The sequence below is a fragment of the Rousettus aegyptiacus genome, unplaced genomic scaffold (assembly GCF_014176215.1).
Source record: "Rousettus aegyptiacus isolate mRouAeg1 unplaced genomic scaffold, mRouAeg1.p scaffold_m13_p_6, whole genome shotgun sequence".
Taxonomy (NCBI): Eukaryota; Metazoa; Chordata; class Mammalia; order Chiroptera; family Pteropodidae; genus Rousettus; species Rousettus aegyptiacus.
Window position 1 is genome coordinate 59,544,604 of NW_023416309.1, and position 141,003 is coordinate 59,685,606.

The 141,003-nt window shown below is 59.3% G+C and overlaps 1 protein-coding gene and 1 long non-coding RNA gene across 2 annotated transcripts; both read right to left on the bottom strand.

Annotated features, from left to right (window-relative positions):
• Positions 1–17,610: 17,610 nt before the first annotated feature.
• Positions 17,611–99,967, bottom strand: TCERG1L (transcription elongation regulator 1 like). The gene is made up of 12 exons (XM_036223581.1): positions 99,929–99,967; positions 97,800–97,946; positions 96,821–97,001; positions 76,592–76,771; positions 41,102–41,193; positions 39,513–39,601; positions 36,488–36,642; positions 32,934–33,003; positions 29,361–29,496; positions 22,998–23,087; positions 20,803–20,921; positions 17,611–17,810 (listed from the first exon to the last, which is right to left on the bottom strand). Exons 2-12 carry the CDS (start codon positions 97,812–97,814, stop codon positions 17,654–17,656), a joined length of 1,284 nt encoding a protein of 427 aa, XP_036079474.1. The 5' UTR covers positions 97,815–97,946; positions 99,929–99,967; the 3' UTR covers positions 17,611–17,653.
• A 6,067-nt stretch (positions 99,968–106,034) lies between these two features.
• On the bottom strand, positions 106,035–107,349 carry LOC107517139. Its single transcript, XR_001598456.2, has 3 exons — positions 107,255–107,349; positions 106,889–106,973; positions 106,035–106,135 (listed from the first exon to the last, which is right to left on the bottom strand). It is a non-coding gene; the product is annotated as an uncharacterized LOC107517139 (long non-coding RNA).
• Between the last annotated feature and the right edge of the window lie 33,654 nt (positions 107,350–141,003).

Below are 141,003 nucleotides of genomic sequence, written 5' to 3' on the forward strand. Positions count from 1 at the left end.
CAATGATCAGGACGCCCAGGGTCTCGGTATTCCAGTCAGCACTCCGCCTGTCAATTTTTAAAATGAGAACAAAACACCACAAATGAGACGATTTCCCTACCCTAATCACAAATTCGCATTCTCCGTATCACCTCGTATCACAATGTAGAACATTATTATATTGAAAAATCAGATAATGCCGGTCGGGTTATAAGCCTCAGCATTAAGCACCCAGGAGGGAAGGGAAGCCGAGAATATTACAAGTCAAGTGCAAAGAGCCCTGGGCGCAGGAGGCGGGCCGGCCCCTCCCGCCACGGTGGTCGCAGCCCTGCGGGGGCCCCACCTGGGCTGCCCGGTGGGCAGGGCCGCTCGGCCGCTCGACACGTCGCAGCGCGTCCGCACCCTCAGGGGAGGCGAGAAGCCGCCGGTGGGACCTGCTTCCGGAGCGGCCGGAGAGACACCGCCGGCCGCCGTGGGGCACGCGGGCGTCACCGTGTGGCCACCCTGCCGGCGGCAGCGCCTGGCGGCTCGGCCGCGCCTCCCTCCGCTTCTGGTCAGGCGCACACGCCTCGGCCGCCGGGCGCCTGGCGAGCGGCCGGACACGCGCCACGGGGCGTCACGCGGCCCTCGCCGCACTTCCTGCTCCCGGATTCGTTTCGCGTGGATTAACGAACACGGCCTGTTCCGTCGCGATCAGTGTTCGCGTATACGTGAGTCACACGTGTGTGACTTTCCGCACACCTGCGTGTGGACGCCTTTTGCTGTGGCGAATATGGTAACAGTTTCTGTTTTCACCCTTTGCGCGCCCACGATCCTGTATTTACACTCGCAATGCTGTGTGACCTTCACCGCCATCTCCGAAACTTTTCATCGCCTTCAACTGAGATTTAGCGCCCACGGAGCGAACCTGCCCGCCGAACCCCGTCTCCGGTCCCTGCGAGGTGCGCGCTGTAGAAAATCGCCTGCAGCCTAGGTTCGGGGTGTGACGGGCTCGTGGCCGCCCACGCTGCCACCACCCTGTGCAAGGTCTTTGCCAACGAGCCGCCAAATGACACCGATTCTGGCCCCTTGAGAAAGAATGCTTAAAATCCATGCTTTGGGCCCGGGAGAAAGCTGGAACTCAGCGTGGGGGTGACAATGGCCTTCGTCATTCACCTCCACTGGCGAGCTTAAAAAAGTTATCCCGTGACTAAATTACGAGGCGTCGAATCCAGAGCGGGATCAGGGCCCCCGCACGAGCTTGCTGCTGAGGCCTCGCCCAGCCCCCGGGGTCCAGGCAAACCGCGTCGGAGGCCGCTCGGTCAGCTCGGGTACCCGAGGTGCTAGTGGACTGCTCCCACGGGCAGATCCCAACCGAGGACGCCCACCGGGCGCAGAGGACACAGTGCCCTCTGTCTGCGGGACGCCACGGGGACGCACCGCCCACAGGGCCAGCAGGCAGGGCCCCGGCTTTGGAGCCTGGCCCCGCGTCCTGGCTGGGAGGGGCCACCACAGCGGCCCCCAGGAGCCGATGCTGGGAGACTCGGCTTCTGCTTGTTGGCTCACCTTCTGTGTCGGGGACTTCGGAGATCTTCTTTACACACTTGGGGGGATGGAAGTGATGGGTGGGGGGGGGCCCGGGGGGGCTGGGTGGCCAGAGGGAGCTTGTCACAGTACACATAGCACATATATAAAATTTACCCTGTCTCCGCATCTAAAAATTTATTTTGAAGGGAATTACAAAGGGGCCGCATGCAGAGAAAAACTATAAAGACGATTGAACAAACCTAAAAACAAAACAAGCAGAGGAAAATATATTCAACTCCTTAGATAAGTTGATTATGAGAATAAGTGATATGTTTTGTACTGGTTGCTAGATGTCTGTGGCCTTTGACCCAGTGACCCCACTTCTAGAATAGTACAGCATCGGGGTTCCTTAACAGGTGAGGAATGAAGTTAACCCAACGTCCAGCAATTGAAAGGGTTGAGTCGATTATTCTACTTTCGTGGAGAGGAAATTATACGGTCATTGAAATTATGCTTTACAGTTTTTAGTAACATGAAACAAGTTTGTTATAGCAAATGATAAAAGTTGAATCAGGGAGCCCAGAGCCTCAAGGGGAAAAGGTGGGGGCCCTGGACACCTGGGTTTGAGAGAACGTGGGTGGGACCACCTGCTGGGTCATCGGAAGTCAGGGTCGAGGACGGAGAGGTCGGGGGCTGATGGGGAAATGGCGGCAGGTGAGTCTGGGACGCCGGAAGACACTCTTCTAGACTCTTGATTAAATTTTTTTTTTTTTTTATCTACTGTGCTGATGCAGAGACTGATTCATTTTTCTTTTCTACTTAGAAAATGTTTTGCGCACCCAATCATGAAACGCAGCGGGGGCGGGAGGGCTGCCGGGGCCGGTGCAGGTGCCGGTGCAGGTGCAGTTGCCGGTGCCGGTGCAGGTGCAGGTGCCGGTGCTGCGCCTGCGCCGCGGGGCCGCCCGCTCCGCACCTGCGCTCCGGCGCGGTGCGTTTGCTCACTGCGCATGCGCGTTTTCTCTCCCAGCGCACACCTGCAATCTTCTTGTAGTTCCCGAAGGTTTTCCTTTCTCCTCCCCTCCAGCAGCGCCTGGCGGGTGACGCAGTCGCCAGGAAGGACCCAGCGTCTCCGGGGAGGGAAACGGGGCGCTCAGAGGCTCAGACGAGCGTCGCGCGGCTCCAAGCGGCGCGCGACGGAAAACGCACGGACCGTTTACTCCGGCGTCTTCGGACCGCGGTTGACCCCGGGCGTCCGACACTGCAGTCAAGAAGCGTGGCCGAGGGGGCCGTTGTCACGGGCCCCCTGCCCGCACCGGCTCCCAGGGAGACGCGCGCTGCCGACCGGCAGGTCAGGTGACGGCTCTTCTCCGGGGGCGGGGGAGGGGGCGTGGCTCGTCTGCCCCCCTGGAAGGGCCGCAGCTCAGCTCGCGGGGGCGGCGAGGCGGGTGTCCCTCCCGCCCCCACGCGCGCGGCCTCGGGGATGCAGCACGAGCCGGCCCCGCCTGCCCGGCACGCCCCCCGCTCCTCTGCGGCACTGTCTCGGGGGGCCGCGGGGGACGCGCCCTGTGCCTGCGCAGTGGGGCCCAGGGACACAGATGACGGCTGGGGTCCGCGACAGTATTTTTCAGTTACTCATCTTCGTGCTTGCACCACTCAGTTTAAAGGGACCCTACCGGGCACCCCCTTGTCCTCTAGGGGTGCCTGGTCCCCCCCACCCGGCCCGTCCTCTGGTGTTTCCGCAGGGTCCCTCAGCCAGCTCCTCAAAGCAGCCTTTTCCTGAACAGTAGAAGCTGAACCGCAGGAACACAGCACGGTTGTGTTTCCGATGGGGCCATTTAAAATGGTTTCTTTCAGCCACATCGTTAAAAAAGCAAAATGAAACCGGTGACATTAATTTCAGTAATATTTTATTCAATCCAGTAGATCTAAGATATTATCATTGCAATATACAATCAAATAAAAATCGTTACTGAAACATTTCCCATGTTTTTCACTCTGTCTTTGAGCTCCGTGCCTGTCGGACCCTCAGCTCAGCCCAGCCCCACCCCGCATCAGGGGCCTGGTGCCCTCAGAGGCCGCCGTCACTGTCCCTTGTTCAAAACCTCACCTGTGGTCTGTGGCGTCAGACCACCTGGGGTCAATTCTGCCCCCGCCTCCCCCTAAGCGGGTGGCCTTGGGCTCCCCATTCACAAACATAACACAAACCAGCATGTACTTCCTGGGCCTGACACACTGTGGTGCAGAGAGCGGGCTGCGTGCTCCCCAACCCCGCCGGGCACGCCTGTGGGGGGCTGTGCGGACACCTCTGAGCACGGGGACTCCAGGACGGGGCCTCACTGCTACCTGGACACCCTCACACCTCCACTGCCCCGGCCCCCTGCTGGCCTCACCCTCCGTCAGCTCGGTGTGTCCACTCTGCCCCCGTCCACTCCCCACGGTCACTGTCGCCACGCTGAATTCCTCCAGCTTGTCTCACCGCTTTCTCATGAAGGAGCCTGGCGACGGGTGCCAGGAAGACCCCTGTCTGCTCCCAGTTGCTCTGAGCCTCGGTGGAGTCCCATCGCCCTATGTGTGCTTGTCTCGCCTCCTTCTCCACGTTTTAAACGCAGGCGTCCATTTCCAAGGAGAGTGCACGGCGTGTGAAGGATCGCTCCCTCTCAGGGTTCCAAGGTCTCGCGTGGATTCCATGTCATTCATCTCTGCGTCGCTGAATGAATAATGGGACAGGGCCTGGCAGAATGGCGCCTATAAATATTTTCCGTTTGGGAGAAACTTCTGCACCAGCATGTGGTGGTGTGAACGCGTGACCCATCGGGGACAAACACCGCAGTCGGCAGGGCCCCGGCACCCGCCGCCCAGGGCCCTTGTCCTGCTGGACCGAGGGCTGCAGAAAGCAGCCAAAACAAGATTCGAATAATATCCAGAAACTCACAACGTAAGAGCCTGAACAGTGAGGTTTCGAGAGAAAAGTCGCTCATCATACCAAGAACCAGGGATACGTCAAACCGAATTAAAACACAAAACCTACAGATTCTGAGATTGAGATGACGATGATGGTAGCGTTACCTGACGTTTTAAATCCGTCATCATAAATATGCTTCATAAACACTCTGGAAGCAAATGGGAAAACAGAAATTCTCGGCCAAGAAACAGGACATTTACGGAACAAAGGCATTTTGGACCGAAAAATACAGTAACAAAAGGAAACACTGAGCAGCAGAATGGAGGAGGCGGAAGAAAGATCCAGATCATCTTGCACCGAGAAGATTATGTGCGACATGAATGTCGAACAATAGAATGATCCAGTCTGAACAACAGAGAGAAACTAGATGGGGGGAATGCGCGGGGCCTCGGGGGCCTGCAGGACGTCACGAAACACGCGCGTCCGTGTCGGGGGTCCTGAGGGCAGAAGCAGGGGAGTGGGCCGCAAAGGGCTGCAAAGCAATACTCATGAGATCTTTCCAGACACAGCAAAAGACAAAACTACGGGTGCAGGAAGCTGAGCAAACCCCAGACGGGGCAAGTGGAAAGAAACCCACATCGAGGCACCTCATAGTTAAAGTTACGGAAACTAAAGACAAAGGACGTATTTTGAAACCAGAGAAAGAAAACAGACATCTCACCGGCAGGAAGAAACAACTAGAAGGGAGTGGATTTTTCAGCAGAAACCAGGCAGGCCGCGGAAGTGGCTCTTCCACTTTCAAACGGTGAAAGGATATAGCTGTCCACCCAGAATTCTGTCCCCAGCAAGAATGAGGCCGTTTCCCTCACAGGTGAAGGAAAACTAAGACTCCATCACCAGCAGGTCAGCTTCAGGAATGACACAGAGAGTCCTCGAAACAGGACGTAAACAGTAAAAGAGGAAACGTAGGGCGCCAGGAAAGAACAGGGTACGACCACGGACTGGTCAGCAGTTTCTTAAAAAGCAGAGACCGAAGTATGAACCAGACGTTGCACTGTGAGACACCCGCAGACTTATGTTCACGGGAACCCTGCACCCAAATGTCACGGGGCTTTATTCGTAATGACCCTGAACCAGAAACCGCCCCGATGCCCCTCAGTGGGGCAGCGGTCGAAGTGCGGTGCGTCCCTGTCCCGGGCACGACTCAGCAGCAAGCAGGAAGGATCGGCAGGCGCACACAGCAGCCCGGAAAACTGATTCGCAGAAAACTATGCTCAGTGGGGAAAAGCCCCAAAGGGAACGTGCTGAGTGATTCCATTTGCACAGCACACTTGCAATGCCACAATGGCACACCGTAGTGGCCAGGAGCGAGGGAGGGGTCGGTGGACGGCCGAGCACGGCCAGGAAGGGCCACGGGAGCGACAGCTTCGGGGCGCTGGGACAGCCCTGCATCCTGGCTCGGTCGGGGCCGATGTCTGGCTTGTGCCGTCGATCTTAATCCTAAACCAGGCTCTCTGTGTTTTGACTCTACAGCTATCTCGAAACGAAAAATTTAATTAAAGCAAAAGCAGGTGCTCAGAATTCTGCAGCGTGGCTGGCCGCGAGGCTCCTGAGCCTTCGATCCTTGGCACTGTGCCCACGGTGACCTCACTGACCCGGGGACGCACAGAACAATCTGACCCACATCGAACTCAGAGAACTCTCTGGCACCTTGGCAAAAAACAGACTCTCACCTGGCAAATTAAATCCCAGAAGCTCAAAGTCTATTGCAAATGGATTTTTTTTTTTTTTGAAAATCAGCATTTTCAGAATTTACTGCCATCGAGATGAAAGTCAACATCAGTTGGGTGTCAAAGATGACAGGTGGCCAAGTCCCAGGGCCCAGCTCGCTGTCAGATCATTTCAGCCTGGCTCCAGCCTCATCGGCTTTCTGCTGTGCGTTATTACAGCTCGCTTTTTTGTTTTATCAGACCAGCTAAGATTTTGTGTCAATCGTTTTACTTGACCTAGCAATCAATTTTTGCATGAGAAAATGAAAGCTAAAGCACATTTCCTACCAAATGTAGTCATCTGTGTTTATTAAAAATATCTATTTCCAATACAATAAAGCAAAACTGTATGCAAATTGCCATGAGCATGAGTCAGTAGGCTGTAGCTTTTATCATAATTCCAGAGTCCAGGGGAAAAAATAAAAGAAAGACGTGAAGAACCACTGAACTTCCGGACTGTGCAACGTAAAGCGCCAGATTTTCCAGAGCGAGTTATTTGCGGAGCGTGGTTCAGACTAAGTAGCAAGTACTTGAGGAAAAGAGAGGGGACCAAGCCCCGGCCGCAGCGCTGGGTTTGGGGCGCGCTCAGGCGCGCGGCGCGGGGTCACTTGATGAGCAGTGCCACTCAGTCCCTGCTGCTCTGCGTCCCCCAGTCACGACTCGAAGACACCGACATTCGTCCCTGTTTAAAAACCACCACCGAGAAAATGTCAACACGGGAGAGCGTCTTCCCTGGATGCTCACGTGCTCCCCGGGGCGCGTGACCAGGGGCCCGGGCTCCCTGGGCTGTGAGGGGGGGCGGGGAGCTCAACCCCGCGGAGACCCTGTCCCTGCACCCCACTAATGCTCCTGGCCTTCCGGAAGCCTCTTCTCGCTCACGGAGCGACGTTGCGGTCGGCCGCGGGCGGAGGCGGGTGGGGCTCGGCCGTTTCCTGAGCGTCGGGACCCGAAAACACGAGCAGATGGTTTGGCCTAGAGAAACGGGGTGCCAGCTCCTGGGTGTCACCGAGGCCGCACGTCCCACCCGCTGGCCACAGCGGGCCATGCCGCTGCGGGGACGGGAGGGACACGCCGCTCGCCCTGAGGCGCCTCCACCGGAAGCCCACAGCACACGAAGACCCCGGCCCCCTCGAAGGTCTGCTGTGCTGGACAGCCCCCTCCCGGGACAGCCACCGGGGCTCAGGGCACCTTCTCGGGGGTGGCGGGGTTCTGCAGAGGGACAGTGCCAGGCAGAGGGCCAGCAGGCGGGGTGGGAGCTGGGGCGAAGGTCGAGGGCAGCAGGAAGTGCACGTGTCTGAGGAAAGGGGCAGGACCCGGGTCGCTGGGCCAGCGGGGGCGGAGCCCCCCCCCCCCCCCCCCCCCCCCCCGCCCCCCCCCCCCCCCCCCCCTTTTGATCCTGGGCTTGCAGGATCCGTGCTCCGTGCCCCTCCCACACGGCACACCCCGAAACAACCCAGGCTCTGCCCACACTGCTTCCTGTCACCTGTCACCCCTACATGCACCTCAAGACCAGCTCCAACACAGTCTTGCTTAGAAAGACGGCCCGACCAGGCATTCGGCTCACGGCCACCCAGCAAAGAGCATCCTCGAGATGAATCCCGGACTCTCCAGGTTTGGAGGGCCTCCAGGTGAGAGCCTCCAGGTGAAAGCCTCCAGGTGACAGCCTCCAGGTGACAGCCTCCAGGTGAGGGTCTTCGGTAGCGGAGGCTGGGCCACTACACAGGAAGGTCCTGGGGTGTTCTCAGAAGCCAGGAAGGAGGAAGGGAGGAATGAAGGGAGGGAGGGAGGGAGGGACGGAGGGAGGGTGGCTGAAGGCCATTGTCCAAATCACAGGCGCCAGACACAGAGCGACCGTGGCCAGCTGAGACAGTGCCACCTGAGCTAGGGACAGCGGCTTATGCCCTGGCAGCTCAGGCATCCGTGGTGGAGAATGCAAAGCCCAGAGCCCACCCGCTGGCTCACACAGGCCAGGCCTCCCTGCTCCCAGGGCTAAAGAGCCATGCCCGCTGTGGAAAGCTGGGGGCCCCCAGCACCTTCACCCTGACGTCAGCCCTTCTGCTGAAACAGGACAGGAGGGGGATGGGCGCACGGAGGGCGGTCAGCTGCAGGGGTCAGAAGCAGCCTGGGCCTCTGGGGGTCAGCTTCTGACCTTCCACGGAGGGGGCCAGCTGAGGCCCCTTCCTGCCCGCCCCCATGCCCGGGCCTCGCAGGGCCTGCTGCGGGGTCCAGCCGGCTTGACAACAAAGGACGGCCCTATCGGAGGCCCCTCCACCTGAGAGGCGTCTCCCTCTGAGTGTCACAGCGGCACCCGCAGGCCTGAGCCCCCAGCGCTGGGCACATGCGTCCCAGGGGGCAGTAAATGTGCAGCTCACCTCTGTTCCCCGCTAGGGCCACAAGACCACCATCTGGTCCTCAATGGTGGCGTTGCTGAGGGGACAGACCATCCCTGCTGGTTACCTAACTTACCTTCGTGGTTCTGTGCCCTTCGCGCAGGCAGAAGCCGAGGTTTGTGGCCACCGCCCCCGCCGGCCGTCCCTCCCCCGTTCACCCCCTTCCCAGCATGCACTGCAGGGCCCCTCCCCATGCAGGCGCTGGGATCCCCGTCCTCAGGAAGCACCAGACCCCGGGCTCTGAGAGGGCAGTGGGTGCCCAGCGGGCGGCCAGGGTGGCTGTCCCTTGGCAGGACAGGAGTGAGTGTTCCCCTTCCCTGGCAAGACTCCACAAGCAGCTCTGCCCCCCAGCAGATAACCCTTAATTTCTAAGGAGGAAATGAACCAAAATTCTGTTTCCATCACCAACATAAAATAAACTGAATAACAATAAACCAAGAAAGGGGGGGGGAGACTGGAACACGAAGATCTATAAATGTGTAATGATGTATGATGAGTCAGTGGCGAGCAGAGCAGGAATATCTGATTTCTGCAGGAGGCGGGCCGAGGCTGAGCTCCGGAGGGGGCGGGGTGATTTATATGGTGATTTTGGGGTTTTGAAACTCCAGCAGCCGGCTCAGCGTGTGAGGCCCCGAGCAGCTCGGTACGGAAAAGGTCCTATTGGCTTTGTTTTTTCTCATTACTATTAGTTTTGGAAAGTGACAAATTCTCATAAGAAATTATGAAGAAGACACACTTTGAAGACCTAAACGCTGTAATGCAGGGGTGAGCGCTGTGGACCCACTTGCATTTTACTCGGGTGTGATGCGCATGTATTTACATAACTGAGCTTATATTACATGTGCAATTTTACATCCTGACTTTCTTCACTTAATATTGGGTAGTAAAATGTCTTACAAGTTGTTGATGGTTTTCAAGAAGTCTTTTAATGGCTCCATCATTTTCTATTGTGTGATCTAGCGCCGTTTAATTCTTCCCCTGTCGTTGGGCACGAGGTTTTTCCGCTTTCCACTGTCACGGAGGATATGGTGACGAGCGACGTTGCGACAGTGGCTTTGAAGGCTCTAGGACTGCTTCCTGGGCAGAGGAGAAAGTGGGCGCCGATTAACCGCGCGCGGGAGCAGGCTTGGTGCTCTCTTCCTTGAGGGGCAGCGACTCGGCCATTATTTTTAAACTTCTCTAATTGAGTAACAAATATCTCATGATGGTGATGAATCGTCTCTTTTTAATCACCGGCAAATTGGGATCATTTTACTGTTTGTTTATCAATTATCTCCTTGTAAGTAAGCTCTTTCTTTTAGCTACTTTGCAATTAAGAACAACAAAAGACTCAATTGATCAATTTCTCTTCGGTTTTTGTCACGTAGGAAATTAACCCATGTGTGGCTTTTTGGTGGCAGTCCTCCCCAACCTTTGCCCCTGGGGTTGCAAATCATTTAACAGGCGTTTAAAACGGCGTTTTCGTGCCCGGTTGGCCATTCCCGGAGGAAGCTGTCTCCTTGCGGGTTCTTCTGGAGTTTCCACGCCCCAGACGAACGGAGGCCACGCCCCCAGCGCGGAGGCCACGCCCCAGCGCGGAGGCCACGCCCCAGCGCGGAGGCCATGCCCCCAGTGCCCGCCCTGCAGAGGGCGGGGCTTCGCCCCAGGCTCCTCCCCCCTCCCGGGTGCTCGCGCCACGTTCAGCCCCGCGTGGCTCCTGTTTTGGCATCATCGGGCAGTGTGAGGGTGCAACGGCCTTTTAAAAAAATTAATAAATTTGGCAGCGTACCCCGAGTGTGCCTCCCTTCCCGACGGACTGGCCGCTCCTAGGCGAAGTGGGAGCCCAGACACGTACACGAAGAGCAACACGGGCCAACTCCAAGCCAGCGCGGAGCCTCATCATGCGGGGCTCGAGCCAACCGACCCGCAGGAGGAGGTGGGGTCCACGGGTACGTGGAAGGTGTGCGTGTAGTCAGGAGGGCGCCTCTCAGCTCCCTGGGGAAAACCGAAACGTGTTTGGTGGCGCCGGCGACCAGTTTCCCTGCTGGGAATTGGGTTACCCCGCGCGCATTCTGCTGACAGATTCCCAATGAGTCTGGAGGTAAAAATAGAAACACATGAGCATTAGAGAAAGCAGGGGCGGATTTAACCCAGAGGTGAGCAAAGCTTTTCTATTTGAGATCAAATTTAGCACAATCGGCGGAAGACCGGCAGGCGCCGCTGCGCGGGGTACAGACCCCTGGAAAGGAACTCGAGGCCAACGGCAAGGCGTGAGGACGTGTCCACAGCTTCACTCAGAACAGAGTAACAGGCCGACACTACGCGTCGGTCCCATTTCCCAGAGTAACGCAAATTCATGAGCTCGGCGAGGGGGGGCAACAGACAGGTGGGGCGACAGACACCCCGCGGTGCTGGCGAGCGCGGAGGACGTCCCTGCCAAGGAGGGCAAGTGACGTGGGGGAAGGGGGCACGCGCACGCGCTTCGGGCCTGGTGGCGAACGCCAGGAGTGTCCCCGCCGGACAAAGGTGCTGGCTCTGGGGCGGCGGTTGATGCCACAGCGTCTCGGGGTGGCGGTCTGACGTCACGGCGTCGTCGGGGTGGTGGTCTGACGCCACGGCGTCAGTTGCATGGGGAGCACCGGGGGCAGCCGGGCTGGCGGTCCCGTGCAGCGGGGTGCCCGACGGCGCGCGGTCAGCTCCGAGCTGACGTGGGACGGCCTGTGTCCTGCTAAGTGAGAAGCGCCACGTGCAGCGTGCAGGGCTCCGGCTCAGGGGGCGGAGCGAGGCGTGGGGGGCCGGGGCGGGGGCGGGGACGGGAGGGGCCCGCTCCGCCTAACTGCTGCGTGGTTTTCACTTTGAACCATGTAAACGTTTTACACACGCAGAAAACCAGATAAAGGAAAATATGAGGGGGAAAAAGCCATAACATCGAATTCAAACACACCCGCACAGCCCTAAGTATGCAGCAAATTTATGATGAAAACCACACAAACAGTCCAAACATCTCTTCAAAGCGCGCCTCCCCGGAGCGGGTACGGTCGGAGAGGGGCGGCTTGACACTCCTGAGTTTCATCGGGTTTGTTGCCGCACCCGGCGACGGCGCAGTCCTGAGGTTCTTTCGCGCGTCTCGCAGGAGAGGGCGGATGAGCAGAGTCCGAGCCGACGGCGGGGATGGGGCTGTCACCGCGGGACAGGGGACGCAACACGCGGCAAGGCAGGTGACACGGGCGGAACTGCGATGCTGGCTTTGAGTTAGCGCTGTCGCTGCGAACCCGTGATTTTCAAGATTAAGAGAATATAATTAAAACTATAAAACCCCGTGTTGCTTCAGTGAAGTTGCCTGTGTGTGCGTATGTGTGGTCGCCGGCACCTGTCGTAAAGGAGAATCAGGAGACCTTGGAGAAATGGCCAACCCCAAGCCTGGCTGAGGGGACCTGGGACACACCCCGGCCTCCCCACCACCGCCCCGCGCCCCGGCCTCAGCCGGCCCTTCTCCCCCGGGTGAGAGGTTTGTTCTCCACACCCCGCCAGAGGCTTCTCAGGATCGCCCCCCTTCCCGCAGCCACCATCCTCCAAAAATATGCCTGCGACATGGCCCGGCACAAACCCACGCACTCAGCACCCCGTGTGCAACCAGCTCCGCGGGGCGAGCCGTTTCTGCGCCCATCACGAAATGTTTCCACAGCAAAATAAAATCAATATTTCAAAAGGAGCTGATGCATTTAGTAATTTCTGGGCCCCCCACGATCTCGCACTCGGGTCCCCCGGCGAGGGCAGAAGCGCTCGGCCTCTGGCTGAGCGAACCCGGCGTCCCCTGCGCCGCGCTGCCGGAGACCGCGGGGCCTGCAGCCCGCCCGGCGACGCGTGCGCACCGGCCGCCACAGGGGCCACCGTCTTCCCGCTCCACGCACAGGCGCACGCATGCGCGCACGCAACCGCGCTCTCCCACACGTCTGGAAAGCCCCCCACGGCCGTCCTCACAGGCTGCCCCCCAGGCCCGGCCCCACATGAGGACAGGGACATGCTCACAGACATGGGGGGACAGCGGCAAAAGCACACAGCGCCTCAGCCACCGGTCCTGCCCGCCGGCGTGACGCACGCACCCGGACGCGGCCCGGCCCTCCCGCCTCCGGCCGCCCCGCGCGGCATCCCCACCGAGCTCCCCACCGGGCTCCCCACCCGTTCCCCCACCCGCACGGCTCCACAGGCAGGGGACCGTCACTTGCAGGATCTGCCACGGGCTGGGTCCTTCCCCGATGTCCCCAGTCACCTGGGTGCCCCCGCCTCTCTCTCCTCTCCGAGCATCCTGCCTGTCTGTCTGTCTGTCTGGTGCCAGGACGGCCGAGAGGAGATGAAGGTGCGCAGTGCGCACGGAGGTGCGAGCGTCCGGCGTGCTCCCAGCATGCAGCTCGGCCTCTGGGCCCCACCGACTCCCCTTGGTGCTGCCGGGAACAGCCACCAGGGCGTGGAGCCCACGGGACGTCCCCGGAGGCCAGGCCAGCTCTGCAATGCCCGGGCTCCACCCACGGACTCCCAGCCGGGGACACGGACCTGGCAGGGGCACCCGCATTCCTTCCTGTCACCCTTCCCTCTAGGCCTCCTCTTCAGGGCAGGGTGTGGACTAACCCGGGGAAACCAAATTGGGGAGCGGGAAGGAGGGGCGGTGGGCAGCTGGGTGGGCTGAGAGGCCCAGGCCTCTGGTTCCTTCTGGGCTTTGGGAGGGGGTGGTGGGGGACCGGGCCCACCCCATCCTGGGCCTGGGGGGAGCAGCAGGGGACCCCAGGCTGGCTTCCTAGCCGCTGGCGAGGGACACAGGCAGTTGCCCTAAATGACGGCCACGCATGAGCCTGGCAGTGGGCTTCCTGAGCAGAGAAACAGTTTCTTCCCGCTCTGTCCCTGGACACCCAGAGCAGGCGGTGCACCTCAGAGCTCGGTCCAGACGCAGCCCCAGGGAGCGGTAAGGAGCCCGTCACTGCAGGAGGCCGACCCGCAGGGCTGGGCCTGAGCGGGGACGAAGGGCACGCAGATGGGACCAGCAGAACCCCGGGCCGGCGGCCGGCCACCTCCAAGCCTCCAGCGTGGACCACACAGGTGAGCTGTGCAGATGCTGCACCCTCGTCTCAGAGCGGAACAGGTGCCTGGCCCGGGGGTGGGGAAGGGGACAGAGAGGGCGGAGCGAGCTTCTGGCACCCACGGGGTGAGCCAGGGGTCTGTGGTGAGGGCCTCCCTGTACCTGGCCTGTTTTCTCAGCCTGCGGCCGGAAAGACTTTTAAATCCTAAATATTTTCATGGAAATCTGTCTGTGGACTTGTTACAATCACAAATGATTGTGGAAGTGAATACATAGCTATGAGAATGACTTTTTTCTGAAGGTATTCTCAGTATTTGATAAGGGTTTAAATAGATTTTAATAAGCTCCCAAGACGGCTCTTCATGAATGTTCTGATTTAAGACCCTCCTGGTTTAACGCGTTCCGCGGAGCACGATCAGGCTGCGTGTTCTGGCTCCCGTCTCAGCCTGAGTACTGGGAAAACAGGACGTAGCGATGTCTGCGGGGCGGTCAGGCCAGCCATCGGGGCGTGAGGCTGCCTCCTCCCCGCAGGAGCTGACGGGGGCCTCTCTCCGCCCCCTCCTCCCCAGGTGCCGGCCTGGGCTCCCTCCTGGCAAACACTCCCGTCACACGTGAGACAGCAACGGAGCCTGCTCCGTGGCAGCCCCTGCTCGGGGGCCCCTCGGAAGCCCCCATGACAGGAATGCTGTGTGGCGTCAGAGGAATCGACTCTCGGCGTGAAGTCCACCAGGCGTCCTGGCCCCACAGGCTCCGTTCTCAACGCTGCCCGTTGTCCAACCCCAGAGAGAGACTGAGGTCAGGCGTGTGCCAGGCCCGTGGCCCTGGGCAGGTGAGACCCGCTGTCTGAGCCTCAGGAGGCACACGGGAGGGGGGGGGAGGACTCCTGGGGACTCCGCGCTCAGGAGGAGATGAGAGACGTGGGCGCCGAGGCCAGAGCCCGTCCTGGGTCCTGCCCTCGCGTGGCTGCCATGGGGTCGTGCTGGGCACGGCGGGACACCAGGGTCCCTGAGGCCACCTGCCTGTGCTCCGGTCCCAGCCTCAGTGCCCACTGCTCCTCTGACTCCGTTTGTCTGTAAATAGGGGTGACAACTTGACTGCCCCAGGGTCCCTGTGAGGATGACAGGACTCTGCCGCTTGAAGCGGGGAGAGCAGCGTCTGGCCGCGCGCCCCTGATGAAGACGTCTGAGCCGCCACCCCTGTGGCACCGTCCACTTCGGCCCTCGCCTCTGTCCACCACGGCCTCCCGGAGGGCAGGGCCGCGTCTCTCCGTCTCCGTCCCCAGCCGCGGCCCTCGGCGGGGACTCAGGGTCTGCGGCGTGCAGTTGCCGTGTGTGACTGGTTGGTTGTCCTGCCGCACGGCTTAAGGCAAGGGGTCAGCAGTGACCCCTGTGGACGAGGGACTCCCCAAGTCACCAGACCGGGCTCTGCTGTCCCCACGGTTCGGCCAGGGGGGGACGAGATGGACACACGCGTCGGCAGAGGGACGGTTTGCTGCCGGCTGCCACGCCGAGGCCACCAAGCAGGCAGGACGACCTCCTCCGTCCCCTGGGCAGCAGTGACGTGGACGCGGCCGAAGCGTTGGCGCCCCGTCATTTCTAGAATATGGCGTGAGCTGCAAAGCGATGATGCCTGTGGCAAGAGATGTCCGGCACGTGCGGGGCGGTGATAAATACCGCTTTCATGTCCTAAATAAAACGTAAAAACCCCGACTGCTTCGTGGGCCTCTTTTATGTCTCCCCGTTACGAGCCCGGTCCGGTGATTTAGCCAGAATTTAGTGGCGGTGAACTGGGGCTACACGGAGCGTTCCCTGACCCTGGGCGGCTGTCCGCGCGCCCGTCACCCCCATCCCGCCCGGGGAGCCGCTGGGAGCGCGAGGAACAGCTGCTCAGAACCCGGGAAACGCCCGCGTGATGCACACGCTGATTTTTGCATTTGGGAGCCGCGGCTTGACGGGGTCCCTCTTTTCACCCCCTGAGGGCAGCTGCATGAACGAGAAGGCGGCTGAGGTGGGGACAGGACGTCGGCAGACACACGCGCCCCAGGAAGCCGCCCGACAGCGCGGGCTGAGCTGCGGGGCTGGGGCCCTGGCAGAGCGCGTCCGCGGAGGCCTGGGCTCCGCCCTCTGCAGACACGACGCGCGGCCGTGCCAGCCACAGGGCGGAGCTGGCAGCGTCAGGACAGGGGCCAAGTGGAAACCGTGTCCCTGCGGTTTAGGCGCAGCCGGCGGATGCGAGGGCAGCCAGGTCGCCCCGAAACTGCCCTCCCACCACCCCTCGCCCACACTCGCAGTAACCTGGGCCATTTCTGAGGGCTGCGGGAGGGTGCGCGTGGGCTCCGTGGGGGGGAGGGTGCCGTCCTGATGACGGGGTTGGGGCGGGGTGGGGGGAGGGGCTGGAGACGAGACCCCCCCAGCCACGGGCTGCCGTCCAGGGTGGGTCTAGTGGTGCCTGGAGTAAAATGCCTGCCCCCCCCCTCCGCGCCCGCCCCCCCCCCCCGTGGGCGTGGAGGGCGGGGGACGACGCGGAGGAGAGGGATTGGCCGGGTCCCCTGATACGGAGCATCCCCGGGGCGGGGCTAGGGGCAGGAGCCACACCCCGCGGGAGCCGCTGTTCTCACCTGGTTTGCAGCCGGAGGTCAGGACCTGTGGGAGCCTTTACAGGAGGAGACTGGGCGGGAAGTAATTCATCATCGCGGGTGCTGCAGACCACGCCTGGGGCGCGACACCGCGGGACCCCGCAGCGAGGTCTGGGTGCTGCCCCGGCGGGGAGCACTTTCCGCGGGCGCCCCCAGAGCCTTCCGCCGGCCGTCCCCATGCCCGGCAGACACCCCGCCCCTGCCTCGTCCCCACCCCGATCCCATCAGTGTGGCAGTCCCTCCCCCCAAATCCCCCTGTGCAGAGGGCGGCGCGGCTTCTGCTCTGTGACGGGACCGTGATGGCGTTCGCCCCTGCAGAGCCTGCCTCCGGCGGCACTGACGCCCCGGAACCCCCAGAGGTCACCACAGAGGTCGCTGGTCACAATGCTGGTGATAGCACCAGGCGTACCCCAACAAAGAGAACCCCCTCTTGCCCAGTTACGTCCCAAGACGTGTGGCAAGTGTGTCCTTATGGGGCACGACTAAGGAAAAGGCAGGAGAGGAGGTGGAGCCACCCTGTGCTGGGGACAAGGACAGTGTAACTGAACGGCCCCCCATGAGCCTTGAGATAAATCGGCAGGTGTTCCGCAATTCAAAGCACACAGCTAATTATCGGGGGGCCTTAGCAAACCCTATTCCATTTTTAACCAGGAAGTTAAAAAGGAGGCATTCGTGTGAGGAGGTCCGACACGGCCCTTACGCGCCACTGTGCACACTGTGATGAATCTTTCAAATTAGAGCGTCTTGGGTTGAACACAATTTTGTGTTTTAAGTCTTAACCACGAAAACGCACTGGTTTAAAATATTTATTAATTAAAAAACTTTTTAAATTTTTTATACAAAGATGATGAGAAAAGTCTCATGCACACTCTGGGCATACAATAAAAATAACTCAAATATTAATATGATGGTTTTGTACAAAATAATTCTCTTTTCGGCAGGACCTCTGACAGACGGTGCAGCTCTCTGGGCCTGGGGGGCCAGGCAGCCCCGCTCAGACGCCTCGGGGGTCCGTGGTCCACGGTCCTGGTGTTCACGGTTGTCACTATGATGAATGATAAAAGACCCTATTGCTACTACTCATAAAACTAGACCGGGACGTGGGCACACGTGAGTCAGGGCTCCGCCGACACCCCGAGCCCCCGAGGGAGCCGCAAACCCCGGGAGAGGCCCAGGGGATCGGCTCCGCTCACGGGACGCCCGAGACGGTTTACACGTGCGTGCCGCGTGGACCGAGAGCTCCGTCTCCAGGGCGAGTGGTCTGCAGGGCGCAGCTCAGGGGTCGACAGGCCGTGGTGGGGAGCAGCGCGTCACCCCGACCGCGCAGGGCGCCGCGGCACGGAGCAGACCCTCAGGGCAGAGGGGCGCCGCGCCCCCGTCCGCGCCGTCCTCGCCCGCGGGCCCCCTGCGCCTCCCACACCCTCATCTCATTTTCCGCAGCCTGAGTCTGTTTTCCTTGTCCCGTTTCTTAAGAATGAGGATGAATTGGTTGAAAAAGTGCTCCTGGTCCTTCCGTTTCTGAACAAGCCGAAACCTCTGGTCGCGGCCGTACTTCTCTGCAAACTCCTTAAACGTGGTCCTGGAAAAGAAGGTGTCGCTGAGGCCTGGCTGGGTGCTGGGTGCTGGGTGCTGGGTGCTGGGAGCCAGGCACTGAGCACCGGCCAAGCCTGGGGGGCCGCAGCTCCTTCCCCCAGACCCAGCTACTGGCAGCAGGGCCAGGGGGCGCGGGCATTCGGGGGGCTGGGCGGGCTGCACGGAAGCTGGGGCCCCGGACGTGCTCCCCACCTGCCCCCACCCACCCCGCCTGCCCCGCCGGGGCCGTGCCAGGGCTGTGCTCCCCACGGAGCCAGCGTGACCTGCAGACCCCCTCGCTACCGCTCACGCAGGAGGCTTGGCCGCCCCTGGCTCTGGTCACCCCTGGTTCCGGCCGCCCCTGGCTCCGGCCGCCCCTGGCTCCGAGCTGGCCACCGCCCCATCCCGTCACGGCACCCCCAACATGACGCTGTCGGGGGGTGCACCTTGGAGGCGGCATGAGGGTGGAGCCCCAGCGAGCTCCGGCCCCTTCTGCCACGTGAGGACATGGCGGGACACAGTGGGGACGCGGTGCGTGGGGACCCCGCCTTTGACCCCGGGGGCAGCTGCCCCCGGATGCCGGTGTGCTGCACTTGGGTCTCGGGCTCCGGCCACCAGGCGCCGTGAGGAACACACGTCTGCTGTGAGGCCCCCGGTCTGTGACTACAGCCTGCCCTTCCTGCCTTTCAAGAGGAGACCCACCGGGGGCTCGTCATCTGGTCACCTGTCGGGAGGGACACTGAGGTCGCCAGTCAGGCGCTGGGCAGAGGCCCCTTGTACACGGGTCGATTCTGGGCCCCTCAGAAAATAAAGGGAGAGGTGAACCTCTGTGGCCCCTCGGCCGTGCCTGAGGGGACACTCTGGGGGGACTGGGACTGGCACCGGCCTCTGGCCTCCCCGGGGAACCCGCGGTGGAAGGCGGGGGCACTGGGCAGAGGGCCAACCCGCAGCCTGGCCCTGCCCCCGAGGCCGGTCCCCGAGCCAAGGCCCCGCGGGCCAGACAAGGCGGGGAGCTGGCTGGCTCTGGACTGCCCCAGTGCCGGAGTCCCCGTGCCGGTGTCCCCACGGGCAGGGCCCAGGGCTGGGGACGACGGGCGGGGCAGCAAGGGCCGGGGGCGCTCCAGGGCTCCAGGACCCCTGCGTGGGCCCGCCCGCCGCCCCGTGTGCAGCGACGCCAGCCACACGGGCTGCACCAGGGCCGTGCGGGACAGTGGGGGACGCGGGGCAGGGGGGGACACAGGACGGGGGGGGGGCGCAGGACGGTGGGGGACGCGGGGCAGTGGGGGGCGCGGGACGGGGGCGGGGGGGATGCATGCACACGGCCCGCAGAGCCGTGGGACGGGGCAGGCTTGGCTCCTCTGAATCGGAAGTCACCCGTGTACCGCACGCCAGCGCGTGTGTGGACGGCGGCGGGCGGCTGGGCCGCGCGGGCGGGGTAGTGAGCTCTGCCCGCTCCCACCGGCCGCGCGTGCGCGCACGGCGCCCCCGCCCCCGCCCCCGCGGCGCCCGCACGGGCAGCGGCTCTCGGCGCGGGCCGCCGTTTCACCCGTGGTGGAGGACACCGGCTGCGAGACTGCGCGTGACGGCGGCGATGACAGTGGCCGTGAGCGCGTCCTCGCCGAGCGCCTTCCCGCCAGGCCCCGCGTGCGGCACCCGCACCGCCCTCCCCATCGCCCTGGGGGGCTGCAGCCGCCACCCCCGACCAGACGCGGGCGCGGGGCGCGGGAAGGCCCAGCGCCGGGCCCCGTGGCCTTGCCCGGGGTCACAGCTGGAGGCGGCCTTCTCATCACGGAAGGCGCTGACTGCAGAAAATGGCAATTTATGGTTCATCAGACACACTGCGTTTGGCAGAGGAGATAATTCATGCTAATTTTTTCTCATTCAGAAGGTACCAGTTTTTGAAATACTCAGAGACTCTTTGCGAGGACTGTGTGACCAACGCTGACTTATTCTGCTCCCAGGACTGGCCCAGTGAATTAAGCAATTATCGATCAAAATACAGAAACCAAACATCGATTCATGTCTATTTAAGAAAATAATGTATTTATGCACTTGAAAAATAATAATGCATAAATATCTATTTAAAAATATCCCAATCTAAAATAAAAATGCATCAAAATTGATAACTTTTATACTTGAAGTTATAGGCATATAATGCTAAAAGCTCATTATTTTACAATTATTAGTCAATTAAACCTAATTTTTAAGACAAGCTAACCTCACGTCTTTTTCTAGGTACTAACGGCTGTTTTCCTATTATTCTCTTTTATTTCATGGAACCTGCCTGCTCATTTTGGGTGAGTTTTGGTGAATCCACAGGGCTCATTTTTGGTGAGTTTTGGTGAATCCTGCATGTCAGACCTTCACAATTCACCCTGGACAGCTGCTTGGGCGTCTCGGGGGCGTGGGGAGGTCAGTGGGGTTGGGGGTTGAGTGGGGTTGGGGGTTGGTGGGGTTGCAGGGTCGGGGGTTGGGGTTCAGTGGGATGGGGTGTCGGTGGGGCTGGGGGGGTCAGTGGGTTTGGGGGGTCAGTGGGGTGGGGGTCAGCGGGTTTGGGGGTCAGTGGGGTTGGGGGATCAGTGGAGTGGGGGGTCAGCGTGTTTGGGGGGTCAGTGGGGTTGGGGGGTCAGCGGGGTCGTTTCGCTGCTGTTTCGTTTGCACGTCTGTTCCTTGATCGTTAGGTCAGGGGCTGACCTCCCGTCACGAGGCTGAGAGGCTGGTTATTCAGGCCACGGCCCGGGCTGCTGGCGCGTGAAGCCCCGGGGCAGAGCAGGGGGCTCCGGTGCGTGCGGCGGCGAGCGGCACTTGTGCAGAGGTGCGGGGGGGGGGGGGTCACTTGCCGAGGACACGGGAGCGACGGGCCTCCCTCGGGTGGGGGCCTCCGCGAGCACAGTTGTGCGGTCCCGGGACGTCGGGTCACAGGCCGCGGAGCGGACCTGGGAGCCCCTCCAGCGAGGGGGCCCGGCCGCGGCCCGCGCCTGGCACGCCCCTTCCCGTACCTGGGCGACACTTTGGACTCCTCCAGGAGCTTCCGGAACTCCTCCTTGGCGAGCAGCAGCTTACTCCGCTTCTCCTTGTACTCTTCTTTTACCCTCGTCTTGACGAACTGTTCGAATATCTGAGACACACACAGGAGGACCGTGGCGAAGGCCCGCCACGGGAGCGAAAGCTCGCGCGTCAAACGCCCCGCGCACCCCGCGCAGCGGCGGGAACCTGAGGCGAGCTTCGCGCCCGGCCCTGCCACACCCACCGCGTCCAAGCCCTGACTCCCGCGGGGCCGGCCCGCCACTCGACGAACCCCGGGAACGGCAGGCTGCGGAGCCGCCGGCAGCCGCACCAGCCCGGCGCCAAGCACCCGTGCCTCCCGCCCGGACCCCAAGGGCAGCGTCTGCAGCCGGGCGCTGTCCCGAGTCCCGCATCGCGGCCGGCACCACACAGACACGGGGTTTGGTCTGGTCACTTCCTACGGTGACATCATTGTCATTTATTTCTCCAAAAATGACTTTAACTCAAAAAAGGAAGTCAACTCGGCATCTCTGACTCCCCACGCGGTGGTCGCCGAGACCCACCGTGACTGTGGGCTCGTGGGATGAGGCCGGCCTCCCCGGGAGCCACGAGCCCCCAGGCTGGCCGCGTGGACACGACCGAGTAGGAGGCCTGAGACGGACTCCGCACGCGCCCCAGTTGGGCAGTGCACACGCTGGCTTCTCAGCTACACTGCCTCATCGGGGCCCTTGGGCCCAGTTCCAGACACTTGAGAGGCTGCTTCCTGCCCTGGGTGGTGTCTCGGGGGGTCGGAAGGCTGTCCCCAAATGGCAGCTCCCTGGTGTGAGCTTACATTCCTATCTGATCTGTGGGGAGCACATCTGGGGGGACAGGGCGCGCCAGCCAGGGGACTACAGAGTCCAGTGCCCCCAGCTGCCCAGGTCCGTCCTGTGGGGGATGACCACGCCCCCAGACCTCAGGAGGGCAGGGGTCGCCACCCTGCCAAGGAGCCAAGCAAGCACCAGAGCCCCTGGCCCGCCCTCTCCTTCTGGGATGTGGCCTGGACATCTGCATCGCTGGGCCTTTCTCGGTGGGCGGAGAGGGTCTCGCTTCCTCGGCTTCCCCTGAAAGGGCTAATGCCTCTCAGAGCCCCGGGAGCTGGGGCGAGGACGGCGGGGCCCCAGCAGGGATGGCGGGGCGGCCGCACTGTTGGCGGGGGGCCGGCCGTGGCCTTGGCCGTGGGAGGGCTCCGCCACAGAGGCAGGCGGGCGTCTGGCCGCGGGTTCCCAGCGCTGGCGGCTGCACTCTGACGTGTGGTGCTGCAGGAGCGGCTGGGCTGCCAGGCAGCGAAGGCCTCAGCTCCCCACACGGCGGGGAGACACAGAGCGCTCGGCCCGCAGGGCACCTCGCCGCGCCGTGCTGGTGCTGGGTTAAAGAAACATCGCGGGCCAACAACACCGGACATAAAACTGTGCCTTCCGCCCTCTGCCCAGCTGCCCCAGACTCCGCTTCTGCGAGAGCCGCCAGGTGGGTCCCGGCCCCGGCCCGGCCCCGGCCCCGCGCGGACGGGCCCCCCATGCCCCACGCGCCCCCACCCACCCCGAGCGCCGTGGCTCCTGCCGACACCCCGCTTTCCTTGTGCAGCGCGTCTGAGCGCAAAGGGCAGCAGGGGGGACGGAGCCAGAGACAGACGCCTCGGCCCTGCCCGGCGACCACCCGCACCGCAGACGGCAGGGCCACGGCTGAGGATCAGGCCCGTTTCCAGGGTAACGGCGTGACCTGCGCCTCCAGACACCCATCCGCTAGTGTGGCCTTTCCCTCTGTCGACTTATCTGGGAGACGGTTGGGCTCCGAGGTCATCTATGAACAAGCCGCACTGACCCCTGTCCGGCCTTTTTAAAACGTCCCCAGGCCAGCGACCTCCGACCCACCCTGGCTGCTCCGTCCGGGAGCTGCTTTCTAGAACGTCCACATCTTCCTCAGGCCGCCGTTTGCCCCGGGCGCTCTCCCCGGTCCCTGTCATGTAGCGGACCCCGAGTCCTTAGTCCTGGACTAAGGACGGTGACCAGGACGACCTGCTCGACCCTAACTTCCGGCCCACAGACACGCGGGCCACAGCGGCCACTGCGCACCCTCCCCCCGGCGTGCCGGGTGCGCGCCCTCCCGACGCGGGGTCTGGGCCTCCGTCGCGCGCCCGACGCGGAGTCACCTGCTTGCGCTCCTCCGCGTTCAGCAGCAGGTAGCGGGGGTCGAACACGATCTTGTGCAGCTCCTTCTCCCAGGTGGAAAACGCTGACACCTGAAGGGGAACATTCGACACGGCGGCCTGAGCGTCCGGCGCTGAGCCCGGGGCCAGGCGCGGCGGGGGCGGGGACGCGCCGCGGGGTCCGGGGCTCGGTGACGCTGGCCGCGGGGAGCGCCCGCGAAGTCGCCACAGAGCGCGGGGACGCTGTCTCCCCTCTCCGGGCTCTGCGCCTCTGCCCCGAGGCCCCGCCACCTCCCCGGCGCCCTGGCGCTCTGGGGCGTCACGTGTGGAGGAGAAGTGACCCCGGTAAAGCCGCGGGCCGCAGCGGAGGGCGCCGGCTCGCACGCGGCCCGAGCTCAGCGTGATCTTAGCTGATTTTAACCCACGTTTAAACCTTTTCGAAGTGTCATATTTTAAACAAACTGTTTTAGTTTTCAATACTTTGAGATTCACTGAAAGGTTACAGGGCCGTCGCGGAGCGAGCCCGGACCGGTCCCAGCCCCTCGCGGTCACACCTCACTCAGGTTCCCCGGCTTTCACCTAACTCTCCTTTCTGCCCGTTTCATGCCCGAGTCGCCGGGACAGCGCGTGGCATTTAGCCTCACACCTCCCGGGCTCCTTAGGGCGGTGACAGTCACTCAGGCTCCTCGCCGTCCCGACCGGCAGCTCTGGGGGCGCTGCTCAGGCGTTTGGAAGATGCGCGTCCCGGGTTCCCTCGTGGCCGGGCTGGGTCGGGAGGGAGACCACGGAGCGGGGCGCCCCTTCCCGCCCCTCGGCCACGGCGCATGCGCCGCTCCCACCGTCGCCGTCGACCTCGGTCAGCTGGCTGCGGCCGGGTTTGCCGGGTCCCTCCTCTACGACTCCCCCTTTTTCCCCGTTTTCCGTGCTGTGCCCTTTGGGGGGTCTCTGTGTGCACCCCACACTTGGGGCTGCATTTCTCCTGGAGGCGGCGTTTGTGCATCCTGCACATTTACTCACGTCAGCGGAGACTTGTGGGCACCGGCTTCCGGTTTGGGTCCCAGTGACCCTGGTCACTCCAGCCCTGGCTGTCGCGAGCCCTTGTGGTCGACGCCTGTTTCTGTGACAGAGTCTCGTCATTCGGGGGGCACTTTCTTACGTTCTGGCACTCCACGACGCCCTGGCGCATCCCGTGCACCTGCCGCCTGAGCCCCAGAACCAGCCAGTCCTCCGAGACGCCCTGGTTCCTTTTACCGGGGAGCGAACAGCATCAGAGGCCCACGTCCGAGCATGCTCACGGCTGCCGGGGCCGTTGCTTCTAGAATTCCTCAGCTGATGGAGCAGCGAAATGTTCGAGTCATTTAAAAACAATGGCCAAAGTGCTGACCATGCCTCCGGCCGCGTGCTGGGTGCCCAGGAGCAGAAGGGACGGCTGGACAGTCGTCAGGGTGGGTCCCTCACTCCTTACCTGAGACACGCAGCTGCTCCGGGAGAGAGACTTGATGCCCAGTTCCAGTCAGGCCCCCAGCCCGTGTTACAGCCACAGCACATGGGAAGGTCACTCTGTGGGGCCTGAATGGCTCTCTCCTGGGGCCGTTCTCGGCTGCAAGGCCCCCCCCCCCGCCCCGGTTTCCTGTCAAGGGACCCCTCCTGGTTCTCCACAGCACCCTTGGGCCGGCTGAGACCGTTCCATAGAACAAGTCATGTCATTGCAGGTGAGCCCCCCATCCTGCTCACAGGCCCCGCCCACACTGCTCAGGACTGTACACCCAGGGGCGGGGACCTCGGGGGCCACCGCACGCACCTGCCCACACCACAGGTCCCCCGGGCGGCGCTATTTCTTCTTGCCCTTGGCTTGTGAGTGCTGCCCCCCCCCCACCCCGCGCTCTGATTCTGTGACGTTCTGCACGTGAGCTGACCCTGAGCATCAGGGTCCTTTGGCCGGTCCCCAACCCGTTCCTGCTGACGTCCGGTCCTCCCACTGCGGCCTGATCGGGTCACGTTGGCCCTGTCATGGGTCCCCTCCTGAGTCTGTGGGACCGTGGGTCTCCTGGGACCGTGTCCCATGACCTCCTGTCACCTCCCGACGATGTGGCAGCTCCCCTCCCGGCTGATCGCCGGACACCCCCACATGGCCGGCTTGTCCTGAGCACCCATCCCAGCCGGTGAGAGAGCCCCACGGCACACGCCTCGCCCAGCGGCCCTGTTCTCGCCAGCAGAAGCCACCAGGGTGAGGGAGTCGCAGGGAAGGACAGTCACGGCAAGAATCTGGTCGGATCAGCTCCATCCACCGGAGCCGCTGGAATCTGGGGAGGAGGCGGTGTCGCTCCCGGGGGCGATTCAGGTTTTGAGAAGAGAGGATTCCTTCACGTAAAGTCATAAAGTCGTCTGAGGGGGTCAGTTTGGGCTGACCTGCCCCTGTGACCCGCCCCCAGGCCGGCGCCTGCGGTGGCTGCTTCAATCTTCAACTCGAGGTCCCGTTTCTGCTCTGGGCCCCCGACAGCTGCAGGCGGCTTGAGACCAGCGGCGGGGGAAGGAGGAGAGGCTGGCGGGAGGCGGTTGTTCTCTGCAGCTCTCGGACCAGTGGGCGGTCTACAGTCCCCAAGGCCGTCTTTGTGGTCGGAGCCTCATCGCTAAGGGACAGGTGACTCCGTCTAAGCAGCTGATTCGTCAGAGGCCACGGAGTGATGGGGACGGGGACCCACATAGAAGCGGAGGATAGTGAGAGTCGAGTAACAAGAAGCGAACGTCAGCGTGGGTGGGGCGTGGGGCGGGCACGACTCAGGGACCAGGACTGCTCCTGCGAGGACACGCCACGCGAAGGAGACTTTCAAAACCAATGTGGGGTGCGGGTCAGCTGTCTGCAGCCTGCAGGAAGCGATTCTCCCCCCAACACTCACTCACACAGACACAACCACGCTTGGTCACACACATGGTCACACACACACGCTCAAACACACATAACCACACAGGATCAAACACACAATCCCCACACACACAATCGCACACACACGGTCACACACACGTGATCACACATTGGTATGATTATCAGAAAATTACTAAAAACAGCAAAATCGGGAAATACACTAAATGAATGAAAATACAGAATTTTTAAACTGACAGTGAATTGAATATTATGTCCTCATCAAAACCATTTTTCAAAGATTTACATTAATTTTAAAATGCTTAAAAGGAGAAAATGGTATACGAAATTATAAATTAGGTTAAGACTTATGAAACCGACTACTATATAATAAAAAAATATTGTTCAGCCACGTTCAACTACCGTTCAATATTCATTACACTGTGCGATAAAAATGTTTATCTTTGATATTTAAAAAAATCTAACATTAAAAAGAAAGGACTGGAAGAAAACGTGCCCAATCGATATAACGGCTGTCTCTGCGGGCAGGATTTTACGTGATTTTCTCTTATTCCTACTCTTAATATTTTGCAGATTTTCTACAATAAGCACGCCTCCCCTTTACGGCATAATTTCACCCCATTAGCGGTGTTAGTGTCCTGTGAGAGTTGGAGGAGTTGCCATAGGAACGTGAAGCCAGAAGCTTCCCAGGAGCGGAGAGGCACGTGGAGCGGGGCCGAGGCTGCGGATTCCCCAGCTTTCGCCCAGTACCCGCCCTGGCCTGCCGGCCCTCCCTCCCTCCTGCACCTGCTGCCTGCCCCGCCCCCGCCCCGCCCAGGCCCGCCCTCTGCACCTGCTGCCTACACTGAGGGCGACCAGCACTTTTCTCACCGTCTGGCTCAGCGCTGCTCCCAGGCATTGCCCATGGCATGGGGGGGCCCTGTGAGCTGGGGGTACCCCTAAGAAGCTCTGCTTCCTCTACGCCAGCTTCCAACCGTGGTCCTTGTGCAGTTGGAGACACTGTGGCCAGGGATGTGGGGGGTTGGGGGGTGGGGAGGGTTGTGTGCCGTGCACACCACCCCCCACCCCCATGCTTACAGACTCAGATCCAAGCTCCAGGGCTCACCTGAGCAGCTGACCACACTGTCAGCCAGTCTCCCCGAGGCTGCCCACTGCTGGGGAGCAGGCTGAGGGTCACCTACAGAGGGCCTAATCCCAGAGGACCTCACACGTGTGCAGCCCCAAGTCCCTGGATCAAGGTCTAGAATTCTCGAAAAACCCTTCCTTCCCAGCCCCTGGGAAAGCCATACTTGTGAAGAAAGTATGCAGAATTAAGAAGTTCTCAATACTTTACCTCAAATGCAGTATCTAAAGAGGCAGGATTGAATTAATAATCTGCTATTCAATTAAATCTGCCCCTTTACAGACTAAAGTTTAAAAGAAAGCTCTATTGTGGTTTGCACAGGAAAACAAGATAAAAACCAGAGTTCCCGTGAGCCATGAGGTGCGTACCACAAAACCACAGACTGAAGGCCCCACCCGCAATCCCTCATCCCCACGGGACACCCCAAACCGTGCCCCCCCCTAAACTGCTAAAACCGGCGGGGTCGGCCTCCCCGTTCCGCAGACACTCGCAGTGGAACAGCTTATTAATCAGCCAGTGCGGGAAAAAGTGACCTTTCTGCACCCCGCGTTTAAGCAACGTGTGGGCTCGGCCCGCACGTCCTCCCGAGCGTGATTGACTTATAAAACCTGCCGGCGTGTTTTACAAAGTCAAGAAGTTGGAATCGGTGCCGTCGGCGGCAGACTCAGGTCGGTCTGTGCCGCCTCTGAGCCGGGCGTGGGCTTCTGGAACCCTCACGAGGCGGGGGCGCAGGCTCCGCTCCAGCCTCTCTCTCCTGGGGACACCCCCACACTGGGGGGCCGGCGCTTCACGCTGCTGCGTTGACGCTCAGCTGTAAGCATGTCGGGCCGGAAGGGGCCGCCCACCTCAATGGGGCAAGGTCGCACGGAAAATCTCACGAGCCAGACCGCTCACGAAGGCCACCGGGAGAGTCGAGAGCCCGTCGTGTAACCGTGGCCCGCCGGCGTCCTGGGGAAGGGAAGGTGGCCCCTCAGGCCTCCCCGACCTATGTCCTGTGCCGGTTAGCGAGGCTGCGATGGCGCATTGCGCCTGGTTGACTTCTAGAACAAGGAACCATAGGTATGAATAAGATGACAACCGGAGGGGCGCGGGAGGCCCGGAGCCTCCTCACTCCGTAACTGGGCAACGCGTCGGGACACAGAGCAGTCGAGGGGCGACCCGTGACAGGCGGGGGCAGGGGGCCCCCCAGGGAAAGGCCCCTGAGCCGGCGTGGAGGAGGGGCCGAGGCTGGATGGGACAGAGCCGGCGGCCACCAGCGGTGGGCCAGCGCCGACACTGGGCGCCAGCCTCGGGGACCGCAAGGCTGCGGGTCCAGCCATCGCGCCGGGACCCGGCCTGGTGCTCGGTGCACGCGCGGCTCAGCAAGCCTCGCCCACGAGCCTTGGGCGTTGCAGCGGGAGAAGCTGCGTGGGGGACAGGGTGGCGGGCTGGGCTGAGGGCCGAGGATGGAGCCAGGGTCTGCCGCCCTCCCCACGGCCATGTGGAGTCCTCGCCGGGCCTCACACGGACCCGTGGGCGCGCGAGGAAGGCTGGCTGTCCCACACGTGGCCCCACACGCCACCCCACACGCCGCCCCACACGGAGGGTCGCTTTAATCAAACCACCTCCACAGCTTCCAAAATGCGTGGCGAGGAGGGAAATGCAATCGTTTTAAAAATAAAATTTTAGCCTAAGAAGTATGACCAGTTTTAAAATCATATCTTTTAGCAAAACACGACCTCCATCTGCCTGCGGGGCGGGGCGTTTGCTCACCAACGCCCGGGGTCACGGGCGGGGTTCCCTGCAATCAGGTCACACGCAGGGTCCCGTCTCCGCCTGCCACACAGCCGGGCTGCCTATCCTATCGGCTCGTTCTACACCCAAAGCCAAAGCAGGAAATACCAATCCCTAGAAGGAGGTTCAATTATAAAACGTTTTTTCCCCATTAAGTTTGAAATGAGGTTTAGACATCCTAAAAATGAAGAGTAGTTAGTTGGACTGATCCATAGGTATGAACATCCCTGCTTGGGTTGGAAAACCACGGGGGTGTCCCTCTGGGACGTGTGGACCCCGAAACCTGGCTGCAGTCTCGTCAGCAGACAGATGCTTCCTTTACAGGATCCGGTGACCGTCCCTGGCTCCGCCGGGGGCTTCCTCACGCGGTGGAGAGAGCCGCCCACCATGCCGCCCGCCCCCCGAATTCCCCTTTCTCCCCCCGGCAGGAAGCGGGGTTCCTTGCATGTTTCTTTAGCCTCTATTCACAGGGCACCTGAATGTCACTTGCCTGATCCATGACCTTGCAGGGAAGCGAAGTGTCCCTGGACTATGCGGACAGTGACGGCCACGCGCCTCGGGGGGCTGTGGGGAGCACCCAGGCCCTTACCCCTCTCTCCAGGAGCATGTCTCGGAAGTGGGTCGCCCGCTCCTCCAGGGGCAGGACGGTCTGGGGCGGTGGCGTCTTGGTGCCCTCATCCTCTCTCTCCGCCTCCTCGGGCCCAGGACTCAGGTGGCCTTCGGTCCTTAGGAACACAAGACGGAGTTAGACACAGCCGCGGAGACGCAGCCTCAGCCCTCGGGGCTCAGGAGGAGGCAGGGACTCCTACTCACTGGGCCCCTCCAGTGCCCGGTGCAGCCGGCAAAGGCGGGGCCCGCCACTCTCGCGCCCACTCTGCCTGCTGCACTTGGGGCGGCAGCTGAGCCCGAGCGGGCCGGGAGCAGGCGGGGCAGCAGGCGGGACGGTGCGCCGAGGGCGGAGGCGCCCGTTGCCGCCGTGGCCCCTGGGGAGCAAGCCAGCATCAGGGGCTGGCCGGGCGGTGGCCGGCACCCCCGGCCGGGAGGAGCCTCCGCCTGGCCAAGTCATCGCCGTGACACTGGCTCCACTCTTGGGAGCGAGGCTCTCCTTTCGGACAAAGGCGTGGAAGGCAGTGACGGGAGAAGTGTTCAGTCAGTGCTCGGGATGCGAGGGCGTCCTGCGGTCGGGCCCCACGCGGATTCCAGTGACGGCAGGGAGACCGGGGCCCTCGGAGCTGGGCCCAAAGCCCCTCACGGCACCCACGCCCCCCGACCCACGTCTAGCCCAGCTCTCCCTGAGGGACCTTGCTCCTGGGGGCGTTTGGAGGCATCTGGGGACATTTGTGGCTGTCACAGCTGTTCAGGCGCTACCAGTGTCTAGGACAGAGGCCTGGGATGCTGCCGAACGCCCCGCAGGCCACAGGACAGCACCCATGTGGGGCTACCTGGGCCAACTGGGCCTGCGTGGGGCTCTCAGGACGAAGTCTACACGGCTCCTGCAGATGGGACTGTTCAGGGTGATGTGGTCACTTGGTGGCCAGGACCAGGTGAGTCCCCCCTCCCAACACCTGCGGAGTACACCTGCAGAGAACAAGTCCCTTCCATTGCTCTGTCCAGGGTGCTGAGCCCTGTTAGACCCGATTTCAGGACCTGCTGAGACATTCTGCAACAATGTTTCGCGTCTGACACCAGGTTTCTCTGGCTGGGGCTGTAATATGGATTAATCCAACCTAACACGAAGAGTGCAGAGGGAAAAAATGGTCGCTCAGCCCGGGGGGATCTTATTTATAGACTCACTATTCCAGGAGAACACGCATTCTTCACTTCTTATGCGATCATGTGGGATTTTGGAAACATAAAATTACCAGTGGATTTGCAATTGTATCATATTACAAGGACCATAATTAGGATTCCTTTGCAATAAATTTTCATTAGTGAAAAATAGAAGTGTGAAAACAAAACGAGTATTATTGTAACTTGAGACAAGACGAACAGGAACGAGCCAATGGTCACACGTCACAGCTCGTTCCCAGCCCCGGACGCCTTCCAGACGGCAGAGCTGCGTTCCATGCGAGCTGGCCCACAGCGGCGACGACGCGATGGCGATGAAGGTGATGACGATGATGAAGGTGACGATGATGGTGACGGTGATGGTGACGATGATGGTGACGATGGTGATGAAGGCGGTGGTGACGATGGTGGCGGCGGTGCTGACGATAATGACGACGACACTAACGACGACGATTCCACACCCTCACTGCCTCTGGCAGCCTCTGACCGGCCACCCCAGCCCTCCCGGGCCGGGTCCCAGCCCTCTGTTCAGCTGGGTGACATCTCATCCTTTGATTTAGTGGATGGGGAGAACCTGTTCTTTCTTCTGGAAAAGAGGACTGGAAATTCATCATCGAAACAGCACCCGCCTGTAACTCTGCTGTTAGACACGTGAAAGTCTGTGGCTAGCGTGATTCCTGCGGCTCTCTCCGCCTCACGGGCCGCCAGACATTCCGCCGTCGGCTGTGACAAATGGCCTTGATACGAGGCACCCTTTGAGGGCGCTGTGCCCTCCAGTCTTCAGCCGGGACGCCGCGGTGCGAAGGCGTGCCCCCGGCCACTGTCGGATCGGCGCACCAGCCACGGGGCTCCGTGTCCCTGGTGGGACCGGGGCGCAGGGCCCGGCGACCTCAGGGGACCAGCAGCACTGCCCGGTGTGGGGACACAGCATCGGCCTGGAGGCACAGGCCTTGGACTCCAGCACGCCCTGGGCCCTGCCTAAGAATGACTTTCTAAGGAGAAGATTTGGGGGAGCAAGAAAACAGAGGCCCCCAAGGCTGGGTGGGGGGCTTCCTGGCGGCAGCACCCAGAGCCCCAGCCCCCTTCCCTGGGGCAGGGCCCCCGCCTCCCCGCCTGGGGGGCCCGTACCTGCCCCGCCTGGCCTTGTCTCCGGACAGGTCTCTGCTGCCTGCACGTGCCAGGTAGAAGGACGCTATGCCTGGCCCTGGTCAGCAGTTGTTTTAAGGGGCGCATAGTGGGAAAAGTCCCAGAGATAAGGAGGCGAAAGGGACCCGCTCAGGTCAAATTCTACAGGTCTTTGGCTCCAGGGCCTTTCATCAGAGGCCAGGCTCCGCCCCTTCCCCAGCCCTGCCCTCCCCTCCCCCTCCCCCTCCCCCCCCCCCCACTGTCTGTCGCCAGCAAGGCTCTGGGTGGGGACGGAGACAGAGGAAGGAGCACGGGCTCAGGTCTGAAGGGAAGACTTCATTTCTCTTCTCTGCTGCAAATGCTGCTGCACGAGAACTGCTTCTTCTAAGAAACCAGGGGTTTTTTTTGTATTTTGGGTTTTTGATTTTTGTTTCTTGTTTTTTTAAGAGAAAACACAGGCAGCGGTAGTAACAGCCTTGAGGAGGCTTTCAGACGCCTGCCCCAGGCCGAGGGTCCCCGAACGGAGGCAGTGAACGGATGCCCGCTGAAGCCGGGACGCGCCCTTGGGGCCCTGACGAGGGCCAGTTCCGGAGGGACACTCGGCGCCACGCGGGCTCAAGGAGTGGCCTCACGGTGGCCTTCAGACTCACCCTCACCCTCCTCTGCCAAGAACGGGTGCCCGGTGGCCATATCGAGCCCTCTCCCTGCCCTCTGGTTGGACCTGAGGCACACAGACCCCGAGTTTTCCCCCTTCGCGGGGGATTCAGTAGGAAGGGGACATGGGCCAGGCCTTTGGGGCGAGGGGTGCCTAAGAAGGGCAGCTTTCCCACCCACAGGTGCCGCAGCCACCACAAACAGAGGTGCCACGCGAACTTGAGCGGTGAGCTCCTGCCCACTCATTCGGGCACCGGGGGACCTTCTGCCACCGCGTTTGGCAGATGAGAACCCTAAGACCAAGGCGGGTGACTCCCCAGAGTCACAGAGCAGGCCAGACAGGGCTGGGACTCCAGCGGGAGGGGCCTGACCCCCCCCAACCCAGTGCCTGAGCCAGGGAGGGCGGGCGCTGTCCACGGCCTGAGGCGCTGGAGCCTCCAAGGCACCTGCCACTGGGCCTCAGGCACCCGGCAGTCACTAGGGGGGACCGCGCCCCCCAGCCCCGCCGTCCTGCTGTGAACAGACTCAGCCTCGCTGTCCCCCCACACCTGCACGGAAAGACACGGGGGGGGGGGGGGAGGACAGGGACACCCACCGGTTCCTCTTGGTCTTCACGTTTGGGTCTTCCCTGCCGTCTTCAGAACTGGACACGTCGCTGTGGTCAGCTGAAAGAGAGAGAGGCCGACAGGGCTGGGAGCTCGCGGCCATCGCTCTGGCCGGGCCGGGAGCGCGCACCCCCAGCAGGCTCACGGGAAGTTAGGCAGTGGGCTCAGGTCTGGCCCGGCTTCCCCCTGCGCGCCCCTCTGCGCTTCCGCAGAGGCGTAAACTGGCTGCTTCGAGCGCAGGGACATCGCCCCTGGCCACTGCCCACTGCGGGGCCGCTGGCACTGGGGTGGGGGTGGGGGGCAGAGGACGGGAATTTAAGGCGGGCGCCGCCCCCTCCCTTGCCGCCGCCGACGCGGGCCAGGATGCGGCCTCTGGTCCACGTCTGCCTTGCGTCCTTGCGGGCGACCACCAGACCTGGGTCCTCTTTGTCCACTGCAAGGAGCGGTGGGGCTGCCCCTGCACGTGGCACGCACTTCACCGCTGGCTACGCGGCGACTTCAAAAAGCCGGACTGATTTCCAAGACAGGTCCGCCCCTTGCGCCCCGAGACGGGCTCTGTGAGCGCTCGAGGAGCTTTCGGAACCGAAGGTAAAAAGGCGCCTCGGGGTTTCTCACCCGCGTCCAAGGGGAGGAGGGGTGAGGAGGGGTCTGCGGGCGCGTCCGCCACCTCCTGCGCGTGCGCGCTTCCCCAGGAAGCGCAGCGTCATAATCGTGTCCCTGTGTGTGGACGCAGGTGCTGGGGGCTCTGCAGAGCGCCCCACATTCCCAGCTGCCGCCCCGCCCCCCACAGCTCACGTCCTTCCCGGGGAGGCTGCGCACTGAGGCCGCCCCTCACCCCGAGTGGCGTCGAGCCCGGCCACTGAGAGGCCCTCCACACCTGTCCTTCTAGAAACCCCGGCGGCTCTCCAGAGCGCGGCCAGGACGCCAGCGACGCCTCCCCGCAGGGCTGCCTCCGGCACGGAGCGGCCGCGGGAGCGCGCGGACGGCCCGGCTCGCCCTCGCCCACCCTGCGCCTTGGTTCCTGGGGCCTCCTTGTGCCGGTGGCCACGGCGCGCCGCCTCCCGCACACCACACGGTCCGCGGTGGCACCGGGCAAGGCCTGGCTGCAGCCCAACCCCCGCCCCCGGAGAAGAGCTTCAGCCAGGGAAAGGGACCCGTAGGGAGTGACGACGGCGAGAGGCGGGTTCCCCGCGGGGCCCTCGGAAGCCGAAGGCCCAGGTGGTGTTTTCAGGGCCGTCGGGCACTCACGCACATGCGCACACATGGAATCGCATCCACATTCACACAGGCACGCACATACACATGCGTATGCGCACACTGGCGCACACATGCACAGGCACATACATGCACACACGTGCACACACATGGCACCGCATTCATGCTCACATGCACACATGTGCGCACACAGGCGCACACATGGAATCATATTCACACTCACACATGGACACATGCGTGCACACACAGATTCACACATGCACACACGTGCACACGCATGAAACCACATTCACAGACAGGCGCATGCATGCACACACATACACACACGCATGCACACACATACACACACGCACACACACTCCCTCACAAACTCACATCTCTAAATCTAACAGCAGTTCGATGTGGCAGTATTTTATAGAATTCATTTATTTTGCTTCCTCTTGGAAAAATAACGGGCATCAACTGGAGTGTTTCGCTGTACCATTTCGGCCTAGAAACAGGTAAGACTATATCGAAATCTTTAAGAATTGAACAAAACACTGAAAAAATTCTCCACCAAGAACAATCTCCCCCGAGCTGGTTCTTATAATAATTAGGGTCAGATCACTTCACGATCCTGACGGGTGGCCGGCCAGGGTCAACGGCGCCGGCTGGCGGCTGGAGCACATCGACCATGCCCACTAATCGCTCATCAGTGCTCCAGAAACACCTCCTCTCCTAACTCTTGCCGTAAAGGCGACAATCTGAGTGGACCTGAGGAAATTAGAGGTCGTGCCCTTGGACATCGGTTCTGCAGCCAGTAGCTGAGAATCGAGGCCATCTGCATACTTTCGAGATTCAGGTTAACCCCGGGTGAAGGAAGTCTCTTGCCCTTTTCCAAAGAGGAAGCAAGGTTAGAACTTTTGTAACCGCGCGTAATTTTATCATCACACATCTATCGAAGTAGAGCAGTTAGGGCCACCGGATACGCTGATGGAAGACAGAACGCCTCGACACGTTACATGGAAACCGGGTGGGCACCTCGGCTTGTTTGGGAGCGTCCTCTCTACGTCCCATTGTTGACGGCGGCCTGGCGAATATTTATTCACCAAACGTTTGCTTTTCCGTGCCCATGCGTGTGGGCTTCCTGCTCTGTGATGTCCAAAGCAGTCCCCTCCTTAGCTCCAAATGGCACGTAAGTCACGTGACTCTGCCCTGCCTGGCTCGTCTTTGGTCCCCGGATCCCCACGCGACCCTGTCTATCTGTCCGTAATAAATTTTGGACTTTTCCCTGTTACTCTGTCTCATGTTACTCTGAGTATTAGCTCAGCCAGAAGAACTTAGTGTGAAAAAGTTATTTTTTCCTCCCCCATGCAGCGGAGTCGGTGCCGATTCAGTCAAACACACGCCCAGGACACTTGCCCCGGCTTCGCCGGACATGAGCTCTCTGAGGCCGTCCCTGTCATCTGAAGGGGAACAAACTTGACGCTCGCGTCTCTCCCAGCCCCGCGGACGCTGCGGGCCTCGCGGGAGCCGGCGTCTGCGTCTCCTCGTGCTGGTGATGTTAAGGAAGCTTTTAACGCTCCCGCTGAGGTTCTGGGCAGACGCCTCTGGATTTGACTAGAAACGGGGGCCGATGTCATGTGTCAGCCTTGCACGAGGCAGGATGGAAAACGTCACTGCAAACCCAATAAAACAAAGATCGAACTAATGCCCTGTCTCCAAGGCCAGCGTCCCGTTTCCCAGCCTGGCTGCTGGCCGCCTGCCGGTCACATCGGCACAGAGCCGTTGATGGACGTGAGGTCCCCCGGCCTGGCCCGGGGAGGGCCTCCCAACACCGCGGCCCATGAAACACGCAGCAGGTCTAACTGGAAAGGATCCTTTCTGAAGACGCTGAACACTCCTCTCTGAGTCTGGGGAACAAGGTTTGCCGGGGGCCTCGTCCCAGACAGCTGCCTCCCTGCCCACGCCCCGTCCCGCGCCTGGCACGTGTCACCCCCGAATGCCAGGATCCCTTCAAATCGACAGCGCACGGCTCTGTGCAAAGCTGTCGAACAACCGCGGGGGGCGGAGGCGTGCGGTGTCTCAAGGGGGGCCCACGAGACACGGGGAGCAACCGTTAGCTGCCCACTGTGACGGCGCTGGAAAGGACGTCTTGATGGGCTTCCCTGAGCGGACCACGGGCCCTGGTGTGACGCGGAGCCCAAGCAGGCCCCGTGGCGGAGCCGACGCCTCTGCACAAGGCGTGCAGAGACAGACGCTGTTGCTGAATCCTGGAACAGCGAGCCTAGCGCCTTGCACACCGCCGCCCCGCGCGGCCGGGAGACGCACGCGCTTTCCGCTCCCTTACCTGCCGAGGCCGCGAGCTTGCGCTTGTGGGGCGGGTCGTCGATGATCCTGCCGAGGTCCCCGCGGCGCTCCAGGTCCTCGGGCTTCTCCCACACGGACAGCTGCGTCGTGGGGTTGAAGAAGAAGACACGGTCGTCGCCGGTCCACACCACACACCTGGGCGGATGGAGAGCTCACCTGGGCGGCGCCCCCGGCTCGCGGCCGAAAGCTGCTGGCCTGCGGGCTCCCCTACCTGGACTGCCTCCCCATCCCCCACTCCAGAGAAGGGGTGTCCCCACAGGCCAGCACGCGGATGCCCCACGTCCTCCCCGCCTGCCCTGCCCCACCCTTCAAGTCAACAGCACACGGGGGCCCCGAGACTCCAGGAAGCATGCTCCCCGGAGGCTCCCAGGCGGCCAGGCCCCAGCGTCCCTTTCAGGCGGGCACTGGTGGCTCCTGGTCCCACCGAGTGCCTGGGGTATCTTCCCGCTGGTCCCAGTTAATGAGCGAGAAGATGCATTAAGGAGAAGGAATGACGCTGGGGGTTTATGTGACCCAACTGTCCCTGATCTGGGTCCCTCTGCAGTGCGTTCACCCCGGGGGACACACAGCTCTGAGAGCCACTGGCGCCGGGTGCAGAGATGCCTACACGACCTCGGGCCGCAGGGAGGGCTGGCCCCTGGCCAGGGAAGAGTCACAACCCCAAAGGGCAGGGAAGAGTCACAGCCCCCGACCTCCACCACCACCAGCTTTGAAAGCGAGGAGGGGTGGACCTCATTAGGGACACACGAGGTCCCTCCCGGGAGCAGAGTGACGGCAGCTAACCGTGCCCGGTTACCCCCAGGCTCCCAAGGACCCAGCATCTGTGCTGTGGGTTGTGTGTGTGTGTGTGGGGGGGGTGTGAATACACAAATTGGTCCCCTAGAGAGACCCGCCTGCCCTCTGTCAGGATGGCTTCCGCCGGGCCCAGCCAGCTGTGACACACACAGTTAATTTTACGTATCGTTTACGCGCATTTGAAGCCATGTGTGTACTTATTCCACCACACCGCGTGACTTCCGGGTGCCTGCCACGTCCCTCCTTCCCTTTCACCGTTCACACCCAGAGGACGTGACCGGCGCGCAGGCGTCCACGCCGAGCAGCCGAGCGGTGAAAGTTTGGCTTTGATCAAACGCAGTGGACCTGCCGCTTTGCTGGACAAAGGCCCAGGGTCACCTCGACCCGCAAAGCCCTGCACCCTCCCGGCTCTGACCGCAGCCCCATGGTGAGAGGGGGTGCGCGCCTCGCCCTCCCCCCACAAAGATGCCTCTGTGTCTGCTTCGTGCTCCGTGCCCTGTCCCCGGAGAAGTGCTCTGCAGAGGACAGGGCCTGACGTCCTCCGGGTCACACCCGGGGGTGTGGGACTGAAGGGCGGCATCTGCACGTCCTCAGCTCCCCCAGCCCCTCCCTGGTCTCTGGGACCAGCAGCTCTGGCCCGCCCTGCGCCCTGCAGACAGACGCTTCAGGGAGAACCTCCCCCCCGCCCCGTGGTCTGTAATGAAATGCGTGTGTTTGATCTTCATCCCCGTTTCTGGTGTTTCCTAAGTGGACAGGGCAAGAGTGAAGGCCAGACGGTGTCCTGGCCGCCAGCCACACCCGATGAGGGCTGATGAGGTGACCTCGGGAAAGCCCCTCGGGAGGGGGTGGGGTGGGACCCAGTGAACCCGCTGCTGTGGGCAGGTGGGGACCTCAGCCCGCCCCGACCTCGGAAGAGAGGAGGCTGGAGCTCTCAGCCTGGGGCGGCAGCAGCACCCACCCGACACGGGTCAGGGGCCGGCGGCGGCTCCTCAAAGCCCACGCCTGTCTCAGGACTAGAGCAAGGCCACCAGGAGACTGGAGGGACGCCGAGAGCGGAGCTGGGGACCCAGCCTGCGCCCCATTCCAGGAGCCGCCCCCCGGGGGGGCTCTGAAGTGTGGGCGTAAGCGGCAGCCGCCTTGCACATGCCCCGCCGCCTGCCTTCACTGCCCACTGCGACTGTCACTTTAAGGTCACTGTCCCCTCCCAGCGAGAAACGCCTCACCCGCCTCTCCTCTGACATAGCCAAAGACCTAACGGTGCTAAGGGGACAGGGTGGCACGTGGCCTCTCCTCAATGGCAAGCGTTTGAGGGGAGCGATGGCACGTGGTCCCACGACCCATCGGTGTCACGGCTCGTGGGAGCGGTGGGCAGGAGGTGGTGGGCGCTGCCCACGCCGACCTCGGAGAGGGCCGGACAGGGAGGGGCGGACGGGGAGGGGCTGACGGGGAGGGGCTGACGGGGACAGACGCCCGCCTCCCCGGAGGACGGAGGACGGCCGCGTGGCCCTGATGAGCCGCCGTCGGGCAGGGCCCAGGGAGGGCGGACGGCCTGTCTGCTCCTTCGGCACTGATGTCCCCGGGTCCCCGTCGGCCCGGTGCACACTCGCCACCGCGCTTTATGTCTGTTCTTTAAATTAGCCGTACCCTGCAGTCTACTTCCAGGTCTCAAAACTAATTTTGACCATAATAACCTTTTCATTCTGCATCTAAATTACTCCATTTTGAAAGGACGTTTTAAGAAACTGACGACGGTGTCCCGGGAGGAGGGTGTTAGAAGTGGGGCGCACTCGGCGACGCGGACGCCCCCGAGGACGGCGGGGGAGGGCCCGGCACGTCGCCAGTTACCCGCCAATTACCCGCCACCCGGTCACCGCTCCGGGGCAGGTGAAGACTCGGCACAGCGGGGGTGGGGGGGGGGCAGCCACGCGTCCCCCCCACGCCGCGTGTCCCGGACGCACGTGCAGCAACGTTATTACCTCACTACGCATGCGCAAATGTGCGGGAGCGGAGCGACGTGCCAGCAAAGCGCTGTTTCTCTCTCCGCAGGGCGCGGCGGCAACAGGGCGCGACCGCGCCTGCCGCGAGTCGCAAATTAACCTTTTAAGCCACAGCGTGGCCTAAGGAGCACGCGTCTCTCTTCGGCGACAACGAGCAGAGCCCGGGACAAGGCGGGCCAATGTGCCACTGCCCTGGGTCTCGGGGCGTCTTACCAGGGGGATCCGGGCACGGGGGTGGAGGCCACCGGCCTGCTGCCTGGTGCCGCGCTGTCCTCTCCCGTCATGAGGATCGATGGAGGCGCCTTTCGGTGGAAAGAGAAAAAGAATGCTGCTTTACGTTTTTATTTAAACCTTCGTCTTCAGCGACGGGCCACCGAGCAGCGCGTGGCAAGCCGCCGCCGACCGCCCTGCCGACGGCTGTGACCCGCCCGACTCGGCAAAGCAGAGGGGCCGGTGTGGGCGGCCGGCGCGCGTCAGCCACGCCAGGGGACAGTGGCTGCATGGGGGCCGGCGTCCCGCGCAACCCGCGGACCTGGCCGCCGCCGCCGCCGCCCCCGCCCGGGACGGGGCTGCCACGGCCCCTCGCCCCTGGGGACAGGCTGTCACCCTGAACAAACGGTTTGCAATTTATGGAATTTGTCCACGGTTCAGAAGTGTAAGAACAACCTTTTTAAGAGTTTCGGGGTGGTAGAAAATGTCTTTGTTTCCTGTGATAACAAGGTCAGGAGGAAGAGTTAACGGAACAGGTTGCAATGGTTAAAAACACATTACGGCCGGTTCATTTTACTAAGCCCACGCGGATAACCGGGGCCAGTGCATGAGGAAGCCGAGTGAACGGGAGCGAGCGGACCCTCAGCAGCGCACGCGCCGCTAAGGATTCAGGGAGATGCGGTGGCCCGGGGTCTGAGCAGGACGGACACTTGCATTCGGCGACGCTGGGGCTCCAGCCGCTGGCGGCCGGGGCCTCTTTGCAAGGCGCACGCGGCCGCGACGTGCCGTGGGCGGTGGACGTGGCCGCCGTGGCAGGAGGCGGGCACAGTGGCGCGAGGCGCAGGGCGCCGTGCCAAAGACTGTGGTCAGGGGCCCGGCGAGGCGCGCGGGGCGGCGAGCATGGGACGCCCTCGGGCGCTGTCCCCACGGGCAGAGCCCGCAGCCGCGGGCGGAGGCTCGGCGCGCGCGGACACTCGCGGCCAGCAGATGCCACCCACGCGGGAGGCACGGGGGGGGGGCACGGACACCAGCGGGTCTGGGTGCCACGGCGGAGGCGGACGGAGCCGAGAGCCCCAGGCATCAGCGCGACGCGTGGGCCCGATGCCTGGCGCGCCCTCGGCGCAGGCGCATTCGCGATTGTCCAGCATAGCCATGGGAGCGAAGCCGCTGGGTGACCCGCGCGGAGGCGCACGTGCCAGGCACGCCCGCGGTCGCCCCCAAAGTGCCGCTCGGCAAACGGGCACAGAGGCCTACGACTCACACGGGTGGCGAGGACACTTTGCGTAACGGTGAAGCCCCAGCGCGAGGACGGCCCGCTCGAGGGGTGACGCCTGCAGCCCGGCCGCCCCGGGCACCTCCTGGGGCCTGGGGACAAGGACTGGGGCTGGGGCGGCACCCGGGGCCCAACGAGGACCCGCCCAGCACGCCGCGGGGCTCCCGGCGCCTCCTCCTCTTCCCCGGGCCCCTCGGGAGCCCCCGGAGTTGACCGGCTCCCGCCGAGGACGGCAGAGCACGCAGGGCCGGCCGTGGGGGCGTGCGGGTGCCCGCGGCCCCGCGCTCCCCGCACCCAGGCTCCGCGTCCCGACACCCACCTCGGCGGCCGTGTCCCTGGCCGGGCTCCTCCTGTCGGCGTGCAGCGCCAGGCCGGGGGCGCAGGGCGCCCGGACTCGCTCCCGGCTTCTGCCTGTCGGGCCAAAACAAGTGCCATTAGTGTACCCCCGCCACACTCGGCTTCGTCTGCCCCGCTCTGGGGAGCAGGTTCGCAGGACGGGGCCACGCCGACCGGGACTGCGCCTGCGCCCGGCCACGAAGCGCATGGTGGTGCCCGCAGCTGGGCCCTGTGGCCGCACAGCCGGCTGCCGCCTGCGGAGCAGCCAGATCCACAGCCCTCAGGAGGGTGGCCTCGCTCTGGGGACCCTGCAGGGGCAGAGCAGTGCCACGGGGACGGTTGTGGACTTGGGCTGGACGTCCCGTCCCCTAGAGGTGCTGTGTCTGCACAGGCAGTGCCGACCTCCCCGTCTGTCTGTCCATCAGGTGGACAGATGGCAGGACGGAGCGGGTTGTGACCACAGGAGGCTTGTTGTCTGCTTGCTGTCACCCTGAGAGCCTGCACGCTCTCCCCGCTGGCTCTAAGCTCAGGCCAGTGGCAAAGAGACACTGGCCACGAGGCTCCTGGGCAGCCACGACCACCACCGAGCCGCTCCTCGGGGCCTGGCCACCCCAAGTGTGCGGTTGCAGCGTGGGGCAGGGCCTACCAGCTTTGCATGGAACTGCGTGACCAAACCCGAGTCGCAAACCTCAGGCCACCCTGGAGGGCAGGGCAAACACCGTCCCGTCACCCAGGGACAAGCAGAGCGGCCAGGGTGCATGGCCCCCCAGAGCCTGGCTGTCGGGGTGCACAGGGCAGGGGAGCCTGGGCGCAGAGTCTCTGCGGGTCCCACGCAGGGAACCCCGTCCCCAGCCCCACTGTGTCTGCAGAGTGGGGTCGGCAGGGCACTGTGTCCACCTCCAAGGAGGAGCCCGCAGAGGGCACTGACTGAGGAAGGTGGCCACGTGCTGCGCGGCTGTAGCATACGCTGCCCCCAAAGTCCCCAGACAGCGGGGCCCTCGCCCTGACCGGCTCCGAGGCGACACCTTCCTGCGGCCACGGGGAGGCCTGAGCTGCGGGTCTGGGCTCGCTCAGGCCACGGGGCCGCTCCCCTGCGGAAGCGCTGCTCCCCGTGGGCTGCTTCCGGGGTCCCCTCTGACACACGTCAGTGCTCTCGGCTTTGAGCCTCTCCGGAGATTCTCCCTGAGAGCAACGTGAAGTCGTTTGTGGAGGAAAATCCACGGGCCGTAGGAGGCGGGCGCGAACGCTTGGGGTGCACACTGCCATCCGGGCTGAACGTCCCATGCCGAGCGCCCAACAGGTGTGTGCTGTCTGCTTACAGGGGGGTGAGCAGGACCCCGGCTGCCAGCGGGGAGCGATGGGCTTCTTTCCTCAAAACGCCACAGGCACCGTGAGGGTGGCCGGCGGGGAGCATGTCACAAAGGCCACTGGAAGGCGAGTCGTGGCCGCGACTCATCCCCCTGAAAGGGTGGCACGGGGGAGCCGCGCTCCTTCTTCGGGCAGGGTGCTGCTTGGGCCCTGCCAGCCGCGTTCCCTGGAGGAAGGGGGTGGCCTCCTCACGCGCCCGCGGCGTCCACAGCCAGTGTCCAGCCTGGCGCCTCGGGGCTGCTCGTCCAGATGCAAGCGCCCGTCTCTTGGAGACCCAGCAATGTGAAGACCACGGTCTCTGCCGCGTCCAGCCGCAGATGCATGTGATGGGAGGGGCCGCGGGCTCGCACCGCGCATGCCCGGCCCCCGCAGCGACCTCCCATGTGGGACAAAGCGCTAGGGTTTACTCAAGCCCTCAAAACACCGCTTTTTAAAAATTATTACAATCAAGAATGATTGCAGGCAAGTCAAGACCGCCTGACTTATCAAAAGGATGTGAGAAACATGTCGGCATCTCCTGGTTCAAAGGGAATTCTGGAATTCGATCTGATTTCAGGCCCCTCGGCCTTGGCTTCCTCATCTGCAGAACAAGCGCATCTCCCAAACGTCTTCTGCTTCGGGGATCCCGGATTCAAGACCGTTTGGAAGTGTTTGCGATGCCAAACAGAAACGGTGACCTCGGAGCCGCCGGTGGGGTGCAGGGGAGGCAGGACGGCGAGTCCTTGGCCACTGCAGGCCGCTGGCCGTTGCGGGAAGGGTTCGCAGAGTGAACCCAATGGTGCTGCGGGCCTCAGCTGCCGCCCGTGCTCAGAAACAGATGTCACCTTCACACGACCTCCGTTCCTGCAGGGGCCAGTGCATGGCCTGGGAGCCGGCGGGGCCAGCCCTGGGGGCCCTGGGCTGCATTGTCTCTTTGCCACGACGTGACGGCCCTATTTCTACACACGGACTTTCTTGCCTCCAAGAACAAACACTGTCCCGTCCACTTCCGGAGCCATCCACGGAGACCAACAAGCGGTATTTACTCTCCAACGCTGTTTCCCCATAAGCGCCATCTGCCAACAGTTTCCGCTACGCTCCAGCAGGACGGAATCCACCACCTCATTTTACACAAAAGAAAAACAGACACAGCGAATTGTTTTCCCGGTCCCAGAGCAAACCGCTAGGGAGAGCTAAAATTATTTGCAAATTTAAGTGGCAGTGGGCTCCCTTTGAAAATTTGGATAATAAAAACGGGGGAAACGCAATTTATGTTTAAGATAATAAAAACGACACACTCAGGTCGGCTGTACGTGGTTCTAAATGAGGCTTGAAGGAGCCGCTGATGCTCGGCGCGGCCTCCGCGGTAAGGACCGAAGCACCCCGGGGAGACGCAGTTCTCAGGAAGCGGCCGCGACCGGCTGCATGCTGCCCGGGCGGCGGCTTAGCCCGAGCCGCTGGCCTCGGCTCCGGTGGAGCAGGAGAGACACAGTGGACCCAGGAGACCGGAGGGGACGGGGCGCTTGGACTGGCAGCAGCGGGGGAGGAACTGACAGCCGGGTGGATGCTCCTGAGCCCCCTCCCCCTCAGGGACACCAAGGGCGGAGCTCAGACTCCGCCTCGTCCCTGTGGCACCATCACAGGGGCAGACGAAGCCCGGCCGCTGAGAGGTTTGTAGATAGGCCGGGGCTGGGTGTCTGTCCTTGACCCTCGACTGCCCACCCAGAGAATGGAAGCAGGAGGTGAGGTGAGACCCCGGGGCACCCCCACCCAGGCTGGACCCCCTCCCGGTGCAGGGAAGCCAGTGGCTGGGGGGGCGGGGTGCAGAGGTGGCAAAGGCAGGTCGTCATGGAGATCCTGTCCTCTGCCCGCCACCAGGGACCCCAGAGGCGGGGGGCTTCGCCAGGCACGTTGCCACACGGAGGGGCTGGCACAGACGACGTGAGACACCTGGCAGGGACCGGAACGTCCCCCGCCGCCGAGCACCGGCAAGAAGGCCCCTCCTGGCACGTCGCCAAGGAGCCGACAGCCCACGGCCAGCGAGGCCGGCAGAAACCCTGGTGGCAGCTGCGTTTCAGCCTTCTCGGGGAGTCGCTCCTGGGGACAGGAAGACCAGACGGTGGCCTGGCGGAGGGCCAGGGAGCGCCCAGGAGCCTGGCCTTCGCGTGTCGGGGCAGGGCGGCTCCATAGGCCGGGGCTGGGAGCTGGGCCCTGCGGCCCCCGCCCGCCTGCCCCCGCCCCCTCCTGCCCGCCCCCCCTGCGGGTGACAGAGCCTGAGCGCGCCGTCCCGAACCCCACCCCAACGGAGCTCACTCCGCGCAGACGGCCAACCGCCTGCGTCCCCCTCAGCTCCCCGTGGGCGGCGGGTTCACCAAGCAACGGCTGCGGAGAGCATTGTCCTTCACCCGTGCGTAGCACCCTGGAGTCCCTTTGCAGAAACCGAAAGTTTTAAACTCTGATGAGAGGACGTGAGCTTGGCTTCCTCCCTGAGAAGAGTCCCGCCCCGTAAGGGAATCCCCTGGTAGGAGGACCCTAGCCCGGGCAGTGACCACACCACACGTGACCCTGGCCTCAGCCAAGACCCCCGCCCGAGCGCCTGGATTCTGCCGCTGGTCTGCTTGACCCAGCGAGGGTCCGAGGCCACCACTGGAGACGGTGTAGACGACGGGTCTCTTCACCGGACTCTTCCAGAACCCAATGCTCCAGTCCTTGGGTGAAGGCGCTTCTGAGCGGAGCGATGACCGGATGGAGAGGCGAGAAGCCTGCCGGGGGCCGGCCCAGTGAATGACCCACCGACGCCGCGGCCGGAGGACAGGGCGGCCGACTGCAGCCGGGCAGGAGGCGTACAGAGAACGGTGTGGAGAGAGACCCCGGGGCAGTGGCATTAAACCGAGACGCCGAGGATGGGCAGGCACTGGGACACGGGGGCCGGAGCGCCGCGCGGGGCCGAGGACCAGGCCCGGAGCTGAGAAGCCCAGGACGGGACTCCGAGCCCAGCGCCGGCGCAGGTGCGGCGAGCGGGGCCGGGGGGACCCCAGGCCGGCTCGGGCCTGACGTCAGACCTGCCGCCTCTCGTTCGAACATCACGGGAGCAGCGAAAGCTGACAAAAGTGAGGACAACGACACGAGAAATCGCGACCATCAATCATGCTTGTCACATGCAGTACATTTGTACGTGTTTCCTTAGTGCGCGTATGAAATGTAAATACTGTACACATTTACTGCAGGTGTAAAACGCTGTACACAGAGTGAAAAGTACTCAGTTTTACTTTCACACTGAAGAGTTTTCGGGGCCCTTCACTACTGTTTCCATTATGGTTTCGTAGAAGAAAAGGCATCTTAAGAGGCCAGACCGCTCCTAGGTGCAGTCGTCAACGCTACGATCAAGTACTGCGGCCTCCACAGTCAAATACTGCATTTGACATCTTAGTTATCTTAGCGTGAGGATTCACGGCGTCAGAGTTTAAAGCTTCCTCAGAGTACCTTTTCAGATAACCTTCAGTTCCGTCTGGAAGAGAAACCCGTGATTAAATATATTCATACTCTAAATTACATCATTAGATTTTATCAAAAAAGAACATTTTTGTTAAAAAAAAATAGGATTCGCTATTAAAGCAATTGTGATATGGAGGGAAGATCTGCGAAGCCCACGTTTCGGGGCTAAGGATTGTGATTAGCGAGCGTGCCCTATTTTTAGCCTCAGCCAACGCCTCGAAGGGGGCCGTGTGGCCGGGCCTGTGGCCTCAGGGCCTCCTCAGGCCCAGGGAGAACACACGCCCTGCACATTCTCCCCAGCTGTCTGGCAGGGCTGGGACCCCCCCCCCCCCATCGCGGAGCCGCAGCCCGGCCCGTGGGGGCTGCAGTGGGGCCCAGTTAGTGACCTGGGAGGTCTGGGAGGGTCAGGGACCGGGGAGGGTGAGGCTGCAGCCTCCCACCCTCGGGATGTCCTGGGCTGGGCTCGGCACACAGGCTGGCTGGGGAATCGGACAGGCCCGGGGGCAAGGCCCAGCTTCGCCCCCCCGCTGCCTTGACATGCGGGACAAACCCCACCTTCGCTGAGTCTCAATCTTCCCCACAGAACCAGAAGAAGGATGCCCGCCTTGGCCTGGTGCCGTAAGGCGACACCATGAAATGGGCGGCCGGATGACAGACAGCTCCGTCTTGCAGTCCCGGGGGGCGGGAAGCCCAGACCCAGGCACCGGCATGGAGGATGCTGACAGGCACGCCCTTCCCGGCTGCAGAAGCACAGAAGCCAGCCTCTCGGTGTGGCTCCAGCGACAGAGGGAGCTCTCCCAGCAGGAGGGCCCCGGGGCAGGACGTCAGCTAACCTGGGGACCTCCCAGAGACCACCACGCTGGGCGCAGGGCTTCAGCATATGTGGGGGCAGCGGGTGGTGGTGGAGGGGGCACGTGGGCACTCAGCCCGTAACACTACCATGAGGGAGATTCTGGCCGTGCACGGGACACGGAACATGCCTCACTGTGCCACCGTCTGCCACGGCGTGCGTTCACATGGCGGGTTCAGGCAGGTACCAGAGCACGGTCACCCTACGCCAGCCGCACCCGCTACAGAGGGCCCGCCTGTGGCTCAGCAAGTGGAGAGGACGCCAGCCGCGACGCGGCCCCCACATAAGCCCCATGGGTCGGGAGCACGGGGCGTCGGGGCCCCTCCCTCCCACAGATGCCAGCACAAGCCCCAGGCGCAGTTATCCGCTCTGCTAAGCACGGCCCGCTCACCTAGCCAGGGCTTCTGCGAGGCTGCGACGGTAATTATGCGCTCGTGAAAATTTTAAGGGGAACATTTGACAGGTCCTTTCCACTACGCTGGGAAAGGCCATCCGTTTCTCGTGTTAAAATGTAGCTGCAAATCAGGACGCAGGAGCCGAAACCACTCCGACAGGCAGGAAATCTGAGTGCACCTGCGCGCACGTGTGTGTCTCCGAGCTTCCGTCAGGCCGCCCTGCGGAATGTTCTAGGCTCTTCACGGACCCTGGGTCTCCGTGCAAGTGCACACAGAAGTCTCGCACCCCTCACGAAGTGCATCTCACACCCTCATCACGTGGAAGAGTGGCATGCACACGAGGACGCACGGGCACGAAGATGGGATGGGGGAGGAGGATGCGTGGGGGGGCGGGGATATGCGGGGGGCCTCCCCCAGCGTCTTTGCGTCCCCTCACCCTCTGGGGCGCGGCACCAGCAGGCCCGCATTAGGTATGTAATTTAAAAAACAACAAACACCTATTTGGAAAATTCTCCGAGATGTAAGTCACGACTCGTGATGCATCCACCTGACCTCGCCCAGCTGTGTAATTTAGACGGACAGGCGCGAGGCGGGCGCCCAGTGCACTGAGACGCCGGGGCCAGGGTCGCCCTGGGCGGCTGGCCCCCCGCAGCCTGGCGACGCGCATGCGCACGCGTGCACGGCGCGCGGTGGGGGGAGGGGGGACCCGGAACGCGCGCGGCCGGCTCCGCCTCCGCGGGCTGCTCTGCGCCAACACGCGGTCCTCGCCGGCTGCCTCCTTCTCCCCTCCCCGTGTGCGATAAAATTAATAGTGCGATGCTCATCTCCGCGGATGAAATTAACTCAGACTTTTTTTTTAAACCAACTTCTTTCAGTTATTTTCTTTATTTTCAGAAGGGAAGTAATTCCAGTCATTTGATACAAATGGCTTTAATTAGTGTGAGGCAAACATAACCTTTAAGGAACACGGGCTCGGCTTGCTGGGCGGGCCGCGTGCCCAGGGAGGGAGCGCAGCTGCTCCCGGCAACGGCGTGAGCGTCGGGCGCAGACGCCCTGGGCCTGGCGCCCGCCCCCCGCGGGGCCCCTCGGCCTGGCGCCCGTCCCCGCAGGACACACCCTCAGTGCCATACGATCTGTCGCTCTGCCAAGCGCCAGGCGCCTCAGGTCCGACCTGACAGCCACGCGTGCGCAGTCTGAGAGACCACGGCCAGCCCAGCTCTCACATGACCGGTCCAGTCCCCACCGCCCAGCCACCTCCGACCCGGCGCCCATGGTGGGCCACGGCCTCTGCCTCCGCAAGGCCCCCGGGGCCAGGGACCCGCAGCGCAGAGCCCATCCGGACCACTCTGAGTGGCGCGTCCGGAGCTGTACCTGCCCCAGCTGGCCTGTCCTGTGAAACCACGGTGACAGCTCCGGCCTGGATGTCTCCGCTCCTGCTCCTGCTGCTGATCACCCATGTCCCGGGCTGTGGGGTGTGGCCAGCCCTCCTCTCAGGAAACGTGGGTGATAAGTTCTTCTAGTGGCATTGGCCCCTGTGGGCGATCACTGTGTCCCCAGCACCATTTTAATTCAGGGACCCTAGGGACCAACCCCAACCACAGAGCCTGCCTGAGACCAAGAGGGGACAGGACGGACCTGTGTGAGCCACCTCTGACCTCCTTGGAGGCCAAAGCCAACACTGCCCCTCTAGACAGGACCCCAAGTCCAGCACCTCTCGCCTGTGGGGGCTCCCCACATCGCGTCAGCTGGGAAAGTTCTCTGCCTGGGTGATGGCGGCAGCGTTACCTGAGCCACCTGACCTCGGTGCCTGGGAGGCGGCTGCAAGGCTGGCTTCCCCGGGGTGGGGGGTGGGGCATGCGGGGAATGGCAGGAGGCATCCAGGACGGCCAGCTCCAGAGATGTGCTCCAGCCCGGCATGTGACAGTGACGTGGGCCAGGGACACCGGGAGGCCCCCGTTTCACACATGGCTTTCGTTCCTCGGGGTCCCCCTCTCTGCCTTCCAGCAGACACACACCTGCTCATGCACGAGTCTGTGCCAACTGTAGAGGAAAAGCCCCCACGAGCCTGGGGCGAAACGTTTCTCAGGCCCAGCCGCCCAGACCCACGGGCTTCCTGAAACCACGGGCCACTCACGCGGGGACACGAGCAGAGCGCATCCACGCACTCTGCCGTGGCGCACACGCACTCGAGTTACAATGACGTTAGGCGTTTCCTGTAAAAGTCATCGAGGAACCACCGTTAGCGCTCTGAAGAACAGACGTGTTTACGTGCGCTTGGCATGACTAGTAAAATCATTCTATGATCACAGAATGTTCAGGACAAATGTAATTACAAATATAAAACACAGAATCCTTGCCACGGGAGGCCCGCCAGCCTTCTCTACGTAATCATCGCCTCCACAGGGTCTGGCGGCGGATCCCTGGCTGTCTCCCCTGCACACTGACCGGTGCCTCAGAGACCAGCGCAGGAATCATTATCTTTTATTATTATTTAAATACTTATTAAAATAAATTATAAAATAAACTTTATAATTTTCAGAATATAAGCATTTAAATAATTTTAAGCTGCAAGAAGACCATGTTTCAATATTAATTTTTAAAGATAGATGCTTTCTAAATACCATCGTCTAACAGACCAGAACCGTAAGGATGAGATACGCAAAACAGGAAGAGGACTACCGTGGTTCGCACACACGACATTCGTGGGTCAGGCTGTCACGGAGCCGCTGCAGTCTCACGGGGCTGGTCACCCCAATAAAAGTGAGACTTTAAAATCTAGAGGATACTTTTCTCTTCCTCGTGTTCAAAATGTACTTTTGGCTGCGCAGGGAACATCGGCGACATGAAGGTTTCCGGGGGGACCACGGGCGGCCTGGCCCGGAGGTCAGGGTAACGCCGCAGATTTGCGAGCACGGCCGTGTCCATTCTCACCCTCGCGTTGCTGCCGTGATTTTGAGGACAGCGCCGGGGCAGTCGCTGTGCCCGAGTGCACACGAGGACGCTGGGGGCGGACGCCACTCCCCCCCCCCCCCCACCGACAGCTGCGCAGTGGCACTTCGGAGAGCAACGCCGCCACCTCCATAACCACCCTGAGCAGGGCCGGCACCTGGCGTCCTCGCCGCAGCCCCTGCTGCGAGCGGAGCCGCCGCTGCTGGGCGGACAGCCGAGCGGCCGCGGCTTGCGGGGCACCATCTCGGGGAAAGCAGGAGACGGACGATCTTCCAGGAAACACTCCGCGCTGCGGGGGACGCGGGGGGGGGGGGGCCGCCGGGCTTTGCCGCCCGCCGCGGCGGGGCTCTGCCAAACCCCCGAATGTCGCGACCGTAAAGCGGGAGATCTCGGCGACACGCTTCAGCTTCCGGGATTGGATCCCGGGCCGGGAGGAGCCCAGCGGGTCTGTCCGAGGGTGCGCCCCGCTCCTCGCCTGCAGGGGGCTTCCTCCCCCTCTGCCCCCCACCGCGCCTCCTCCCCGCTTTGCCGGCCGCCCCGTCAGGCCCAGATTACAGACGTATTTTGCTTATTAGTAATAAATTATATCAGCCGTCAATAACTCATTTTCCAAATATGGATTTGGGAGCCACGGCACAGAGCGTCCCGGGCAGACGCCGGTCGGCGTCGCGGGCCGCCGGAGTGCCGAGTCATTGCTTCACGTCCGGCCTGGCTTCTCATTTTCCTCCAGTAAAGATTTGCAATGTCCACGAGGAGCCGCCTTGCACTTTAATGTTTTAATCAAAACAAAATGCCCAGAGACATTTCGCTCGCTCTCTCCTTCTGACTCAGACCCACTTTGGGGACCTTCTGAACACTGGTTTTTGGACGCTGCCTGTGGCGTACGCACCTGTCCCCTGGGGATAGCAATGAAGACGGCGGGGGGGGGGGGTGCCGCGCGGGCGGCCATGTGGGCAAGAACTGCCAAACACAGAAGGAACCAAATAAACAAGCCCCCGCGGCGGCCCTCAGCGAAGCCGTGCTTCTGCTGTGGCTGAGGGTGCGGGACTCACAGAGCGTCCTCCTTTCCCAGGACACAGACGATGAAACGTGGCGGCAGCACTCTCGGGGACCCGGGTCCTCTGCTGCTGCTTCGGCAGGCGCGGCGGGGGCGCCCCACGGAGAAACTGCTCCGCCTGCCCGCTGTGCGGCTGCAAGAGGGACGCACAACCTCTCTGCGCCTCGGCCCGCCCTCCGGAGGGGGCTCGCAGGAGCCCCGAACTGTGCCTGCCCCGTGGGGCGGCGGGGGGGGGGCAAGACCAGCGCGCAGTCGGAAGCCTGCCCGCACCCCGGCAGGTGCCGGCGACCTCGGAGGCCGCAGTTAGTGCCCTGGGCGGGGTTGCCAGGAGCCGCGGGGGGCGCGGGGTGGGGGGCGTCGAGCATCCCGCGCTGGCCCAGAGAGAGGTCACGTTTCTAGACCGGACGCGCACAGCGGCACCGCTGCAACAGCTCCCAGCTGCCCGACCTCTTGGTCTCGCCCCCAGCCTAGCGAAGCTCGAAGACACATCACACTCTGTGGCACAAGGGTGCGGCGTGGCCACGACCCCCTGACCTCTCAGGTGACCGAGACCGCCTGCCTCACCGGCTGTGATGCGGGGCGCGTCGGGCTCAGCGGAACCTCCTCCTTCCCACTCTGCGCCTGCGCACAGCACTTCAATACGGACCAGGGACTGGCCAAGGAAGCCGACGCCCCTGTCCCCCGCCCTCGGGCCCGTTGACTCAGCAAGGTCCTGGTGGAAAGGCCTCAAAGTCCTTCTCAGGGTCCGCGTCCGCCCATGACCCGAAGCTAAGGCCTCCCAAAAGTGTGATGGAAACTTCACACATCCAGTAAAAGGCATGACGGGAAACCTCACTCACCCCGCCAACTGCATGACGGGAAACCTCACTCACCCCGCCAACTGCATGACGGGAAACCTCACTCACCCCGCCAACTGCATGACGGGAAACCTCACTCACCCCGCCAACTGCATGACGGGAAACCTCGCCCGCCAACTGCATGACGGGAAACCTCACTCACCCCGCCAACTGCATGACGGGAAACCTCACTCACCCCGCCAACTGCATGACGGGAAACCTCACTCACCCCGCCAACTGCATGACGGGAAACCTCACTCACCCCGCCAACTGCATGACGGGAAACTTCACTCACCCCGCCAACTGCATGACGGGAAACTTCACTCATCCAGCCAAATGCATGATGGGAAACTTCACTCACCCCGCCAACTGCATGATGGGAAACTTCACTCACCCCGCCAACTGCATGATGGGAAACTTCACTCACCCAGCCAAATGCACGATAGAAACTTTCATTGGCATCTCTGAGATCGAAATTTTAGACTTTACCTAATGAGCCCATCATTGCATTTCGCTTGCAGGCGGAATAGCACATAAAGGAGGCGAGGCTCCGGGTGATCCGACAAGTGCACATAGGTCATTCTTTGAAGGGCCTCGGGTACTCCCTAGTTCACACATACATGATTCTGCCACTCCAAGATTCCTAATTATAGCTGAAGTTACCAAATTAGGCCTGTTTACCAGCAGCTAATAAAACAACCAATTAACTTGTGAATGCCATGAGCAACCGCAGAGGCAAAGAAAGGCTTGTTTTATGATAAGAGATGGAAAGAGCGAAGTCGTGCGCAGTTTGGAGGGGTCGAGACAGGACCGTCGGCCCAGACCGGGGACGGCGCGTGGGGTGACAGGTGGCGAAGGCGCCCTGCACGAGGCCTCACCCCCGAAACTCTCCAAATGGAAAGGCTCCAAATGCACTGTCCTCTCACAGGACAGCTTGACCTTCAGCTGCACGTCGGATCTGAAGACTTTAATCATTAATCAGCCTTAAAAAAATGCCCCTTTCTGCCCCTGCAAGGCAGGCGGCCCAGAAAAACATTTCCTAATCAGCCTCAATCAGAGGCTGCATCGGTGATGAGAAGCTGCGCGCAGGTCCCATGGGGCTGAGGACCGGCCACTCCCGCTAGAGGCCAAGTCGGCCTCACGGCCATGGCTGGCAGGTGCCCCGGGCACCGGGAAGAGGGAACGTACCAGAAAGAGGACCACCCGGACCCTCTGCAGAACCGACACCGCGCACCAACCTTCCCGTGACCTTGGAGGACTTGAAATCCAGGCAGCCCTCTCATTGGACGATTGTACGGAAGTTCAAACAGAGGAAATGGCTGTGATTGGAAATGACGGTGCACTTCATAAAAGCCCTTCTCACTAGACCCACGAACTGTTCAAACACGATTCGGTTCTTCAGACTCTCAGAACATCAGAGAGCAGCAACGGGCCCTGCAGCCTTCGCTTGATTCCAGCTCAGCTGGGCCAGCCTCTGCCCGCCGGCCTGGCTGTGCCTGGGTCCCCACCCGTGGAAGGCGGACAATGACCGGAGCTGCCTCCAGCGTGGCTGTGAAAATCCAGCGAAGTCATGCACGCAAAGCGCCCCGCACTGCAGACAGCTGGCTCCAGGTTCGCCCCGAGCAGATGTGATTCTGCATGTCCTGCTCGCTGCTCTGTCTGAGGAACCAAAGCCTGATTATGAGCGCAACTCACATGCAAGTGTAAGAACCCAGTTCGACAGAAGCTTAGGGCAACTCGGGTGCTGCGCGCTGCTCCTGTGCTGGGGACCAAACAGGAAGGAAGAAGATCCCTGCCCTGCCGGGCACTCAGGCCGCGGAGGCACCGAGGCCGGGCGGTGGGGGAGCTGCAGCGCCCGGGGCCTGAGACGCACTCCGGCCCCGTGTCCTGCAGGAAGGACAGTCATAGAGCACTTCCTCCCGTGCGCCCCGGGAACCACCACTCACTTGTCCGCTTCCTGCACGGGGCGCACCCCATCCCCGTACTGGCGAGACTGTCTAAGAAAAAGGAGCCAATCCTGACCCATAAGGCTTTCCGATCATGTGGGAACCTCCAGGCTATAAGTCGTCCGAGGCCTCTACCGCCAGCACCCCGCGGTCCCCACGCTGAGTCTGCATCACCCACGGGAGCCAGAAATGAGCGGCTCACCAGAGCAAGATGGTTGCCAAGTCTGTCGGAGCCTCTTAAGTGGGGAGTGCACCACTAGGTAGACATATCGACCGCCGAGAGAAAATTACCTTAAAATGTATATTTAAATATAAATGGAAATTTCAACTCTAATCCAGTTTGATTAGAAAGGAATAAACATAATTAACAAAAGCGTGAGCCTTCAGCTCCTGGGGGCTCCGTGGTGGTGAGGAGACTCAGCCTCAGCGGGAGGGGAGCTGGAGCCCCACACTCACCCCTCCCCCCTCCCCCCATGGCCCCACCCCTGTGCAGACCAGCCCAACAGCTGCCTGTGAGGGCCAGTGGGGGGAGGGGGGACTCGGCTTGAGGGGGCCCTCGCCCGGCCTCGCCCTGGAGCACTGGCTGCGGTCAGGAGGCCGGGGGAGGCCTGGGCTCTGGCGGACACCTCCGAGGACAGGGACCGTCCGAGTGCTCCCGGCCTCCCACGGACCAGGAACCAGGAGCTAAGCGCAGGGAAAGAGAACGAGGTGTGCTGCCGGGGAACCCCGAAACCCTTTCCACAGGGAAGAGGCGCAACTGGCCTGGGGCGCGCAGAGCATCGCCGGTCGCCGCTGGCGTGGACGCTGTCGGCCCCCCCACGCGAGCCGGCACCGCCATGGCCATGTGCGGACTCAGACCCTGGCAGGCCTCAGGGAAGGGCAGGGCCAGCGAGCGGCGTGCGGCTCTGTCCTGCGGCCGCCTTGGGGGCGGAGGCGGGTGCGAAGAGATCGATTCATGTCAAGTAAAAACAGCTTCGCCTCTTACATCCAGCCAGGAGTCACCGCAAGTCGGTTCCTGTTCCCGCCACCCTGGATGACAGTGACGTGGACATGACAGTCCCCAGGGCACCAACAAAGCCAGGGAGACGCGCGGAGTCAGAGCTGGCCAGGGCGAGACGGCGGGTGCCGCGTCCCTTTGTTCCTCGGGAAGCAATTCTTGCCAGGGTCATTAAGAGAAAACGGGCATGTGTGGGTGGGGATGTCAGTCAGACCCATTGAGAGGACGAATGCGGTGCTTGACGCGCGGCCCTGCCGGCCACCCTCAGCCCCGCCGGCCACCCTCAGCCCCAGCCCAGCCTGACCGCCTGGCCCCCCATCCTGCCCCCTGGGCCGAGCGCAGAGCTCAGAACTAAAGGGCTCCTTTCTGAGCGTCTGTGTCCTCAGAGGTGAACCGAATAGCAACTGAGCTGGCCTGAGGCCGCCGTCTCCCTGGGGTGCCAACGCTGACGACACAGCTGACAGATGCCGGACACAGCTGACCCGCGCCGGCCGAGCCCGCCGGGGCTCCCCCCTCGCCCTGCGGCCCCTGCAGCCCCTAGGCCAGCACGTAGTGACGCGTCCTGTCCACTGACCAGGCAGTGCTGAGAAGGGTGACCTCGCTGCCTGTGGCCTGCTGACCTCAGAACCCGGGTGGCCAGGAGAGGAGGGGACCAGCCCAGGCAGGTCAGGAGGAGCCTGACACAAGCCAGGATTGGCCCCCCAGTGCCCGCACAGCGATGAGACATGCCTGTAACACACAGGTGGCCCTGCCACACGGCGCACACCCCGGGTGGCTCCCGCTGTGCACGTGACCGGAGGGATCCCAGGGCACGTGCCCAGACGGGCCAGTGCTCAGAGATGATGGGCGTGGCTGTGGGCCCCAGAGGACGCCTGGCAGCCTGGCTTCCAAAGCCAGTCCCCACGGCATCCAGTCCCCAGGACCCTGGCAGCAGCTGCCGTCCTCACGGGAGGGCACGGGGCTTGTGCGGGGCGAGGTGGCAGGTCGCTGCTGGCCAGCGTGCAGGGCGCCCTGGCTGTCAGCAGGTCGCTGTCACTGCAGGGTGACGAGGGCTGCAGGGAAGGCTGCCGAGGCCCCAGGGCGAGTCCCTACGGGAGCACATGCTGCTTCAGGCTCCCTCTGCTGCAGCGGCGTCCATGCCCAGGCGAGGGGTGGGAGGACCCTGGCAAGCCCCACCCTGGGCTGACACGCCCACTCAGCCCCTGCCCAGAGTTATTTTCAGCCATTTACACTTTAGCATGAATGAGTTAGCTTAGTAAGCCAAAAAGCAGAGCCTGACATGGACCAAGGCCTCTGGGAGTGTTCGCCCACATTTGCCCCCCCACTCTCTCCCCACCCCCCAAACACGTGCGCCCCACACAGCAGGCACACAGACATGATCGTGGCTCTGCCGTTGAGGGACATGGCCTTGGGGCCTGGGAAGAGCGCCTGGAACCCCTCCCACCGAGTTACTGACAGACAAAACACGTAGCAAACCCAGCAACACGGTGACCCCTCGGAGCGGAGCCCTTGACCCCTGGCCTCCAACGCCCACTCTGCACGCTTCACGTGACTATCAGGACCACGTGCCCTGGACCCAGGCAGGCCAGGCTCCAGCCAAGAGGCTCCTCCACAGCCCAGCGGGGCCTCAGCCCCCCGTGCCAGCAGAGGAGATAAACAGCACCTTCCCACAGGCCCGACGCGGGTCCCAGGGGGGCAGAGCGTGGGAACGCCCGCACGTGATCGGCGCCTACTGAACACCAGGCCCGCCTGTCCGCACTCCGTTTGCAGCCCTGGTTGATGTCCTGTCTTTCCCGGACCTTGCCAACCCCTCGGGACGTACCTGGGGACTGGGACTGACCGAGAATGAACAGACAGGGTCACTTCGAGTGACAGACTTCAACTTCACAGACACTAGAAAACCGACCTCAACACTTCAGTGTGCCTGGGGTCCAGGCTGCACCCTGGCAGGTCGCCTTGGGTGCAGAGCGGCTGCTCCTGAGCTAACCGCCCTCACCTGTACCCAGGTAACAGGTGAGAATAGGGACCCTGGTCTCCTGAGAACAGAAGAGAGTTAAAAAGTGGTTTCCTCTCCGTGCCTGAACCCCGAAGTCCCCCCGCAACTCCCCAGAAAGTTGGCAGCTCAAGGAAAGCAGTTTCAGACGTCCATCACCTGATTTTAGAGAAAGAACTCATTTCAGGATGATTCAAGTAGTATGAGTCTTAAAAGTTTATCAAGGAAATCATCTCTTTTCTAGAGACAAATTTCATGGGTAATGGCAATTGTGCGTTCGTATGCATTTAATTTATGTAGTCTTCCAAAGGACACATTTCCTGTTCCTTTAAAAAATTTAACCATGTTTCTTCTTTGATGTTCAACTAGTCTAGTCTTGTACATACAAAGCTATTTTTATTGTAAAAAATAGACTGTCATTCGCCAGGCAGTGGCTGCACGCGGCAGGGGCTCGGAGCAGGCAGGGGGGCGGGGAAGGCACTAAACGCAGTTTCTTCCCAACGTCGTCTTCTGCAGAAACCACCATGAGGGGCCCTTGGGCTCCCTGGGGGGCAGGGGCAGTAGTAGACCCTTTCCAGGGTGACAGCATGCAATCCCCAGGAACCCACCTCCTCGGAGCAAGTAACGGGCGACCGGCAGGAGATCAGCCTCTAACGGCGGCTGTGTCTCCAAATGGGAAATTTCCGAAAGCTTGTAACAAGATGTAGCATCCACAAGTGCTACATTTTTAAAATACGCCAAACCTAGGTTAAAAATTACGTGTTATTATCATTCATTAAAAACCAATTAGAGTTCTTTGCAAAATGAGCTTGTTTGGTGCCATTTCCCGCGGCTGGCCCAGCCCCCCTGCTGTGTGGCGGGCTCGCAGGAGGCGGGCGGAACACGCCCCGCCCCCACCCGGGGTCTGCAGGTCTCCGCGGTGCCCAAATCCCACAGGAGGAGAGCGTTCTGCAGACGACTCGACCCGTCTCTGTGACGTGAGCCGCGTCCAGCGCGCGAGCGTCCGCGTGGCCGTCCCAACTAAAGTCACGTCGGCCTGAAGCTGATGGAAGTGGCAGGCTGCGGCCAGGGGGTGTCCCTGTCTCTACCTACTTCCTGTCCCTCGTAGAGAGCGGGAACCCCACGACATCTCTCCAGCTCTCGGGAGGCGTCGCGGGCTGGTGACCGAATGGCCTCGCTCCGTCCAGCGCACGACCGTGCTTCGCGGGACGCAGCAGAGGAGAAGCGGCCTTGCGGGTTCCAGGCCGTCCCGGGGCAGCCTCTCCGCCGCGCGCGTGTGTGGCGGGGACGGCTGAGCCCGGCGTCGCCAGTCCGACCAACGCGCCCAAACGACCCTCAAACGGCATTTTTGTTCGGACGGCGATGGCTCCATTTTGAACCACGCTCAATCCATGTTTGAATTAGCGCTACTCTAATGGCAGGAGTCCGAAAAACGTCTCGGCTTCCCCGCACAGATCCCGCACTCTGAGACAGGCGCGCGCCTCTGCCCGCAGCGCAGGACGCGAATCGGGACCCGGCGGTCCGCGGGGCGCGTGGAGGCCTCGACCCCACCGGCGGAGGTTTCCGTTAAATGCCTCGACCGCACCGGTCACTGCAGCTCACAGCCCGCGGTGAGGGGGGCGAGCTGGCCACGCCCCGCCCTCAAAGCGAGTTCCAGGAAAACGTCCGAAGTCGCTTCGCCTGAGACGACAGGAAAACGGGGCTCGCGCAGCGCACAGATTGGCAGCCGAAACGGAAACTGGGGTCACGGGCGCTGGGTGTCTGCCTTTCCCTGCGCAGCCGACACCGCTGGCCGCTGACGCGCAGCCACCAGACGTTTCTCGGCCTGCTTAGGTCGCGACTACAGGGACGAAGGCGCTGGGCGGATGACGGCAGGGACGGAATTACTGAAACGAGGGGAGCCACTGGGCTTGACCAGACCCAACCGGTCAGCTTCGCCAGGATCCCAAACCAGGAACCCCCGACCCCTCCCGCCTCCGCCTGCAGAGACCCGGATAGAAGGCCGGCGCGGGGCTCGGGGTTTAGGCGAGAGCGACCGTTCCCCTGGCTCAGCGTGGGCGGATGAATGGATTTCTCGTCGCGGAGCTCAGCGTTCGGCCCTGCTGTGTCCAGTAGGCTCCGCGACAATCAGCGGGTAGCCTCGGCCCGTCCTGAGTCGGGTCTGGCACTAAGATTCCCGGATGAGGGAGAAAGTGCCAGGCTTTCGGGGCGTTTACTCAGCAGATCGGACCTTTGCAAAGGCTCCGGCACCGCCCCGGGTCCGTGGGACCCGCAGACCAGACGCCCTGCCCAGGAGGCCACAGCTCCCTGCGCCATGCGCGGCCTCGTCCCATCCCTCAGGCTTCTGGTCCCTTCCCGCCCCCTCCCTCGCGGGTGGCAGAGGGTTTAGGGCCCCTCTCAGGAGCCGCTGGGAGGTCCTGACAGAAGCCCCCAGGGTCCTGGCTGCCAGCTCCCCCAGAGAAAACGTCAGAATTGTGACAATAACCAAAACACACCGCCTCCGGCAAGCCCTCCTCTTGATAAAACCGCGGCTTCTACTCCAGCTACAGCGCCTCGCGAGCAGGAACTCCTGGGACAGGCGAGGTCGTGGGGGCTGCGGAAGGGAGGTGCCCCGACGGCAGGTGGGGGCCGCTCCGTGCGCGCTCCCAGGAGCCAGCCCGGGCGCTTCGCTCAGACGCGGTCAACACGAGGCCTGGAGCCGCCGCGTCCCCACAGACGGGACCACGCGGTCCCCGACCCACCGGGCCCCGGGCCTCAGCCTCTGCATCATGCACCGTGTCAGCCAAGTGAGCAAAAGGCTGGGAGGAGAGCGAGTCGCTCCAGCCTGGCAGCTCCCTCCCTCCCTCCCTGCCGCCCGCCCGTGTCCCAGACGCGCCGTCTGGCGGCTCCGGCTGGAAATGGGTCCTCAGACCGGAACCGCTGGCCCGGAGAGCAACCGCGTCTGCTCGCGGGGCACGTGCAGGAGGGCGCGACGGGGGCCGACGCAGTTTTTACCGTAATGACGTCAGGGACGCCGCTCGGAGCACCGCGCTGCACCCGGAGTGGCCGTCACCACGCCTACAGCTGTCAGAGTGCGGATGGAGGACGTCCTCTCGCTAATTCCAAGGCCCAGTCGCCCCGATGACCACAGCGGCGCCCCGCAGGGGCCCCAGAGTAGAGCACGTTGAGGGAAACGTCCCTGTCGTGTGATCACTGACGTCACCCTCCATGACGTCACACTCCACGCCTCACGTGGGCAGCGCTCTGACCTGCGGGGATGGCGGCCCGAGGTCTCCGCTCGCTTAGAAACGGTAACGAGGTGACTGCGGGCGGCACGCTCGCCCCGCGGCAGCCTCCGGCCCCGCGTCGGCCTCTGCCTTACACACCTGACCTGCCAGGTGCGCCTCCACTCGGCCGAGGTGCGGTCAGCCCCAGACACGGGTGGCCACCTTGCTGGGACAGCGGAGGCCCCAGGACACGGCTGGGTTGTCAGGCTTTCACTGGGAACCACGGAAAGGACCAGCGCCCTGGAACCCGCACCCCGAGAAGCGGGCCCGGCGCCGCGCACTCGAAGGCCACGGCCGGCGGAATGATCCACGGAGCAGCTGGCGTGGCAGGGAGGGGCGCAGCCCCCAAACTCAGCCTCCAGGCGCTCAAGGCAAATTAACCACGCAGTAAACACAGGCAATCAAAAATAATTATGGTTTATACGTTTAAAAGCCCAGGCAACACAAACGAGTTTGATTCTGAAAGGAGAGGAGTCCTATTCTTGCCCAGAGGGAGACGGGCAGATGAAACGCGGTTTCAATGTGCGTGTCAGCATGGGGGGGGGGGGCACCACGGCCCCAGGAGAGTGCAACAGCCTCTGAGGACGCTCTCTGGAACGTTCTGTGGGTGTGGGAATGAGCGTGGCCTCAGGAAGGGAACATCCTTTAAACAGGAGGCGCCGCCAGGGGCGGGACAGTGCGAAGAGAAGGCTGGCGGAAGGCGGACCCCGGGCGCGTCCCCCATGGGGCTCCTGGGAAGGGCACGCCCCCCGGCTGGGCTTGCAGCGGCCGAGGGGAGGAGCAGAACGTGCAGTGGGGGGAAGGGGTGGCCGCGGGGCGGGGGCGCGGGGGGCGCGGGGGGCGCGGGGGGCGCGGGGGGCGCGGGGGGCGCAGGGGGCCCAGGCAGCCTAGGCGCGGCGCACTGCGGCCTGGGCCTGGCCTCGTCCCAGGCCTGCTCGGTCCCCGCTGTGGGCCTGGGGCACGCGGCAGCCTGTCCCACACACGCGCCCGGCCGGCCTGGCCCTCCGACCGCCTGCCTGTGCGCACGAACCTCCGCGGGCCCCGCTGAGCTGACCCCTCAGCCCAGCCCACCCGCCGGACCAGCCAGAGGGTCTTCATGGGTCAAGGAGGTGGCCTCGCCGAACCGGCCTCACGCGTGGGCTACAGACGCGAGTGCACACTCATTAACACGTGGGTCACTTACGGATCATGTTCCTTTCATCTCGCTCTTTAAAGCAGAAACGGGAAACTCTTCCGGTGGCACCCGCCCAGTGTTTAAGTTTTCACTTGAGCGCCTCGCATCCGGGTCCCCACCCAGCAGCCACCTGGCCCCTGGCCCCCAGGCCGTCTACTCGCTCATCTCTGGATGTCTCAGGCGCCTCGCCCTGTGGGCTCTGCCCTTGCTGTCCCCATCGGCCTCCTCTGAGTCTCCTCGCCCTTGACTTTGATTCTCTCATCCCTGCTTAGGCCGCCGCCTCTCCCGGCCCGTCCCCGGCCACGTTTGCTCTTAGTCACCCCCCAGCGATGTTAAACTGAACTGTTCCGGTATTCCCCAGAGCCCAGAAAAGTGACCTCTCAGTGACCTTGGGGCGCTCCGCCCCTGGTGACTTCTGGGTCATGACCGGTACCAGGCCCAGCCTGGGCCACAGCTCTGCAGCAGGACACACGCCTGGGGACAGAGCCCGTGGGGCTTTCTCTTCCTTCAGAATTCCATTCAGGGTTTCATTTCTTTCCAAGTAGATGGACCAGGGGAGAGTTAAACGGCTTCACGTAGAACATCGAGACCTCCGGGAAGAACGGGCCTTGGCCGTGGACAGCACACCGTGCTCGATGCGTCCGCCCTCACACATCCGTTGCAAAAGTGCCCCAGGGAACCCGCCCCTGGCAGCAGGTGCTAATGCCCCCCCAACTCCCACGCGAGCGAAGGCCCGGGGCCTGGCGAGGCCGAGGCGCGAGGCGTGGGAGCCAAGGACTGACAAGCAGGGGATCTGGGAGATGAGGCGACCCCACAGCAAAGCAAACCAAGGCGGGGGGACCAGCCATCAGCGGTGAGGACGAAGGGGCTGGGTGGGCACCCGGCCAGCCGGGGCACGAGTCTGGCGGAAGGCCGGACACCCCCTTCCACTGCGGGCTACAAGGACCGGCGGTTGCTTTCGCCTTCTCTACGGAGATCCGGTCCTGAGCCCCAGGCTCCTCCGAACCCCAAAATGGGGAGCAATAGTCATGGGGAATGTGGGAACTCAACCCTCAGCCTCTGCGCAGCGAGCCGGCCCAGGCAGCAGACACCCACCTTTGACCCGCCCCACCTCAGGGTCCAGGCCAGGGCCCAGCGGCTTGGCCACCTGCAGCTGTAACACGGGCCTGTGGCTCCTCACCTGTTCACTGACCATCCCGTCCCCAAGCGTCTGCTCTACCTCAGAGGCCACCTTCCTAAACGTGCCTGCACCTCCTGCCTCTAAGCAGGGGCCACCAGACAGCGACAGCCAGCTCTCCACGGCTCAGGCCACAGCTGTGAACCGCAGCAGCCGCGGGCTTACCGCTGGTCCCTCAGTAACACCAATGACAAAGGCGTCGCCCAGGGCCACCCACACGGTCAGAGAGCCGAGCAGCAAACGCCTGCTCTTTGCACCACATTCCAGCCAGGTGTGTTCTTACACACGCCTCACAGGGGGCCTCTGAGGTCCGAAGGAGGGGTCTCTGGTCCCAGGTCCCACAGATGTGCCGACTGGCCGGCTGAGCCGCGGTCACATCTGGCCTTGGGTTACGCCTGAGGCCAGCAGCCCCCGCGGGGATCAGCAGCTCACAAGTGTGCTCAGGGTGACCTCTGGGTAATCCCGCAGCGATACAGTCGACGGCACCCGCGAACAGCTGGAAGCAAACACACAAAGAAAGTGCCCTCTCTCGTGTAAGGTGCGCGTGCGTGTGTGTGTGTGCACGTGTGCGTGTGCACGTGTGCGCGTGTGCGTGTGTGTGCGTGTGCACGTGTGCGCGTGTGCGTGTGTGCCTGTCATCACTCCTGCGTCCGCTGCGTGCCTGTGGCTGTCCTCCCTGGCCGCCTGCCCTGGCTCCCATGACTCCCAGCTCGGGCCCCTTACTGCCACCTCGGAGACACCGGCTGAGGAAGCAGGATCCGGACAGTTCCCACCTGCCACGAATCCCCACCTGGAGGATGCTGGGTAAAGCTGCCACTTTGCAAAAGACACAAAAACGTTCTTCCGACTGGTGGCCCTGGCGACCCCATGGAGGAACGGGTTGCAGGGGATCAAGCCCTCCTCAGCAAAGCCGTCCGCACCTGGAGTGAGGGGATGGATGGCTGTGGGAAGGTGGCCCGAGGACGTCCTATCATGTGCCATGGCACCCAGGGCTGGAGTGGCCATTAGTATGTCCCCCAAACTGGACAGTCATCTCCAGTGCCAGCTCACAGGCCACCCATGGCTGGAGCTCCAGGGAGCAGCCCGGAGACTCTGGCCCTTTGCCAGCTTGGAGACAGTAGCTCGTGACTGACAGGTGGCAGTCACACCCCAAGGGGGATAGTGCTCCCCACGCTGGCTTTGCAGGCCACAGCAGGGGCTGGGTGCAGGGCCAAAACAGAGCCCTTCCATCTGTTTGGGTGCGCCCACATGCGGACCCTGAGAGCCACCCTTGAAAGTGTGAAAAATTGGGGTTTGGCCTGAAAAAAACACAAAAACAGGTGTTGCCAATCAAAGGTCACGCCCCAGAGGACCCAGGGTGCCCATTGGGTCTGGACGCGGGCTGCGACACTCAGCATTTCTAACAGTAATGGCTCAGTGGCTGCTTCTCGGATGGCCCCCAATCTGCAAAAATGGACCTACGTCACGAGAAAATGAGCAAAAAAAAATGCAGTCAACGGTAACAGCTTTTTAAATGTCTGCTGTGTGCCAAGTTCACGTGTCCCTCCGGAGCCCCTAGCACTGGGCCACCATGGGCCACGCTTGGATCTGCTGGGACCCCAGCTGCAGAGCTGTCTCCCCGAATGTTTCCCGTCGAATGGCAGCTCTGTGGGGCAGAGGGCCAGGGTCCTCCTGGTAGGGTGGAGATGCAGGGTGGGGTGGGCATGTCTGGAAGTGGAAGCGTCCTTCTGTGCCTGTGTGTATGACCTCCTTCCTGGCTGGCCTTGGGAGAGAGAGAGGGAGCTGCTGGAGCAGAAACGTGAGAGGAGACAGTCTCCATAATGTGGGGCTATATAATGTGATACGATGTAGGTGACATAATGTGATATGATTACAATGTAGGTGATATAATGTGATCCGATGTAGAAGCGAGGGAGGAGGGAAGGAGGGAGGCAGGAAATCACGCAGTAAAATATCGAGATCTCACTGTTACGATTCGCATTCTTTGATTAGCAACAAAGTTACACTTACTCTGCATTTTTATTAGCTCACTTATTCTACTTTCTGCATTCCTTTATTCACAAGGTTGTATTTTTAAAAGCGAAAGCTCATATATATGTGTATGATATAGGTATGCGATTATCACATATACATACCCACATACACGTACATGTGAAATTGAGATTATGCATTCAAATTTCTCAGTCTTTTCTGTGCTTTTTTTCTCTCATTTCTACAGTTTTTCAGTTCTTTTCCCTCCCGATATTTTCTCTAGTTCGCACTGTTTTATATGTAACTTTATAATCCATTTTAATGCTACATTAAGACATACATTTTGAAACGATCGAATATACATTGCACTAAAAAGATAATCTGTCATTTTAATGTCCATTAAAGTTATCTGAAATTACTTAATTCCTTAAAAATTCTTGAAAGCAGAACATCAGGTATTTTTGTTGATTATTTCCTGCTCCTAAAATTAATCCCATTGCATTGCATCTAAGAGATCCGGAATACCTTTTAAGTTTGCTGTTGGAAACATATTTCATAGTAAAATAAGCTAATTTTGCTAATACAATTGCATGATTGATTGCTATGACAAATAATATTTTTGCGATTTGTCACTGGCTGTTAAGCACATTAAACTGTTGAAAGAGCCGAGTGACACACGAAACGCACGGAGCCCAACCGAAACCTCCTCCGGGAACGCGCCGGGAAAACGAGAAGTGCCCGGCTTGCGGACGAGAGGACCGAGGGGGTCGGGGGTCACGGCCGCGGACGGCCAGGGCTGGGGCACTGAAGCGCCAGGACTGTGTCCGCCCGAGCGGCGTCAGGAGCTTGCGCCCCGGGCAGAACAGCGGCGAGGCCGAGGGGAGGCGCATCTCCGGCACCCGCAGCCTGGTGCAAGGGACCGTCCAGCGCGTCCATCAGCGTGGCGCGGATCGACCCCTGTTCTTAAAACCTCGTCGCGCGCAGTCGCTTCGCCCTCTGCCTGCCGGTGGCTAGTGGCGGCGGCCGAGGAGGCCGGGCTGTGTTTGCTCCCTGTGCTCTTTGCCCACGCATCTGACCGGTTTTGGAGTCCGGGCATTCTGCAAACCCGCCCACCCCGAAGTCCTAATTCGAGGCATTCCTAACTCAAGCGGGGTGCAATGAATCGCTTTATTTTCATCAAAACGCTCTTGTGCATTTTGGAAAAAGTAAGGGAACAGTAGAGACGTCAGGGTTTGCCCAGTTTCCTGACCCCCTCCCAGGCGCGACCGCTCCCCACCCCACCCGTCCCCGCCCGTCTGCCCGTGACCTCGGGCTCTGGCACGGCGCGCTGCCCCAGTGTGCGCAGCCGCGTCAGAGGACTCCCCAGTGACCACCGTTGTGCCTCTAGCTTTGATGCTCTGCACGTTTCTGCAGAAGACGGAGCTTCCCCCGACAGAGGTCTCGTGGAGCACGCTCTGGGGAGCACGCTGTCCAGGGCGGGGGCCCTGCGCAGACATGGCCCGAAGCCACCAAGGAGCCCGCCCCTGGGCTGAGGGGCCGGCGCCAGTGGGGGGGCCGGGGGCCGGGGTGGGAGGCGGGGCGGGGGCCGGGGGCCAGGGCAGGGGCTTTGTTTCACACTACCGTGAAACAGGGGTAGGCGTCGCGTCCACGGCAGATGCATTCTGGAAGTTCCGTGTCGCTCCTGAGAGCCCCTCTCAGTTCGTTACCCCGGTGCCGGTCCCAGCGTCCCGGGCATCACGTGGAGGACATCACACTTGTCCTCGCTGCCCTGCAGCTTTGGCTGCAGCAGTAAGGACAAGGACCCGGAAGTACACACCGGAGGTCTGTGAGGGTCACCGAGGGCCGAGCGGGAAACGGCCGGCAGCTGGTTGGATGCCCCCTCCTGCAGGATGGCCGGGCTGCAGCTCCGGGTCAGCTGAGTGGCGCCCAGGGCCCTCCCCAGCCAGCCCCAGGCAGCGCTGGGTGAGCGCGAGCCTCATTCCCGAACTCCAGAGCGTCCCCGGCAAAAGCAGACCCCAGGCACGTGTGCCCGCTGCTCCCGACGCCCTCACCACGTGCACTTGAACTCTGAGAACGTGGCAGTGAACGCCACGCGCGGCACGTGTGCGTCTCATCCACTGTCACCCAGGCAGGGCGGTTTTCCCGAGCGACAGTCCATGAAAGGCGGCCGGGTCCCAGGGAGCTGGGACGTGGCGGAGCCCGAGCCGCGTGGGGGACAGGGACATGGCCCTCTCACTTGGGACCAGGTGCATCTGCAGCAGTATTTTTGAAATGGAATTTCACGCCTTGACTAAAATGCAGCCTTCACTAGGCGTAGAGAAAGAACAGCCCACAAGCCATTTGCCAGCACGGGAACCAAAGATCCACAGAGAGAACAGGCCTGCCTGACGGACAGCGCCCGGAATGAAATCTAGAATTAAATGTCAACATACGTCTTATCTCCTGAGAATAAAGGCCTGTCGAATGATGAATATGTTCCCTCCTTATCTGTTTGTTTATTTAGCATCTCGAAAGGAAGCTTTTCGCAGACTTTGACAAGTGGCCAAACAGTGGGAACAAGTTTGGTGACGCGCAGACTCCTGCGGATGCCACACTCAGCGATCGGTGCCCGCAGGACGGCCGGACGCCAGCCGTGCAGACTGCTACACCTGCGAATGCCACACTCAGCGATCGGTGCCCGCAGGACGGCCGGACGCCAGCCGTGCAGACTGCTACACCTGCAAATGCCACACTCAGCGATCGGTGCCCGCAGGACGGCCGGACGGCAGCCGTGCAGACTTCAGCGATTGGTGCCCGCAGGACAGCCAGACGGCAGCCGTGCAGACTGCTGTGCGGAGAGGAAGGGTTGGAACAGTGACAAGGTGACTTGGGGGTCAGGGGTGCTGAGCTGCACTGGCTCAGGCCTCAGGGGACCGACTTGGGCGGCCTCGCCACCACGTGCCTGGGAGAAGCTATTTCCGGAAACCTCGCCGCTTGGCTTTCTGCCCGAGCCCCGTATGAGAAGAGCTTGTCCCCTCTCTGACCTGCGGGGACACTGTACCGGACCCAGGTCACACTCCAGAACCCCCCAGGATCCTTGTCACCCCTCAGAAGGGAGGGGTGACTTCACCCACACTCCCAGAACCCAGAGGTCAGCCACCCCAGCCAGATAGGCACTTGTCAAGTGGTGTCAGGAAACGGGGTACCTCCCCCCCCCACCGACCACTCCCACCCACGTCCTTCCCTTGACCAGGAAAGGGCAGTGATGTCCGAGGCAAAGGGAAAGAGACCGGCAGCAAGAACGAGACAGACCAAGATGCCCGAGGGGAGGGGTCACCCTGGAGCCATGGACACGTAAACCAGGGACCTGAGGAGAAGGGAAGAGGGAGCAAACGCGGGTCCAGACAGGTGAGCACGCGCCGCCTGCACCGCAGTACAAACAGGAGTCGAGAGAGAGAAGGCGCCAACGCCCTTGGAGGGGCAAATGGTCCTTTCGCATTCATGGTATTTTGAAAACAAAGATGATGAAGTCTCCCAGACATGGGGAAAAGTCAGAGAGGCAGAAAATTTAAGAAAAAATAAGAGATGAAGGGGGACGATCCATGATGGCTGACAGCCTCCCGACGGGGCCCCCAGACCCAGAGCGCATGCGGACGCGGGAGAAGGCGCTACGTGATGTATACGTAATAGACACCGATACTATGTATCAGTGTGTGCTGTTACGTGTCACTCTGTTATACTACATGCAACATGTCATTTTTATATCATACTACATACAGTGTACCTTCTAATACATACTATGTGTAGCATAGCATAACGTATAATCTATAAACTATTTTAACAGCACACGTAAATGTGTGTATAAATAGACAAGAATTTCCCAGAGGTAAAGAAGAACACGAATCTTTGTACTGAAAAGGCCCACAGAATTTTTGCAGGATTAATATTTTGAAATATGTAGGTGTCATTAGGAAATCTCTTTACATCAAAGATAAAGGAGGCACGATTACCATAGTATTTTTCCAAAGAAAGCACAAGGCCCCTATGAGCCATCCCTCCTGGAACACTTCCCTTTTGTGAGTTAGCAGACGAGAGAGCAATTTCTGGAGAGCAAAACAATTCAGGCAAATATTATGTCACTTGACAACCCATCAATCATGTGTGACGGCAAACGAGAACTGCAAACATCAAAGAAATTGGAACTATCTTTTATTGGGACATTATGGGAACATGTGCCGCAGGCGCGTGAGGCTGGGCAGGGCGGCTCTCGATCCCTGAGCCGGTGGCTCAGGGCCAGCAGGGCGGTGGTGGAGACGCAGCTCCCGCCAGGGAGGCAGACGTAGGTGGGGGGCATGGCCTCCGGGAAAGGGGGCCAGAGTGGAAAAGAGCCGAGAGGGGCCGAGACAATCCTGGCCGTGGGTGAGGCGGAGGAGGCGGGGCAGGAAGCCGCCCCCGGCCCCAGGCCGCGGAGCCGCCCCCGCCGCTTCGGTTTTAAGTGAGTAGAGGTGAGTGGACGTGTCCGTTTGGCTTTGGTGCTGAGGCGCTGTCCCCAGGCTTGGGGCTCTCTGTGGAACAGCATCTACTTAGTTACGATACCGAAAATTTGTTAATGTATCTTCTTGTCTGTGGAAGAAGCAGTGATCACAGTAAACAATCTCGGAGGTGCCCGCAGGACAGAATGCAACTCGCGACACACAGCGAGCTGAGAGAGCTCGGGACTCGGAAGGCGAGGGGATGTCCTTATCCTCCTGGTATGAAAAAGGGAGTCACCATTCTAGGAGAGAAGCTCGTCATTTTATGGAAGAGATATTAGAGACTTAAGTTTCAGTCACATGATAATTTGTGTAAAGAACGCTCAGTTTAGAATATCTAAAATGGGACCCCTACCCTCATATGGATTGTGTAAGCAAACCATGTCCTTGCCCTTTGGAGCCCACCAGATGCCAAGCCCCAGGTGTCGCCATCAGACCCGCCCTGGCCAGGGAGACTGAGGCCACCGTGCCACAGCAGAGGCTCGAAGGCGGGCGGGTCGCACACCAGGGCCTTCCTCCGCCGCTGCACCGAGCACACTGCATCCGCCGTCAGAAGAACGTGGCCTCCTCAGGGAGAGTCTGCGGCCACCACTCTTTCTCCCTGGCCGGAAACCGCCCTAGGGCAGCCGTCCATGGGTAAAACGACAGCCGTCGCCGATGCCGGGGGACACAGCCAGGAGCGCCTGGCCGTGCCCAGCCCCGCGGCCGACTCCACGAGCCAAATAAACAGGGATTGCTCTGAAGCACTAAGTTTCGGGGGCGGTCTGTCACGGAGCAGTAGGTGACCCGCATAGAAATTGGTACAGAAAGTGCTGGCAAGACAAAAATCTAAGCAGTGTGGCATTTCCATGAGGACCGGGCAGGAAACGCGACGGGAAGCTGGCGGCAAAGGCGGGCGCGGGGAAACGGGCCTGTTCGGCAGTCGCCAGGGCCACCCGGGGGGACCCGGGAGGGCGGAGGACGTCCGGGCACCCGTGCGTCCTGGAAGACAGTTTCCAGACGACCGGCAGGCGCGGCCGGCCTCCGCCGTCCGCTCCGGCGAGACGCGAGAGGCTCGTGCGGGCGCCGTCCGGGGACGCGGGCGCACGCGCGGGAGACGGAAGGTGGGAGCGGGCGCGGCGTGGGGGCGGGCGCGCCGAGGGGTGCCCTCGCAGGCCGCAGAGACTGACTCGCCGGGCGGGGCACAGGGCTGGACGCTGGCGGAGAGCGAGGGCAGCAGCTCAAACCTCGCGCCATTTCCTCTCGGCCGCGCCGGGACTTCGCGCTCGGGCTTGGTGCGGTGGGACGTCCCTGCTGGGTGCCGGTCAGGACGACCAGCTGGGGGGCCTCCCGCTCAGGGCCACCGCAGTCCAGGCACCATCGGACTCTGCAGCAGGCGCCTTGGACTCCGTAGCCCCTGGGATGGGGGCGGAGGGCTCAGCCCCGCTCCGCCGCTGCGCTGGTCTGGACGCTGTTCCCCGAGGTGGAGAGGGGTCACAAGTCCTGGCACGTGGCTCTTCTTGTGAGCGCTGGTGGGGTCAGGCGTGGCCTCCAGCAGCAGCGTGGGGAGCCGGGAGAGGCGTGCGGTGGGCACGGGCTGCACACAAGCCCCGCCCCTTCCTTGCCCAGCCCCCTCTCCCTAGCACCTGGGCAAAGCCCAGCTCCAGGCCTGGAACCCGGGCCACACTGTGGTGGCACCGCTGTCACTCACGCCCGGGGCCCCAGGCCTGGGAACGAGCCTGGCTCAGAACGGGCCTGTGCCGGGAACAGCTGGCAGGACCTCTCCCCGCTCCGAGGGCGGTCCTGCCGTGGAAGGGGGTCGGAACAACGCGATTAAAGAGTCAAGTGCGAGGAGCCGTGGGAGCCACGTTAATTGCGGCCTTGAAGCCATTAGGCGGTGCTGCGGCTCAGCCGCCTCAGAATTCCTCCGGTTCCTCTACAATTAATTATTTTTGAAAATGACAGCCAAGATCATAGCTTGTTAATGGGCTTAAAATAATAAATTAAAAATAAAAAGCCTGCGGGCTCTGTGTGGCATCAGCGTCCCAGGTGCCACAGGGACTTTGCTTCTCAAGGACCAGCCCCTCCCGCTGACCTGCGTCACTGCCCCCGGGTGGGTGTGTGAAACCCTGGGAGTCTGTCCCCGTGACCCAGCCCTCAGGGACAGTGTCTCCACCCAGACCAGAGGCGGGGCTTTCCGAAGCGGCTGCCCTGGGCCACTCCGGCCGGGTCAGTCTGCTGTCCTCACACAGAGGCAGCACCTGCCTGCGTGGACCGGACGCCAGGGCGGGTGTCCTGCCATTCGGGCGTGGGCGTGGGCCCGAGAGCCCGAGAGCCGGGCGAGGCGGGGCTGAGCGGGGGTGTCTGGGCGGCTGCCCCAAATCCGGCAGGAGGCGTGGGAGCAGAGGTCCCCGTGGTGGTGGCGTGTGGACGGAGGACGCTGGCTGTCAGCGCCGCGTGATGCTTTTGTCTGTCTCGGTGCAAACAATGCAGCGGTTGGCGGGGTGTCATTATAAGAAGCAGCGAATGCCACGTTTCTGATTTTGCAGGTGCAAAGTGGCTCCGTGTATAAATTCATTTTCACTGATTACTACAAATTGGGGCGTGTGGACTTAAGCACCATGTGTTAGCTGGGGTGGATCATGTCTACATGTTCTGGTCCCCATAACCAGGTTCGGAGCCGGGTATATGACTCGGGGGCACCAACCGGCCTGGCCTGAGCCGTGTGCCCCCCGCCAGCTGCTCCTCTCTTAAACACCTGCCGGGCACACTCATCAGACGAGCCCCGGGCAGGACAATACAAGGTAAGGCCCCCGTGGCCGAGGAGTTTGTAACTTGAAATAAAACCCAGGATAGGACAACGGTGGTGGGGGGCGCACGGAGGACGGCCCTGGGGTTCCGGCGGCCTCCCCGGCCAGTGAGAAGGGCTGAGCCGGCGCTGGTTCCGGCTCGGACACGAGGGGACACGAGGCTTCCCACATCACCGGTGCCGACGACAGTGTCCACGGTGACACGTCCCGCACTCGCCGGCGCCCCGGGGCGGCAGCCGGAGATGCCTCGTCGACCGCTCAGGAGGCGGGGTCGTCTCCTCGTGCACACAGGGCCATGTCCGGGACACGGGGACCCGGAGCCAGTCCGCTTCGGCAGCGCCCGCTCCCTGCCGCTGGCCGGGAAGCGCAGCCGGCGCTCGGGGACGGCGAGCTGGCACTCAGGGCCTTGGCCCTGCCCCGGGAGCGCCCAGGCGGCCGGCTGGGAGCTGACCGGGCTCTGTCCAGCCTGTTTCAGGGGGACGATGAGAGCTGGCGAGCGACCCGACCACGGCCAGCAGCTGTCGCCGGGAACGTCCCGTCCACTGGGCGGGGTGACCGTGACCCAGGGAGGAGCTCCTGGGATTGAAATAAAGGGACATACACAGCGCCCGGGGCCCACGCAGGCCAGCAGGCCCTCTGCCCCTGAGGGGCCCCACGCTGTCACACCCCACTGTCACACGGCAAGTCTGTGTCACCATCTGCTTCTGCGGGCGCTCAGAAGGGGACAGTCCGGGACCACGGCACCTGGGTGGCTCCGGCAGGGCTGGGGCTGACCCGGTCCAGGAGGCGAGTCCCCCACCCCGGGGAGCCCCCTGAGGGAGGAGGCCCCGTCCTCTGCTCACAGCGGGCACTCGGAACCAGCCGCACCCCGGGGACAGGGAGGTGCTCAGGGAAGCGGGCGGCCCGTTGATTTATCACATGCGGGGCAGGACGAGAGACCACAGTCAGTGAGCTTCGGGGTGTCTCTGTGCGCTGGCCAGCACGTCCCCTACCCCGAGCAGGTCGTCACCACCTCCGGAGATGCACCATCCCGATGAAGAGAACACGGGGGAACAGCAGCTCGGCAGCCCTTGACTGCGGCGACCCTGAGCCCTGCGCGGGGCCGCAGCAGCGGCTGCCCGAAGCCCAGGGTCCGCGAGTCCCCGACACGCAGGGTCGCTTCCGCGGCGGGCGGCGGGCGCTCGGCCCTGGCCCGGGCAGCGGGCCGTTCTTCTGGCTCCTGTTTAGCTTTATTTCTTCCGTGAAGAGCCGTGGACGCAGCTCCCCGGGCACCTGTGTTTGTGACCAAACCGGGGGCGGTGACCGAAGCCTGGCCATCACTCCCGACCACTCCAACGGAGGTGACGAGGCCAGCGAGGCCCTTGGGAAGGGCACTGTGTCCCAGCCTCGCCCGCCCTCGCATGGGGACATCCCCAGACTGTCTTCACGGGGCACGCCTCTGTCCCCCCGCTGTACGGAGCGGGATGGGCTGCGTGGGGTCCAGGGGCCTTTTCAGGGTGACGTTTGGGTTCCTGGAGATTCAGATCATAGCAGGCGCAGCGAATGGGGCACGGACACTCTCCGAAGTCCCTTGCAGGTGGCCTTGTTCTCCATTGAGCTTCCGATGATGTCCCCATCCATGCTGACAGCTGTCGAAGGCTGGGCTCCGTGGCAGGTGACATGGCAGTGAAACCTTCTTCCTGGGCAGGTCGTCCCCCATCCCCCGTCCCGCGTCCCCAACACGCGGTGGAGGAGGGAGCCCTTCCCGGATGGAGGGGAGGGGAGACCGCGCCCCGGACGCCCGGGCCGTTCCCACAGAACCTGGTCCGGCATCCGCGGGGCTCTCTGACGAGGCGGTGACAGCCCCGGGGAAGACTGCGGGCTAGCACTGTGGCTCGGAGACTTTCCCGACTCGTCATGTCGCTTGGCTGGGAAGTTACCGACGGAGAAGGGCAGCAGTCACTTCCCAGCTGTTCCACGGCAGGACAAAGTGTCACACCGAGCCGCTCGGCAGCTCCGGGGGTGAGAGAACAGCTGGCAGATGGCTCCCTGGGCAGACGGCGCCCGGGGGGCGGCCGCGGAGAGTCAGTCGATCGCTCTGCTGGCGGCCGGGGCTGCCCCTCGCCGTCTGCCTTCTGCACGCGAACGCTCGCGAAACGGGGGGCAAGCTTTAAAAACAGCAACCGTCACCCTCAACACGAGCGCCGCTTCCTGTGTCGTCAGACAGGGCGGGCGCCGGGGCGCCCTGCGTCGTTGTCCCCAAGGCGGGCACCCCCCTCCCGGCGCAGGGTCCCCCAGAGCCGGGGAGCAGGCCTGTGCTCCCATCGCGTCCCCTCCAGGCCTCACCCCCTGGATACACCCCACGTCCTCCTGCAAAGCCAGGAAAGGAGCAGGATGTGGAGACGCTTTGGCCCCGGAAGCATTGCTTCTCGAACCCGAGAGGCTGAGGCGTGAAGGAGCAGACGGGAGTGAGCGGGGCCACTCGGTGGCCCGGCTGCGGGGGACGGGGGGACCGCAGCCAGCCGCCCGCCTCCCGCCCGCGTCTCCCCATGAACGGCCCCCCAACCCCTCCCCCGCCTGCCCCGCACCAGCCCATCTGCTTTAAGGGGTGTCAGTCCTAGCGGGCTGCCTGAACCCCCTTCGAGAATGTTCATCAGGAAAGTCGGCTCTCCACTCACACTGCGTCTCACTCGTGGGGCCACCGATGGGGACAGACGCCAGCCCTGGTGGCCCGCCGTGCCCCTCACGCCTCGGTTTCCAGAGGTGCTGAGGCGGAGTTGTGCAGAGGCCGTCACCACGGCCCGGCCAGCCTCACTCTGAGGCCTTCTGCCGAGGTCAAGGGGAGAGGGGTGGGACAGCACCCCTGGGTGGCCCTGTCTCCCACAGGCCCCGCCCCACCACCGATGCCTGGGATTGGCCGTAGACCTCAGGCCACCCAGCGGGCTGGGGACAGTGGTCCAGATCCAGCCTCCGGCAGGAATTTCAACTCCACCCCTACTGTAGGGTGACACATTGGAATCCAACAGGCTCCCGGGCAAAAGCCAGGACCCCGCCCCGGCCCCGCCCTGGCCCCGCCCCAGCCCCACCCCGGCCCCGCCCCCAGGCCAGCCGTCCTGACGGCCTACCAGGTGCTCACAAGCCCCACGGCTTGGGTCCGTGCTTGTCATTCCCTAACTGAACGCTCATCACAGCAGATCTGACCACAGAGCCTTGTAAACCACAAACATGGGAAGATGGCTGATTATCACGTCACTTTATAATCCAACGGGACACACGGAACATGAAGCCATCCTGCGCCACGTGGCGTCTGGTTCTTCCTACGATCCATTTTCTTGAAAAACAGTAAGTCATCCTTTGTAAATGTCAATGGATTGACTGATGGATTTTCACCCAAATCTTGACATAGCTGCAAATTATGTTCCACGTAGGAGATTATCTGTGTTTTATTTATCTCCCCATCACTCCCTAAATGCATGTTCGCTCACACGTGGAAAGAAATAAGGTTTTGTTCTTGAGAATACGATGTTCTACTGACTGATTTATCAACCCAATGTAGACAGATGGACGCCGGAGGTCCAGTGGTGGAGAGGCCGCGCCAGGCCGGTCAGACACAAGGTCAGCAAACCGGAAACACTGCCCATGCTGCGAGAAGCTAGTCCGTTCCTCTTTCTACCGTGCGCGTGAGTGTGAGTGTGTGTGCGCACACTATGTGCATGCACGCACGATCACACTCCAGCGATGTCTCTTGGTACCGAGGCTGGAGTTAGAATGGGAGCCCTGACCACCGCACAGAACCCATGTCAGAATCCCGCAGAATGTCTGCTCGGGTCTCATCATACCACGCGGAAACCCCAAACTAAAATAACTGTACCAGCCCGCAAGACTCAGGTGCTTACTAAGTGCCATCCCAAAGTAGTGCCACTTTTGTGACGTGTAAGGAACGGGCTTCCTCGGGGGTTCACGAGGTGGCCTCGCCAGGCTGCACACTGGTGCCGCGGAGAGACACGCTGCAGCCGCGGACAAGTGTGGACGATAGTCGTGGTCCTTTGAGGGGCCGGGCCCTCCGCCTCCCTCCGGAGGCCCAGCACGCGCCTCGGCCCCGCTCCGGACACCAGGGCGCCCGCCAGCCCTGCCCCCGCCCTGCTGGCTTCTCGGAAGACCACGGCCAGCATGTCAGGAGCTCACGGTCCCCTGTGGCCAGCTGAGCCCCGTGTCCCCAGTGTGGGCTTTGGTGGGCTTCCAGAGCAGGCAGGACCCCACCCCGTGGGCTCAGAACTGTTGGCCAGCCCAGTGGGCCTCCCTCGGTGGCAGGCTGGGCCCGCCCAAGTCCCAGCACCGCACTCTGCGCTTGACTCGGCCATGTCCCCATTTTCCTCAACGTACTGCGTAAGAAACTCACAAACGTCCCGTCCGTGCCCGGTCGGTTGCATCCAACCCCCCCCCCCCGCCCCGCCCCCCGCAGCAAAAAAAAAAGAAAAAAAAAAAGTTAACGGAAGTCTCACGCTTCATACAGAACGGTAACTTGGCTCTGTGGATGTGACATGAGCTTGTGCAGCAGGAGCCCATTCGGGCAGCGGGCGGTGCGCAAACCCGCCCCACCCGCCTGGCGCGGCTGCGCCGCCCGCTGCGCACGGGGCCCGCCGCGCACGCGGCCAGGCTGCCGCCGCCTGCCGCAGGCGGTGCCCCCCTCGCGCCCCACACGGACCAGCCCCAGGCGTCGGAACACCGCGCCCTTGCTCACCAGGGAAGGCGGCCGTCCTCAGGGGTATTCTGATGGGTGCCAACGTCAGGAAGCGGCAGGGCTGCACGCTGGAGGGCGACAGGCCCCCGAGTCCCTCGGGGTCCACGGAGACCACGGCCGCGGCCGCCACGGCGATGGCGGGGCTGCCGACGACCGGCTTAAGGCCGCCGAGGCAACCACCTGCAGAACGGAAGAGGGACGGGAGGTCAGCACGGGGATGCCCGGCGGCCGCGGAGGCAGATGCCGTTTCGTTATGCGACACACGAGCACCCAGAGGCGAGAGCAGCGCCCCCTTCCCGGGACGCCCTGCTGCATGCCGTTCCCCCCAACCCACGCGATGAGCTCGCAAACGGCGACGGCGCGCTCGGCGCGCTCCCGTCGCTGGGCGACACGCCGCGGGGCGCCGCCGACGGTCTGCGGACGCGGCTTTGCAGCGGCGCCTGCGCCACACGCACGTGCAGAGACCGTGGTGGAGCTGGTGGGGCCCGCGGTCGCCGGGCGTGGCCGCCCACGAGGACCCTGGAGACGCGCGTGCGCGCCTGGCAGAGACCTGCGCCCGTCTCCGCGCGCGCGGCTTCCCGGTCCGGGCTCGGGCTCCAAACTCGGAATCCAGGGTGTTTTAGTTTCTTCGTTTTTCGGAATTGTTGGAAGAATTAGAACGTTTACTTTCTCTGCTTTTGCTATAAAGCTTTTAAGATAGATAGATAGATAGATAGATAGATAGATAGATAGATAGATAGATAGATAAATAGAGTCCTCAATCTCTGAAATAATTTCCGGCTCTAAACAATATGGCCTCGGTACCAGCTCACATGGATGGTGGGGATCCGGTTCGCCTAGCGCTGGAAAACGATTTAGAAACACATTTTGAAACCTCGATAGGGGTCACACTTTCCTGTTTGGCGCCCCCCTTCCTGGGGCTCACCCACCGGCCTGGCGCGTGCAGGCAAAGGTCGTCAGTGGAAACTAACGTCAGCCAAGGCGATGGGGGTGGGGGGGGGCGGGTCGTGTCCACCCGACGGGACATCGACCGGCCAGCAGAACCACATCCGAGAAGGACACTCGGTCTCAGGACAGCGCACGACGTGGTCGGCAGAAAGCCGCCTGCAGAGTCACTGCCGTCTCGCAGGACAAAGTGTCACTGGGTGGCTTGGTTCCACATGTGTCCAGCTCGCAGAGCCGGAGGGGTGAGCCACACAGGCGGCCTGCCTTTGGGGTCGCGCCCCCCAGGTGGGGGCACACCCGGGGGGACACCCTGTCTGCTGGCTCTATGCTCTAGGCTGACGGCCCCACGGAGGAAAGCAGCGCCAGGAGAGGGGACTGAGAACAGGCAGGTGGGTTCCGGCTTTCCCCAGGGTTGTCGGGAAGGTGTATGCTGAGGTGTCACAAAACAAACACTTCCCTTACCAACGACGCCAGGTGTTCATCGCAGCCAGCGTTCCAGGTGGCGCCTGCCGCGCCAATTCGCCACAGTCACTTCCGCGGCCATCGCCCGCGCTGCTGCCTTGCGTGCACCTGCGCGCACGGAAGTCCGCTCCGCCTTCACCGTCCCCGGCGGGCGTCCCGGGGCAAAGCCGGGCGAGCGTGTTGGCCACGCTGTTGGTTTAATGCGGCGGTTTGGTAAAAGGCCACACACCGTGAGGTCATACCCGAATGCTTCCTATTAACTTGGCTTCTCCCCCTTGGCGTCTCCCTTTGGGGTCACGTCACCGCGGGCGTCTCCGCGGGGGTTGAGCCCTCGTCTGCAGCCAGGGCCGTTGGCGGGCGCGCGCGCTCAGGAGAAGGGCCGCCCCCTGTCCCCACCCTGAGGGCGGCAGTGCCAACCTTGACCGCCTCAGCAGTGAGCCGCCCAGTGAACCTGTCCGGTGAAGCTAATCTGCGGTTCCAGAGGAAGTGGACAGTCCAGCAACGAACGAGAGAGTCGCTAACGGCGTTTTAGAGAAGCAGAGGCCACGTTTGTAGGTGGGAGGGCGGGGGCGTTTTCATCCCCAGGTGATTCTGCCGGCAACACCGTGTGTTGAGTGGGAAGGAGCGCCAGGCAGCGAGCCCCGTCTGCGCGGCAGCGCGAGGGCCCTCGCCGGGCCGGGCAGCCCTTTGGTCCCAGGCACGCACGCAGCATCCCGGTTAGTCCGCAGAGCGACCGCGTGACCAGTGGAGACGGAAAGCTGATGCCCAGTTAACGCCCCACTCTGATAAGAGCGTTTCCATAATCGGCGGGCGAGCTGGAAAGAGGAGGCGCAGGCTGAATGAGGGGCGCTGAGCGCTGGTCGTGGAAACAGCTACCTGGGGCGGGGCAGGTCCTCGCATCCGGGGACCTGGGGCGGGGGGGCAGGCACTCACGGGCAGCACGTGGTGCGGAGCAGAGTGTGCGCGGGCAGGCGGGCCGGCTTCTCCCGCTGCGGGGCGGTGATGACGCAGGGTCCGTGTGGCGGGGCCGCCGCTGGCGCCGTGTCCCGTTCCCCCGCCCCCCAACCCCCCGTGGCCTGGCACCCGTCGGGCATCTCCGCTCGCCAGGCTGCACGCGGCCGGGGACTGGAAGACAGTGCAACTGGAGACGCGGATGAGAACAGATAAGCGCCGCGGCCCCGCCGCCGCCGCAGCCGCCGGGGGGGCGGGGGAGGGGGTGGGGGACGGGGCTCGAAGCCAGCCCCGCTCGGGCCGCCAGCTGCTCCCAGGAGGAGCCTCTCGAGCTGACTCTTGGAAGAGGAGCAGGCATTCGATAAATTGCGTCGACTGATAAATAATTACCATAACTCGCTTCCCCCAGAGGACGGCACGGAATCCCTGAGCTGAGTAAATAACAGTGAGATAACAGGTCCAGCCAAAAAAAAAAAAAAAAAAAAAAACCGCTAAGCCAGCTAAGAGATAAGCCAGAGATGCTATCCCATCCGGGTTACTTATAAAAATCAATGTTTTAAGCAAAACAGTAATTAACCATGTGCGTCCCTTAAAGAGGCGGAGCCGAGGCCAGCAGCGGCGCGACCCGCGTGCTCCCTCTCGGCCTTCCGCTGCCGTTTTTGTCACGACTGCCACCATCCACCTCCCCTCGGGCTGAGCACGCTAGCTCGGCACTGTGCAATTGCGGGCGCCCGTTCCGGGTGCCCGCGCGGGGTCCAGCGGCGCTGCCTGCCCTCATGCCCCCCAGGGTCTTCTCATCCCCCCCGGGCGAGAGCAGCTGCTCCCGGCCCAGAGGACCAGTCTCTGCCGGTGCTCCTCACAGGGAACTGGGGAGCAGGCGGTCTGGGGGGGCGGCCCGCAGGCCTGGTCCAGGCCCCGGGGTCTGGGAGGGCCGCAGTCCTGGTCTAGGCCCCTGGCCGCTCTGCTGGAGGACACCCTGGCGCTGGACAGTCACCTTCACCGAGTCGGGACCAGAACCGCCAGCGGGCTGCAGGGCCGATGAAACGCTAACCCTGAACGTCCGCATCTGGGCGGAGGGCGGCGGGGGCGTCCGCAGCCGGGTCTGTCTCCCCGGGCACCGCGCGGGGCCAGACGCCGGGTCTCGGGCGCGCAGACGCAGAGCGTGCGGGGCGAGCACCGGGCCGCGCAGGGTCTGCTGCCGCGGAGGGCCCCTCGCCGGGCGCCCGCCAGCTGCCGCGCTCGCTGCGCTGAGCCCCACGTTCGAAAGCATAAACAAGCATTTGTTTATTGTGTCTATTTAGCAAATGATTTCGGCTCTGGTAGAAATCCTTCAGGCGACATATCTACCAACTGGTAATTATTTCTGCAAAAATTAATTCCGGTGTGATCAGGCCGGTGACTCAAGCGCGCGTGGTGCGAGTGCAGCGGGCCTCGCGGGGACGAGTCAGGGGTCTCCAGCCGGCACACGTGGTCTGACGTGCAGAGGGGCCGGCGGCGGGGCGGCGTCAGGAGCACAGGCCCCCGCTTCCCTCCAGTCCTCTGAGCGGCCGTGTCCGCAGCCCGGCCACACAGCTCCCAGGAGCAAGGACGCCGGCCAGCGCTCGCCCGTTCCCCTCGGGGAGACCGGTGAGCCTTTCGCCGTGTAAGTGACGCGCCAGCACAAGTCACCGCGCGCACGTTTGGGCCGTTCCCCGAGGAGGTGGCCCCTGCTCTTCCACGCCTCGTGGACTTTGTCACTCCGGCTGTTTTCTGAAGGAGGCGCCGCGGCCCGGCTCGGTCTCCCGTGTGCCCAGAGGTAAAGCCACGACCAGGCCGACCGGCGCCGCGGCGTCCGGAGCCCCGCACTGTGGCCAGGGCCACTTCCTGGCCAGTTTCTCTCCCGACAGGAAGCACTCGAGGAGCCACCGCGGTGTCCTCTCTGCCACCGCAGCGCCTGGGGCGGCAAGGGACCCGGACACAGACGGAGTGGCCGTTCGTGGGCACTTCGCATAGGGGGTGGGGTGGGGACCAGGCGCCCATCCCAGCTGGCCTCAACCGTACGTCCAGGCAGGGAGTGCAGCAGCCTGCCCAGCCCACGTCCCCCGGCTGTGATGCGGGCCCCCGGCTGTGACATGTGTCCCCCTGGCTGTGACACAGGCCCACCGGCTCTGGAACACGTGCTACGGGCCCCAGCGAAAATGCTCCGTATTTGAGAATGAACATTTGCAGAAATGAACATTTTCAGAAAAGTTTTCCCCACTTGTGAATCTGCCGCTGAAACGTGCCACACGGAATTCTTCTCTGGGCCGAGGCGGCGTCGGTCCCTGTGGAACCGACACTCTGCGTGAGGCCAGGGTCAGAGCTGCCAGAGCCGAGGCGTTGCGGGGCGGAGCGAGACCGCGTCCTCGCGGGGGGGCCCTCGCTGCAGACCTGGCCCCGGGCAGGGACCACGCTCCTGCACCCCAGGGTGGGGGAGGTGGCCGCCAAGGACAGAGGGCGCTCTGAGGCCGTGGAAGACACACCGGAGATGGCGGCTGGTTTGGAATCGCGGCCACCGAACCACGAAGACTCCTGTGGCCACGAAGCCCTGACAGCCACGCAGATGCACAGCCGGCTGGGGGTGCAGAGGCCCGCCCCAGGCCCCCGCCGCGTGGAGGGTCACTCTCTGCTAATGTCCATCGGAGGCACGTCCCTTTTCTCAGTCACATGGTGAACATCCGTGCAGCAGCAGCTGCCTGGCCCCCTCCCGCTCCGCAGGGTCTCCCGGTACCCCACCTTCACCTAAGCCCACCTTCACCTGAGCCCACCGCTCGGAGCCCAGGGCCTTGGGCAAGGGACCTGCGTCTGCGGCGTCCGCGCTGTGACGTCGAGGACAGGAGTCCTGCTTCCGGGTCACCTCCGAGCAGCGTACGCAAGGCAGCCCTGTCCACCCGATCCATCTCCAGCTGAGCCGCACGTGCTTTTCAAAACCCAAGACCGACCGGGGCCCTCGTGTGGACATCACGGCCGGACCATGGCTGGCCTGGTGGCCCTCCATTATAAAAACCCGTCACGCCGGAAAGACTCAGTCTCCCTATCTGAAAATGTCCCCTGGAAAGTACCGTGATCTGTTCATACAAGTGACGCACTAAAATGTCAACAAAGTGAACTAGACCGTCAGTCAGGCCGGCGGCCGCACAAGTCCAGGCCTGCTCTGTTTACCGCTCTTCACCCAACACAAACAGCAGCCGTGGCGCGCGGTAGGTGACCAATCTGTACTTGTGGTATTGATTATTGATTTAATGTTTGCAAAGTCTTTGTTAGAGACGAGAAACCTATCCGGGCCCGGGAGACCCAGTGGCACACAAGATCGATAGGCTGTCCCCTCTCAGAGCGCACCTTCTCACCTGCCTGACGTTGATACTAAATATTTAAGGCAAGAAATGACGGTAGGGCAAGCTGAGGAGTCAATGTTTACCAAAAGCAGCCAGAAGTTATTTCTTATAGGCCGCGAATCTCACTTTTGGTTGGAATAAAGTTCTAGCGGCATCTGTACTAAGACACCTACAGGCTCACTGCCTGGCTCTCCGCTGGCCACCGGACCACGGGCATCTAACCTGGGAAGGGATGGGCGGCCCGTGGGATGCATTCCTTATTCGACTCTAAGGAAAGTGCTGTGGGCCGCCGAGCTGGCCGGTCCTTCCGGTCAGACGAGCGGGGCCGGCCTACGTTCCCAGCAGCTGGCGAACCGTCCAGAGGCCCCCCGCCGCCGCTGAGAGCCGTGCTGGCCAGACCTCCGGTGCTCTTGCCAGAAGTGGCGGCGGGCTCCGCCTCCTCCCGCTTTCCAGAAAATCCTCTGCCTTAGGTCTGCAGCGGCAGACGCGGGGGCTGCCAGCTGCGAGGAGGGGGCAGCGGGGTCTGTGGGATCTTAGACTGGGCAGGAGCTGGGTCTTTGTGGGAGGGGTCTGGTCCGGGGATAGTGGCGCCCTGCAGAACTTCTTTAGGGAAAAGCTTCACCAGGTCAGGGCTGCCGAGGTCACACATACAACGACAAGTGACTACTGCAGAACTCAAGGACACCAGGTAAAAGAAGCAAGCCACCGTGAGTGAGTGGCAAACGCCACCTGAGCTCGCGCCTCTTAAATATGTCACAGAGAACGAAACAGACCCCTATCCTTAGGCGGTCACAGGCGCGACAGGCCACCTTTGAATGCCCACAGAACGGGCGCTAGGGAAATTCTTTGAGCTGCTCTGCTAGGCTCCTCACTGAGCAGTCCCTCGAACATACACGCACAGGTGGATATCTCCACAAGCACACGTCCCGCCGCCCGGCCCCACGCGGGGGAGAGGACCCACATGTGGCCATCGAGCCTTGGCACGCGGCGGGCCTGGCACACACTGGATTTCAAGGACGCGCCGACGCCCGAGGTAGCGAGCTCATTAATATCGTTTTACCTGGGTGACAAGTTGAAATGACGATGGTCTGCATGTTCGGGCTAAATAAAACAAATGATTAAAATTAATGTCGCCTGTCTCGTTATGCTTCTGACAATATGAAGATCAGAAAATTGTGAATTCCGCAACATGTGTTCACACTATGCCTCCTCTGGAGAACGCTGCTCCAGAACAGGCATCTGGAAACTTCCAATAAGAAGACAGTAAGTAAGGGAATAACACCCCTAATTCGTTTTTTAATGCCCACGGTTGTAATGAATTCTGGCATCTCCTTAGTTATTTTCTCAACAGTATCTTGGCACTAATACAGCCATTGAGTATATCTGTGACTTAGAATTGTCATATTTCGACAAATTGATTCATTACTTTGTGGAAAGTCACCCATAAATTCAAGGGAAAAATGATGATCAGGACATAAATTCCTAGTTCTTTAAAATGATATGAGTGATGTTGGTAAACACAAATCTCATTTAATTTTTTCATTATCTAGGCAGTCTCTCAATTTTAGTTGATGTCTGAATAATTTACCACTGGGTCTGGGGACACAACCAATTTTCATAGAAATGACGCCTTAAAGTACAGTCCATGTGAAGGCGTCCCGGAAGCTTCTGCTCGGGATGGCGCAGTACGGGCCTGCCGTGCCCGCCGCCTCTCACGGCCAGAGCAAAATCACAGCTAAACGGCAGACAGCCGCAGCTGGGAGTCACCTGAAGTCTAGCTGGACAGAAGTCCTACGACTGCGATTAAAAATTTTTAATTATTTTTTTTTAAAGCAAATAAATAACTAAAGTGGGCAAAGAAATGGCTGACTGAGCATGTGACTTCCAAGAAGGCAGCTCCCCCCATCCCCGCCCCCCGGAGCACCTCCCCGCGTCCCCCAGCTCTCCACGTGAGCTCGGGCTCCCAAAAGGTTTCTGTGTGTCCCGTGACTCTGGAGATCGCTGGGCCCAGCCGCCCCGCTCAGCAGTGAGGTGGAGGACAGCTGTGAGGTCATGGTGTCCTTTCCTAGCGGGTCAGGCCGATTCTTGACTAGGAAGGACCAGGGGTCACTGGCTCGACCGACTTGTCCTGCCACCCAGCACCGGCCCAGGCCTGGGTGGGGACGGACCAGCCCAGGCGGATGGCTGCTCCCTGGGGACACCCGTTGTCAGGGACACAGCTGCTGTCTCCTGTGCCGGTCCCGGGGCCCACGGCTCACGCCCCCAGGAGGAAGTGGGAGGCTGTTCCCCAAGACTCACGCAGACGCCGAGGCCGCGACCTCGCTGCCCCGCCCCAGACGTGACGCGTGGCTAAAGCCCAAACCCAGCAAGCACCCCTCGGGAGGCAGAGGGGCGGGACCCCACTGCGGCCCTCCCGTGGAGGTCACGGCGCGGGGGCGGCCTAGCCCCGGCTCACATTCTCATGGTCAACGGCATGAAGAAGAAGCGTTTTCACGTATTTTATGGTTTTTCTCTGACTGTACAAGTCATGCACGCTCATTAAAAACAGAAAATAAGCGATGTCGTAGAGTCGGAAATACCAGGCCCCTGACCCGGCGCCCGAGAATGGCCTCCGCCCCGCGCGCTCTGGTGTGGTCACCCGCGGGCGCAGTTTGCACCCTGCCTTTACGACCTTCCCCAGGCAGAGTCGGAGCCTTTTCTTTTACCCAAATAACCTTCCGCGTGTGATTTTTTACGAAAAGCTGAAGACGACCTTTTTTTTCACAGCAAGGAATGACAGTCCACTGAACTACCTAGTCGCGGGCACCTGAGGGTTTATTTTTCCTCTTGGGATTATGTGTCGCGACGTGCCGACTCACCGCACGCGGCTCGCTCGTCCGGCCTCGGCATGACGTCGACATTTTCAAAGGGTCGGGACGTCACGCCTTGTCGCCCATGGCACGCCACCGCCAATGGCAGGCATGTGGGGTGAGCGCACCCCCCTGCGCCGGCCCACGCCCCGGGCGCGGCCAAAGGCTGGAGCCCGCGCCCATCGCATGGGGGAGGTCGAGTCTGGGGGGTCGAAACCTGCACCCCCTGAATTCCTGTGAGTGAACTTCCTACTGCATAACGACACTTAAGATTATTCTGTGAGTTGTCTGTTTACGTCTATATTTTATTATGGTATTAGAACATTGTCCTGCATAACAATCCTTTTAAAACTTATCACATTAATCTATATGTAGATTAGCACATCCCTACCACATTTTTAAAAACTGATGTAACTTTAGAATAAGAAGTTAAATCCCTCTCATAGATTTTTAAAGTATATATTTGTCTATTTCAAATGTATATGCCATGATCAATACTTTACATTTCTAGAAAAGTAATATAATTAGCTTCGTACTAGATCCATAAACGAATTTCTATACTCCTGATGCTTCATTTTCTCATCCGAGCCCATGGAGTCCCTTCGGTTGAAAAATAACACTTCCAGCAAATTCTCCCGGTTTTCTCGGTTTAGACTTCACACACAAGCGAAGGTTCTGGTCCGTCCAGCTGCGAGGGTGCCGTTCCCGGGTGCTCCGTGCATTTTCCGTGCCGTGTGGACAGAGCATCTAATACCCGCTGGCGGGTAGGGCACGCGCCGTCTCGTGTGTGCCCGTATTTTACCGCCCATTTCGCTGGCCCGTCCTTTAAATTCGAAGAATTATTGAGCTGCATGTCACGAGTGTTCAAAATAGAAACGTTATAAACTTGGAGTGCCGTTTCATATTCCCGTTTCATTTCTCATTGCCCTGGCCAGAACTCCCGGAAAACGGTCCCGGTCAACGCAAAGCAGCGAGCGGCGCCCCGGGAGCGCGGCGAGGTCCGCGACCCGGCGTGGGGTGCCGGACGCGCAGAATTACGCTTGGGTCTCGACTTTTCCGATTTCTGTAACTGGCTGCTGCATTTTCCCCAGCGATACACCTCCCGACGGCCGGGTGAGAGAACGCTTGTTTTCCTCATTAAACCCGCACGTGCGACGCTGTCCTTAGGGCGACGCGGCCTCCGCCACCGTGAAACGCGCCCTGCCGCCCACTGGCAGGTGCGCCGGGGCCGCGCCGCGCACTTTTCCGTAATACCTCAAGGGTTTTGACAGCTCCCTTTACGACTGAGATCTGTCCGCACGGGTCTTTCTGTTTTTTCCTGTTTCTGGAAAGCACTGGTCACAGGGGTAAGCCACCTCATCGGCCACGTCAGCGTTTCGGCGTTGGCTGTGTCCTGAGCGAGCGATTCGCAGAAGCTCCTCCTCGGCGTCTGGGAGACCTGACGAGTGACCGGCTGTGGAGGGGACTCGCTAGGGCCAGGGGACGGACGAGGCCTCTGACTTGTGCCCAGCCGGAAGAGGCGGCAGACCGTGGCACGTGAGTAAGGGCCCCATCTGGGCGCCCCCGGAAAACGGGCCAGCGGATCACAAAACGTCGCTGCGGCTGAGCGGGGGTGTCTCTGGCTGCTTTTTCCCTGACCGTGCCTGGGGGAGCATTTTTGACCCGTTTTCTTCTGTTTTGGGACCTGCGCAAGTCCGCCTTCCTCTTTGCCGTGTGCCTGCCCAGGTCGTCCTCGGAGTCTCTGACCGACCAACGTGACTGTTGGCCACGGCGCGGGAGGCAGGGGGGCTCGCGATGACCGAGCTAAAATTTTTTTAAGTGCTCTTCGTGGTGTTATTTTTTCGTCTTGTTTCCTTTAATTTGCGTTATGAAAATGCTCAACAATTATATAATCGGGGCTAGCAGAGGAGCCCACGAGTGCATAGCCCCCTCCGCAACCACCAGCTGGAGACCTCGGCTCGCGCCCCCCGCCCCCCAGGTCCCCCCCAAGTCCACGCCCAACGCGAGCTTACTTCAGCCTCACCCGTTCCCATGGCTGCTCTAAAATACAAGGCTTGTCTTTAAAAGCAAAAGCACGCGGCTCTGCGCACGCCAACAAACTGACAGAATTAACAGCCATTCCCTACTCCTCATCAGCACAGTCAGAAATTCCCATTTCTCCCAGCGCCTCTCGATTTTTTGTTTGTTTGTTTGTTTGTTTGTGTCCTTCGAACCAAGGTCAAATAAAATCCACATGCCATAGGGGTATGTCTCTGAAGTGTCTCTTTAAAAAAAAAAAAAAAGGTTGGTGCGGCCAGGCGCGGTTCACTGTGACATTTACTCTTTTTAGGCGCTCGGTGCTCCGAATGTCAGCGAACGGCAGCCACGCCGCCACCACGATCGGATGACCGTCCACGACGCCAAGACGTGCCCTGCCCCCAGCCCCTGGGAGCCCCTCGTCAGTCCTTGGTCTCAAGTCTGTGACGGGGCGCGAACCGCCCTGACACACGCGTGGATCCTGGGCCGTCGTGCTCGGCCTAATGCTGCGACCTGCTCGCCACGTGCCCGGAAGCCCCGTCCTGGTCGCCTGCCTCATGGTCCCCTGTTCACGCCCACGTGTGCTCGGTGCATTCACCAGCTAACGGATGTTTGGATGGTTCCCGGGCTCCTCTGCTGGCAAATGGAGCCTCCGTAAACACGTGTGTACATGTGTCCGTGTGAACACACCTCTTCGCTTTCTTGGGTGAGCGCCTAGGGAAGAGCTTGCTGGGTACGTGCCATGCGGAGGCCCGTGAGACGATGCCAGACCGACTCCCAGAGGGCCGCGTCGGGTTGCATTCCTGCCGGCCAGTTAGGACATTCCCGCTGCTCCTCGCCTTCGCGGGCCCCCGCGGCGCCAGCCCACCGTGTGAGTTACAGCCGCTCCGGCAGGTGTGTGGCGGCTGTTGCCACAGATCTAGCTTGCACTCCCCGATGGTAGATAACACTGAGCGTGTTTCAGGTACCCATTTGCCGTCCGTATATCTTTGCTGGCGATGTGTCTGGTCGGTCACGTATTTTGCCCATTTTTTTGAGTCGTTTGTTTTTTTATTATTGACTTCTTTTTATATTCTGGATATCAATTCTTTATCGGATATATGTTTTGCAAATATTTTCTCCCCGTATGTGGCTTTTCTTTTAACTTAATTTAAAATAGTTTCAAAGATCGACAGCATTTAATGTTGACAAAGCACGATTGATCAACGAGCTTTCCTTCATGGCTCATCTTTGTGGAGTCATATCTAAGAAGTCTTGGTCAAATCCAAGGTCACAAATTTTTCTTTTATGTTTTCTTTCAGAAGTTCCAGGGTTTGGGGTTTTATAGTCACATCTATAATCTATTTTGAGTCAATTTTTGTATATGATGCAAGGTATTGCCCAAGCTTCGTTTATTTTTAAAACGAATGCTTAATTGCTCCAAATCCATTCAGCAAGCTTTTCTCCATTGAATTGCCTCGACACCTTTGTCAAAAATCGATTGACCACGTCGGTGCGTCCATTCCTAGAAGCTCTCTTACTATTTCCATTGATCTTTGTCTCATCCTTCCGCCAGTCCTCGAAGCCCTCATTCTTGTGGCTTTAGCATAAGCATTCGAATCACTTATTTATGAGGCTGCCGCATTTGGTTTTCTTTTTCAAAACTGTTGTGTCTTTCCACATCAGTCATAGGATTAGCCTGTCAACTTCTATGAAACTGGGGTTTTGTTTAGGATTACATGGAATTTATAGATCGATTTGAAGAGAACTGAGAATATTATTGAGTCTTTCAGCCCGTTACTACAAAATATCTGTCCATTGATTGATGTCCGATTTTTCCAATCAATGCTTTATAGTTTTCTGGGTACATATTTTGTTAGCTTGATCTATAAACATTTCACGTTCTCGTGCTTTAGCTGTGCTGCTATTCTAATTTCCAGGCCTTCATCAGCAGTCGTGGAGTAATGCAGCCGAACCTTCACGTTGACCTTCTATCCTGAAACCTCGCTAAACTCACTCGGTGATGCGGGCAGCTTTCTCTAGACCGAGATGGTCTAGAAGGCAATCATTCGTCGCATATGGAGACAGTTTTCTCTCTTCCTGCCCAGTCTGTAACGCTTTTAATTCTTTTTCTCCTTTCGCCTTATTGCTGCGGTTAGGCCTTCCGGTCCGCTCCGCGTGGGGATGGTGGCAGAAAGCGCCTCGCCCTAGTCTGCACCTCAGAAAGCACCGGAAAGCACCGGGCGGTCCCGAGTAAACACAGCCTTGGTCTGCGGCTCTTTCAGAGCTGTCCTTTGTCAGTCAACGACTTTCCCCTTAATTCTAAGTTGAGTTAGAGGTTTGTTGACAAATGTGTTTTCTGTATCTATTGAAATGATCATGTTGTTTTTCTTCTTTCTTCTTTCGCTAAAGTAAATAACGTCGGTTTTCTAGTGTTGAACCAGCATTGCATCCTTAGAAAAAGCCCCGCCGGTCACGACATGCTATCTATTTGATATACCACTGATAGTATGCTGAGAATTTTTGCATTTATGCTTATGAGGTATACTGGTCTGTAATTGTCTTTCTTTGTAATATCTATTTGGTTTTTATATCAGAGAAATGCTGACCTCAAAAAATAATAATAATAACTTGAGAAATGTTATTCCTGCTTTTGTTTTCTGAACAAGTTTACTTAAATTTGATATTATTTCCTCCGTAAATATTTGAGAGAACCCCAGTGAAGCCGTCTGGGCCTGGAGTGTTCCCTGTTGGAAGGATCGAAATTATGAATTCAGTGTTTTTAAAATAGTGCTATTCGTGTTTTCTGTTTCTTTTTGAATGAGCACCGGTAGCTTGTGACTCACAAAGCATTGTCTGTTTCTTCTAGGCTGTTAAATTCATTGTCATGAATTAGTTTATGATGTTTTCCTGTTAAATTACTAGTGTTGAGATCTGTAACGATGCCTTTTTTCTCATTCTCGACATCAAAATCTGTGTTCTCTTTTCTTTCTTCTTTTTCTCTCCAACAAGGGGTTTTTCAAGTGGATCGCTCATTCTAAAACAAAACAAAAGACCTTTTCATTTTATTGACTTTCTTTGTCCTTTTCGGTCTTCAGTTTCTTTGATTTCTGTTCCTTACTGTCCCCTCCCCCTGCTTGTTATGGTTGCTTCTCCCTTCTCTGGTTTTTCAAGAGGGACGTTTGGATCATCGATTCGAGAACTTTCTTCCTTCCTCGAAGCGGATCGCACAGCGTCGTCGACCGTGAGCGCCATGCCGGGCGCTGGGTCCACAGTGCGAATCCGTCTCCTCACTGCGGGTCTGTGTGCTCTGACCGCCGCCCCCACCCCGGCCCCAGCGACCACCACCCGCTCTCTGCTCTTAGGAGTTCGGCTTTTTTTGCTTCCACATATGAGTGAGATCATGCAGTATTTGTCTTCCTATGTCGCTTGGCATAATGCCTTTGAATTTCATCCATGTTGTCAAAAACGGAAGGATTTCTTTCTTTCTCAAGGCTGAAACATATATATATATATATATGTATATATGTATATATACATATATACACACACATATATATACACAGATATATGTCGTATTATACGACATATATCTGTAATATATTATGTATTTCATATATACCGTATCTTGATTATTCATTCATCCAGAGACGGACACTTAGGCTGTTTCTATATCTTAGCTATTATGAATAATCCTCCTGTAAAAATGGGAATGCAGATATCTTTTCGATACCCCGTTTTCATTTTCCTTGACACTTTGCCCAGAGGCGGAATTGCTGGGTCACGTGGTAGTTCTATTTTCATTTTTTGAGGAAACTCCACGCTGTTTCCGCAGCGACTGAGCCACTTTACACTCCCAGTGACGGCGCACGAGGCCCCCGTCTCCCCACGTCCTCGCCAGCACTCGTTATTGTCTGTCTTTCTGATGGTGGCCGTTCCGACAGGTGTGAGGCGACGTCTCGCCGTGGTTTGGATATGCGCTTCCCTGATGAGTAGTGATGCTGAGCATCTTTTCCCGTGCCCGGGGGCCTTACGTATGTCTTCCTTGGAGAAATGTGTTCTCAGTGTCTCCGCCCATTTTAAAGTCAGGTTGGTTTCGTTCTTGTTGATGTCGTTGTTTATATTTTCCTGTTGAGTTGCAAAAGTGCCTTACGTATATCGGATGTTAACCCCTGATCAGATACATGATTTGCAAATATTTTTCCCATTCCGTAGGCTGCCTTTTCCTTTTACGGATTGTTTTTTTTTTTTTTTTTTCTGTGCAGAAGCTTCTTGATTCGATGTGGCCCCGCCTGCAGGTTCTCGCTGCTGCTGCTTGTGTTCTTGGTGCCAGACCCAGAAAACTGCAGCCGAGACCAGCAAGGAGATGTCCTTTGTGTTTTCTTCTAGCAGTTTTATGATTTCGGTGTCCTGTGTAAGTTTTTAATTTGCTTCAAGCTCCTTCTTGTGAGCGGCGTAAGATAGAGGTCTAATTCTATTTCCTGCATGTGGTTATCCAATTTTCCCAACATCGTTAATTGAAAAGACTGTCTTTTCCCTGATAGCTGTTCTTGGCTCCCTTGTCAAATATTAGTTGACCATAAACGCAGAAATTTATTTCTGGGCTCTCCACTCTGTTCCACCGGCCTGTGTGTCTGCTTTATGCCAAAGCCATACTGTTTGATTACTGTAGCTTTGTCATATAGTCTGAAATCAGGAGGTATGATGCCTCTGGCTTTTTTATTTCTCAGGATTGCTTTGGCTATCCAGGGTTGTTTATAGTTCCATGAATATTTTAAGGTTTTTTTCCTATTTCTGTGAAAAATGCCACTGGAATTTTGATGGCGATTTCATTGACTCCGTAGACGGGTTTGGGCAGGACGGACGTTCTAACGATGCTAATTCTCTGGTCCGCGAGCGTGGGATGCCGTTCCATCTACTTGTGTCGTCTGCACTTCCTGTCATCAAAGTCTTGTGGTTTTCATGTCTGGATCTTTCACTTCCTTGGTTAGATGTGTTCTTCAGTATTTTATTGTGGTGAATGGGTTTGTTTTCTTTTATTCTTTTTCAGATATTTCATCATTAATATATAGAAACTCAACTGGTTTCTAAATGTCGATATTATATCCTGCAGCTTCGTTGAATTTGTTCATTGGTTCTAAGTTTTCTGGTGGAGCCCCTAGAATTTTCTATACGTGAGATCATATCATCTGCAAGTAAAGACAATTTTACTTCTTCCTTCCTGGTTTGACGCTGTTATTTTTTCCTGCCTGATTGCTCTAGCTAGGACTTCTAATACCGTGTTGAATAAGAGTAGAGAAAATGGGCTTCCTCAGGTCCTTCCTGATCTCAGAAGAAAAGCTGTCGGCCTTTCCCCACTGAGTATGGTTTCAGCTGTGAGTTTGTCCTGTATGCTCTTTATTATGTTGAGGTATGTATGTTTCTTTTATACCCAACCAAAGGTTGCTTTTTTTTTTTTTTTTTAATCATGAAAGGGGCCCATGGCTTGGGAAGTGTCAAGGTTCAGGTGGAGTCCTCTAAGCTCTCACTGGCCTTTGCTTGGGAATTCCGAGGTGACTAAAAATCTTTGTGGGGTTATCAGAGAAAAATTTCTGTTGGGCATGGCATCAGTTTATGGAGGTATCCACTGCACGTGGCTTATCTATAGACGTGCATGTAAAGGCTGGTTTTAGTTTTTTTCTCAAAGCAAAAACTAAAATTAACATGGTGAATCATGGGTCCAGGTCCGACAAGCCCCGTGGTGGCTAGCCTCCTTCCCATTGTTACGAAGATGGCTGAGACAAGGACCCTCTGGTACTTCTAAATTGATCTTTTTGGGTGCACAGTTAAAAAAGGCAGGCTATAAAATTAGGAAAACATATTTAATCGATCTCTCAAAGCCCCAAAAAGAGGATTTATATAAATGGATCAGCCAATGATGTTGTTTAGGTATCAACCCAATTCTGTGAGGTATTAAAAAGGCTGTCCTTATTTTAAAAGTGGGAATGTCATTTGGAACTTGACTTCTCAGGGACAGAAATAAATTGAAAATGCCTCCGGGGCAAAATTTATATTCATCTGTTCTTTTATAAACTAGTCAGTATTTTTCATGGCTAAAAGGTCTGCCCGTATCTGCCTATATGTGAATGTTGTAAAGGTGAGATAATGTTCTATTTCTAGATGGCATTGTTAGAATTAATTTAAAGGCAAGTGCTTGTAAAGATTGCATATTCTAAAACTCTCAGAAATATAGAAACTCATTCAAATGTTTTTCAAGTTCACATTATCTGAGATTAATCCTTAGTGAAGAAAAGCTAGTTTAAGTTTGTTGGTTGAAGAATAGATATGTCTTTTGAATTATTGATAATAAGTATAATATTTATATTTTACCTGGTTTTACAAAAATAAATTCAAAATTGACTTTGGTATCTATGAAATATGCCTCTAAAGGTTATAAAATATCTCTCTAAATTTGCCAAGTTAAAGAATGCTAATTGTTTACTTTCTAGTTTTCATTAGAAATTGAGGTTTGAAGGGTGAAAATCTCAAGACATGTAGGAATAACTTCCCAGTGCTCTAGATGCGTGGTCCCCAACCTTTTTGCTCCTATGAGAATCTCACGGCTGCGGGTCTGAGGCGGAGCTGTGGCGGCGGTGTGGCGCTGGGGAGCAGCCGCGGACACAGACGGAGCTTCGCTCCCTCGCCCGCCACGCACCCCCCGCAGTGCGGCCCGGGTCCTAACAGGCCACGGACCGGTACCAGTCCACGGCCCGGGGGCGGGGGTCCCCTGCTCTAGAAGGGTCCTCGGATTACCTCGAAAGTTTTGTTTTTATATTATATAGCATGGGAAGCATTTTAAAATTAGTGATGACAAATGTCCAGACTACATCATGTGCGTAACCACGGTTGTAAATTAAACACACAGCTGGGGCTGTGGGAAACCCAAGATGGCTGCTCAGTCCTTCCCTGCTCCCCGGCAAACCCCGCTTTCCTAGTGCATTTAAGCCAGAGTTAGAAGAAGGAACTTTCAAGCTGACAATATTGAAAGGAGACATCTCACACTATCGCCAAGGTTTGATAAAGTCACTTCAAGAAAATGCCACGTAGGGAACCACTTCCCTTCACAGGGAGCTTCCAGAAGATGAAGACTTTAAAGATTACTGACTGCCACCTGGAGACTCTGTTGATTAGAAAAGACATCCAATAAAGGACACTCTCCAACTTCGTTGGAAGAGACCTCATCAGACACCCAGCCGCGAATGGACGTCTACACTTGTCTCCGACACTCGCCTCTGCCTTTAATGGGCGTCAAGGGCTCCTCAGGATGAGAAGCTGCCACCTCAGAGGCGGACAGCTACCCCGAGACGCCGGCCAGGTCGAACTCCTGCGCCCCGGTGTTTAACACGGAAGCCCGTTGCCAGGTCGCCTTTCCCTGCCCGCTAGTGATATCGGTTGCCATTGTTATTCTCATCCTGTGAGTTTTTCTATATAGTCCAACTGGTTATGACTACAGGATGTGTAACTGGTCACTGTTAATACTTTTTTCTAGGTTTATGCAAAATACAGGAATATGAGACAAGAAGCAAAACTCGGAGCACGGCAGTTCGCAGGACGGAAATGACCCCGAGCGTCTTTTCACGGTGAAGGCCGTGGGGCCCGCCTGCCTTCCATGTACCTGCCCGTCCCTTTGGCGGGGGAGAAACCCAGCCTCGATTCATGTCCTGTGGCGACGGCGCCGCCCCATCCCCAGCGGTCCACTGTCCCAACATGACAACATCGACACTGAGACCGCCTAGAAACCGGCCTTCCCAGCGCTGTGCGGCCACGCTGTCCCGCCGAAGGGCTGGTCACCGATCCTTCTACAGAAAGGAACCTCCCACACGATCCGCTCACAAATTCCTCTGTGGGCAGGTCGCCGTGGGTGGTCGCACCCCAGGCCTGCGACGTCTTTAGTGAAAGATTTCTAGGCCAGCTCGGCCCGTTGTCCTTGGGCAACCAGGCTAACACCCCTTTGAGATGCCAGAAGTCACACCTCACAAGGGCATTTATCACCATCCTCAAGAAAGCGCATCATCTCGATGGCCCTGCAACCCAGCGATCCGTCCGCCTTGCCTTCCGCCGCCTCCATGTCACCTGCCCGTGTTCCCTCCTTAATCAAACGCATAAAAGAGGCTGAGAACCTGTCTTTCTCTGGAGCGTTTGAGATCTCGCTCCCCGGGCCACAGCATCAGTTTGGCTCAAATAAACTCGTATTAAAAATTCTCTACAGGTTTCGACATTTCTTATGTCGACAGCTACTTCAACTAAATAAATATTTAGTATATTCATAGGATGAGTTTTCTAACAAGAGGATTAAAGTATATATACAATATTCAAGGATGAGCCGAGAGGTATAGAGTTCACTCAAAGATTTTGCTGAAAGAGTTCAACAGATATCATTTTTTTAAAACTAAATTTGCTAATTATTTTGGCAACAGTAATTGCCAGTGCATGAGGAAACTAAAACATTATTCTTACATATACCAAAGGAGCCATCTAACGCCAAGGAATCCTCCCATAATACCTGCTATCTAGTCATCTTTTATCATCATCAAACGAACTAGAAACATAATCATCTCGGTGTAAAATGTTTATAAATGCAGGTACGGCTGATGCTCATTCGGATTTTAATAACTCGGTAGCGCCTGATTACAAGGACAGAAGGCACATTTCAGTCAAGAATCATCAAGGCCCGTGAAAAACACAAGTAGTCGAGTTGTTCTTCCTGACGTATTACCAAGCATGATCCCCAGCAAACTGGGACCCGCGAGGGCGGCAGGCGGAAGGAAGCAGGTGCGGCGCCCCGGCCAGCGATGCCCGGCCTGCAGGACGCGCGCCTGGCGCTAAGGTTTCGAGACGCACATCGAGATGAGCTCGGGAGGTAGGAAATTACAGGAAGGTAATGTAATTCTGAAGTCATAAAATATTCCATAATGGAAGGTGTTGCAAGATAATTTTGGCACGGGCAACATTTGCCGTTACAATATGATCGTATGTTAAGGTGATTTTAAAAATCAATTTAAAAATTCATAAGATGATTTTATTCTCCTGTTACCGCATAGGTTTATTATACGATCTTTCATCCAGAGATGATTTCATGGGAGTCTGTTCCAGGACAAATGTTCTTTCAGGTCACTAGACTCCAAAGATAGAACAAAATTCATCTTCCAAACAATGTATTTTTATAGACCATCCTAACATCGCCTCCAACGTGAAGGCAAAATTCACAAAAATATCACATGTGCCCATGTCCTGCAGGCCAAGGAGCTTTGCTGCATGTGCCTCACACACAGAGAGGATTTTTAAATGAGTTGCCTGGTCAATTAGCGCCCCTATTAAGAGCTCCAAGAAGAAGGTCTGCTCCAATCCTAAAAATAAAGCACCAAAAATACGATTCTGGGCAAATCCCTTTAGCCACCTCTCCATCTTGAAACGGATTCCATGCCCCAATAACACTGTGAATCAGCTGCCCCAAACCTAATTTCTTTATGAAAAGGCGTCATGCTCATGAAAAGAAATTATATTTTACTGAAGGAATTTAAAAGATTTATTTCATTGAAATGGCAAATACACTTTTCATGCTCAAAGTGATCTCACTTGTGGCTAAAGAAATAACGGGAGGAAACGCAGACTGTCGCCGGTGTCTGGGGACTGACCTGCTATGGGCCGGAGCGCCGGCACCACCGTGGGAAGAGGCCCGGAGGCGGCAGCTGGCCTGGCCACGGCCACGGCCACGCGGTTCGCCACTACATGAGGCTTTTCGTACCCATGGAACCACCCCGATTCCTCAGGATAGATCCACGTCGAGCCCGGAGCGAAGGAATCATTTAAAAAGATCTGTCCAAAAGGAAAGCGAGTGAGACGTTTAACATCATCCATGCACATGACAAAAGCTGAAGACTACTGTGAAATATTTATCTTGTCTTAACATTAATCAAACATTGGCCCGCCTGTCAGTGGGGGACTCTATAAAAGCACCATTCCATGACTGAAGGCTCCACAGGGCTCCAAAACCAATCTCCGTCTCCATAAAGTTGTCTGGGCTGATCTTCAACTATTGACTTGGTTAATTCAGCCCAGTAGCCAATTTACAGATTAAAAAAATCGCCCTAATGAGAGAAATAGTGTGGTACAGACAAGCTACAGGGTAGGGTTTTTTTTTTTTTTTTTCAGTTTTCGAGTGAACAAAGTATAGTCAGTAAATCTGAATTCAAAAGCCAAGACAAACCGTTAGAAAGATGGAACACTTAAAATAATAATAGCAAGAAAAACTCCCTTTTAAATTTTTTACTTGAATTATATCATGTTTAAGGCTATGCTTTGATCTATCGTTACAGGTTTAAAAACTAAAGATGTTAAAAAGTAGATTCTGATTCACAATGGAAAACTTTATACTGTTCTATGGAACCCGAATATTTTAAGCTGAAACAAAATGCTGCTTCCCCCTCCCCCCCCGCCCACCTGCTTGTGTTTTACACACGCCGATCTTATGCTGGAAGGATTTCTCTTTAGATCTAGGTGATCAATCTACTGCAATTAGAAAAGAAATAACATGCTGTTTTCTGTCGTAACAGAAATGCCCGACAATGTAATAACCGAAGCCCATTTATCCAACTAAACGGTTTGCATTTTTACCTTGCAGTTAGGCATCCTTTTGTCTATCCAGCTTTTCCCAACAGGAGGCGAAAGAGGAGCCGGGCACACGTGTGGGAAAATGGGCACCCACTCCACAGGGCAGGAGGGGGACAGTCCCGGTGGTGGAGAATGGCCACCGAACAGCCACTGAAACCCAAGAAAAGAGAAAGGGGCACCCGTTACCCTGCGCGGCTGGACTCTGCTTTGTACCAAAAGGTGTTGGGGTGGCCGCTTGAAAAAGGGGGGGTTTAAAAATGCTCGTATTTGCTTATGAGAAAAATTCCCTCTTTTCTCAGTCAAGAAAAGCCATAAATTTTCATAAATTTTAAACACGTCTAAAAGTCTCCATATCGGAATCCCACGCTGCAGTCTTCCATGCTGAGGAAGGACTTCCGGGCACGAAACCACAAGCACCTGGTAGGAGGTGGGCCCCTGCCCCGAGGCACCGAGGGTCACAGTGCAAAGGCAACGCTTCGGGTGTGCCCTCTGCGACTCCCAAGTTCTTTTCACACGCAAGCAGAAGGCTGTATGTCATGACGTTCCTTTCACTAGAACATTTTGTAGTAATTCTACTTACCACTTAATAAAAAAAACAAATAATATTTTCAGAATAAAACTAGCTACGGGGTTAAGATTCAAAGTTTCCCAAGGTGCATGAACGCAAACATTCTGAGGCAAAGAAAACGTTCCGTGAGCTCATCCGGTCACTGAGGGGCCGAGGCGCAGAAGGAACGAGCGATCGCGGACGGGGCGGACCAGGCGGAGGAGCACGCGCCCCGCCCACCGAACGAGGTTCCTGCGGCGGACTCGCAACGCCGAAGCCCAGTGACACGGAGCGCTTCGGCATCTCTGTCCCTTAAACAGCATAAGAACAATTCTACTTCCCGTTGTGTGAAAATGGTCTTCTGGTTCTGAAGATGGGCATTTAGCAGGAAACAGGTAGCATAAAAATATTTAAAAGAGTGATCATAAGGTTTAAAAATGTTTTCTTTTAAAATTTACACAGAAAAAAATGCAGTGTTCTGTACAGTAGGGGCAAAAATATGCAGCTCCTTGACATTATGTACCTCTAGTGGCAGCACTCCGATACGACAGCCCCTCCGAAAGATCGGAAACTGCCAGCATTTATTCAGTAAAACCCAGGGCGAACTGCATCACACATCAAAACAGGTCCTCAGACTGCACCGGCACGCACCGCTGGGGCCGAGAGCAATTCGGGAGTTCAACACCCGCTTTTGGAAAAGCTCACAAGATAATATGGGGGGGCGGGAATTAATTAAACGGCGCATTCGAACATATCACTCATTTGAATATGCTAATTAAGACAGTCCTTGGAATAAAATACACGTTATTCCCTGATTTAAATGCATCTGCATAGTTAGATAGCAAACAATGGGTCTCGGCGAAAGCGGCTGCCTCGCTCCGCTGCGCCGCTGATGCGAGGTGCAGCCACTCTCATTTTTAATTCCAGCTTTTAAACGCCAAACTATTCTCAAGTGCAGCATGGCAGCAGCTAATTAGGGGGCTCGGGTTGCGGGGCCGGGTATCACCGGTAACGTTTCTCCGGGTTGAAGGCGGGGTTTCGCTCCCGGGTTCCATTGGTTTGAATTCTCTCAAGCCTTGTCCTGAGTCTATTTTCACTCAGATCAGAATCAGATCAGAATCAGAAATAGCTATTGATTCCCAGCTTGCTTTTCAAGTCTGGCAGAGACTGTAAAAGTATTAACTTCTCTGCGATGAGTCGGCCACGGTGCGCGGCCGCAGCGCGGGGCTCGGCGCGGCGGGGACTTCAGCACCGCGCTGTGGACAGCGACCCCGGCCCGGGCCAAAGTTGCGGCCAGGGCGTCCGGAGTCCGCCCCTGGGCGCGGGTCTCTGCGGAGAGACCGGGAAGAGATGCCGCAAGCCCTGCCTGGGGCAGACCGGGACGTGGACGCAGGAACTTTGTTGCCGGAGCCTGGCGGCCAGGCTGCGCCCGCATGGCCACGACCGCCGTGGGGCGGGCGGCGGGCGCAGAGCGCGAGCCCTGGCCGGGGCCGCCGGGGGCGAACGGGGGTGGCGCCCAGGGGCAGGGGGAGCCCGGAGACCCCGATCGGGGACAGGGACGGGGACGGGGACGGGGGCACGTTACCTGCCCGCTGAGCAGCGGGTGGCGGTGCTCGGCGCCGGCGTGGTCTGGCGCAGAGGGCAGCGGCGGCAGCGGCAGCAGCGGCTCGCCGGGGGCTCGCCAGCCGGGCAGCCCCGGGAGCAGCGGGGCGGCGGGGGCCGGGGCCGGGGCCGGGGCCGCGGCGAGCAGCACGGGCGGGGGCGCGACCCCGGCGCCCAGCCGGAGCAGCCCGGCGGAGCCGGGGACCATCCAAACCCAGGGCGGCGGCGGCGGGTCCGCATTCATCGGCCAGAGGAGAGGCTGCCGCCGCCGGGGCTGCCGCCGCCGCCGCTGGAGCCCGGCGTCCACCAGCATCCTGCATCCCCGCGCGGCCGGCGGCGGGGCGGGGGCGGGCGCCGGAGGTGCGGGCCGGCGGCGGCGCGGGCGCCGGAGCGAACTCACTTGGATCCGCGGCGCGGCCGCTCGCTCCGCCCCTGCCCCGCGCGGGGGCCCCTCCCCCGCCGCCGCCCTCCCCTCCGAGCGCAGCCTCCGCGCCGACACCGCCCCCCGGGCCCGGTCCGCTTGCACCCCGACCTCGGCCGGGTCCTCGCTCGCCCGAGCCCCCTCCCCGGCCGCCCGCCCGCGCGCTCTGCGCGCGCTCGCGCCTCTGGACCGCTGGGCCGGCGGGGGCGGGCGGGGGCGCAGGGCGCGGAGCGCGCGCCTGGCCGGGGTTCCGCCGATCGCGCCCGGGGGCTCCGGGGCTTTCGCAGGAGGCGGCCGGCCCTCGCGGACGGTGCGCACCGCGCGGCGGGCGCGCACGGCCGGCCCGGAAGCCGGAATCCGCGCGCAGCGGCGAGCGGAGGCCAAGGCGGCGGCGCTCGAGCCGGGCACGTCCCGCCGCCGGGCGGGGCTGGGGGCGCCCGCGGGGCCGCGGAGGGCCGCTCTCCCGCCGCCTTTCCTCGGGTCAAGGGCGCAAGGCCTCGAGGGATGCTGGCCGCAGCCCCCGACGCTAGGCGGCACTGGTCGTCACCGCGGACGGGGACATCTGCCGTACGCGTCCCTAATCCCCCGCGGGCCCTCTGCCCGACGCCCCCTGCCCCGCGCCCCGGCAGGTCACCTCCGGGCCTTCGTACAGGACGTCCCGGCGGTCGCGGGCTCCGGTCCCGGGTCCCGCAGGCACAGGGCTGAACTCCTCTTTGCCCCAGGACACGCGGCCTCTGCAGCGCACGCGCCTGAGCGGCCTGGGGCCAAGGACGGGTCCTTCTTCCCAGAGCCTGGCCGTGCCCCGAGCACGGCCCGCGCTGAGAGCGGCCCACAACCGGCTCCGCGCGCCTCACGCGCGGTCACCGCCAGGCGGCGCGCGTCCAGCCGCTCCGGCGACCTTTCCCCTGCCACTGACAGGGTTCCCGGGACGCGTGGCCTCCTCCTTGTGACCCCCTGCACGCAACAGCCGCTCTGAGACCGAGCCCAGCTGTGCAGTGATTCGTGCTGAGACGTCCCCGTGCTAACGAAGTCCTCAGGTCGCTAAGTGGGAAAGCCCAGCCGCAGTGACAGGCAGCGCAAGCCCAGGGCCGCTTGGAGCATCCCGGGAAGGGGCTTCCCGCTGCCTGGAGCAGAAGGGCGTGAGGCACTCGCTCAGGCGCTTGTAAGAAAAGCCCACCCGGACCCGGGCTGGACAGCAGGCCCCCACTCGCCCGCACCCACAGACACACACACCTGGGACTCTCCAAGCACGTGCTCGCCTCACCTCTGAACGGGTCCACACCACCTCCTGGGACTAACCGAAGCAGCAGAGCGCCTCCGGGCTGCGTCTAAGGTTCACGCCTCATGACCCCCTCTGAGTTTCCTCCCGGCCCGCACGCTTCCTCGCAGACCCGGACACGCGTTCATTTGCATATGGCATCTCCATATTTTCCTCCGCGCAAACCATTTTTCAATTAGCAAGTTTATCTTTCTCTTTGACGCAAAAGTACTGACAAGAGGTTTTTTTTTTTCACACCTAAAATCAGAAAGCCCTGCAGATTTGAAGCCTGTTACTATTCAGTTTAAGCCCTTAATTTATGTGCATAATTCGTGAGCGCACACAAATGTCATGTAAGTATCCCGATCTTGGCGGCCACAGCCAGACTAAAGCATCGGGGCAGGCGTCGTTAGGCAGGCAGACGCGGACCCCTCATGGCGTCCTTTTTGAGTAAGAGTTATTCATCGCTTCTCTCTCATCTGGAGGCCTGGCCCGGGGACCACCAGCGGCAGAGCCGGCGTGCATGCTGCCCGCACTGACCCCCCAGGGCAGGAAGCCTCCCCTGTGGGTGCTTCGGCCGGCGCCGGGGAGGATGGCGCCCCGTTCCCCCACGGCACTGTCCTCCGAGTGGTTGTGCCCAAATCGGCTTTGCCTCTCAGTGCCCCCAGCCTGCGATGCCGTGGGCAGCTGCTCGTCTCTGATCTGCAGCTGGAAATCCCGGTAACTTCACGCGAAGACCCCGAAGCAGCCCAGACCCCTCCGCCGTCGCCTGCCGCCCGCGCACCGCGCCCCCGCAGCACCACGCTGCGAACCCCTTTCCCGGACTCCGCCGTGCACTGCACTCTGGGGACACAGCGAGGACGACACGGACGACACCGGCCGCCGATCACCTCCCCGCCATGACGCGGCGCCAGGACGTGGGCTCCGCCGCTGCTTCTGGCTCTCGCTTCAGGGTCTCCCCCCAGGAGCCAGCCTGCACCCCCATGAGTGGAGACACTCGCATTCCAAAGGGGGTTCAGAGCCCCTGCTTAGGGCCAGAAGCCCTATGCTCTCAGAGAGCCGCAATCGGGGCCACCTACTCGGGAGCGGAGGCTCCAGGCCAGGGGGCCCGGCGCTGCTGGCTGGCGGGGCCTACGGCTGGCATCCCGTAAACTCAGGCCCTTTATGTACTTGGAAAAACCAGTGAGAAATTTTCTTTATAAAGGGTTTTACATACGATCCAGTCTGAAGTTCTCCTAAATCTGTCCACATTATTCAGGCAAAATTAGCAGAAATTTCCAACCACAATGAGACAGAATAGCTCCTAAGTGAAACCAGAACTATCTGTGTGTGCTAATGAGTCTACTCGCTTATTAGCTTTCGGAAGAAAATGTCGAGTGTTAGAGACCAGTGAAATAAGACTTTGCAGCTTAAAGGTTTTTTTCAAGTAATTTTACTATGTTTTTCTAAGTTAAATGTAAGAATCAAGAGAGGGAGAGAGAGAGAGAGGGAGAGGCAGAGGCAGAGAGACAGAGAGAGACTTCTCCCCAGGCCTGCAGAGGTAAAGCGAACCCAAGGGAGAGGGAGGCGGTGCCTGGAGCACCGAGACGCCGCCTCAGCTGCGTCCTGCACCCCCGCCCCGCACTGGCACGACGTCTCTGCAGGCAAACGCTGCCACCGGGTCCTCCCTCCCTGAGGGACCGGGACGGGGGCCACTGCGGCGGGGACTGGCGCGCTCAGGGGGCCTGGCGGCCAGTACTTGACTCGGCGGGCGGAAGGGGCGGGGTGAGGAGGAAGGGGCGGGGTGAGGAGGAAGGGGCGGGGTGAGGAGGACTTGGGGGACGGTCGTCCCCATGGTCCTGTCCGACGTGGGCGTTCAGGTGGCTGAGCATCCCTTCCCCCCACGAGGCCCTTTGGGGATCAGCAGAGAAGAGAGGTTGGCTTGAGATGCGATGACTTCGAAGGCTCAGGGGACACCTGGGAGGTGCATCCATCCATGTCGCAGTTGGAAGCTTCAATCCGGGGTCCAGGCGCAGTCTCGGATGGAAACACAGAGCCGGAATGAGCTCGAGAACTGAGGGTGGCACCTGCGCCTAGTTACCGAGATCCGGGTGCGGATGGGGTCGCCCGGCCGACACGGAGTGGGAGAGGACAGGCCACTCGTGGGGTCAGGCGATGGAGAAGCGGCCCCCTGGGAGACAAACACAGAGAGGTGAATGGAGGCGGGTGGTGGCCACGGGACCGGCCCGCAGGGCGGGAGAGCGCTCGCTGGGCAACACGGTCGCTGTGGTTTGTCACACGTGTGTGTCACCAGCACATCCGTGAGCTGCGCGGAAGCGGAACGCATCGGACGGTCAGGGAAGAGGGACGGGGACCTCCTGCGAGCTCCCTCTGCGCTTACCCATCGTTCTATACATGTATGCAAAATAATATACATTGTATGCTATATGTAGAATCTTGTAACAGTGCGTTTTATAATAAGTAGTTTTAATTCGTCTTGTACCTCACGTTATTTTAAATCTTCTTTTTCACTCACCGTCATAGCGTGAGTTTTCTCACGTCATTAAGCTTCTGAGCAGACACTTTCATCGACGTCAGGATAGCACCTGGCCGGGGGCGCCTCGGGCTAGGTCAGTCTGCCCCAACGTCAATTCAGTAGCCCACTATGGGACAACGGGAGGGGCCCCCTCGACAGCCTGTCACACATTCTGTAGGTATGAACATCTATGACTGTCTATCTCTTTGTCCACCCACCCACCTACCTGTCCATCTGTTCCTCCACTGTTTACCTCACTCACGTAGAAACCGTCCCAACACTGGAGAGCACGGAGGCTGTGTGGGGCGGGACGAGGCCACTGCGGGCAGTGGCCGGTGGCCGCGCCCCGGGTCCTCACCACTCTCCAGGACGCCTAGTGGGGACAGCAGAACCCCATGCCGGATGGGGCACTGGACGGCTCGTCACTGAGCCCCCGCCCCCCGGGTGCCAAGACAGATCTGCCGAGTGACCCCGTCTTCTCCTACGAGGGCTTTGCAGGTGGTACCCAGCCCAGGAGGGGGAGGCACTGGGGTCCAGCCCAGCCGTCTGCCAAGCCCCAGGAGGCACAGAGCGTGTCCCCCAGGAGAGGCCTCCCTGAGACCCACACAGAGGCAGCCTGGGTGCAGGTCCCGAGAATGACAGCAGTGACAGTAATGTCCCCTGTGAAGCCTGGAGGCCAGGTTGGGGGGGGCGGGAATGGTGGGTGACAACACTGAGCACAGGGTCAGGAAGAGCACAGGGGCGTTAGGCGCCCCGGGCCGGAGCAGAGGGCTGCAGCGGGGTGGCCACGCAGCCACCGCAGGGCCACCCCACCCGCTGCATTTCTTCTGCTTATCCGGGCCAGGGATTCCCAAGACAGCCGGGAGGCCCTCCGGAGGCAGACAGGCTTCCCGCCCCGTTAGGGGTCTCCGCGTCCCCTCTCGTTGCCGTCCCTTCCCGTGCCCTTTCTTGTCCTAAGACTGCAGGCAGCTCCCGCTGCGGGGGGAGGGGCGGGAGCTTCGGTCTTATCAGAATATGATTTACGGGGCACTTACGCCTGGGAGGGACGAGCCGGGCGCGCACGGCGCGGTGCGCTCTCGGAAGCCGTGCGATTTATCTGCCTCGTTCTCGGCACACACATCTGGTGGCGTGATTTGTGGGTCGTGGAGACGTGAAATCGTTGGCACGTTCCCTGCGAAGCGCAACCAAACGCGCGGAAAGCCAGCGCGGTGCGCGTGCTGAGGGGCCCCTCGTCAGCCGGGGGACAGCCGGGGGACAGCCGGGGGACAGCCGGCCGGACACAGCGCTGTACGTCCGCGCAGTTTCATTTTACCCCTTCGAGGTGTGCAGATCCGCGGACAGAGCCACCGCCTTGCTCAGCCTGTCCCTCGCGAAGTGCTCTGTCCCCGGTTTCCCTGACTGGATCAGAGAGGGGTGGGCACCCTGACCCCGCCGCGGCGCGGAGGCACATTCGGCCGTCACTCGGCTTCACTGCACGTGGCCGAGCCTGGCCGGGGACGCGTCCCAGCCGCCCCGCTGATCAGCCGCAACGCGGGAGGAGCGAGGCCTGGCCCGGGAGCGGGTGGAGCGTCGCTGCACGTCCCACGGGGAAGGCCCGCCCCGGCCCTGGGGCTGCGGAGGTGCTTGGGCCGGCACCCAGACCCCCGCACCAGACCCCGGCACCCAGTCCCCCGTCCCTCCTCCACAGCCCCGCCCTCTGCGGGCTCCAGACGCTCAGGCCCCACCGCGGGAAGCGTGGGGTCCGAGCCCCCCACAGTGCAGGGCAGCTTTCCCGGGGAGCTGCCCGGCGACCGGCCGCAGCGCCGAGGCCCGCTGGACGCGCCCAGCCTCGGCCCGCGCGTGGCCGCCCCCCCCCCGCCCCGCCCCCTCGGGCGCCCGGGCCGCGGCAGCCGCGAACCTACTGTTTCACCCACCGGCTCGGATTCCTGCGAGGCGGCGCCTCACGACTAACTGCACCATTGATTGTCTTAATATTTTTCACCTTGATAAAATATCGCTAGGGTAAGAAAAGAAACAGAAGCTGTCAGGCGCCCGTGTTTCCCGTCCCCGGGCGCTCGGCGCTCCCCGCGTCCCCTCCCTCTGACCCCCGCTCGCTAACAACGCGCCTGCTCTACGGCCCTCTCGGGGCAGCTGACTTCTGACCTCTTTCCATGTTCAAAATGAGACAGGGCAAAAGATTTGATTATTTAAGGAGCTAAATGGTAAAACAGAGGCACATACATAAAACTGGGGGCCCCCAAGAGTGGGGCATTCGAGGCGACATTGCTGGAGCGACAGCTGAGCCGTCTCCCTGCTGAAAACCCTGCTCCGAGAGCCCCGGCCGCCGAGGCCCGCCGGGTGGACAGGGATCAGCGGGGGCAGACACTTCCCTGCAGGCCTCCACAGGGTCCGGAAGGGGGTGGGGGCAGACGCGCCATCAGGGGTCGTGAGGATTCTGTTCCTCCCAGAATCCACCTGGCCAAGTCCCTGGCACTACTGGACCTCAAGTGCCCACACGTGACAGAGGTTCCGTCAAGCCAGCGGTAATCACACTACATGTGGCATCCTGTGAGCTCAGTCTGGGCCCCGTCCTGGGTGGCCGCGTGAACCCAGACAAGTCCTGCCACCCCTGTAGGCCTCGTTTCCTTAAATGGAAGGGGGGTCAGAGTGCCTGTGCGGGACCCCCGTGGGAGCAGGAGGCGGGGCGTGGGGGTGTTGGCTGTGCCTGAGGCAGGCTGTCCCCGAAGCTCATGAGGGTTCCCGGGCTCACCTCATCTCTGTCTGGCAGTGGCCCCCACACGGCCCCCGGGCTCCTTCTTCGCAGCTCTGACCCCACCGTCCAGAGCAGTGCCACCCTGCGAAAGAATGCGCATGTGTCCTAGTCCATCCCAGCTGCCAGACAGGACGCCATGGCCGAGGGGCTCGCAGCTCTGAGCCGGACGCCCAGGATCACGGTGCCGACAGCCAGCGTCCTGGCTCGCAGACGGCATTGTCGCCCTGTGACCGCGCAGGGCGGGGAGCAGAGGACGCGAGCTCTCTTGGGCCTCTTGTGAGGACACTGACCCCGCCATGGGGCCCCTCCGACATGACCTCACCTAGCACCGAACGCCCCCCAAGGCCTCGCCTCCAAACATACCACGCCAGCGGACGGGACTCTGATGCGCAGGTTTGGGGGCACACAAACAGTCCATGACAGCGTGCACTTGCAAAACGTCCTGCACCCACTCCGACACAGACCCAAGTGTGCAGGAGCCCGAGTGCTGCGTGCACCAGAGAAGAGGTAGGAATGAAAAAATAAATAAAATAACATAACATAAAACAAAACAAAACAAAACAAAACAAAGTGACCCTGGGAGAAGGGAGGGCGCGGAGCGTCCCGGTCCACTGGCCTCATCTTTCGTGAGGACAGCCTTGTTCATGTGGCCGGTCAGGCTCGGGCCTTCTGGAACCAAGCCTGGCAGGGCCCCAGGCCCTTCGGGATGCAGCCGTGGCCTCGGCCGTGCAGGAGAGGGGGCACCACCTATCGGGCTCCCCAGCCCACCCGCAGGGGTACAGGAGCCACGCAGCCACCGGGGCCAGGATCCTGGTTCCCTGACACCTAGCCAAACGCTCTGTGTTTTCTCCCTGCGAGACCGAGACGGACTGCAGGTGGACAGGCTGGTTCGAGGCAGAGGGGGGTCGCAGCCCTGCCAGAGCCGGCTGGGCCCCGAGCAGGCCGAGCCCCTGGGAGCCTGAGTGGGTGCAGGCTTAAACTGGTTTTTTAAAAAGGAGAGGAAAGCCTGAGAAGCCAAAAATGACAAGAAAACCCCGAAAGGAGACACAATTAAACAGAAGCCGTCACCTGACAGGACATTCGGTGCCCGCGGTGACCAAGCGCCCCCTCTTTCTTGTGTTGCCACGACACTCGCATGCGGCTGGGGATGCCAGGCAGGTGACAACCTCCAGCACACCAGGAAAAACGCCCCACGAAGGGAGACCGTCGCCAACGCACTCGCCGGCACCTGGGTCCAGGCGGCAGGACGAGCGGGCCTTTTCCGAGAATTCCTGAGCACAGACCGTCTTCATGTGCTTTGGGGGTCAGAATTCATATTACCTGTGTGACAGAAAAAAAAAACTGTTTGAAGCTGTCCCTGGAGAGAGGTGGCCCCAGGCACCTGGCAGTATGAATATGAACTCTCTGGAGAAGGACATTATGGAATCCAGTCCCCAGAGATATGCCGCAGAGCAAGATCAAAGGCGCGTATCTGAGCCCACAGGAGGAACGAAGCCTTCCCGACTGAGGTCTATAGGGAGAAAATTATAACAGAAGGATCCAGCCCCAAAGACAGGAAGTGTTAGAATTACGGCACATGAAATGGAAAACATGCGTGCTTGATATATGCGAATAACATTTAAATATTTTAGCGCACTCTTTGAAAAATATTTTAAAATAACGTACTAAAATTGCAGCTGAAAAATGATAGGTTATAAAACACAACTAGGTGAATTTTAAATTGATTTAATAAACCCTTTACAAATGAGGAACGCTGTGTTTGAGGTTTAAAACTCAATGTGTGAATCAAAAGGCAAAAGGCAAGACGACTTGTTGCCTCCAAGCAAACGGGCTCTGAAGGGCCACACACTGTGACCACGACAGCACCGCCATCTCCTTTCGTGCCGAGGGACATGAAATTGGCCAGGAATGGGGCATGTGGCAGTAAGTAACACGAAGAGAAGACCCCTGGACCTGGACGGCGGGAAACAGCGCCGCAAAACTGGCAGGCATCTCCACGTGTGCCGGCTGGAAGATGAGCCAGCAGGCGTGGCCCTCTGCTCTGCCCACCCTTCTAAATGTTCATGGATAAATCGTGATATTTCAAGTGGACGCATGGATTTTCTAACACCTTGTTAAATCAGATCATTTCTATAGACAGGGCCCCATGCAAGGTATTGCCCCGGGCAAACGCTAGGGCAGCCTTGGGCACACACTCCGGCCGGAGGAAGCTAGGTTAGATGCACCGGCATCAGACTTACTTTAGGGCAAGAAACATTATGAGAGATTAAAAGGGGGCGGCACACGATGAAGCAACAAGAAGACACAACAGTTCTAAACATATATGTGCCTGATAACATAACCTTAAAACATAAAAAAATAAATAGAGCAAAACTTTTTTAAAAAGCGGACAGATTAGCAATCATAGCGGGATATTTGAACCTGTCTCCCTCAGTAACCAAGAGAACAGCCAGACGAATACAGGCGTCAGCAGGTGTATAGAAGGGATGGGCAGGGTGATAACAAAGGTCACCTTTTTTGATAAATGTGGAGCACAGCACCCACCATCTGTAGGTACGAAGACAAGAGCGAAATAAAGACTTGTGAAAACTAATCCAAACAGAGAGCATTTAGCCCAACAGACTCTCACCAGAGGGAGCTACATCGAGGTTCTAGAGAAAGAAATTCGTTGACCCCAGAGAAGGTCGGAGGTGCCGGCGGGGACGATGGGCGGAGAGGGCGGGCGAGGCGGGCACAGCGGACGCCCGCGCCGGCCCGATGGCGCGGCCGCCAACGAGACCTTGGCAGACTGCAAAATTAAGTTAGAACTAATGTCCTAGACCAAAATAGCATGTAAATCTGGAAAGGAGTAAAGATACTTATTAAATTTTTACTTTGTTAAATTAAACATGCATGTTAGAATTTCTAGACCGAATACTTTACAAATTAAAATAGAGTTTGGCAAGTTTAAAAAATCAATATATAAAAGTTATTTGCACTTCCATAACCCAGCAAGAACATATAACTTAAAATATATGAAATACAATCGACCTTTGAACAACACAGGGGTTGCCCAGTCGGATATCTGCGCACAATTTTGACTCCCCTCAATTGCCTACTGTTGGCCAGAAGCCTGACCAATAACATAAACAGCCAGTTAATCCAATTTCTGTATGTAATATGTATTAAGTACAGTGCTCTTATGATAAAGTAAGCTAGAGAAAAGAAAATGTCATCGAGGAAATCCTAAGGAAGAGAAAACATACTTAGAGTGTTAAAAGAAGAAAAAATCGTCAGAGAAGAGGACCGGCACGGTCCACCACATGCGGCTCAAGGGTCTGCTGTATTTCAACTAGTAACAAAAATGCTCGGCTCCCTAAGAGTACTCCAATAAAAAATGTGTAATTTCTCTTTTCTCCCAACTTGTTTCGAGGGGCGAATAATTTCTTTATGCATAAAATTGTATAATTTTGTTGAAACATCAAAAGAACTTAAAAAGTGGAAAGACCAAAATGATTCAATATTTTAAAGTGTTGATCCTTCCCAAATTGATGAATAATATTGATTACTGCAATCAAAATAATGGTCAATTCACATGCAATTGTAAGAAACACTACGGAGAGACCCTGTGCACCTCCACCCAGTGTCCTCCAGCAGTAATATCTTGCAAAACCGTGATATATTACAACCCGGGTGTCGACAGTGATGCGGCGGAGAAAACAGAACAGGCCCAGGCCTCCGGGCAAGATGGCGGAGCAGGTAATCGCCATGCTCACATCCTCTTACAAACACATCTAAACTGCAACTAAACAACAGGACAGCCACAATTGGGAGTCGCCTGAAGTCTAGCAGAACAAGAGTCATACAACTGGGAGCTCACGGAAGAGGCCACCTTGAGACTGGCGAGAGGGGTGGAGACGTGGAACGGGCTGGCCCCACAGCAACCGTAGATGGCTATCACCTGTGCTATGCTTGGAGGTTCCTGTGTCGGTTAAAAATCAGGAGGGATGTCTCAGCTACAGAGATCTCCCAGGAAAAGCAAGGGGCCCTCACCCCACCCCAGGGTCCCCAGCCCAGAGTTCCAGTGCCAGGGAGAGCCCACAGCTTCAGGCTGTGAAAACAGCGGGGACAGTGGCTGAGTGAGACTGAGGGCGGCTGGAGGCCGAGGTGTCTCCTTAAAGGGGACTCACCGCTGGTGGACTTGCTCACCCTGGGCGCCAGCGCTGGGGCAGCTGCTCGAAAGGCTCCAGAGACACACGGAGAGGAACCGACTTGTCCAGCTTCAGGGCGGAGGCTGGAGGGGCAGGTTGCTCCCAGACAGAAGTGCTGGCAGAAGGCATTGTTCCCTTGTCGAGCTCTCCCCCCGCCCGGCTGCAGACTCAGGTGGACGCCCTACCTGAGACTCCATCAACTTGGCCCCGCCTAGGTGATTCCCTGAGGCCCCGCCTCTTCCTTCAAGTGGGCCCGCCCATGCCTCTTCCGGAAGATTTTCCACACAAATGGCCTGCCTTGGCTCATGCTGCGGGCTTTCCTAAAATCTCTCAAAGTTTCACAAAACTCCAACCGGCAGCATCTGGCCTCAGTGTGCCCCGTGCCTCTTGCTGAGCAGCCCCAAGCCCGGCACTAGCAGAAGCAAGCCTTGGTCTGTGGCTTGACCTCTTGAGGAACTTCCAAGCATGGCACAGGTGATAGCCATCTACAGTTGCTGGGTGGCTCATGCCAGGTGGGCCTGGGCAGGACACAGGCTGCAGCTGAACTCGGCCTGTGGCGGGCCCCTCCCAGGAGTCCCCGGCCTGCATACCCAGGGGCCGGCATCAATCTGAGCCAGAGCATCGCCAGGGACACGTCCGAGGATGGCGCCCCCAAAGCGCAGACCGAGAAGGCACCGGAGCCCTGCTCAACGGGGTCTCACAGCGGAGAGTCAGCCCCGCACGGCGGCTCCTGCACTGCGGTCGCGGCCACTTCTCACGGCCACTCAGCCTGAGGGGCCGTCCCTCCCACTGACGTGCCAACAGCAACCAGGGCTCGGCTATACCAGGAGGGTGCGCAGAACCCACACAAGGGACATGTCTGCAGCACCCAGCTCAGCTGAGCAGGGCGACCGACACCGCTGGGCTCCGTAGGACACTTGCGACCCAAGGCCACTCTACTAAGACTGGGGGACAGAGCAGCTCTGCCTAATACAGCGAAACAAATGCAGGGAGGCAGCCGAGACCGGAAGACAAAGAAACGTGTCCCAAACGAAAGACGAGCACTAAGCTCCAGAAAACGAACTAAGCAAAATGGAGACAAGCAATTTACCAGAGGCAGAGTTCAAAACACTGGCTAACAGGATGCTCAATGATCTCAGCGAGGACTTCAACAGAGAAAGGAAACAGAAAAAGGGAGATAGAAAACATAAAACAGACCCAGCCGGGAGTGAGGAATACAGTAACTGAAACGAAGAACGCATTAGAGGGAATCGGCTGTGGACTAGAGGAAGCAGAGGGCCGAGTCCGTGATTTAGGAGACAAGGTGGCAGAAAGCACCCAACAGAACAGCGACGAGAAAAAATAATCCGAAAAATGAGGACAGTTTAAGGGGCCTCTGGGACAACATCAAGCGTACCAACATTCGCATCGTCGGGGTACCAGAAGAAGAGAGAGGGCAAGGAACTGAAAACCTCGTTAAAGAAATAATGATGGAAAACTTTCCTAACCTGGTAAAGGGAATAGACATGCAAACCCGGGAAACACAGAGAGCCCCAAATGAGAGGAACCCAGAGAGGCCCACGCCAAGACACGTCACAGTTAAAATGTCAAAGGTTAAAGACGAAGAGAGAATCTTCAAGGCAGTAAAAGAAAAGAAGTTAGTTACCTACAAGGGAGCACCCATAAGACCGTCAGCTGATTTCTCAGCAGAAACCTTGCAGGCCGGAAGGGATTGGCATGAAATGTTCAAAGTGATGAAGAGCAAAGACCTACAACCAAGATGTCTCTACCCAGCAAAGCCATCGTTTAGATTTGAAGGACAGATAAAGAGCTTCCCAGGCAAGGAAAAGCTAAAGGAGTTCATCGCCAGAAAACAGATATTACAGGAAATGTTGGAGGGACCTCTTTAAGAGGAAGAAAAAAGAAAAAAAGATCAAAACTGTGAATAATGAAATGGCAGTAACTACATATCTATCAACAATTATTTTCAACGTCAGTGGATTAAAGGCTCTAATTAAAAGAAAGTGCCGCCGAATGGGTAAGAAAACAAAACCTTACGCGTGCTGCCTACAAGGAACTCGCTCCAGATCGAAAGACACACACGGACTGAACGTAAAGGGCTGGAAAAAGGTATTCCATGAAGATGGGAACAAACAAACAAAGCTGGCGTAGCGATATTTAAACCAGGCGAAATAGACTTAAAACAAAGGCTAGAACGAGAAGAGACAAAGAAGGACCCGGTTATCCGACGTCTGGGTATTTTTCTGAAGAAACCCAAAACCACTTCGAAGAGACATGTGAATCCATAAGTTCATGGCGGCATTATCTACAATAACCAGATACGGAGGCCACCTGGGCATTCATCCATGGAGGAATGGATAAAAATGTGGTACATATACACAGTAAAAAGTTACACAGCCATAAAAAAGAATGCCATCTTCGCATCTCTGCTGAGTGGAGGAGACAGAGAAAGACAAATGTCGTATTATCTCACTTACAAGTAGAATCTGGAGAACAGAATAAACAAAAAACAGAAACCAACTCATAGATACAGAGAACATTTTGATGGTCGACGGATGGGAGGGACATTGGGGGCGGCGGGTGAAAAAGGAGACTTGGTTAAGGAGCACGAATTAGTAGTTACAAAGTAGTCGTGGGGATGTAACGTATAGCATAAGACATATAGTCAATAATATTATAATAACTATATATAATGTCAGACGAGCGTTAGATTTATCGGAGCGATCACTTTATAAATAATGTAAATGTCTAATCACTATGTTGTACACTCGAAATACAGATAATAGGCCAACTGCAATTAAAATGTTTTTAAAATTATTTTTAAAAACCGAACATCAAAAAAATAATCAGAACATTTCATCATCACAGGAATCTCCATGTTGTCCTGTTATGGCCACGCCCACTCCCACGCACCACCCCCCATCTGTAACTCCTGGCAAACACTCGTCTGTTCTCCATTCCGATAATTTTTCTCATTTCTGGAATATTCTGTCAACAGAACCACACAACATGTAACCTTTGTGGACGTCCATTGTCACTAGGTGTGATTCTCGGGAGATCAATCCAGGTTGTTGCCTGTATCAGTAGGTTTTTTTTTTTTCTTGTTAAATATATTTTTTGTATGGATGTTTCACATTTTGTTCAATCATGTATCTACTGAAGGACATCTGGACTGCTTCGAGTTTGGGGACATTATGAATAAAACATCCATAAACATTCATGCACAGCTTTTTGGATAAACATTTTCCTGTGATAAACATCCAGAAATGCAATTTCTGGGTCATATGATAGATTAGATTTTAAATGAACTCTCTTAATTGTTTTCACGTGCTTGTATTTAACGTTGAGGTTTGAGCATTCTTTGTATACTTTAGATAATAATTCTTCATTGAACAGGTGATTTGCAAACATCTTCTCTCAGTGTTTACCTTCTCTTTTCATCCCACTAACAAGGTTTTTCATAGAGCAAAAGAATTTGATTTTGAAAAGTTCCTTTTATTATTTTTTTCCCTTTCACGGGTCATGTTTTTAGTGTCAAGTCTACTCTTTGCCAAGCTCTGGATACCAAGTATTTACTCCTCTGATTATTTTTTAACTCTTAAAAGTTTCATGGTTTGTATTTTACATTAAGTCTATGACTCATTTTGAATTAGTTTTTGAATATCACACTAGACCGAGGTCGAGGCGTGTTCCGATTTGCTTGTTTTGCCCATAGGTTCCTATTGCTCCCGCACCATCGGCTGAAAGGTTCTCTCTCTTCTCTTGAACTGTTTTTGCATCTTTATCAAAAATGAGTCGAGAAGGCAAAAACAACCACATGCTGGTCGGCCGATGATGGGTAAACAAAATGCGTTATATCCACGCAGCACGACGTTAACCGGAAGAAGCAACGAGGCCCCGCACACGCCGGACGTGGATGGCCCCTGGGACCAGGGCGCCGGGTGAGGAGCCGGACGCCAGAGGCCACGTGTTACACGGTTCATTTTTCATGAAACGTCCAGAAGAGGCAGATCTGCAGAGACAGGAAATAGATTCGTGGTCGCTTAAGGCCGGGGGGAATGTAGGGGTGAAGGAATGGTGGCTAAACGTCTGGGAACTCTCTGGAAGGTGAGGAAACCTTCTGAGGCTGCTGCAAGTGGAAGCGGATGTGCCTGCGAATCCGCCCAGGCACTGAAATAAGCGCGCCACCCTCATCTGGACGGGGTGTCGCCCCAGGGCCCTCCAGGGGAGCCGCCCACGCAGCTCCGGGAGGACGAGGAAGTGCGGGGGGCGCCCTGGGGAAGCCTGCGGTGCGGGGCGCGGTGCGTGCTCCCCCTCCCGCCCGGCCCGGGGACCGCGTCCGCGCCCCGTGTCTGCATGCGACTGCTCGGGGACCCCGTGTGAGTGCGACCGCGCCGGGCCCGTCCGCGTGTGACGGGCGGACCCTGCCGAGCCCGGGGCTGCCCTCGGGTCCTCAGTCGCCTTCCCTTGTCCGGCGGACGCGATTCTGCCGTCCGCATGTGCGATATTTTCGTCCATCCGCCGTCCACGCCGGAATCTGGACTCGCTCCCGCTTTCTGGCCGGTTGTGAATAAGGCTGCTAAATAAACCCTCGGGCGTCCAAGGGTTTCTGAGTGACATCACGTGACACCCGGGAAATGGGATAGACACCCTAACGTCTACCCTGCAACGCTGCGATGACGCACGCCAAGCCGGGGCCAGCAGTCCCTCCGAGAAAAGCCGGTCCCTGCGGTGGCCGAGGTCCCGAGCGCCAGAGGTCCCGAGGTCCCGCGTCGCAGAGCCCCCGCCCCCGCCCCACACGCCATGGGCGCTGAGGCCCTGCGGCCAGTCCTCACCTGGCCCCACACCGCCTGCAGGACAGGTGATTTTCCTGACACGCGCCGCGGTGTGAGATCACACTAAGAAGTGAAATCGAACGTGCCTTCCTACCAATGGCTGCGACGAGGTCCAGTGACCCATTAGCAGAAATAAAGATCTGCTTCGTCTGTCTGTGCTGTGCAAGCACGAGCGTTCAGGGTTTCCTTTCTCACACATCGGCGTGCCGGGGACGGCCACCCAGGGCTGGGCTCTGCTCCCAGACAACGTGGGAGCGCGCCCTCCCCGAGTGTCCCGGATGGGGTGCCAGCTGCAGCATAAGGAGGCTGAGGCCGGGGAGGAAAAAATCGACAGGTTCCTGCCAGCCCGCCCTGCCCGCCGAGCGCCCAGCAGCCGCTGCGTGGTCGCCCGGCCACGGCTGTCCCACGGGGAGGCTGTCCACTGGCGGGATGGAAAACGCAGTGTTTCGACACACGGGGGCGGTCGGGGGGCGTCTCAGCTGAAATCTGTACCATTCCATCAGAAGGAAGAAGGCTTTTCGATGACAACTGGCAATCTCGACCGTGACGTGTGTCCCAAGAGAATTTCCACTTAGCAAACGACACAGATTTGCAGTAAGCCGCGCCAACGGCTTCAGAGCAGACCTGGGAACAAACACATACGTCTGACTGCGCGAGACACCAAATGTCCCTTTCGGGAGATGCTACCTCTGCGCTCCACGGCTAAGTACCCACGTCCGCGTCGTGACTCGGATGCTCATCAGCTCCGCGACCTTGAGCAGCGCCCGAGAGCTCTCCGCGCCCGGCGCATTGCAGGCGTTGACATCCCGCCGGCTCAGCGACCGGCCACGGGGGGCTGTGTCTGCCCTGCACGCTGAAGAAAACTGGGGTGAGGAAGACCACGCCGCCGGCCATCCGCACAGCCGAGGGAGGAAGAGCTGGCTCGTGCTGCTGGGGGCGGGGGGCCGCGGAGAAAGGCCGCCTCCGGAAGCCCGCATGGCCGGGGCCCCGGTGGGCCGCCGTCTCGAGGCTGCCCCTCTCCAGTCACACCTTTCAGAGGTGAGGTGGCGATTTCTCGGGTTCCCAGGTTACCGGCACTACCCCTCACGAAGGTTCCCAGAGGCTGCCTCGCGATTCATCCTCGCAGGGACCGTGGCCAGCACTGGACACACCGCCCCGCGCTGTTCTCAAGACTGGTAGATTATCTTAGAACTTGGGGACGCACAGAGGATTTCTCCTCTTACAGTTCTTGAATAGGTGGATTTGTTACAGGAAAGCATAGTTATTTTGGTTTGCTTTTTATGGATTGTTTTCTTCTTAAATAGGCTTTACTGAGGTGCATGTTATATGCAGTAAGTACATTCATTTTAAACGTCTTTACAAATGCAAACACCACCACGATCAAGCAGAAGACGCGTCTGTCACTCCAAAAGCACCCTTGACCCGCCTCCCGCAAGCCCACCCCAGGCTCCGGCAGCCAGCCGCCTGGTTCCCAGTCATTGGTTTCGCCTGCCCCAGAATTTCGTATCAAAGTACCTCGGCGGCGCTCACACATTTGTGTGTGGATGCTGTTGCTCAGCGTCACCTGCTTCTTCGGATCGAAGGCATTTTGCTGAAGACCAGCATTGCTCCCCTTCCGACTGACAAGCAGCATCGCACTGCGCGGCCGTACCCCGGCCCTGGTGCCAGGTCACGAGCTTAGGGCTGATGCCTAAAACTGCTATAAACGTTTCTGGGCAAGGCATCACATGGGCCTACGCTTTCATTGCTTCTTAGTAAATCTATGACTTGAATTTCTAGGTTCTGTGAAAGCGTGTGTTTAACGTAATAATAAATTGACAAGCTGTTTTCCAAAGTGATTATACCACATTTATCTCCCCGGAAACGTGGAAGGGTTTCAGTTGTTTCTGATAGTCACCGGAAGTTGCTATTTTAAAATTTTGCCCATGCTAATGTCTACGTAGTCCTGTCTCACTGGGTTTAATTTACCTTCTTATGATTACCAAAGATACCTAGCATCTTTTCATGTGCTTATTGGTCATTGATATGTACTGCTTCGTCAAGAGTCTCCTCAACTATTTTGCTGAGTTTTTGATATTTAAATTCGAAATCAATTCCACCGAGATTTAATTTGCATAGAATCTAACGCACTCACGTAGAGCCTGTAACGCCATGTGTGGCATAATGCTTGCTGAAGCGTCCGCCCAGATCTCTGTCCCGTTTTTATTAGAGCGTTTATCGTCTTCTTACCGTGCCGTGTCAGTTATTTATGTTTTGGATACAATTCTGAGATTCAGCCATTTCTCTTGAATAAACGCTCCTCGGAGTTTCGCGTTCCTGCGGTTAATCGAGAGTCTGGAAGATGACTGTCCGCGGGGCTTCGCAGCGTCCTCACCGCTCGCATGGACTAGTGGATTGCAGGTGTCCGACCTACCCCGGGGGAGGCTTCTAGAAAGAGCCTTTATTCTCCGCTCAGCTCCCTCGACATTATACTCTGTTCATTTGATCTCTCGATCCGCCCGTCTGCAAATCCCACTTTGTGGATCAAGGTAGCTTCAGCATTAAGTCTTCGAATCAGAGAGTACGATCATATGAAAATTAAAAATAACCGGAGGAGCCAAAATCATCTCAGAAGGGAACAAAATCAGAGAGCTTCCGAATGGACTGAGACGGGTCAGAGCGCGCACGGTCGGCGGTTTGTCCCGGGTGCCAGTGGCAGACGAGGGACACCGGCCCCTCCCCGGCCACACTTTGTTGACGGTATTCCTCGGCAGCGGATGCCGGGTTCTGTCCAATGCGTTTCCCACATAAATTGAGGTCACTTTTTTTAAAAAAAAATTCTTCTAGTATGGTATATTAAATTGATTTTTAATGTAAAATCACTCTTGCATTCTGAGAATAATCACCACTTGATAATAATGTTATTCTTTTATATATTGCTTGATTTGAATTGCTAATATTTCGCTAAGAATTTTTACATCTATATTCATGAGGAATATTGGTCCGTAGCTTTCATTTCTTGCATTTTTTTTCAGAAATGAGTTGGAAAGTGTTCCCTCCCCCACCTTCTGAGCGCGCTAATGTAATCCAGGTATTGACACCTCCCCTGGACATTCGGGGGAATTAACGTCTGGAGGCGTCTGGGTCAGCGGTTTCCTTTGTGGCTGGCTTCTAAGTATAAAGTCAGCCTCGCCGTAGATAAGAGATATTTATTTTGTATCGTTTTCAAGGAATTGGCCAGTTTTAGTTATATTTTCCTGTTCATCGGAATCCCATTCGTCCCTGCTAATCCCCTATAATCCTGTTAGTGCCTGTGGCCTCTATAGTGATTTCACTGCTCACACAGAAAACCCGTAGTTTTTAAAAATAAGTCTAGGTAGAGACTCGTTGGTGTCGGTATTTTACAACATCGCCGTCCGTTTCCTCCTTCGGGCTTTGTCCGCGGCTCGCTGCGCCGGCCTCTCCTCGGCTCCTCGTCATTCCTTCCTTCTGCGCATGTGCACATTGACCCCTCTCTCCGCGCTTCTCAGGGTAGAAGTTTGGATGGCAAATTTGAAAACTTCTTTCTTCTCCGATACAAGCTTTACACCCGCTAAATTCCTCTCCATGTCGGCCTTCTCTGCGCCCCACAAATTTTGATACGTTGTATTTCTTATCATTAACTTCAAAATGTTTTGAGAGTTTCCATATATATTTCTTACTGATGTGTAATTTAACTCCAATTCGTTGAGAGCAGTTAACCCGTGTGACTTGAATCCTTTTTAATTTACTTTGATTTATTTTGGCCCAACATGGATTATATCTTGGTATATTTTTACGTGCTCTTGAGAAGAAGGCGTGTTTTGCTACCGTTTGGGTGGAGCGTTCCAGGAGCGTGGTCGGCTTGTCTCCTGGCACTGCTCACGGCCATGTCCCCGCAGATCTACTGGTTCTTTGATCGCTGAGGGAGGACCGAGCTGCATCTAATTACGATCGCCGATTTCCAGATTTCTCCATTAAATTCTGAGTATTTTCTCTCCTAGTGTGTCTTCTTGATGAATTGATCCGCTTGTCACCGGAAAAGTTTGTTATTTCTCTCTTATGGTAGGCGCTCCTTATGAAACCTTTGTTCAGGAATTATGTAGCCATTGCAGCTCTTGTGTCATTGATATGTACGTGGCATATGTTGCCATCTGTCCATGTTTCAAATGTTTCTCCCTTTTCACACTGGAAGTGCGCTTCGCTAAGGCAGCACAGAGCTCTGCTACATTTTTTCCAGTCTAATAGTCTCTGCCTTTTCGTTGCAGTTTAGACCATTTACATGTAATGCACTTACCGATATGGTCAGGTTTAAGCCCACCAAGTTGCTATTTGGTTTTTATTTATCTCATCTGTTCTTCCTTTTTTCTGCTTATCTTCTTTTTAACCATTTTTTTGGATTGGTCGAGAAATTTTGGCATTCACTTTTGCTCTCTCATTCGCTTATTAGCCAAACGTCGTGCTTTGCTTTGAGCAGAGGCCGTCAGGACTACGCATAACTAAGACGCCGCGGTCGGCCTTCGGCGACCTCGCAGCTGCACGCTTGCTGTGCGCAGCTTAGGGCCGCGTGCCTCGCCTCCCTTTCCGCCCTTCACGTCCCCTTCGTCCATTTTCCTCCATTAAATGTCACGAGCTGCACAATTGTCATTGTCCTTTTGCCATCTCCCCTGGGGACTCTGACGGACGGTCCGCGGTCACGTGGGGACGCTCTCCATTTGGTGAACAGAATCCAAACATCTTCCAGCTCCGTGTGAGCAACGGGAACTGTTTATCTGCAGGAACACGACCGTCGTTCCTTAGTAATTTCATAGAGTTCCACACTGTGAACGTGCAGCTTAATCCTCAGCCGAGTACGCGCTGGGGAGCTGTGACATTTTCTCAAGTTCTTTCTCCGCAGGGCGTATTCCTCTCTGGCGAGCCGCCCTGCACGTCCCGGCCGCAGCGACCTCGTTGAACTCGGACCTGTGTCCTCCACTCAGCGAGGTACACTCTTGTACCGCGGCCTGGCCGACACCCCAGGGGGAAAGGCTGAGCGGTCATGAGTGTCACGCAATTTGTGTACCTTCTCTCAGAGGCCGCAGTCTTGGGTTGCCAGTTAGCGAACGCCTCCGAAATCTTGTCTTACATATTTCATCCAGCTTTCTAGTGAAGATGAGTCCATATCAGCTGATCCGCCGTGGACGGAAGCGGCAGGTAAATTATATAATGCCACTTTACGCTTTCCTTTACTGTATCCTCGTTTTATCCAAATGCTCTTTTATTTAAAATCATACATTATTATTTCTAATAATTACATATTTCAGTTTTTAAAACCATAGCCCTTATGTTTCTGCACGCTGTCTGTCACAAAGTTTTATTGACACTTTCTCACCTTTATTTTCAACTTTTCTCCAAGGCCTGGTGTTCTGTGCTCGTGGTTTGCATTTCATCGTGATTGGGTGAACGCATTATTTTGTCTTTCATTCCCATTTATCTCGCTTTGGCAACCGGCCTTGGCATCCGCAGCCCACACCGCCGCTTGTCATCTAGCATTCTATGGCGTCACTGCGGTCAAAACAAACCTCTTCCAGCATTTACTCGAACTTCTTCGCTCAAATGTGCCTTTTTCAAATGATCTTTTACTAGGTCCCTGTCTTTAAAATAAACTCGTGCTGATGGAAAACAGCTCTAAGCCTTCAGACGCATAAAGAGGGAAATGAAACTCAACCCTGAGTCCACAATAACCTCAGGACAAATACCGTTAAATTTTTGGAGCGTTTGTATTCCTAGCATGTCACGGAGGCTCTCTGGTCATCCACCCAGTAGCCATTATTGTTCTGCTCACGATCTTTGCTGGCAAAATCCTTGACCCTGTTTGGGGGTTACGTGGCAATGTCCCCAGGGAACACGGCTCCTCTCCGCCATCGGCAGTGAATTACTTTTAAGGCTGTCTGTGTCCAAGTGCCTCATCGTGGAAGATGGCAAACTCGTTATATAGGACACTCTAAGTTACACATTGTCACTTGCCTCTGAAACAGGCGACCTAATGCACACTTTACACGGCCACAATAACATTTATTGTGCAATTTTGTGACGTATTTTGCTCATGCCATCGATGCTTTTTCATGTCACAAAACGTTTCTCACAAACGTGATTTTAAACAGCCACGTCATGATCTATACACAAGTAGTTCACATCTGTCTGTTGAGTATTTAGGTCTCCCCAGTTTTGCTAATATGCACAGTGCCATCTCTGAGCGTAAATCTTAGTCTTCAGATTAGAGAAGGCCAAAGGGTGGGAGCCTTCTACGTGTGGCTGAGTCGGGGTGCAGGGGTGCAGGGGTGCAGGGGTGCGGTGGCTCATCTCATGCCATTACGGACTGCTTTTGATTTTAACCCCTTCGACTCTGGCTGGCAGCAAGTAATCCCTTTTTGTAGTTTTAATTTACATACGTTGAATTCCTATTGAACTTGAATTGCTTTTCAAAAGGTGTTAATTCTCTCGTGTTTGTGTGTATGTCCTGTGTCGCTTGCTTGTCACTGCACGGCACACATGCCTTTCCCTCACGTGACCCCCGCCCCGGCCGGCTCCCCGCCCCCCCACACCTGGTTTTCCTCCCTGTATGACCAGGAATAAACCAAATGCCTCCGCCCAAGGACGGCCCTCGTCACCTCTGCGCCGCCGCTAACTCCACACCTCGCTCTGCTCGCTGTCTGTCCCCATTACACGCTGCGTAGTCTTTGATGCAATTTTCTTAAGAACAGTTCTGTCCCATCGATTTGTGCACAGCAGGTCCTCCAAAAATGCTGCCGGAGTGACTGAATGAGCGAGTGACTGAATGAATGAGTGAATGAGTGCATGAATGAATGAGTGAGTGAGTGAATGAGTGAATGAATGAGTGAGTGGATGAATGAGTGAATGAATGAGTGACTGAGTGACTGAGTGAATGAGTGACTGATTGAATGAGTGAGTGAGTGACTGAGTTAATGAATGAATGAGTGAGTGAGTGACTGGGTGAATGAATGAGTGAGTGGATGAATGAGTGAATGAATGAGTGACTGAGTGAATGAATGAGTGACTGAGTGAATGAGTGAATGAATGAGTGAGTGAGTGAGTGAATGGGAGAATGAGTGAGTGAGTGAGTGAATGAGTGAGTGACTGAGTGACTGAATGGGTGAATGAATGAGTGAGTGAGTGAGTGAGTGAGTGACTGAGTGACTGAATGGGTGAATGAATGAGTGAGTGAGTGAGTGAGTGAGTGAAAGAGTGAGTGAGTGAGTGAATGAGTGAATGAATGAGTGAGTGAGTGAGTGAGTGAATGAGTGAATGAATGAGTGAGTGAGTGAGTGACTGAATGAGTGAGTGAGTGAGTGAATGAGTGAATGAATGAGTGAGTGAGTGAGTGAGTGAATGAATGAGTGAGTGAATGAGTGAGTGACTGAATGAGTGAGTGACTGAATGAGTGGACTCGAGCCGCTGCTCCGGCGGCGTTGAAGCTCCTGCCTTGGTGCTCAGCGGTCAGAGGCGGGGACAGCAGCACGGCTGCTTGGACCTGGCTCTTCACCCGAGGAGGGGCTGGAGAAAGCGCCCGATGTTCTCGGCAGATCCGAGGCTAAACGGGGAGACGGGCCTCGGCCAGGCCGGAGGCAGAAGCACGGGCCAGAAAGTTCTCCGAGCGGAGAGCATGGCCGCCCCGGCTTCGATGGGCACAGGTGGCCTGGCGGCCGGGCCTCCGTCACTGTACCCCAGCAAGGCCGAGGTCAGGCGAGCTCAGGGGGCAGCTGGAGGGACACATGGACAGGCGTCCGCCATCCTGCTGGCCCCGCTGGCCGCTCAGGCCCACAGGCCCTAGCCGGTGAGGCAGGTGCTGCCGCTGGGGCGGGCAACCCCGGGTCCTGGCGAGCTCGGCGCCGCGCCTGAAGGGAACCGGTGCCCGCCACCCCATCCGTGCGACGTCAGACCCCGAGGCCCCGTCGGGCTTCAGGGGGCTCGCGTCCTCCCCTGCCGCCCTCTCTGGAGGAGCCGATACTCCGGGACATGGCGCTTGGGGACGAGGGCTCCGTGCCCCTTTGTCGATGCGAAGTAGACATTTGCTCTTCCTTTAGGTAATGGAAATGTAAGATTAACGTGATATTTTTCTTGATGCTGAGAAGTCCGTTTAAATGTCACCCGTGTGAAGGGGAATGCGCACGTCAGGGGACACGGATCCCATATATTCCGTCTAATGCCAAGTGTCCTGCAAGGTCAACAGTCTATGTAAATTTTGTCCATTAAAATAGAATCATTTTTATGGTTTTGTTTGGCACCGGATAGTTAAAAGGAAGCTGTTTGAAATTGCCAGCCTGTCTCATTTTCAAGAGTAATTGAGATCCTGCAATAACTGGATGAAATCTTTTAAAAAAATGTTTACAGAAACGAATTTTTCTACGGCTCGGATAGTGGGAGCCGGTGCCTGTGTCTGTTGCGGATTTCGATTCGTGTGGTTCCGCCAGGTGCGTTCTCCTCTGGTTCATCACTGTCCAAATACATCACTTCACCTTCTCAGCGGCGAGCCCGGCATCGACGCGCCCAGCCTGGCAGCCGCGCGCGCGCGGTGGGGTCGGACGCTGGGCTCCGGAGGACAGGCCCCCTGGGGCCTGGTCCCTCTGCCCCGACGTGTGTGCATGCGGGGTGCTCCCACGAAGGGCCGTTCTCTGTGCGAAGGGAGCACGTCCACCCCAGCCCCGGCGGGTGGCGTCCCGGGACTTCCGGCCAGGTCTCCCTCCACCTCACCGCGGGACGGTGCGGCTCAGAGGCACGTCCCGCTCGTCTCCGGGCCCGGCTCGAGGTAACGGTCACGTTTGCGACACCCACCCTGGCTCCGCAACGTGTGTGTTTGGGGGAGGGGCACCAGTTTATGGTCCGGGCCCTTCCCCTGACACTTGGACTTATTTCTATGGCAGGCAATATCTGAACAGAGTTTTCATTTTCCGAGTTTTAAAAGAAATTCGGGGTTATTTTCAATGTCACCTTATTAGAACAGAAGCTGACAGCTCCGCAGTGACGCCCGAAGCTCTGAGCTCCCCGTTTGCTGCGGCTTTTCCCCAGCGCAAGCAGAGAGCCTCCCCCCCCACCCCGTGGGAGGGTGGCCTCCTCCCAAATCAGTTTATCTCAGCCCACGGTGGCTTATAGCGCGGTGTCAGGGAACGCCACTCTCACTCGGAAGTGGCTCAGGGTAAAATTGAGGGTGGCAGCCAGCGGGGAGAACGGCCTCAAGCGGGATGCAGCAAACGGCCCGCCCTGCCCTGTCACGGATCTCTCTGCGGGCACGGAGGGCGGGCCCGCGGCGGGAGGCGGGGACCGCGGCGGGAGTCGCTCCGCGCGCGTGCGTGAATCCGAGCTGCGCGCCCGCCGCCCGCCCGCCGCACCTTGCCAGGGCTCGGTTCTCACTGCCACCGGCCCGCCCACGCGGCTCCCGGACCGCGGGTCTGTCTGTCCCTCCGCCCTGCGACCTGCCGCGAGCCCCAGGACTCGGCGACCCCTTCCCTCTGGACTGTCGTCTGCCTTTCCCTGACACCAAGGCTTTGGGGTGTGGGGTCTGATAAAGGTCAAGAAGAGGCACCACGTGTCCTGGAAGACAGATTGGCGGGACCCCAAACACCGGAAACTGACCCCGCGGTTCCTGCCGGTGCTGCCAAGCGCTTCCAGCCTGACGGTGAGAGCAGCTCCGGCCCCCAGTGGGGCGCTTCCTGGAAAGGCGCAAGTTCCACCAAAATTCAAGGCCGACGTCTCCCACTGGGAGAGGCGACACTTCAGGCTTTCGTGCCCGTGGTCATGGGCTGGGCTGTCTGCACCCCGACTGCTCCCGATTCTCACCGCGCCCCGTGAAGCTTCGCGTGAGGGGTGCAGGAGCCCCCCAATCCCCGCAGGGCCCCAGCGACTCGGTGCCTCCCTTGCCATCAGCTCGGGGCTTCCCCCCAAAAGATGACAGTTACCAGAGACCGCAAGGCCCTCACGCTGCTGTCACGTGCTTTAGAGAAACCACGCTTCTCACCTCTCGATGAGGGGCCCCCCGGGGGTACCCCGAATCCCGCGTATAGCCCGTTACAACCACACCTCCTCGTGCTTCCTGGGACCAGTCGGGTTGCTCCAAATTTGGGTTCCGAAATGAGGATCACAGGTTCGGGAGAGGGATGCCCATCGGGCACGGAGGGCCACCCCGTCCCCGCATCCGGGGCCTGGTACTGGACCCTGCGGGTGACAGCCGACCTCCCGGGTGTGGGGGACAGGCGTGGCCGCCCGCCGGGCAGTGCACGTGATGCCCCGATGCCCCTCTGACGGCCGCTCCCCTCCTGCGACATCGGTCACCCGTGGCTGCGAGAGAAGAATAAAGAATGTCACCCCGCCTGGCCGCCCTCGCGCCTGAGCCGGCGTCCGGGGCAGGGCGCGCCCCCCGCCTGTGCGAGGGGGCGGCTTCGACCACGGAGGTGCGGCTTCTCCGATGTGAGAACGTTCGCTGAGCGCGCGCGCGCACCCCAGGGGCTCCGAGGCTGAGGGTGCCCTCGGCTCTGTGTATTCTCTGGGGCGGAAGTTATGACTTAACGTCTAACCATAGAGCGGTTTAGCCGGTCCCCCCTGGAAGGCAGCCGCCCTTAACGCCGACTGTGAGATGGTCCGGGCCGGCCGGCGAGGCGCCCGTTCGCCTTTAACCGGCCCGTAACCACGTTGCGAGCACAGGGCAGCCCCGCGACAGCGCCCACGACACGCTCTCCCATTCCCGCAGCTCTGGTCCCCTCTCCTTCTTGAAAGCAGCTGACCGTGTCCTCACGTGACCTGCGGGCTGTCTGGCTTTCCTCTCGAAGCTGAGAGGAAAAGCATCTGGCAAAATCCCCCAGTGCAGATAACTTCCTTCCACTAAGCGATGCTTGCCGGTTCGGTGCTCAGAGGACTTGTCAGCACATCTCAGTGGCAGAAGTGCCACTGCCCCCACTTAGAAACAGTGCACGGGCACGTGGCTCCCGGAAGGGGATTGTGGGTGACACTTAGGCTTAGCTTCCGCGGTGCGCACCGCGCCTGCGTGGTGCACCCCCTGCCATGGGCACGGGGGGAGGGGGGGGGCAAGCTCCGAGTTTGGAGGGGTGTGTTTGTGTACGTGTGTGTGTACACGTGTGTCCGTGCATGTGATGTATCTGTGTGTGTGTCTGTAGGTGTGTGCACATGTGAGTGTGCATATACATGAATTATGCACACGTGTATAGGAATGCGTGTTCATGTGAGCTTGTGTGTTTCCGTGTGTGCACGCACGTTCAGGTCTCTGTGTACACGTGTGTGTGTGTACACAAGCATATGTGTGTATGCGTGTGTTCTAGTAGGAGCAGGTCAGGTCCTGGAGACCACAGAGGGAAACGCTAAGCCTCACGCTCGGGTCTCACATGCTGGCCTGGGGTGAGCTGAGAGGGACTTGGTGAGTAGACACGTGGGTGCCCGGACAGCAAGGGCAGGTCCCTGCAGGGGGACAGGCCGGGGCTGTGCTCTCACGCCTACGGCGCCAGGAGCGACACCCGGAACGAAGCGCCGCTTAGACAGGCGAGTGCTCGGGTCGCGCCTGCCGACCCGGAGGCAAACACACAGCTCTGTGCGAGGAAGCCCGGCAGTCTCTGCCCCGCCCCCCACCCCCACCGCTGCAGAGAAAGACACAAGCAGAATTGTTCGCAAACAACGAGAGACACTGACAGATGAAGCCGAAAGCCACTTCCGCAGAAGCGTCTGCTTAATTAAAAATAATTCCAGCAGCAGGATAAAATGTGTGTCCCATTTAAAACGAACCCCACATAAAGTACTCCTAATTCACATAAACTACAAGTTAGCGAGTAGTTATTTGTGTGACATAATTCTTCTTCTCTTTGCAAAGCCTTCATTCATTCGTTTCTTCCACAAGCCTCCCTGAACTCACCCTGGGGCTATAACCGTAAATTATGCGGACACAGTGCCTGTCCTTAAGAAGCCAGAGCTAGAAGGAGAGGCGGACGTGCAAACGAGCCGTTGTGACAAGTGTGACAAAGTGCTTCACACAAGCTGTGTTCAGATAACAGCGGGTACCCAAGGCAGCAGGCGGGGCCTATGGGACAGGAAGGCGCCCACCTGAGGACCCGCGCTGGGGCGTGGTTAGCGGTGGGAGGGGCGTGGCTCGTGGTGGGAGGGCGTGGCTCGCAGTGGGAGGGGCGTGGCTCGCGGCGGGAGGGGCGTGGCTCGCGGCGGGAGGGGCGTGTCGGGGCGGGGCCTCTGCCCGCGCAGGGGAGGTGATGCGAGGGACACACGCCCTGCACCGCAGGTCTTTGTGAGCCAGGCCAGGTTCCTTGCTCCAGTAAAGTCTGCCATGAGCCTAGGAGCCTCTCAGGGCAACTGTGTCCTAAGGTGGCTCCAGGGGCAGAGGTGACAAAAAGGCCTGGCAGCTGCGTCGCCAGCCTTCAGCTTCCTCCGGAGCTGGGGCGTCTCAGGGTGACGATTAGAGGCTCGGCCCGGTGGTGACACACAGTAATTGTGCCCCCACGAGTCCCACGGCCCCCAATCCCAGCGGTCACGGAGACCCTCGTCCTCCGTCAGTCAGGAAGGAGCAAGGGCGGGGCGTGGTGCGGACGCGGCGCCTCCTGCGGCGGGCAGCTTTCCCACCGGGGACACTGAGGCACACACCGCCGCAGAGCCGGGACCTGGGGTGGATGGGGTCGTCCATGAAGCTCCGGGGTCAGCAGGGGTGGCTGTGTGGGGGGCTGAGAGGTCCCCGCTCCAGACGCCGCAGTGCCGACGACCCCTGTCCCGCGCTGGCACAGGGCCAGCCCCGGGGTCTCACAGGCGCTGTGGCTCGCACCCCGATTCCGCAGAGAACAGAGGCTCCTCCCTGTCCGCGCTCGCAGTGCCGCGCTCGGGCCCGGCGCTCCGACGCCGTCTGCGGACGTGGCGGAGCACCTCGCACTGGACAGAGCCCGGTCTCGTCCGGCGTGATCTCGGCCCCAGCTGCATCCGGAACGTGATGACAAGCGATGGCTTTCTGCCTCCCCAGATCCCCTCCTTGAGCCTGCATGTTGTGGGGCCATGTTTTCAGATTCTTCTCCAACCTCAAGGCATCCGCGCGTGTCTCGCAGCCCGAGCTTCACCCACTTGGGGGGGGGGCGTCCGCTCTGTCGCGCGGGCGCTCCCTCACGGTCCCAGGAGCCAGGTGGAGAAGGGGCTCCGACACCCGGGGCCACGGCTCAGCTCTGCCTGGGGCTGGGACTTTGCCCCGGCTCCCTGACCCTGGGACCCACCCGTCCCAGCAGTGCGGGGCGCACGGGTGTTCGGAGCGGTGCCCTGGGTGGCGGAAGCTCCTTCCACCGTTGCTGCCATCAGCGTTAGCGTTAGACTCGCTCAGTCGAGCGACGTTAGCGGACCACCTGCCGTCAGCCACGAGCTGTGCCACCCGCGGGGGCGCGAGACGAGCCGGACACGCGACCCGCGCTCCAGACTCCCCGCGGCATGTGCGGCTTTGGAAATCCGCACTGCGGCATCCTGGGCGTGTAAGAGGAATAGCGCGCCCACGATGCTCGCGCGGGCTCGGCCGCGTCAACTCTCCTTAACCCAGAGTTCGCTGCGGAGGAGTCCGCGGGTGTTGCGGGGCGCCACCGTGGGGGGCGCTGCGACGCATCACGCAAACCTTCCCCCTTCAGGGCGAAGACGCCCTGTCCCCAGCCTCCAGGACTGTGGCAGGAGCTCACACTTCGTCCCTCCCCAGGCATCACCCTCGTCCCAGCCAGGCTTTTCCCTGGGGATGGCTGGCCTCAGGTGCCTGGCCCACCTGCAGGTACAGAGGCTCCGCCCCCTGGCCATCCGGGGGCTCTGAAAGACCATGGCTTACCTTTCAGCCAGGGCTGCTGCCCACCTTCTCATAGCTGTCACCGCCAAGGTCACCCCCAGCGAGCCCCCTTCACGCCAGCCTGCCTCTGAGCGCCTGCGTCCCAGGCAGTCAGACGGAAAACAACCCCGAGCTGCTCTCTGCTTATTATCTGTGTATGATAACTCATTCTGGGTCCTCCCCCATCACTGGAGCTAAAATTGGTATAAAATAAAACTATTTTCAAAGTCTGTTCCCTGTAACACTAGTCCCAAGAAAGTCCTCGAAGGAAAATAAAGTGGCCTGCACTCACCCGAATCTGGGGCGTGCTTTACGGGGTCCCCTCTCAGGCGTCCGGAGTGCAAGGAAGCCATGAAAGGTTTTGGCGAGGTTCCCTGGGGGAAAAAAAAAAAGTTATTTATTTTTAAGACAGTGTTTCCAAAATTTAAGCGCGCTGCAGGCACCACCTACCCCACGGACCCGTGCTTCGTGCTCGTTGCGCTCCTGGGGCGGCCACGTGCAGGACAGGTGCGGGCGGGGTGCGGTCGGGGACCTGCGGCCTGCGGACCAGCGTCCCGGGCACGGGTCAGGGGGACTCTGTCCTCTGACCCTGAATGCCAGCAGTGACCTCAGGAGCGCATGAGGGCGCGATCACGGCCAGCATCACATCATGGCCAAGCCCATGGTACAGCCCCCCCCCCGCCCCCACGAATGGACAAGTGGGCCGCCGGGGCGCGGGGTGGCCGCACACACTCCCCCGATCGGCGTCCTCCCGTCCACGCAGCCTTACCTTTGGGCCGTGTGGGAATTGGATCTCAATTCCATTTCCGTCTACACTACCGTTCCGTGGTTTCAACAGAAGGGACGGGAAACGCCCCCACCCGGTCCCCCGCCCGCAGGACCCCGGCGCGCGGCCCTGCCTTCCTGCCAAGCCCCGCCGGAACCCCGCTCCCAGAACCCATCGCTCTCCTGCGCGCGCGGACCAAGGCGCCTGGGCACGGAGCCGCATGAGACCCTGGCCACGCGGCTCACTCTGGTCCTTGCGGCTGGTGCTGGGCTGGCTGGGGGCTGGGCCACGCCTCTCCGCTCCTGGGGGGACACCAGGGAGCGAGGCCTGGGGAGGGGCAGGCCTCGTGGCCAGGATATAACACCGTGGCTGTGATGACATAACACACGCGGGTCTCACGGGGAGGAGCTTCCTCCCTAAGGCAGGTCACAGCTCCAGGCCCAGGGGAAGCAGGCCCAGGGGTCTTCCCGGCCCACGAAACCCCCCTTCCCCCAGGCCCAGGGGTGGTTCAGGCCCAGGAAACCCCTTCCCCCGCCCCGTGGAACCCTGCAACCTGCCACGCCTCAGCCACACAGCCCGGCTGCGGCGCCCCAAGGCACAGACTTGGGGGAAGGGAGGAGCAGCTGCAGCTGAGGCCCTTGGAGCCCAGGTGGCCTCCCCCGTCCCAGCCACCTGCTGCCCTCTGCGGAGTGCTGGGCACCACCCACGCCCTCCTCCTCGATCCCTCCCTCGGCTAGTCCTCTGAGTCTTAGCCCCAGGGACAACGCCAGGGCAGGTGCTCCTCTCTGCTGCAGGGACTCCATGAAGTGCCAATGTCTGGCACCCCCAGATTCTGGTCCGACTGTGCTGGTGTGAGGGGATCGGGTTCTCCAGGCATCGGGGCAGCACCGTTTGTGCCAGGCACTGTCCCTCGCTGACCTCTCCGTCCCCAGCACATACTGGGACCTCGCGATCCTGTGCGCACCACTGTGGTGGCGTCAGTCAGACCGAATCTCATGCACATGGGTCAGCGCCTCCCCACGGGGCGCGTGCCGGAGGGCTGAAACCCGCGTGGGGGGCGCAGCTGTCGGTGGAAATGGGGGGCTGGATGTGGGGCTGGTGCAGTCTCCACTACACAGGGCTCAAAATCCAAACCTCTTAAAGCTTGTAAAGCAGAAAGAAATGTTAGATTCCAGCTTTATTTCTCCTTCACCGTTTAAAAAATGACCCACGAGTTGCCTAAGATTTTGGGATGTTTTATTTTGTGGGGGGTCCTGCCTGGTGAACGTAGCTCACCCCTGTCTGGAACGGCACCCTGCACTCAGGTAGGGAGCCGCCGCGGCCTACAGAAAGGTGACCTTGCGCTTCAGACAACTCTTCCAGGTGAGCCTCAGTCTGCAAAAGCAGAGCAGGTTATGGCATCCTGAGGTGAAGAGGCCTTTGCATGGTCTCTGCCAAGCGGGTCCCCAAAGCCCAATGGACGGCGAAATGCTCCATCGCAATAAAATTAAAAAACATACTAAACCGGCCGCTAAATGTGGCTTTGTCATTACCGGAATGGTCTTATCTTATATTATTAAAGTTGGATATTTTAAATGAGATTTTCTATCCCCTTGAGCAGCCTGAAACGCAGGGTTTTCTAGGTAATTGAATTTCTCTCTCTTTTGGTTAAACCTTCAACCAAGATCATCACGTATGAGTGAAAACGTAAAGTTACTTCCAAAACCGTGGTTGACTTCAAAATGTCCATCAACGCCCTGACTTTAAATACGATTTATTTATGTAAAAACTTAGATGGGGCGATGTCACCGCCGTTTCATGGTCGTCTGGGCAGACCCCACCGGCGTCACCGCGCGACAGGGGCAGCTCGCTCTCCAGCTCGCACGCACGGCGTCCCCACAGACCCCCGCTCACCCCAGGCCCTTGGCATACACGGTCAGGTCCGCATTTCTGCTTCCCTGATAACCTGCCCTTCCTCCATCCCCGCATCCCGGGCACCCGCCCAGCGTCCCTGGGGCTCGTCTGTCACTTCGCCCGCCGTCTGCTGTCCCCACGGCCACCCACTGTTCGTGCCCCTCGCCGGGCAGGCGTCGGTGGCGAGCCTGCTTCTTTTTGTTCACACAAAACTGGAGGACTCAGAAGAGGGTTTTATTAGGCGCGTGCTGGGTGCCACAGGCCTCTGAGCAACGCGGGGACCCAGCCCACAGTCTGCACAGACGTGGATAGCACCCCTGCCCTTACTGGTTCTAGTGGCCCAGTGGGGACACGCTGCCACCACACAGAGCTCCAGGTCCTGAGCCGGCACCGGCACACCGGCACCTGCCTTGAGGGGTGTCTCGCAGTGATCCAAGAGGACATCAGCCCGTCTCCCCTACAGACTTCCCGGAAACCGATAATGCTAACGCCGCTCCTTACGCTACTGTACCAGGTTTGCGTATCTGCTGTAACGTCGCTGCTGTGACTAAGTACCACAACTTGGTGGCTTAAACAACGCACGTTCACTGCCTGGGTCCTGTAGGTCACGTGTCCGGCACGAGCCCCGTGGGGCTGGAGTCCAGGCCGCCTGGGGAACCCCGCTCCTTGCCTTTTGCAGCGTCTAGAGGCGGCCGCCATCCCCGGCTCGCGGCCCCTCCTCCGTCTCCAAAGCCACCAGTGTCACAGCTCTTCGGCTGGCGCATCTCTGACTTTTAAGGACCTCGTGATGACGGCGGGCCCTCCTGGATGACCAGGGGCATCTACTTGCTTCCAGGTCAGCGGAGTGAGAAGCAACATGGGTCTGCCACCTTTAGCCCCTTAGCCACGTAACCCGACCCTGGGATTGGGACGTGGACACCTTTGGGTGTGTGTGGGGACATCACTCTGCTTACAGCTATGAACTATGAAAAATCAGAAAAAGAATAATATACTTATGATGGTAGTGTGTATAATATTTTTCGCAACCTTTTTGAACAAAACAGAATCTAAATGGAAATATTTAGACAATCATTTTTAAGGTTTTTTTTTTTTTTTTTTACTACGTGTAAAAAAAGGATAAACAAAAACCTCCATCTAAGTCAGGGGAAAGTCATCTGTCAATACCTTTTGGTGCCGATAAATAAGTTCTTGGTTTGCTTAGATTCTACGGGACTTTAAACCGTGGTAGATGTTTAACCAGGGACCCGTTCTACTTTTCGGTTTTAAGCTGATCAATGAGTGAGCCAGACTGTTTGTTCAAAGCCTCGATGCCCGGTATTACAATAAAGCGCCATCCGAAAATTCCAGCAGGCGTGAGGAGAAGTAAGGGTGAGTGGGCGACCAGGGAGATGGGCTGACCACCACTCAGCTTGCCCGCGGCGCCGGCGTCCGGTCAGCAAAGCAGAAGAGCGCAGGCGCACGCGGACGGCGGCTCCGCGGTGACCCTGGGCGCAGAGCCAGCGCCCGGGGCGGCCGGGCCAGAGGGTCCAGCACGCCGACCACGCCCGTCAGCCCAGCTCCTCCCGGCGCCTCACGGCCACCAGCAAGGCAGTGCGTCTCACTCCACGAACAGGGGAACTGAGGCTCAGTCACGCATCTGGTACACGGCAGGCCTGCAGACCCCAAAACCACACTCCGAACCTCCACGCGCAACAGCGCCGCGGGTCTCCGAGCTGCCAGCTAGAGTTACCGTCCCCCCAGCGCGCTTTGTCGCCGTGGACGTTAACCGAATCATCGCGGCGCATGGGTGTGTGTGAGTGGGAGTGTGCGTGAGTGTGCGAGTATGTGTGTGTGCATGGTGCGCACGTGTGTGCGAGTGTGAGTGTGTAAGCGTGTATGTGAGGGCGTGTGGGGTGTGTGTAGGGGGCGTGTGTGTGAGTGTGTAAACGTGTGAACGTGTGGGTGGGTGTGAGTGTGCGGTGAGGACGTGTGTGGTGTATGCGGGGGTGTGTGAGTGTGCGTGGGCGTGCGTGAGTGCGCGTGCGTCTGTGGGCGTGAGTGTGCGTGAGTGTGGTGGGCGTTCGCATCCACACGCACTGCCATCCCTCCCTCCGCGCTGACGCTCTCTGGCCTTCAGCTTCACCGTCACAAGCGAGCGCACCCGCTTCCCCCCCCCCCCCAGGAATCGCTGCGCCCCGTCTTCTATCGTCGGAGGCGGAGCCGGAGTCTGCGGTGGCGCAGCGCTGCCGACTTGGCGCCCTGCCACCTGGAACCCGGGCGCTCCACCCAGAGAGTCTGCGGCCTTTGCTACAGACGCTGCGTGTCTGAGGCCTGCTGAAAAACAAGCAATTTGAGTAAAAGGTGTATTGGATTTGAGGGGAAATAGTGGGATATAAATAAACACAAAGGGAGAAGAAAGGCACATAAATTGAAAGCTTAGAATAATGTATAACTAATAAAAGATTTCGAAAACTGTGTTTTTTCTGTTTGATAATCTCTGCGGTGCAGGGGAGGCCGAGCGTCTCCACAGGAGTCACTGGCCGGTGTAATTCACACGTGAATGCCGTCACCTGCGTCCAGCACGGTTTATGTTCTGCTCAGTGCTTCTCCCCTGCCAGCTCGGGCCCGGGCCGGCTCGCCAGCCCCACAGGCCACGCAGAACAGGTGCGCAGAGAGGCTTGTAGCTGTTCCTGCAGCCGGGGACCCTGCCGAGGTCTTCGCCACCCCCACCCCGGCTTGCATGGCTGCCAGCAAGAGGCTGAAGTCCCCGCTCAAGGCAACAAATGTGAAAAACGCCCGACGGCTGAGCCTGGTGGCAGCAGCGTGGCTTCACACCCGCGGGCATGCTGGCGTCCCCACGCAGGTGGGCGTCCACCCCGGCTCAGGCGGCCCGCCCACTGCCCCGCTCGGCCTGGCTCCAGGAGGCTCGCCCGGCGCCCCCCCCCCCCCACCGCCGATGATGAAAAAAAGCTGAGACACAGACGCAGACACACGTGTGCACACGCATACACACGCACAGTGTCAGCAAAACAGTTCACTGCATGTCAAATACGGTTTCTGACCTTTAAGTAAAAATATGTCCTGATCTTATTCCTATCTTGTTCTTTCAAATGATAAAAAAGCATGTGGCTGTCTTTATGGACCATATTGAATTTTATTTAGAAGATCGCATTTTACTAGAGAAATTCTTAAAGGATTGCTTTCTGAGGGGCCTTAGAAAATTTAAAGTTCCCTCGCTGCGCGTGTCCTTTCTGGCGAGACACCACCTCCCCCCGGGGACATGGACGCTAAGGCCATGGCCTTCCCGCCACCCGGAGTGGCCGCTTCGTCTCGGTCTTATCAGTCTCCCTTCTGCAGGTCTGTGCAGCAGACAGACCTGGGAAACGTTGACAAAACCTGCTTTGAGGCTCCGGAGCGCCGGGCGGAGGGCCAGGAGAGGCGGCCCCAGGCGGGCCCGCCGGGCTCCGGGGCCAAGCGCCCGCCCTTGCGGCCCCCCGCGCCTTTCCCCGGCGGCTGGCCCATTCTGCCCTGCTCCCTCGGCTGCCCCGCTGTCTGCCTGTCCCTTCCCGAGTCTGTGACACATGTCCTTGAAGCAAACGCGAGGCCATGTGACGTCCCGGGCTGGCTTCCACACTGCTGCTGCCCCTGGCTTGTTAAAAGGAGCCCCTGGGGTGGGCCTGGGAGAGCTGCTCTGGGGCTTCCCGCACCTTCCTGTGCCCCCCGCCTCCCAGCCCTCCACCAGCGGCTGCCCCCAGTGAGACTGCATGGGAAGAGCTGCAGGAGCCAGGCCAGGGCACGCTCCCCGCCCCTTCCCCAGCAGCCCCTGGGCCTGTCCTTCTCAGCCTCTTCTCAGCCATCCCCCTTGGGGCTCCCAGCCCAGGGGCTGCTGACGTCTGTGCCCATCCAGGCGTCAGCACCAGCTCTTGCTCTGAGCCCTGACGTGTTAGCAGCCACGGTCAGGACCACCGCTGATGGACAGCGTCTGGAGGAGAAAAGGGGCCCCTTCCCAGCACACATGAACGGTGGGTGCGTGCTCCCGCAAGCACGGCAACATCACGGCGCATGCTCCCGCGCGCACGGTGACGTCACGGCGTACGCTCCCGCGCGCACGGTGACGTCACGGGCATGTGGCAGCCCAGCAGCTCCACGGGCACACTCATCGGGCCGTGTGCTTTACAACACCACACGTGGGCTCACTGCCATGTGACCTCGTGACCGTCCAGAGCGAAATGGCCAGCTACGTCACAAAGATGAGGGCCGAGGCCACATCCCCAGCGCCCGCTGCCCGTCCCCACGCGGCACCCGCGCCGGCGTCTCCTTGGCCACGGCGGTCTCCAGCATCAGTGGGTCGATCATCTGGCAAGTCTGGTCCGGGTCTGGAGATTGTTCCAGAAGCTGTGAGGCCGCAGGCTGCAGCTGCCTGAGGTTCCGGCGGGCCTCCTTCTCCTGCGATGTCCGCCCGAGGGCTGACAGGGACCGGCTCATCTGGAGAAGGCGTCCCCAGCGGGCGCGGACTCCAGCACGCGCTTCCTGACCTGGCTGCGGGGCCCGTGCCACAACCACCGGGCGCCGGGGCTCCTCTCACACCTTGGGGAGCAGGCCCGGAGGACGTCTGCCCTCGGGCCCCACGATCTGCGGCCGGCCTCGGACTCACCAGGGCGCCACACGGCGCCGCGCACGCGCGCTGCGTGCCATGGCAGGGGCCGGGTGCTGGGCCCCCTGGCAGCCCGTGGAAAACATTCTCCTGATCACCCACTGAATGTCACCACGAGGGCAGCAGGGTCTGGCCACCTGCTCGCGGCTTCTGGTGTCACCGACGCCTCCAAGCGCAGAGCGGGCAGCCTGGGGTCAGTTAGAAATCGCGACCGAGGGTGAACAAACGTAATTAATTAAACCACTTGAGCGATCGGGATTAATTACACTAAAATCGTGTCCTATAGTCAAGCCCTTGCAGGGTCTGCAACATGAGGCCTCAGGGACCTGGTCCTCGCCCGCTTCGGACCTCCTGCTGAGCCGCCGCCGGCCACTCCTCACACTGACAAACAGCCGTGCGCCCTACGCAGGACACTCACCCACTTCTGAAGGCCGTGGTTGCTGGAGCCTGCAGCCTGCTCGTGGCCTGCTTTCATCCCGGCCGTCCTACCCTGCCCCCCACTCCTGGACTCCCGACCCACTCCTCTGTCCGGGCCTCCGGAACCCGAGCTCCAGTGACGACCCTTGTAGGTGTCATCCAGCTTTGCAGGAGCGTGGCCTCTCCCTGTCCCCAGAGTTCACTCAGAACCTTCGAACCTCAGTCTAGGTACAAAACAGCTCAACAGGGCTCACTTCGGTCTGGGGCTGCCCCAGGCCAGAGAAGTCGTCATTTCCAGGTCATTGCTAAGTTGGCACCTACCCACTCTCGATCTTTCCCAAGAGAAGTCCCCATTCTCCACGTCCCAAGATATTTTATAGTGTTGATGGCAATATATGTAAATTCATATCACCAGTTGATTGAGAGCCGGAGCTGGACAGGGTCCACACTTGAGGACACCTATAGTAGCAAGTGACAGAAAGTCCACCGCTGGACAGACAACAAAGCCTAGTCCACTGCAGACGCCCACACTAAGCCACGTGACAACCATTTAACCTCAAGGAACCCAAGAGCTTGTAACTAATGCAGCTTCACGTCGCAGACTAGGCCGGCCCGGCTCAATCACCACCTAATATTTTTAACATGAAAAGAGGAAACATGAAACGGAATGAGAGAACAAATTCAGGGCCCGATGTCCCACAGGCAGCTCACGCCTCTTGCAGTGAAACTCAGTACGCAGAGCTCGTCTGGTCCTCAAAGGGTGCCCGGTGAATGTCACTAACAAGCCACCTCTGCATAGTCACCAAGTTCGGGGGGCCAAGTACAAAGAGGGTTCCGAGGAAGATAATTACAGAGCAGACTCATCTAACAGCCCGCCCTGCCGGCGTGAACGCCCCGCCTCCTGCAGCCTCTGCAAGCCGAGCAGAGGTCTGGCCAGAGCCAGGTGTGGCTTGTGCCTTGGTCTGCAGGAGGCTCTGTCTCTGGACCCACTGGGGACGAAGCAGCGACCTCGGAACTATTCACCTGACATTTTGTGTCGCATCGTATATAAACTAGACTTACAAATTCCAGGCTGAGATTTTTGAAAGCGAGAGTCTGCATCTCTGTATTTGTATCACTCGACAATTGTTTGTGACCTAAAAGGTAATTTACAAAGTTTTCATCCAAAAACTTAAAATTAAACTGTGACCATTGGTAGAGTGAATTCTGCGTCTGTCGGCCTCCCTCTTCAAGTCTCAACCCATCACATGGTTCTGTCACCTGGCCATACCTTTTCAAAGGAAGCTTGCTGGCATGAGTGCACGTCAGCCCACAGGCCGCCCCTGGGGACAGGCGCCGTGTGCCCTGGCATTCGATGGACGCAGCAAAAATGCCTGGACTGATAATGAGGAGGGTGCGGAGTCCACTTAAATAGCAACTCTTCCCGAAGGAGCCTGACCTAATTTATTAGAAGCTGCTTATCTTCTCCTTCCAAAATCATACAACAAATCGGCGGCACAGAGAGATTATCTGCAGCGCCCGGAGAGAGAGAAGGGGGCCGGTTCGTCACAGCCCGAGCCACCAGCTCGGTGAACTCATCTTGAATTAATGTTCGCATTTAAGAAAACCTTGTCATCTTGATGCCACTGTTAATTCTCCCTGGAACAGCTAGGGGAAGGCTGGCCGCAGAGCCCTGTGGGGCGGGACCTGGGACCCCACTGACGGGGACAGGTTGCCGTGGGCAGACGGGCGCCTGCAGCTTGTGAGAGGCCGACACTCAACGGGCATCAGCGTGAGTCCTGGCTATGCGCGACCCTGCAGGCGACACTGTCTTAGTCTCCAGCCAAGGGGGCAGCCACGCGCGAGAGCAGAAGTGCATTTTCAGGGCGTGCGCCGGAGGACGGGGTGTGGGGGCACGTGTGTCCCAGCAGCACTGGGCGGGTCGCTGTCCCTACAGCTGCCGACCCCAAGCCGAGCTCCGGGGGGCGCCCGCTCGCGAGCCCCGATCACGCATGCCCGCGCATGCTCCCACGCAGACTCGCAGGTCTCTTACCTGCCGGGGAGATTTCCTCACGGACGTTTTGTTTTGTTTTGTTTTAAGTTTCATGCATGCGTCAAGTGTGTTGCATAATCTTAGAAATGACCTAGCAGTATATTTTACCTTTTCCATTTCATTTTTTACTGTTTCATTTTTGCAACTGCGTTCCAAGCCCTGGGGTCACAGTTCTACCAGAGAGCGCGCCGAGGTCCGTGCGAAGGTGATGGACTCTCAGAGTCGGACGGTGAAGACCGGCCAGCGGCGGCGATTCACATGCGGAGCGTGTTAGGAACCCCAGGAAGTTAACCAGGAGAAGGGGCTGAGTCCTGGGCAGGACACACAGATGCCTAACGATGGCCACGTAGGATGCGGTGGCTGGCGGCGGGCGCGGCGCCGCAAGGGGTGGACATAAGGAGCGACCCTGCCGGGCTCACGGCAAGCGGCTCGGAACTCGCCAGCCCCCCCCCCCGGCCCCTAGTCGCTTCTCACCTCTGCGCAGGAAGAGCCCCCACCTCGGGTGCCGCTGTCTGCGGACGCGGATCTGGCCCTGCCGGCCAGGGGCTGGAGGGTCTCTAAGGCCAGGTGCCCGTGAGGAAAGGGCCTCCAGGGCCGGGCGGCGGCGGGGCCCCCTGGCCAATGCTGCGGAGCGGACCATTTGCCAGGCGAGGGCCGGGGAGCGGAGCATGCCACGCTGGCCTCGGGCTTCCTCTAGCTGCGCAGAGTAGAGCGGTGAGGACGGCAAGTGGGAGGAGAATGGGGAGCACGGCGGGGCGCCAGGACGCGCCCCGTTCACCCAGCTCCTGGTCACAGGTGCACCGATCATAAATGCTTGATTTTTCCTCAAAATAGGACTCCAAAAACTAAAGACCCGTCGTCACAGCAGGGCCAGTCCTGCCCCTAGATGAAGAGCAGGCATGGGGGCGGGGCGGCAGGAGGCGCGGGGTAAGTGTGTGCTGGGGGGGGGGCTGGAGGACGGGGCCAAGGGGGGGCGGGGGGGGGGGTAAGGGCGGGGCCTCCCGGGGCAGCGCAGCAGGTACAAAGCGGCAGGCGACCCAGCGACCTGGCGACCCGAGGCTGCCCGCGCAGCCGCCCTCCTCCCTGCGCGTCCTTCTGCGGGGGACCCGGTGCGACAGCTTCCTCTCTGCAGACTCGGCTGTGCGCACGCTCGGCCCTCTCCCTGCGAAGTGTCGCAGGCGCAGACACCACCTCCTGGCGGTCCACCTTGCTCCATGCTCCCGGCGGAGGCCCTGCAAAGCCTCAGGGCCCCCCGTGGCTGCTCGCCATCCCTTATACGTCTGGGGACACGTCGGCCCGCAGGCAATCCCTGAATCCCTCTTAACACCCACTCCTGCCTGCTAACGACCCCGAGGGCGCACCGAAGCCTCTGGCGACCGGCAGGCTCGCGTGCGCCGGGCTCATCCCTGATTCCGAGCGGCGCGAGCAGGTGGACTGTCACTGACCTAATGAACGCGAGGCGGGGCGGAGCGGCCACGGCCGCGAGCGTCTGCGCCGCACACAGGA

Bases quoted from the DNA above. Each gene is read 5' to 3' on its own strand.
- TCERG1L (XM_036223581.1), bottom strand. The intron at 33,004-36,487 runs GTAAGGGAGCGG...TCTCTCTTTCAG, and splicing joins CAAGCTCGCGGCCTCGGCAG to CTGACCACAGCGACGTGTCC. The intron at 17,811-20,802 runs GTACGGGAAGGG...CTTCTTTTCCAG, and splicing joins GAGTCCAAAGTGTCGCCCAG to GACCACGTTTAAGGAGTTTG.